General features: G+C 40.1%; 3 protein-coding genes, 1 non-coding gene and 1 pseudogene across 11 annotated transcripts; 3 read left to right on the top strand and 2 right to left on the bottom strand.

The window, feature by feature from the left end:
- Positions 1 to 26,145: 26,145 nt before the first annotated feature.
- Positions 26,146 to 29,048, bottom strand: LOC110764634 (uncharacterized). Its single transcript, XM_021967640.2, has one exon. It carries the CDS (start codon positions 29,007 to 29,009, stop codon positions 26,331 to 26,333), a length of 2,679 nt encoding a protein of 892 aa, XP_021823332.2. The 5' UTR covers positions 29,010 to 29,048; the 3' UTR covers positions 26,146 to 26,330.
- Positions 29,049 to 51,032: 21,984 nt separating this feature from the next.
- On the top strand, positions 51,033 to 80,653 carry LOC110774555 (senescence-specific cysteine protease SAG39-like; annotated as a pseudogene).
- Positions 76,678 to 76,784, top strand: LOC148295585 (small nucleolar RNA R71). Its single transcript, XR_015834972.1, has one exon. It is a non-coding gene; the product is annotated as a small nucleolar RNA R71 (small nucleolar RNA).
- A 1,152-nt stretch (positions 80,654 to 81,805) lies between the features above and the next one.
- LOC148295584 (senescence-specific cysteine protease SAG39-like) lies at positions 81,806 to 82,939 on the top strand. Its single transcript, XM_088250938.1, has 2 exons — positions 81,806 to 82,242; positions 82,287 to 82,939. The coding sequence occupies exons 1-2, from the start codon at positions 81,825 to 81,827 to the stop codon at positions 82,895 to 82,897; spliced, it is 1,029 nt and encodes a 342-aa protein (XP_088107064.1). The 5' UTR covers positions 81,806 to 81,824; the 3' UTR covers positions 82,898 to 82,939.
- Positions 82,940 to 89,343: 6,404 nt separating this feature from the next.
- Positions 89,344 to 104,521, bottom strand: LOC110774557 (Protein kinase superfamily protein). Of its 8 annotated transcripts, none has more exons than XM_021979114.2 (21): positions 103,836 to 104,521; positions 103,138 to 103,392; positions 102,297 to 102,421; positions 101,938 to 101,982; positions 101,755 to 101,836; positions 101,597 to 101,665; positions 101,342 to 101,512; positions 101,180 to 101,245; positions 97,188 to 97,256; positions 96,982 to 97,104; positions 96,785 to 96,855; positions 96,379 to 96,603; positions 94,816 to 94,928; positions 94,198 to 94,292; positions 94,068 to 94,124; positions 92,515 to 92,673; positions 92,387 to 92,435; positions 92,241 to 92,299; positions 89,863 to 89,924; positions 89,718 to 89,776; positions 89,344 to 89,642 (listed from the first exon to the last, which is right to left on the bottom strand). In XM_021979114.2, the coding sequence occupies exons 1-20, from the start codon at positions 103,995 to 103,997 to the stop codon at positions 89,725 to 89,727; spliced, it is 2,109 nt and encodes a 702-aa protein (XP_021834806.2). In that variant the 5' UTR covers positions 103,998 to 104,521; the 3' UTR covers positions 89,344 to 89,642; positions 89,718 to 89,724. The 8 variants fall into 8 exon arrangements, 7 of the variants coding, with proteins under 7 accessions (XP_021834806.2, XP_088106934.1, XP_021834807.2 ...); XM_088250808.1 differs by having other exon boundaries at positions 89,344 to 89,620; XM_021979115.2 differs by having other exon boundaries at positions 94,083 to 94,124.
- Between the last annotated feature and the right edge of the window lie 8,369 nt (positions 104,522 to 112,890).

The raw sequence follows: 112,890 nt of genomic DNA, 5'->3' as shown, positions 1-112,890 counted from the left end.
CATGTCACCTACCGTTCGGCAGGTTCAATATTTTTTTTTTTTATTTTTTTATTTTAGCTAGGTCAGCCAAGTAGCTAGCCAAGTGGGCATTTTCACTTCCCAAATTCCTTCTGCACAATGCCTACCGTTCGGCAGGTGAAATTTTTTTATTTTTTTATTTTTTTATTTTATTTTTATTTTTTTTGTGGCTAGGTCAGCCAAAAATTGGCAACTCCCCCAAATTTCCTTCTGCATGTCACCTACCGTTCGGCAGGTTCTTTTTTTTTTTTTTTTTTTTTTTTTTTTGGTGGCTAAGTCAGCCATTTGCTTCGGTAAGGGAGCAAAGCTTGAGGGTTTAGCTTCCTTGCCGAACGGTAGGGAGCGTGGAGAGAAAAATAGAGTCCCACACGGGCTTGGCTTTTGAGGCTTCGGCATGGAATTGGAGCCAACATCAAGAGCTGGCCTTTTAATGTTTCGACAAGAGAGCTGGGCATTTTAGGAAGGGCCAGGTCATGTGGGTTTAGCCTGGGCATTTAGCAAGGGCTGGGCCGCAAGGGCTTCGGCAAGGAGTCTAGTTATAGTTTGGGCTGGCACGAGTGTCTAGGGGCTAGGAGATCTAGAAGCTGGGAGTTTTGGAATTTGGAAGGAGGCTAGGCTTCGCAAGGAGCCAAGCTGCAGATTTGGCTAGGCCTGAGTGTTGGGCTAGGCGAGGGACCAAGGTGCCGATCGGTAAGGGCCATCTATGGCTTTTATTGAGCCTGTTTTGCTCAAGATAAGGCTAGGCAAGGGCTAGGCCTAAGTACTCAGCTTGGCCTTAGGAGTTTGTTTTGGAGCTGAGCCTTCGGAAGGGGGCTAGGTCCCTTGGATACTGACATAATTTTGGAGTTGGGATGGCGAAGGCGATACAAAGCTTTGCATGTTGCAAGGTAATGTTCCTAGGCTCGGGGTGCCGAATGTGGGCTTAGGCATGGGGGGTGCTGAAGGCATGTTGCAAGAGATGGGTTTAGGCACGGGGGTGCCGAAGGCAAAGGGGATGCTAAAGGCACAAGGGTGCCGAAGGCAGAGTGGTTTGCCAAACGCACAAGCTCGCATGTCACAAGGCATTGTGCCTAGGCACGGGGGTGCCGAAGGTGAGCTTAGGCATGGGGGCGCCGAAGGTGAGCTTAGGCACGGGGGTGCCAAAGGTGGGCTTAGGCACGGGGGTGCCAAAGGTGGGCTTAGGCAAAGGGGTGCCGAAGGTGAAGCTAGGCACGAGGGTGCCGAAGGCAAATGAGATGCCAAAGGTGACACAAAGCTTGCATGTGGCAAGGCAATGTGCCTAGGCACGGGGGTGCCGAAGGTGAGCTTAGGCATGGGGGCGCCGAGGGTGAGCTTAGGCACAGGGGTGCCAAAGGTGGGCTTAGGCAAAGGGGTGCCGAAGGTGAGCTTAGGCATGGGGGCGCCGAGGGTGAGCTTAGGCACAGGGGTGCCAAAGGTGGGCTTAGGCAAAGGGGTGCCGAAGGTGAGCTTAGGCAAAGGGATGCCAAAGCTTGGATGTTGCAAAGCATGGAGGTGCCAAAGGTGGGCCTAGGCACGGGGGTGCCGAAGGCGAAACAAGCTTGCATGTGGCAAGGGGAAGAGCTAGGCACGAGGATGCCGAAGGCACAAGACTTGCATGTCGCAATATAAAATGCCGAAGGGCATGGGGTGCCGAAGGTGCCAAGCTTGCATGTCGCAAGAGGAAGTGGCTAAGCACGAGGGTGCCGAAGGCATGAGACTTGCTTGTCGCAATATAAAATGCCAGAGGGCATGGGGTGCCGAAGGTGCCAAGCTTGCATGTCGCAAGAGGAAGTGGCTAGGCACGAGGGTGCCGAAGGCATAAGACTTGCTTGTCGCAATAATGCCGGAGGGCATGGGGTGCCGAAGGTGCCAAGCTTGCATGTCGCAAGAGGAAGTAGCTGGGCATGAGGATGCCGAAGGCATAAGACTTGCATGTCGCAATAATGCCGGAGGGCATGGGGTGCCGAAGGTGCCAAGCTTGCATGTCGCAAGAGGAAGTGGCTAGGCACGGGGGTGCCGAAGGCATAAGACTTGCTTGTCGCAATATAAAATGCCGAAGGGCACGGGGTGCCGAAGGTGGGCTTAGGTAAGAAGATGCCGAAGGCGAAACAAGCTTGCATGTGGCAAGGCATGGAGGTGCCAAAGGTAGGCTTAGGCACGGGGGCGCCGAAGGTGAGCTCAGGTACGGGGGTACCGAAGGTGAGCTCAGGTACGGGGGTACCGAAGGTGAGCTTGGGCACTAGGGTGCCGAAGGTGGGCTTAGGCACGGGGTGCCGGAGGTGAGCTTAGGCACGGGGTGCCGAAGGGGAGCTTAGGCACTGGGGTACCAAATGTGAGCTTAGGCACGGGGGTGCCAAATGTGGGCTTAGGCACGGGGGTGCCAAAGGTGGGCTTAGGCACGGGGGTGCCAATGGTGGGCTTAGGCACGGGGGTGCCGAAGGGGAGCTTAGGCACGGGGGTGCCAAAGGTGAGCTTAGGCACTAGGGTGCCAAAGGTGAGCTTGGGCACTGGGGGTGCCGAAGGTGGGCTTAGGCAAGAAGATGCCGAAGGTGAGCTTAGGCACGGGGGTGCCAAAGGTGGGCTTAGGCACGGGGGTGCCGAAGGTGAAGCTAGGCACGGGGGTGCCGAAGGCAAATGAGATGCCAAAGGTGACACAAAGCTTGCATGGGGCAAGGCAATGTGCCTGGGCACGAGGGTGCCGAAGAGAAGGAATGCATATGTGCAAATTTTATTATTATTTTAAGAAATTTGGGTACCTTGTGGATATTTGAGCTTGTGGCATGTCCTTGGAGCTGGGCCTTCAGAGCTTCGGCAAGGGCTTGTCCTTCGGCAGGAAGAATGAGGGGCTTGATCCCGCGAGTTTCCAAGTTCTTGGTAGGTAGGCCTCATGAGCTGGGCTTTGGCAAAGGCCTGGGGTTTGTGCTATGTGGAGCTGGGCTTCAGCGGGGGCTGGGGGCTTCCAGATTTGGAAAGGGTGTCTTGGGGGGCACTTTACGAGCTGGGTCCATGGGGGTCCGAGTGTTCGTTTAGTAGAAAGGCCAAGGTGGCGCGAAGGTGTGTTTGAAACTTCAGCAATGGAGTTTTATGCGATGTTGGGCTTGAGCAATGGCCTTGGGGCCGGGTTCCAAAGCTGGGCTTCGGCAAGCCTCCTTGACCCAGGTGGTGGCTAGCTATGTTGCACGGACACGGGTACGTCGACACGGGAACCCGACACGGCGACACGGCGACACGGAAAATCTCAAAAAAGTAGGACACGGCGACACGGCGACACCGAAAATCTTAAAATAATAATTAATTTTCAATATTTCAATGTCACATAATTCCATAAAATAAAATAAATAACTCATGTTCATCATCCATACATAATAATTAATACACCACAAAATAAAACATAAATGATCTAACTCTCAATCTTCTTCAATCATCTATGTCTTCATTTAGAAAAATGTGAAAATGTGATTACATACAAAAACGTGAAAATGCATACATAAATTTAAAAATCACATGTTTCTTTCTAGATTCTGAGCCACCCGAGGCATCATGCTAATTGCCTCTATTTTCTCTTATTTGTAGAATCTGCAATAGCTCCGCATGATCATTGTTTCTCTTCCACAGTGCTTCTACATGCTGGTTGGCACAGTAGAGCCGCCTCTGCAAATCCGCCACCTGAGCTTTCAAGGAGGCTACTTCCTCGGTCAGAGCTCCACACTCTCGCGTCCTCGCCAGTAATCTTATGCCCAAATTTGTAGCGGAGACTGCTTGGAGAACAGTTAAATCATGAGACTCCTCCACCGCGGCCTTGTCTGACCTCTGTGCCACGTGCAGATGATCTGCTGGTGTGAGTCTACTAACAGTCATGCCTCCTGGCAGTACTACTCTTTTCGGCATTGCCTCAGCAAAGTTTGAGGCTGAACCATGATGATAGGAGGAGTTTGGGAAGATAGGGTTTGGAGGAGCGCCTACCTGAACATTCGATGGTGCAAGTGATAACTCAATGTTGAGATCATCAATGAGCTTAGATGAGGATGCCATTGTTTTGTTTCTGGATTTTTTTTTTTTTGATGGTTTTCCTTGAGTTTTCAAGAAATGCGGGGTAATCCTACACTTCACCGATGAACGGTTTAAATAGACATTTACTGATGAGGGAGCCGACATCCACTTCGGATCCCCAGATTGCCCGTTACTTTCACCTTACTTTTCTTGTTTTACCTCCGCGTTTTCTGGTGTTTTATGCTTTTACCCGTTACTTTCACCTTACTTTTCTTGTTTTACCTCTGCGTTTTCTGGCGTTTTCTAGTGTTTTATGTTTGATGATGGTTAAGCATTTGTTTAAATTTTTTGTTGTAGCATTGTATGCATTTAGGTTTAAAAATGTGAATGAGATGAGATTCATTTAGGTTTAAAAAATGTGAGTGAGATGAGATTCATTTAGGTTTAAAAAAATCTTTTTCCATTTTTAACCCATATTTTTAAAAATATTTCAAATCAGTCCACCAAAGTTTCAAAAATCACGTTTAGACCCCAACTTTTATTTTCAAAATTTCAATATGGTCCCTGCCGTGTCTTGACCGTGTCGGAGCCGTGTCTTGACCGTGTCGGCGGCGTGTCTTGACCGTGTCCCAGCCGTTGACCGTGTCGGAGGCGTGTCGAAGGCGTGTCGGAGACGTGTCGGCGTGTCGGCATGTCGGACACTCCGACACTCCAGTAGTTTGGCGTGTCGGTGCAACATAGGTGGCTAGGGTTTTGAGGGTAGATTCGGATTTTTAGAGGCTGGGTCCTTCCGTTTTTGAAACGTAGCTGGGGCCTTTTTATAGCTGGGCCCTTGTGCTTTTATAGCTAGGGTTTTTATACCTTCGGTAAGGGAGTCCAAAGATTGGAGATAAGGGCCAGGGTTTGGGGAGAGGAGGTGCAAGTCCCCTATTAGCTTAAGACATGTCGTCACCTTTTAGCTTGAGGGGCTGGGTCAGCCAAAAATTGATAAGTCACTCCTTCACCTTCTGCATGCTCCCTGCCGTTCGGCAGGGAAGCTAGGCTCCAAAATATATTCGGAGCTGGGTCCGTAGTTCAGCTCGGAGGAGGTGCCGACCGGCAAGAGATATTCGAAGGTATTTTGGTGAGGGGCTGATCTGTCTTCGGCGAGGAGTGGGTCTAAGTGCCTAGTTTTTGCATCGAGTTGGAGCTGGGTCCGTGGTGTCGTTCATCATTTGTTCGTGGAGGGGGGTTCATCCAATCTAGGACCGTCTAGGGTCTGGGTCCTTGACTGACGGCAAGGAAGTGATTGGAGCCTTTCGATCCTTCTGAAGTGTGGGCAAAGTTTTTAGCTGGTCCTTCAAGGCGTTCGCGATTTCTCTTGGCTTCAATTGGTGCCGTGAGGTTTCAAATGCTTTTGCCAGAGCTGGGGTGTCTTTGGCAAGAGCTTTTGAAAGATAGATAGATGGCTGCAAGGGTTTTTGCGAGGAGAAGACTCAAGTTCGTTCGGCAAGCTCCGACTGATAGACCTTCGGAGCTAAGGCTGGGGTCTCTTGTACTGTTGTAAGGAACCTGGGTCAGCCAAGCAAGGGTGTCGTGACCATGGCAAGGGTATGGTGGGGTGCCGAAGGCAGCGCACGCCGAATGATGGAGCTTGTGGGACAAGCTCAAGTCCCCATATTTTTACTCTTCAAAGAAGTGTCGGTCGGTACTTTGAACTGAGATGTTGGGTTGGCCCTGCAAGCCATGCAAAGTATAGCCACACTGATTGGCTTTTTCTTAAAATATCATCTTCTGCAATTTGTTGACCTGGCATTCAAGGTGGCTCCAGTAAGGCATTGCCTAACGGCAGCCTAGGTGATGTTGATTGTATGGGTGCCGAAGAGCACTGGAGAAGGGGAGAACGACAGAAGCCTTTTGTGTCAATTCCCACAGACGGCGCCAAACTGTTGATGCTCAAAATGGTTGGGCCAAGATTGAGTCCAACTTAGTGATGAGGTGTGATGGATGATGGGTGAAGGTTTGGACCTTCTGCGTGTATGTGAGGACTTAGCCAGTTTATGAATATACAAAAGACAAGATATATGTGGTTCACCCTTAATGAATGGGCTACGTCCACAGAGAAGATGTTCTCATTATGATATTGTTTACATTTGTACAAGGGGATTAGACCCAAAGATAAATGGAAGAAGGCCTAGGGCCTAAGGTACAAAGTTTGGAGTCTGGAGCCCAGGGGTCAAGTCCCCGGGTCTGGAGACCCAGGACTCGAAGGCCAGACTAACAGGAGAGTCCTGAAGAGGGAGCCCAGCTCAGTTTCGAATCCTCTCTTAAGTGGAGAGTGGTATGCTTTTGTAGGTGAGAGGGAGCCTTCACTTCTTGTTGTTTTCCGATGTGGGACTCCTCTTGCTTTGCTTAGAGTTTCTTCTAGTTGCTTGGTCAGTTATGGTGTCAACAAATGTCATCCATAAGCCGCCTCCTCATCAAAATATATCCCTAACTCAGCAGTGAATGCCTCCTTGTAATGCTTTTGTAAAAGTTAATGCGGATGCCTCTTAGAAGCAAGGTATGGATGTGGCTAGTGTGGGGGTCATTATCCGAAAGGCCTATGGATCTTTCCTGTCAGGTTTCTCAAGCCCAACCAATGTCCTCCTCAATTGAGGCTAAGACTTCGGCAATAATGGAAGGCTGCAAGTTTGCTCTTCATAAGGGTTTGAATAATGTGATAATTGAATCCGACTCACGCAAGGAAATTTCTAGTGTTCATGGAAGCATTGAAAGAGGGAGGTGGCAATTATACCCTCTTCTCAAAACTATTCGACAGTTCTCTAGTAATTTTCGTCAATGTTATTGGTCTTGGATTCCCAGAATCGCCAACTTGGTAGCTGATCACTTGGCCAAGCTATCTTCCTCGAGGATGCGCTCTTTTTTCTGAGTTGACCGACCCCATCCTCTCTGACATGCATTCTAAAGAAGGATGGCCTACCATGCCCACCGCCACAAAATGGTTAAACTGATGCTGGTTGGTTTGTGACGACTTAAGGCTTTTTGAAGCAGCGTCTCTTTCTTTCCAATTTGTATCCACAACCTATGTTCACTTTTGATGTTTTATTTGCCTGTAGTCCCCTATCATTGGACTCCTGCCTATTTGTTTGTGCCCTGGTTTTATTCAAGTACCAGTTTGTCCCCAAAAAATAAAGACAGGGAGAGAGAGAGAGAGAGAAAGAGACGTAAAGAGAGAACAAAGATGGGGAGAGAGTATGTTTTTTTTCTTCTTTTCATTTTTCTATTTTCTAACTATTTTAGATTTTTATAATAATAATTTTTAAAAATCAAATAGTAAGTCACGCAGATGACACGTGACTTTTTTTTACAGAAAAATGGATGAAATTTGAAAAATTAACGACAAAGGAGAAATTTTAAGGGTATACTAGTGATTTACCCTTTGAACTTGTACTTAATTTTCGATTTGCCCCATATCCTTTTTTTTATAGAAAATTAAGGATATAAACACTTTTTTTTCACCAATTACCCCCCTACCGTCTAAATCCTCAACATTTCATCCAAGTTGCCGTTAAATATGAGGGCAAAGTGGTCATTTTATACATTAAAAATAAATAATTTGAAATTTGAAATAATAATTAATAATGATAGAAATAAAGTTTTTATTAAAAAAAAAAAAGTTGAGAAAATGGCATCGTCTGAATTTCTGCTTACCAACCCCATTTCCTATAAGCCTCATACCAACCCCCTTCTTCCCCAAAATCAAACACATCCCATACAACAACAGCAAAACCTCCACCATATATTTGAACAAAAAAAACCCATATGCACTTATTTGAACACATAAAAAAAACCCAGATCCATTTGATCAAAAATTGCACAAGGGGCAGAGGGGTTGTGGTGAGGTGGGTGATTTTGTGGGTGTCGGGGATGTACCTGGGGTTTGTTGGAAGAGAGAGAGTGTGTGTGATGGTTGTGGGGTGGTGGTTGTGGGAGGGTGAGTTGTTGAGAGAGAGAGGGAGGCTACGATGGGTAAAGGGGTGGTCGTGGGTTTAGGGGTGTGTTGCGAAAGGGGTGGCAGCGACAGTGGGGAGGGGGGATGGGTTGTGAATCTGTCTTGGGGTGAGTTGCAGGTGGGGAAGAGGGTGAGTTGCAGGTGGGAAATGGGTAGTCATGTTGGCGAAGAAAAAGAGAGAGGGGAAGGGGGTCTGTGGGTAGGATAGGTTTTTGTTTTGTTCCTTTTTCTTTAATTTTTTTCTAAAAAAATAAATTTATTTTTAATGATTTAACTGAAAATTGGATGAAATGTTGATGATTTAGACGGTAGGGGGGAAATTGGTGAAAAAAAAAAGTTCATATCCTTAATTTTCTATAATAAAAAATGATAGGGGGTCAATTGAAACCAAGGTACAAGTTCAGAGGGCAAATCACTAGTATACCGAAATTTTAATTAGTTCATGGACTAAATTGGTTGATTTTTTAATTCAAGGGGTTAATTTCTAAAAGGGTCATAGTTCAGGGAGTAAAATAGCTGATAATTTGATATTTTAATACTAGAAAAATTGCTATTGTAAGAAGTCACTTCCTTTCTTTTTTCTTTTTGGACAAATAAAATTGCTATTTGTGTGAAGATTTTCAGTATACACCATAATATTCGAGTTTAAAATCAATTTAACATGAATTTTGAGTATGTGAATTAGAGGTGGGCATATTTACCGAAAAATCGAACCACACCGGACGAAAAAAAAAAGGGGAAAAAATTGAGTTGACTAAAAAGTCAACAAACCACAACCAAATTGTACTAGACCGGTTCAAATCGATTCCAGTTTCGGTTTTACACCGGACAACACTGAACCAGACTGGACTGGACTAGTCCAGTTTTAATATATATATTTTATTTTATTAAATATAATTGAATTTACATATTGTGAAAAAATATAAATAAAATTGGGCTTTTGAAAAAAAACTGATTTTGTGCTTTTGAAGAAAATCAACAATATTGGCTTTTGAAAAAAAAAAAAAAAAGATTTTGGGCCTTATATGCTACTAAAGCCCAACACAAAGGGGGAAAAAACAATGAACCCGCCCAAACTGAAAAATCAGACCGAAAATAGCTAGTTCAAGTTGGTCCGGTTTCTCTATTGTTTTTTTTTTCTTCCAAAAATCAAATCAGACCGAACAAGATGAATAATATTGTTCGTTCTAGTTTCGATGTGAGCTCTAAACTGGACTGAACCGGACCTTCCCCACTCCTAATGTGAATGCCGGAGTGGATCTGCTGTTCCCAAACTTGGTGTCCCTCCATGTCCCTTTTCTTGTGTTGACACTTGTCTACTTAAGTAACCCCAAACTTAGCAGTGCTAATAGATTTAAAAATAAAAACTAGGGTTAATTTCAATTTGGTACCCTCAACTCTCACCCTTAAGGTGTGTTTTTTCTTAAACTCTCAATTTTAACAGTAAAGTACCTTATGTTTGTAAATTTGTTGCAATGTGGTTCTTATGTTAGAATGCTTGTTAAAGAATCTGTTAGGTGATGACGTGGCAAAGTAGGACCCTCTTCTTTAAACTTAAATTGATTAAAATATGCATAAAATATTCTTTTTGGAAAAAATTTAAGCAAAAGATAAAAAATAATAATAATTCATGGGAACACCCCAGCAATCCCCTCGGCTCAATTTCTTTCTCTCCCTAATCTCCCATAACCAACCCCTTTCTCCTTCTGGTTTATCACCCACAGAACCCCCTCCCCTTCCCAATGAACCCAGTGCCCCAAGCCTGCAACCTAGGCCCCTTCCCCCCCGGATTTCTTTCTCCCCTCTTCCCCCATCTCATGTATCACCCACATAACCCCGTCCCCCTCCCAATGAACCCAGAACCCTAAAACCACCCAGACCCCCACTAGGGGATTTCTTCTCCCCCATGTCCTGACCCCAAACTTCAGTCCCCACCCGCAAACCCAGCCACGCCGACCACTCCCTCTCCATCCTCTAGACCTCGTTCCGATGTCGTTGAGCACTTTACCACGAGATTTGACGATCTACATGAAAGGAGCCCCGAATTCCTCTAAACCCAGAACGAATCCTGTGGTATTTCCAACATCAAACTGATTCCGGGCCTACTTACTAGTGTCATAGTCTCTCTTCCAAATTAAGGAAAAGAGAAACAAGACTTTTTGCTGAAATTTTGGCAGAGTCTCCCCTGAAAAATGGACATTTCCCAAAATTTTCAACATGTTAAAAACACAATTATAAACACCAACCAGCAACATGCACAAGATAATAACGTGCAATTCACATAATAGGCCTCCAGCCTTACATCCAACCCAAGGATGGGCAATAACAGAGCATATCTAAAGGAAGACTTCAGTTTACAACCGAAATAAAGTTCAACGGAAATTAAACAAATAGAAATGCCCAACAAGCAGTACAAAATCTCCAAGATCTTTCTCAAGCTAGAAAGTAGAGAAGTTAAGTTTGCAATGTGAGAAAGAGTGAAGAGAAGCCTTGTATTTATACAAGTTGGACAACCCAGGTCAAGAAGGAATCTCAAGCTCATTCCTACTGGGAATCCAACTCCAAGAACAGTCAGAAGCCTACTCCAATTGGGAATTCAATCTGCAAAAGGAGTCCAACTCACAGAAGAAAGCCCAGACACAATTGGAGAGCCCGAAAAATAATATCATCTCCTACATGCCACACAAGCGCCATGCAGAAGCTGGGGGCCATTTGTGGGAGCAAATAATTTCGTCTCCAATCACAGCACGCCACGTGGAAAAGAAGATTATCCCTTAAATTAATTAATTAAACCAATTTATTTGGTTAATTAATTAATAAGGATAATATCTTAATTATAAGATATTATCTTTATTTAATGAGATAATATCATTAATTTTGATATTATCTTTATTTAATGAGATAATATCATTAATTTAGATATTGTCCTAATAAAGAGATATAATCAAGTCCGACTCAATCTCTACAAATTTGGGTAAAGAATAAACTCCTCATAATAAGAGTTTATTCTCTATGAAACCATAGCCCCGAGGCACCTATAAATAGATGACTTCATTTATCATTCAAGGTACGACTTCGAAAAACCTACTTCTAAACCTAGCTTCAAAACCCAAGAAAAATACCCGAACCTCTCTCCCTCTCCACTCTCCACTCTCCATATTTTCTCCACACGGCTCCGGCCACCACACAAGGCTCCAGCCACCCGATTCTCGCCCTAGAGAAATCTCTGTACCCTTTTTAGCTATTGTTTCGCCTAGATTCAATCGAACTAACTTAGGCATCGGAGGGCCTTTGGCCAACACCCCCCGGCTGTGGTCTATTTACTCCGGTTTTTTTTACAGGAATCGAGGAAGAGAGAGAAGGAAGATCAAAGGGCGAAGGATCTAGAAGCGAATATTCTCCTGCGAGATTATTTGCACAAACAAGTTCCTTTCCTTTTATCAATTCTTTCCCGCAACCATACCCTATCCAAGGCATATGTTGCCGAACAACACTTTCTAAACTATAAATCAGACGTTCATACCTGTGCGGATACTCACGAAGCACCAGTTCATACCTGTGCGGATATATATATATATATATATATATATATATACACACTTCAAACCATCATCGTGTACCAGGGGAAGACGATCCAATCCGGGGATTGTTTGACTAGACCATATGAAGGAATCCTCAACAACCATGTGGCCAGGGACGAGCCGTCTATTCGAGGGACTGGGCTAACCAGCACGCACAACAGAATCCTCAATACTTGTGCGCCTGTGACAAGTCTTACGCACGCAGACTACCTAGCTATCCATTTCCATGTATCAAAGTATCCATGTCCACTGTTTCCAAGTATTAGTATCCAATGAGAGGTACATATGATAGTACACATCGTGTACCGAGGAAAACAATCCAATGCAGAAATCGTTTGGCTGAACCACACGGAGGAATCCTCAACAACCATGCACTGGCGGATCTACAGAGGCGCAAGGAGGTGCAGCTGCACCTCCCCTTGCCGGAAAAAGCTTTGAAGGTGCCTGAAAATGCCCCTCTGCTAGTGCCCAGAACCTGTTTGAGAAAATGCCTCAAAGAGGCTCTGTTCTTTGTTTCAGGCGCAGATGCTAAGCTATGTGCGCGCACAAAGTTCCTATGTTTTTTTTAAAAAACTCCTTAGCCAAAACGACGTCGTTTTAGGTCAGGAAAATTTAAAAAGAACAAAGAAAAAAAAACAAAATCTGCCTTGCCCACGACTTATCACTTGAATTGAAGACAAGGCTATCCTTGCGTTGAAGAAGCCCAGCGCATACCTTGCGTTGAATTAATGATAATTATTAAGTTAATTAAATTGATTATTATCACAGAGTGAGGAGCTTTGACTCAAATCAAGGTCTGGTAGTTTGTTTTCTTCTTCACCACCACTGCCAGCGTTTCTTCTGTTTTTCTATTTTATTTTTTCCTTTTTTTGTTTGTTATTTATTTATAATATGTTTATTATTATAATAATAATAATTGTTATTATTATTACTGATTTGGCTCTCTCTGTATTTTGTATGATCAATACAATAGCACATGAATTGATGATTAATTCTGATTTATTTGTTTAATTGATAATTTGATAATTTGATATTGATTTTTTAAGATTAATCTTTGTCAGATTGTAAAGGTATTTGGTTGTCTAATTAAATTTTTTTTTTTATATAGCTTTTAGTCTTTTATTTATTGCCCCTTCCATGAAAAATTTCTAAATCCGCCACTGCAACCATGTGGCCAGGGACGAGCCATCCAACCGGGGGATTGGGCTCACTAGCACGCACAACAGAATCCTCAATACTTGTGCGCTTGTGACAAGTCCTACGCGCACAGACTATCCCGCTAATGGTCGGTGATGCTCAATAGACCGGAGCCATTAAAATTGCAATCCCCAGTCTTAGAGCAAAATGCATCCATCATTAATGATCCTCTGGTAAATCGAGAATTTTGAGAGCATGAGTAGTTTTGTAATAGAAGGCTACAATTTATTTTCGTGCAATCATACTCTTCATTAGCATTTAGTACACTACAGCTGGCAGTGCCTGGCTTCAATGTACACCATGTTACCATTTCTCTCCTCAGTAATCATGAGCAATGTTGACGCAAGAAGAAGATAAACAATCCAGAGAGAGAGATACATATATGTTTGTCAGCCATATATATGGAATAAGAATAACATTCAGAATTGCTGCCATGTAGACAGAGTTAATTACCATGTACTAACATTATACTTTAGAGTGATGCTATAGAATTCACCAACACCACGCATAGATGTTACTACTGCAATTCCATTCATTCAAAGTAAATAACCAACAATTAGACAATGCATATATTTGTCTATATCCATATATATAGTCTTAGTCACACCCAAAGAATTATATCTTGCACGGTTTTTTCTTGCAGAGAACGTACATGGCAGCAATCCTTATAATGTTCTTATATATGCATTGTCTATATATATATGCATTGCATAGACATGGCATCGCAGTAGTATCATATGTGCGTGGGGTGGGCGAATTCTCTATCATCACTCTAAAGTTTATTAAACGTTTCAAATTGAAGTTCCAATGACTTTAGCAGAAAACATAAGTGCTACCTCATATCCATGTCAAATAACATGTTTTATCATGAACTAATTTCTTCACATTTGCTTTCCATGTCATTTTTCATATTAACCTAAACTGTCCACCCTTTTCCCCCTTTTCCAAAAGAGTTTTCTTTTTTATTTCCCAATTATTTGTACAAGAACAACTGGACCAACCTAGTATAACACACAGCAGAAAGGATGGTAATGTCAGTGGTTTCAGCATACAGAATAGTGTACCTTCAAATCCAAAAATATTTTCAAGTCCAATGCTTCCTTTTACAGCATTGATTAAATTTCTTATTATTCCAATACAATCTACCTTTTCATGTGAATCCCCCTTAAACTGCTTCCATCAGTCAATTGATGACGATGATTCATAATTACTAAGAACACAAATATAACCTACATGTCCAATTGAACTAGAGGTGTCAAACGGGCCGGGGTGGGCTGGGTTAGGCTAGGTTGGGCCAGGCTGGGCCATTTAAACTCGTGCATTTAACGTATTTGTATCAAGTCGGGCCAGCCCATTGAATTTATCAAATTGTGTTGTACTGGCCCATTTAGTAAAATCATTGATATCTACCCGGCTCAAAACCTAAGTCCATATTGAAACGGGTTGGGCTGGGCTCAGGCCGTACTTGGGCCCAAGAACCAGCCCATTTAATTTGAAATTCTCTCTTTTCATTTTGGAAGCCAACGCATCCCTGATCGAATTTTAAAAAATCTCAAAAAAAACAAAAAAACAAAATGCAGGGACTGTGTTAATTGCTAAGAAAATTTTAGAACAATTTCATTTTCCAGAATACTACAACTTTTACCTGGTAAAAGTTCCTTACCCCATAATACAATGCAAAATTCAATTTCTTGTTTAGTTTCCTTAATTTACATGATGAATTCTAACAAAATGTTCTTTTTATATATATGTTGTTGGTCGCTGGGCATAGCCAGGTAACTGTATTTATGACTGCGGGTAGTAGGCTAATGACCAAAAGGAAAATGGAAATTGTATTCGAATTTGAATTTTATGCATTTGATCTATCCTACCATTGACTTGTACTTGAAGAAAGTCCATTTTCTTTTGAAATCCAATAAATTTTACTTAAGAAATTGTATATCTCATAGTATTCCAATGCAGATCGAGTGTGACCAAAGTATAGGATGAGAATTCAAACAAGAATGTTTGCAATCACATCCAAGTGAATCATATAACCTAGAAATGTCTCATTAGTGATTTGACATGAGTTACCCATATCCCAATAATGTGACATAATAGTATTGTTTTATATAAATACCGAATTGCATTGCAATCACAAAACCGACTAGATTCTCAAATTAATTCTATTTAGCTTAGGTAGCCATGACATACTGCTAGGTGTAAACCATGGTTTGTGAAAGCCCTAATTATAATTAGCATTCGCCATAGGGAAAATTGTATGGAGAAATACAATTCATACTTGATTTAGAAGAAGTTGGACTTACCCACGACCTCGCTGAAAAGGAGTGGATTGAAAATTAGAAGAGAGAGAGAGATTTTGAGGCTTGGTCAAAGTCAAAGTCAAAGGTCAACTGTTGACCCGACGTTTGATACGGTTGACTGGGATCAATACTTGTGAGACAAGTTAGTGACTGAATTAATTAAGTCATTAAACAAATTAGAATAGTTTAATTTATTCAGTTAAAGTTATTGAACATGAATTGGGTCCCATATGATTTAAGGAAAAAAGAATTGGACCATAGGACTTTAGACACATTTGACACATTAAAGAATAATGTGAAAGACCAAGATGGCCCAAAATTAGGCCATCAAGAGTAAGGTGCGGCGCACATATGGAAGTAACTCCACATGTGTCACATATGTAGGTCTATAAAAGAGAAGCCATGACACTATTTCATTTTAGGGTTTCAAGTTGGAAATTTGGAAGAGAGGAAATAGCACATCTCTCTCTCAATACTCCCTTGGCCGGCCACTTTGGAGAGCAAGAGCTAGCACTCTTGTGCTCTCCCAAGGTATCTTTCTCTCCTCTCATCCTAACCTTGGTGAAGAGCTTTGGGGAGGTGCACTGTATTGTACCTATTGAAGAAACCATTGTGGAGAATCAACAAGAGAGAGAAAGAGACCAAGCACACTATTTGAATACCTTGTTAGGATTCAAGCTTCACTCCAAGGGTAACTATCTCTTTAACTCTCTCTTTAAAAGTTGTTTAGAGAGTCAAAGGTGCAATTTTTCATAAACTTAAAAAGATTTGGGAACTATAGGATTTGTTATGAGTTTCTAATGTTTGTTTTGCTTCCGTTTCTTTGTATTTTAAAAATTCATATTAGATAACTCATTATCTTATTTTAAGTGTATTTGAGAAATACCTATACCAAGTTTTCCCTTCAATCTTTGGAGCATTCTCTATCCTTTTGGAGAACTTAGATCTCTTGTTGTATATTCACTTGTCTCTGTGACTTTATTGAGAGTTTAGATAACGCCTTTGGGTGACGTTTTATAACACAACTATATAGTGCTTTCAAAGACAAACAACATAGCCACAACACAACTATGATGTCTTAGGTTTGAGGACTAGTTTACACTACTACAACTTATGAGTTGTAGTTTGACATGTGAGTAAATCGTCCATCCTAGAACTCGTGGTTTGATCTCATTCAGTATACTTGCCACTACAAGCACCTATACACACTTATCTTAGTGTATCTACATGCAATGACTTGAGACTAGTCATTCTCCCTATTAAGCAGATATAATGTGTACCAGTCTTTGTGTATGATCAACGCCCAATTGATAATCCTATGACCAGGAACGTTAGGAAATGATGTCGAAGTATGAGGGGTTTCCTTATATTCAATCTCATTGCATAGCTCTCATACTATTTTACATTCCAAGGACTTGTTGTTTTACTTTTATGATAATAGACCAAATATCACTTATAGGGCCCCACTCTGCATTGTATTTCACTAACCCAAATTATCTATTTTATAGACATCCATTCAAAGATCATCCCTACAAAAAAATCACTTGAATCCGATATCATTTGACCACTCATTCAAGTACTTTCTTGAAGTACCATGTTCAATGATTTTGTTATCTCAATTAGATGCCTTAATGATTTTCAATTTGCATGATTGTTTGCAAGGATGATCTCTGAATGAATATGTGAAAAATAGATGGTTTGGATCGTTAAAAAAAAAAAAATTGTACGAGACCTCAAAGGGCATCCTTCAATAGAAAGGGACTATATATATACAGAATCCCCTTTTATTGAGGGATTCCTCAAATAAAATTATTGTTCAACGATCCAAACCATCTATTTTTTTAGGTCTTCATTCATAGATCATCCTTGCAAAAAATTAGATAAATCGGAAATCATTTAGACATTTAATTTTGTCCTACCAAATCAATGAACATGGTACTTTAAGAAAATACGAAAATTTCAATAATTTAATTGACTGCTCAAATGATATATGATTCAAGTGATTTTTTGTAGAGATGATCTTTGAATGATAGACGGTTTGGATTAGTGAAATACAATGCGAAGTGGGCCCTACAAGGTGTTGCATTCCTAAAAGGACACAAATTAATGTGCAAACAACCAATTAAAAATAACCGCAAGTGCACGAATCTATTGAGATATAGATTATGTAAGTACGGGGTCGATCCCACGAAGAACTTGTCGGTTTCCTATAAGTTCTAATTCGAGTACAAAGAGAACACTTAATTAACACACCACAAATGCACAAATGAAAGAGGGAAACTAGAAATGAGTAAAGAAGTGTAAAAGAAATGAAACAACACAAGAAAACTAAAGAAAAACACAAACAGCACTTTCTATCGCCCTTTTATCACCTATTTATCACCTGTGAACAGTGCTGTAAATAGTATCGTGAACAGTGAAAAATGAACAGTGACAACCGGTCGTTTTTGGCAGAGTCGAAACTCAAATTTGGACGTGATGAGCGACCGGTCGTTAGGTGAAAGCGACCGGTCGTTTTGCACAGAGTCGAAATTCTCTGCTTTTCAGTTTCGACCTCTGTCCAGTGTTTTGCCTATAACTTTCCAACCGTTTGTCCAAAATTCACGTGCTTTATACGGTTGGATTCAGCACACAAAAACGAAGAACACAGCGCGGACCAAAAGTCCAAAACAATTATGGGAACAAATAAAATCAGTGACAAAGACACATAACGTGTCAAACATGCACACGCACACACACATTTTGGGGGTGGGTTTGGTTTTGGTTCAAGTGACCTAATTCTAATGCATGAAAGTAAATGGACTTTGAATTTAAATGAGAATGGCAGAGATGAATTATCAAAATGTGAAAGTACCAAGTAACAAACACTAGGGTTTCGGAATCCACCCTAAACAATTCTACCTATGTTCATGAATACTCAAGTGATGAACTCTAAACGTGTTGATGAAGATGTTCGCAATCAAGACCAGTACGAGTGGCTCAAGACGCATTGATTCTCTCTAATGTACGTAAAGTGCAGTACGAGTGCTACAATACTTGTGCCTTCCCTATAATCGAATCTAGGTGTGCTTAGTACTTTGATTCAATTACAAGAAAAACCCATTAAGTTCAAAGAGAATATGAACATCACAAGAACCCTAATAGCATGGTGTTTACATTAGGTATTCAAGAAACCAATTCACATGGATGATTCTTACTTCATCCATTTATTGATTAGGATAACATGAAGATACACATAATCCCAACAATCTCAAGAAGCATGCTTTCAAAGGTGATCAATCAAAGAAGAACATACATCAAGGATAGATTAATTTGGTGAATTGGAATTCATCAACAATATCTAGAAATTCATACACTCAAGCATCAAAACAATAAGGTAATCATGTTTAGGGCTTCAACCTAAGCCCTAGCTATGGAGTTTAGTTCCTCATACTTATTTCAAATACAAACTCAAAACAAAACTAGAAAGAAGTTACAGATTTTGTGAACATGGGAGCTCAAGGTCTTCAATGGTGGAAATCTCTTCCACTTCTTGCTTTGTTGCCCTTGTCTTCCTCCTTGAGCTCCCTAGCTCCAAGCTTCATCTCCAGCTCCAAAATCTCTGCAAATTGTGGAATGATGTAATGGATCCATTTCCCACGTTGAAAAGCCTCTCCAATATCAGATTGCACTTCCTTTTGCTTCCCTCTCTCCTCCTTTCCAGCTTTACTTTTAGTATTCTAATGCAAAGTCTTCACCCATTGTCTTCTTGTCCCCTTGCAAATGATGAAGCCTTGTCCTCACAAAGATGCCAAATGCTTCAGAAAATATCTCGTCTACTAAGGTAAATTCTTGTTACCAAGTGTTATGGTAACAAGAATAATCAAGATGACACAATGGGGGTAAAAGCTGGCCAATTCCGGATTTCCAGAGCTGTGGTAACATGCTGGATTGGTTGGATAGGCAATACTTGTCCAATGGAGCTCAAATTTGGATATGTTGTAGTTAACATCCATTGGAACAAGTCTCATGAAGATCATGACCTCATCCGAGCACCAGAGCATGTTGATCCCAGGCCAAGAAGTTGACCTACGAAAATGAACAAAAACAAAGTTTATAACCAATAATGCACTTTTAGCTCATTTTCATTCCAACCAAGGTAAAATCTAACAAAACACAAAAAGGAAGTAAAAAGCTATAAAATGTCAAGAACTAACTCAAAATAGTGGGTGAATAACATGAAAAATCATGTGTAAAAATGAACCGAACACAAGGGTGTCCCTCAAATAAGCTTATTTGAAAGATCCCTCAATGGAAGCTCATTCAAAGATCAACTCTACAAAAAATCACTTCAATCTAATATCATTTGACCACTTAATAGAATTATTGAAATTTTAGTACTTTTTTAAAGCACCATGTTCATTGATTTTGTAGGATACAATTGGATATCGAAACGGTTTCCAATTTGTCTAACTTTTTGCAAGAATGATCTATGAATGCAGACATAAAAAATGGATGGTTTGGATTGTTAATTTTTTTTTTCGTAAGGGACCCTAAAGGATGTCCCTCAAATAAAATTATTTGAAGGATTACATATCTATAGCCTAATGTCAACGGCTAGTTATTGTGTTTTTTTTAGTAGAACAAATAACTATAGAAAATGGTCTCGGGTTCGAGCCCTTGTGGATGCAGAAAACTTTCTTGGGAGAGGCCCCTGCATATGCACCCGACAATACCTCGGAGGATTAGGCCTGGGCCATGTTTGGGGATACCTTGGGAAACCAAAAAAAAAAAAAACTATAGAAAATTATAAAGATACACAAATGTCATAAATTTCAAATAACTCAATTGAGTGGTCAAATGATATATTGTTGTAAGATCCCACATCGACCAACGGAGAGGGGGTGATGTGCCTTATATGTACATGCCCACCTCCATCTAGCACGAGGCCTTTTGGGAGAATACTGGCTTCGGAGTCATGAGAACTCCGAAGTTAAGCGAGTTGGGGGCCAAAGCAATCTCAGGATGGGTGACTCACTGGGAAGTTGCTCGTGAGCTCCCAGAAACAAAACTGTGAGGGCAGAGAGGGGGGCCCAAAGCGGACAATATCGTGCTACGACGGAGACGGTGACAATTGTAGTTATGACCTATCTCAATGTCTTATGTATATTCAAATCTACCCTCACTAAAAACACAACAAAACAATAATATTTTAACTAGACAACAAAAGTCAGTACTACAAGCCTTATACACTTTCCAGATTCTGCACCTAAAATTAAACCTTAATCGGTCAAAAGAAAGCATTAGAAATTGTGCTCAACAAAATCCATAAACCTTGTACTAAAAATAAAGAAAGCATCATATTGAAAAAATGGGCAAAACGGAACGCAGAAAAATGAATCCAGAGAAGAAAACAAAATATTAATATTAAGAAAACTGACCTATATGTTTGGTAGGGTGCTGCAACGGCTTCAACGCAAGAGATAGGAGAAATTATATTCATCAATTTTTTTTTTCATATTTGAAAATGACTTTCCGGTTCTCCGTCCAAGTTTGTATAATTTTTTTTCCTTTTCTTTTAGGGGTTTTGTATTTTCACTTAGGAGTGTGCATTGGTTCCATTTTCATCATATTTTGAAGAATTCGCATATAATTCAATTACAATTTGGATTTGCCATATTATAAACCAATTCCATCCAACTATTATATTATAGTTGGAATGGATTGGTACAATCTAACATATAATATATATGAATGAATGAAACAAAAATATACCATAGTAATGAAACTAAGCAATCAAATTCATAAGAGCATGTGCAGCGCAAAAGGCCTGCCCTGGCAACAGGCCCCCCGAGAGCCAAAATCCAACTCCAGTGCGACGACACCAGCTCGGGCAAGCCCTGGGACCAATCAGCCCGGGCAAGTCCAAGGGCAAATCCTAACCGGGCTGCAGCTCGAAAGGCGCTGACGTCAGTGAGCGCAATTCAAATTTTTTTTTTACTGTTGGCGCATGAATTTCACGCGCCAATAGTAAAAAAAATTTGATTTACGCTCGTTGACGTCACCGCTAACAGGCCCCAATGGGAATACGCCACGTGGCACTTCCCGGATGCTCCGATGTAATTTTTTCCAGAAATCCGACAATCTTGATTTTTTTGGGTAAAAAAATTGCAAAAAAATTCGAAAAAAAAAATTCAAATTTTTTAAAAAAAGTACCCAAAAATTCTGGATTTTCTCCCTATAAATACCTGACAATTTTATTCACTTTCCACACTAAATCTTCATACAAACTCATCTCCTTCCAATATTTTTCACTTTTCACACCAAATTTTCTACTACAAAATTCCATTTGTGCAAAAATACAAATGGCCTCTACCATCGAAGCCGGAGGGTCGTGGACAAACATTCGAAGAGGTCAAAATCTTGGCGACGAGGTAAAAAAAAAAAAAAAAAAAATCTGTTTTATTCAATTTAATGTCATTTTATATATATACATTTCTTGCAATTTTATTTTTTTAATAGATTATTAAAGGCAAAACAAAAAAGAGGAAAACCATTACACATGGCTCCTCAAGTGAACAATGCCCGTAGTCGGTTCCAGTGGTGCGTTCCGTGTATGAAATAATGGCACTGTTACGTCCTCCGAAGGATAATATTCCCCCACGTTGTGATCCGGTGGAACCGCCTCTACCAATAATTGAGTCGTTCTTGTACTCCATTATGTCGGACTATGAGGATCGGGAGTATTTCAATTGTATGATGAGTGAGTAGGTATTTCAATTGTATGATGAGTGAGATGTGAATTTTATAATAAATATGGACACATGGCAACCGAAAATCTTATCCGAAAATTTAATTTGAAAATTTTACCCGAAAATGTTATCTGAAATTTTAAGTGAGAATTTTATAATAAATAGTGACACGTGGCAACTGAAAATATTATCTAAAAAGCTTATCAAAATTAATTATTTAAGTATAAAAAAAAATAGAAAAAAAAGTAAAATGAATAGTATTTGCCCTTGCCCTTGCCCTTTGGGGTGGAACCAAAAAAGGCAAGGCTGCCACTATTCACGTGAATAGAGTCAAACCTTGTCTTGCCTTACCTTTTGGGGTGGAGGTGCTCTAAGATCTATATACAAACTTCTTGCAACATAGCTAATTAACAATATAAAAAAAAAAATTGCAGCAAAAAAAAAAAATTGAAGAGAAAAAACCAAAATTCACTACAATTGAAACACATAAACAATTTATTGTAACTTGCTTTAGAACCAATAGAATCAGTGGAAAAAATTTGAATTGATTCTGTTTTAATCGATTTTCAACATCATAAAACCCACCTCCTATCCAAACCAAAATCCAATTAAAATTAATATTTTTTTTTAATACAAGCGATATTGGGAGAGGGGTGGTTTTCTCGTCCATGAAGGTTCGAACCTTAGATCACTGGTCTGCAAGTCAAGGCCCTTTCCATTAGGCTAAATCCCATTGGCCGATTAAAATTAAATTCATTTTATTATTTTGATCGATCTGGATTGAATTTTTCAAATTTTGAACTTGTTTTTTTCCTTCACAAAATATATTTAAATTAATAGTGACAACTGGGGATCATCATTTAGCTCGTGGCTTGCGGGCCAAAGTGGGTAGCCTGAGGTTCGATGGTTACGTCCGCTCGAATTGGACCGCTCTAAGGTTGGGTAAGGGTTGGGCTTAGGATTTAAAACCCTTAACCTGCCCGCCTATGCCCTTCTTTTCTTTAATATTTAATTTATGCACTCCCTAACCTCATTTTATACTTAATCAAAATATTGTGATATGTATGATAAACTAATAAACTTCTTATTTTGATTACATATGTTATAAATTAACTTAATTTTTTCAATGTTGTCTAAAATTTTGTAACAAACAAGTAGGGGTGGGCATCAATCCGGCCGATCCGGTTACACCGGCCGAACCGATTATATTGGTTTGGTTTGGTTTGGTTTTGACCAAAGAAAAAGTCAACAGTTTGAAAAACCGATCCGAACCGGTTTGGTTTGGTTCGGTTGCGGTTTGGGAGTTTTGAAAACTGTCCTAAACCAAACCGGACCGATTATAAATCAATTTATTATTTGTTTAATTTAGTTTACATGTGGCAAGGCTTGAGTGGTTAGTTGAAAGTGTACCATGTACCCTAGCACACCTGATTGGACTCCAAAACTAATACTCACGGACTCCATTCTCTCTCCCTTGCGTGAGCCTCTCTCTCTTCTTCCTTCGTTTCAACCCTAGCCGCAACTCCCTCTCATCATCACTCTCTCTCTGTCTCTCTCTGCTCTACACTCCTCATCATATCTCTCTCTCTGCTCCACCTCTACCTCTCCCGCCCCTAGCCGTCAATCGTCGTTCCACCGCCTTCATTGAAGTCGAGCCAATGGTACGTTGTGTTAGCTTCTTTTGACAAAACAAATGTGTAACAAAAAGATTTTTAAAAAATTTAATAAATAAATAAATATTTTTTATAAAAAGCCGACCCGTTTAGGCTCATGACAGCCTAGCCCATCTAGCCCCGGGCCAAACCTTTTGAAACTTCGGCCCGACAAGATAAAGAAAGCCCTTAAAGCCAGCAAACAAAAATTGGGATTTGTGGCTACTGGCTAATGAGTTGAGGAAGGAAGAACATATATTTTTGGGACTTTTATAAAACTTGATACTGAAATTTGACTCTTTTCTGGTGTTTTGGCTGTCTCTGGTTTTTAGCCGATAGACAAAATTCCTCTTACCAGAATATAAATCTTTGTGGTGTGGCTGAGCAGAGTAGCAGCTTCTGGTAAGCCATTAGACCAAGCCATAAGAGGTAATTCCTAAATCCCTAAATAAAAAATTTAATCTTTCAATATCAATTTCAAAATTTGATTTCAATTAATCAAATGACTAGTATGGAAAGTAGAAAATTGATCTTAGATTGATCTAATGCTAGACCTATGGGAACTTTGAGATCATGTGTGTCAACAATGGCTCTGGATTCTGATACTATTTGAAAACCTTGGAGAGGAAGAGAGAAAAGGGAAAGACAATGAAAAGCAATGAGGAAATTTTATTGCTAAAGTTGTCTGGTTCTTGCAAAACAGAGCCAAAGTGAGTACATCAACTAAAAAACACTAACTGCATCCCTAGAAACTAATTAATACAATACAACTGAAAGCTGCACACACCAAGAACAAAAAATCAAATCACCTACTTTACCATGTGACTTTTCTTCCTTATAGTCATGAACCTGATGTTTCTTCTAACTCAAATCAGTATCACGGAAATTAGAGGCAAAGTGGACACCAAAATTATGGTTAGCACAGAAGCACAGAAGCAGAAAATCTCCATTTTGGGTTATGATGCAGCCTTGTTTGAGGTTTCTAATAAAGGGGAGAGCTCAAGTATGCAAGTGTCTACTTCTCAATCTTCATTGGGCTTAGTTCTAGGGAGATCACTGATATTTCCCATTATTGAAGAAGAACTGCCAGAAGATGAAGAAGCTCCCCTTATCAAGAAAAGGAGAAGATCCGACACCATCCATTAAGCCCTAGACTTGACCGTGATGAACCAGGATGAGGCGGATCAGGGAATGGGGTCAAGTCTGCCTGATCTTGAGCCTATTGATGGTAAGAACAAACTGTTTCTTCTTGGTCACATCACCCCTTGGTGATTCTGAGGTGTTTCTAATCTTCTGTCTTTGTTCTATCAGTAGTGGAGAGGAGAGAAAAAAGGCGAAAGCTGATCTTGCCTCCAGATGAAGTGGAGGAAAGTCAAGTCATATCTCCAACTCAGATATGTTTCCTCTTTAGTCTAAATTTTGACTTTTGTTCATTTCGTTGGCTCAAAGAAAACTGACAAAACTTCTTTTCTACAAATAATTTTCAGAAAGCTGTAGTGACTGTAGATCCTGTGGCAATTGTGGAGGCTGGGACAAAGCAAACCCTACCTTAGGTAATTCAAAGTTTACTTTGATTTTGATTTTGAGGTTTATTAAGCAAAAGTTGACAATAGTTGCCTTTGTCTTATCAAGTGAATAAAACAGTGGCTGCCCTAGAAACTCCCGGAGCTAAAGAAGTAGAAATTCCTGCTGAGCCAGTAGTTTGTCCGGCAGTGAGTCAAGTGTTGTTCCCAATCTTGAACCAAGGAGAAAGCTCTTCAAGTGCAAAAACTCCAAACCTTAGTAGTTCAACTCAAGAAGTTGCTATAACTGTTGTGCATAATAGTGTAGCTGGGAGAGCATTTCTGCAGAACTTCAAGAGCCCAGATGAGGCTTGTAAGCCAATCAAAGCAGAACTGGACCAAATGCTGATCAAACTGGAAACTCCGGGTTTCCAAGTTCTTCAGAATTTGGATATGCTTATCAGAATGAGGACCCTACTTCAAAGAACTTCTGAAATCAAGCCTTTCTTGGCTTCGACTGGTCTATCTCTAATGCAATGGTTGGATAAAATTTTGGGTAATGCTCTTAAGCTCTGAGAGGTGCCTGATGAAGGTGTGGATCATGCTGACCTTGTGAAGAAATATCGGGCGCATAGGGCTAAACAAATGGCTCTTCTTAGTGAGGTAGAGGCCAGCGTCAAAGAGCTCGAGATGATAGAACTAAGAGAGAAAAGACTTCGTGCACAAATAGAAGCTGATGAGTATGATCGAGCACAACTTTTGCTGGAGTTGCAAGAAATCAAGTCGCAAATTGGTGCGAGTGAGACGGTCATCGATGCGTTAGCCTCTCAAGCCATGGAAGCCACCATAGCAGAGTCAGAAGCCAAGTCTTTTCAGAAATCAATAGACTTAGAAATTGACAATGTAAAGGACTTGATTTCTTCCACTTTAGCGTTTATAAAATAATTACTAATTGATGCAATCAACAATCTTTCTTGTTTTAATTTTATTAAACTATTTAAGAATTCTGGGGATCTTATAAAGAAATTAACCAAAAATTTGGCCAAGTCTTATATAAATGAGAAATTCAAATAGTTAATGGCTCTGGATTTTGATACCATTTGAAAACCTTGGAGAGGAAGAGAGAAAAGGGAAAGACAATGAAAAGCAATGATGAAATTTTATTGCTAAAGTTGTCTGGTTCTTGCAAAACAGAGCCAAAGTGAGTACATCAACTAAAAAACACTAACTGCATCCCTAGAAACTAATTAATACAATACAACTGAAAGCTGCATACACCAAAAACAAAAAATCAAATCACCTACTTTACCATGTGACACTTCTTCCTTATTCTGTGGTCATGAACCTGATGCTTCTTCTAACTCAAATCAGTATCACGGAAATTAGAGGCAAAGTGGACACCAAAATTATGGTTAGCACAGAAGCACAATTCATAGAAAACCTTGCAGGAGTCCCAGATGACTGTGGGCCTGCAGCAAATGCATTCGACAATGGTGACTCAGGTGAAAGAGCCACACTCATTGGTGGGTCGGATATTGGTGCGACTCCCATGGTTGGTGTGTTTGACAATGGTGCGCTGCCCATGTTTGGTGCGTTTGGCAATGGTGCACTGGCCAGGTTTGGTGCGTTTGTCAATGGTGCGTTGCCCATGTTTGGTGCGTTTGGCAATGGTGCGTTGCCCATGTTTGGTGCATTTGGCAATGGTGCGCCGCCCAGGTTTGGTGCGGATGCAATGCTTCTAGATGGAACCTGGACTGGTGCGGCAGCTCGCGACTTACCTGGGTTTGAAGAATTTGATGGAGAAGGTGATGAAGTCGGTGCAATTAAGCCTGAAGGCAGTATTAGATTGCTAATTTGCACCACTGATATGGTATTAGTTTTATCAGCAACATCTCGAACAACCACTGCTTGGTCAGAACCCGCAGCTGAAACAATTGAGATTGTGTCACCATTTGTAACGTTCACGAAGCCTTGTTGGCCACTTGGTTCATCAGTAACTTGGAGCAGTGTGTTTATTCGAGTGGGCTGCGAAACAGGCAAGTTATGGAACTTTTGGACAGTATAATAGTCCATGATAACGTGGAGGCTTAAGACCTTTTTCTTAATCTCCATTGGTTTGTCTACTAATGAGGTCATGTCGCCATTGTTGACCACGAAGAGTGTCATGGTTTTGTGTTCATTGATCTGGTTAGCAACTTGGGTTTGGGTCAGGTAGTTGTTGAAGAGGTTGAAATCTGAGTTGCTGCTTAGAATTTTGGTGATGTCAAAAGCAGCTGATGAAGAAGGAGCTGATGAAGAAGGTACTGAAGGAGAGGACTCTGATGGAGAAGGTGATGGAGAAGGTGAAGTTGAGTCAGAAGGAACAATTAGATTGTTAATTTGCACTACTGATATTTTCAAATTCTCAGTAAATATATCTTTAACTACTTCTACTTTGTCAGAACCAGCAGCGGAAACAATCGAGACCGCATCCCCACTTGTGGCATTCAACAAACCTTGAAACCCATTTGATTGAAAAGAAACTTGGAGCAGTGTGGTCAATTGGGTGGTCTTCGAAGTAGGAAAGTTGTGGAAACTTTGAGAGGTATAGTAATCCGTAATAACGTGGAGGCTTAGTACCCTTTTCTTAATCTCAGTTGATTTTCCTACTAAGGAAGACATGGCGGCATTGTTGACAACAAGAACCGTGACAGTTGTACGTGCATTGATCTGGTCACAAACTTGGGTGTCGGTCAGGTAGGCATTGAATTGGCTGAATTCTGGATAATTGTTTAGAATTTTGGTGATGTTGAAAATTGAGGAAGAAGGTGATGAAGGTATTGATGGAGAAGGTGATAAAGAGGGTGGTGAAGTTAAGCCTGAAGGCACTATTACCTTGTTAATTTGCACCACTGATATAGTAGAAAGCTCATCAGCAGCAACATCTCGAACTACTAGTGCTTGGTCAGAACCAGCACCTGAAACAATCGAGATAGTGTCCCCGTTTGTGATGTTCACAAAGCCTTGTTGGCCACTTGGTTTGTCAGCAGCTTCGAGCAGTGTGATTATTCGAGTGGGCTTCGAAACAGGCAAGTTGTGGAACTTTTGGACGTTATAGTAGTCCAGGACTACCTGGAGGCTCAACACCTTTCTAATGACGTCCATTGGTTGTCCTACTAATGAGGACATGGCTTCATTGTTGGCCACGAGGATCGTGAGGGTTCTGCGTTCATTGATCTGGTTAGAAACTTGAGTTCGTGTCAGGTAGTCATTGAATATGCTGAATTCTGGGTACTTGTTTAGAATTTGGGTGATATTGAAAGCAGATGATGAAGAAGATGGGGATGGGGAAGGTACTGATGGAGAAGGTGATGGAGAAGGTGATGTAGAATGTGTTGAAGGTGATGACGCTACTGTTGGAGAAGGTGACGACGCTACTGTCGGAGATGGTGATGATGGAGAAGTACTTATGGTTGAAGGTGATGACGCTACTGTTGGAGAAGGTGACGACGCTACTGTCGGAGATGGTGATGATGGAGAAGTACTTATGGTTGAAGGTAGAATTACATTGCTCACTTCCACAATTGATGTCTTATAAATGTCGTCAGGAGAAATATCTCGAACTACCTCTACTTTCTCCGAACCAGCAGCGGAAACAATTGAGACGGTGCCCCCATTTGTGACGTTCAGGTAGCGGTGTTGGTCAGGAGATTCAAACAGTGTGGTCAGTTGGGCAGGCTGTGAAGTAGGCAAGCTCTTGAACTTACTGAGGGTATAGTAGTCCAGAAATACGTGGATGCGCATCACCTTGTTGATCACGTCTATTGATTTTCCTACTAAAGATGACATGGCCGCATTGTTGACCACGAGGACCGTCATAATTCTGTGTTCATTGATCTGGTTAGAAACTTTGGTTCTGGTGAGGTAGTCATTGAAGATGCTGAAATCAGGGTACTTGTTTAGAACTTCGGTGATGTTGTAAGCAGTCGATGAAGAAAAGAAAACAAAAAAGAAAGAGAGCAAGAAATAAGTAACGGGTGCGTTGAGCCTGGTAAGATGCATCTTGATTTGACAGAGAAGCAAAAGATCAGGCAAGGAATGAAAGAGGGGTCTGTGTTGGAGTGGATTCAAAAGGCATCTATTTATATGTGTTTGAGGAAGAGCAAGTCTTTGCCCTGCCAGATTTGCAGGAACATGTTTTCATTGGTTGAAAATGATGCAGAAAGATGAATGGTAAAGTTGATTTCTAAGTTTGTATGAAGAGTCAGTCCCAGTTGACAATGTATTCGCACTTCCTCCCACTTAATGTCTTAAAATAGATTTTAGATGTTGAATTTGATTTCTAAGTTTGTCACAAGATTCAGTCCTAGTATTGGTATTCGTACTTAATGCCTAAAAATAGATGTTATCTCAGAAACTACACCATTGTTTTGGAGGACATCAGCGGCTTACATGTTATCACAGATTGATGTGTCATTTTTTTTGTTTGAAGATAGATTGATCAAAATACATATGTATATACATGAAAATATGAGAAGAAGAAAAAATTACGACTTTGATACGTATGTATGGTTTAATATAATACGAAACGAAAAATAAAATAATAATGTATGTTGTTTTTTTTTTCTTTATTGAATTGACTAATTGATGCATCATATATCTAGATTTCCTTAACTCAATTGCAAGTATCTAAACTACTCATTGTAAAAATTATTTTTTTATTTTTTTATTATTATTTTTTAACATAGTAGACAGATAGAGTTTTTAATCTGAAATTGCATTAAGAAATTAACTAAATACTAGAAATTTTCCTTTATATACCTACCAATTTGTTTTCTGGTAAACCAATGAATAGGTAAATAAAGGATCAAAACAGAAGTGTTGCCCATGATTTTATGTTCAGCATAATGTGGCACTTGAAACAAGTTAGGCAAGATTTCTGATTCTTAGAATACATAACATATCTAAAATTCTGCCTCGTGCTATGCTGAATTCATTATATGGCCATACACGCGTGTATATTTATACAAATATATACAGGAATATACGTACTTTCAAGGATTACCACAGAATACATTCATGACTGCAGTACCATTAATTTTGAGACAATTTGCTAGTTTCAGATTGAAATCCCTTCTAATTAAGACTCTCTGTGTATTTAGTTTGCTTTGACCTGTGACATTCACTTGAATTCAACTCTTGTATCGTCCATTCTTCCTCAAAGATATGAACTTGTGTAAATTCCATGCAGGAAGGGCACCACCAGTAGTAGGGACATCAAGCCTGTTGTCACCTCTGCAAAAATGGCCAACACAAAACCTTTGATGCCTGTGGAAACTGCACCGCGAAACCCTTCAAAGAGGGCGGCTAGATTTTCCAATGGAAATGCCTTCTTAGGTGCCTTGTCTTACCAGGGCATCTCTCAAATTCCCATTTCTCCCATGCCACGCATTTCTACAATAAGATAAGTTTCTTAATCTAAGTATATTTAACAGCCTCTCAAGCTTACCTCTCCCCTTTTGTTTTTCCCTTCCCCTCTTTCTCCACTTCTTCCTCCTCCCACTAAAATATAAGATCAGATTCTCCAGTTCTAAACTGGTAACCATGATCAAAGGAAGAAACTATGAACATACGAGCTATGTACAATATTTGGAAAGAAGGTTGGGCAGAAAGGTATTTATAAGAAAAAACTTGGTCGATAAAATCAATGGTGGATCAAGGCTTGATTAACTACAGACAAATTGTTCACTGGTTTCACGTGAAGTTACAAAAACCACAGATGTAGCAATTCTGACACAGTTTAAAGCTAACCGAAATGGCTTCTCTGAAAAATTTAAAGCTAACCGAAACGGCTTCTGACACAGTTTTAAAATTTCTTGTCATTTCACGTGATCGAATATTCCAGAGAATATTTTTTTTTTCCCCAAATAAATGTAGCTAGAAAAAGATAATTCCAATGAGATAAAAGTTGAGTGATAAAACGATGAGGAAATTAAAAGTTGTTGAACTAAAGGAAAATCCTTCCCTAATTGTAATTGAATATAGCAAGAAGATGCATGTATTAATTGCAAAAATTGCAAAAATAATTGAACAGTATACGAGTGTTAATTTCTAGAAATTTCGCTTCATCGAATTTTGTAAAACGAAATGCTCGTTTTAAAAGGACAAAAACCTTAGAAATTGGTACTTCCAAACTTGCATAATAGGAAACTAGAACAAAACACAAATCCTTCAAATGTTCGTGTGAATGGTAGCAGTTACAAAATTATAAGTTAATTGGTGGAACTCTTTACAATGGGCCTCTAACTTTCCATTGCATTTTCTCTTGATCGAATGTTCTAACAAGTTCCTTCTCGTTTATGGATGTTGAAAAAATAATGCTCATTTGTGTTCTACACAATTCTAGAGAAGTGAAGACTTCAAAAGATGGAGATGGCAATGCAAGAATATTCTAGAACAAGCTAGCAGTGGCTGAATGCTCAAGGCGGTGGAACAACGAAACAAAAGCAATTGAAGTTTAAAGAACATTCTAGTATAAGACACATATGTGGCTAAGCTATGAAGAGCCCAAGTCGGTGGCTGTGTATGTCGGCAATCAAAGCCTATAAATAGGCATAGTTGTAATCATATAAGTTGGAGTCATCCACCAACTCCCAATCTATGTAGAGTCCAATGAAAAGAACTCCCAAACTAGGGAGCCAAGAGCTACCCAAACAAAGCTATGTTGAGGAGCCAATAAGCTCACCAATCTAAGTGAAGGGCCAAATAGCGCAAATTATTCTAAATCAAGTGTGGTGGCCAATAAGCCAAAATAAGCTAAGAAAGAGGCCAACACCAAGCTATGTACTCCAATATAATAAAATTATTTTGTTTCAACTATTGTCTTATTGTCCTAAACCCCTTCACCACATAAACCAACAAGTGGTATCAGAGCAACACACATCACACCTCATATGGTGAGGCATGTGACATGCATACATTTCAACAGAGACCTTCTCTCTCTCTCTCTCTCTCTCTCTCTCTCTCTCTCTTTTCGATTTTGAAATTTTTATTATGTTATTGTTTTCTTGCAGAATCATTATGAGTAAGGAAAGGACGGGAAGGTCCCCCAAAAGATTGAAATGTTGATGATTAAATTTCTTCCAAATCATTGGGTTCCCTTCTTAAAATGCAAAACTCAACTTGGCTACAAATGCAAAAAGCATCTCGCTTACACCATTTTTCTTTTTGATCAATTGGGGAGGAAACTGGAGCTCGTGATATGACATCTTCCAACATTGGAAAAGGTTGCCAGTTTCATTTAAGTTGCTCTTTTTTGTTTTGGTTTGAGGTGTATTTTTTTCTTGCTTGTTTTGGTAAACTCTAGGAACTCAAAGTTGTAACCTGAATTTATAATAGTAGAGATGCATACAAAAATGATGGAGCCTGGCTTTATAATATGCAAACCTGACTTTTCTTATGACTCAAATCAGGATCACAGAAGCCAGAGAAAAAGCCGATACCAAAATCATAGTTACAATAGAAGCACAATCAATAGAAGAGACTGCAGATGCATGTGTTGTGAAAAATGGACAAACACTTTCACTCACTCCCCTAATGATCTTGTTGTTGATGGACTTTGTGACACACACAATGATGGATGAATCACACACACACACACACACACTTGAGACAACAACCAAGCACAAAGTGACACAAGAATTTATAGAGGTTCAGCAATTGCCTACATCCTCTTGGTGATCCCCTTGAGAAATTCACTTCATGAAAGAATAAGTTACAACTTTGGTTTTACACAGAAAACCCCCTTAGAACTCTATTCTCTCCCCAAGCTCTCTTTTCTCTCACACCCCTTGCTCAACACTTTGATGCACTTGTGAAACACTCTCACAACCCTTGGTGTTTCCCCCCTTTGTGTCTAGACTCTCAAGACCCCAACTCAGCTCTAAACTTGAACTGATTGCTCTCTCTCACGTTCTCCCTTGGTGAGTTAACCTCCTTTGAACACAATAGCACCCAGCTACTTGACCACCTTGAGATTAACCACACATGGTTCCTGCTTCAGCCACTTCCTCTTATTCAACTTGTTTTCTCCCTTGTGTTATCTTACTTCATCCCATTACCTACACAAGCCAATGGACAAGAGATAGGATATCTGATTGTCCACCACGTTCTTTCCTTTTAGTCACCCACTTAGACTAGAGGTTAGAACAAGTAAGTAATATAATCCCACTTCAGCCACCTTCCACTAAACCAGAAAATGGAGAATGGATCCTTCAAAGCAAGACAACCAATTGGCAATGAGTGCTCTCCCAACTATCCAGCAGGTAGTCAACCTTCTTTTTACCTCAGAAGTGACCCACAAAGCCTCTGAAATCTTGTGGAAAGCGATAGCCACCGAAAACACAGTTGAAAACACGTAAGAAAACATCAGCACAGCACAGGGGCGACCGGTCGCTGATACCTTGCGACCGGTCGCTACGACCATTTGGATACATAGAGACCGGTCGCTGATACCTTGCGACCGGTCGCTCGTTGCGATTTTTCCAGATTTCGAATCTGCTTCTAAACGACCGGTCGCCCAAACCTTGCGACCGGTCGCTCACTCCTTCGCTTGCATACTAAATGTGAGCCTATTTTACAACAATCTCCACCTTGGCGAACCATTTAATCAACCCGTGAACCATTGTTGACCTCTAGAACCTCTTCAACCTCTTAGAAATCGTTCTAGTAATTTCCAAGAACTCCACCATGGCAATACACCTCTTGCCTCAATGCACCTTTGGTGGAAGGTGCTCCACCCAAGCCTAAACTTGAGTAACTTGGACCTTTTGTGCAGAGAAGAGTTCCCCCTTGCCAAATTCGTTGCTCCTTGCCTCCTTGGAACCTTGAACCTTGGACTTCCCTTGATATGCAAACCACATACCAAACATTTGTTCACTAAATCCCCACTTAGCACTCCTTGCTCTTGGATTTAAGAACACATTTCTTTTCATCAATGCACTTCTCCAACTTTCCCGCTTCATGCTCCCTATAGCACTCCGAAACGTGGTTGGAACTTCTTGGTCCATCCATCCAAAACCTAGGGACGGTTTGATGGATTCCTTGGGCTTGGACCTTGCAATTGATGATGGCTCTACCTCAAGTAGAACCTCTTTGTGAGTTTGTTGTTGTTGCCCTCCTTCTTCAGCCCTTGTGTCAAGCTCCACCTCAAATGGAGTCCCTTCCATGACCACCTTGGCAAGAAGCTTCTCTTCAACAACATCCTCCCCATCATTCCTTGTCTTGATTTCACCTTTGTGGATATTCCTCTCCACACTTTCTGCAGCTTTGAAATCAAGCACCTTTGATGATGAACCGTTAGTCATACAACCTTGACTAACCTTCCTTGCCCAACATCTCTTGAGCACACTTGCAGCTACATCATGTTGGACCGGCTCCTTGACATTAAGACTTGTTGCTTGCTCTTCCTTGGTACAAATCTCTGCACCACCCAAGAGCTTGTATGTGTTGTTTGGTTGAATCTCCCCCTTCATAACCACCACAGAACCTTGTGTGACCATGAGCTTCCCTCCTTTGGCCTTGTAAGAGCAACCTTCTCTATCCAAAGAACCAAGAGAGACTAGATTCGTTCTTAGTGCAGGTACAAACCTTACCTCACTAAGAGTCCAAACTTCACCACCTTGCAACTTGATCTTCACAGTCCCTATGCCCAAAACTTCACATGTAGTTTTGTCTCCCAACATAATCTTGCATGCATCCTTATCCTCATATGTGTCAAACATCAACTTATTTGCACACACATGATATGAGCACCCGGAATCTAAAATCCAACTTGAAGAAGAATTCTTACATGAAGAACTTGCCATGACTTCCCCGTTACTTTCATCCGTAACCGTCAAGAGTTCATCACATGTGTCCTCATCACACACGTGGGCTGAACTTCCAGCTTTCTTCATCTTGTTCAGCTTCTCCTTCCATACCGGACAATCTCGTCTCCAATGATCCATAGATCCACACTCGAAGCACCCTTCATTGTCCTTGGACTTAGTATTCCTTTTGCTGCCCTTGCCTTCTTGCTTGCTTGAACGACTCTTTGCGAACAAACCAGCATCTTGAGAGTTCTCCTCCGAACGTTGAGACATCCTGTGATGCGTCATCACATCTTGCACCACCTCCTCAAAATTCAGAGTACTCTTCCCGAACATAAGTGTAGTTCGGAAATGCTTATAAGACGGAGGCAAGGATGTTAGTAACATGAGTGCCTTATCCTCCGTATTATACAACACATCCATTCTTTGCAAGTCAGCAACACATCTATTGAAGCTGCTCAAATGCTCCATTAGATTTCCTTCCTCCGCCATCCGAAGATTTAGGAGTTCCTCCTTGAGGAAGAGCTTGTTGGACAGCGACTTCCCTGCAAACATCTCTTCGAGCTTCTCCCATGTTTGCTTCGCTGTGTCCTTCATCACGTTGATGAGCACCTCATCGGAGATGAAGTTCTCGATGGCTCCTCTAGCCAACTCATCTAGCACACCCCACTCCGCATCTGTCATGGTAACCGGCTTCTTCTCTTTGCCTTCCAAGACAACACTGAGATTTTGTTGTGTAAGGGCTGACTTCATCCTCCTTTGCCAAAGTGTGAAGTTCTCCTTCCCTGTGAAAGGCTTCAACTCCACCTTCATGCTGACAGATTGTGGTAGCCTCTGATGCATAGAGCTACTTCCACCTTCAGCTTCCTTGTCACTTGCCATCTTCAACACACTAGCAATTGCTGCTCCAACACAGCTCTGATACCACTTGTTGTGAAAAATGGACAAACACTTTCACTCACTCCCCTAATGATCTTGTTGTTGATGGACTTTGTGACACACACAATGATGGATGAATCACACACACACACACACACACTTGAGACAACAACCAAGCACAAAGTGACACAAGAATTTATAGAGGTTCAGCAATTGCCTACATCCTCTTGGTGATCCCCTTGAGAAATTCACTTCATGAAAGAATAAGTTACAACTTTGGTTTTACACAGAAAACCCCCTTAGAACTCTATTCTCTCCCCAAGCTCTCTTTTCTCTCACACCCCTTGCTCAACACTTTGATGCACTTGTGAAACACTCTCACAACCCTTGGTGTTTCCCCCCTTTGTGTCTAGACTCTCAAGACCCCAACTCAGCTCTAAACTTGAACTGATTGCTCTCTCTCACGTTCTCCCTTGGTGAGTTAACCTCCTTTGAACACAATAGCACCCAGCTACTTGACCACCTTGAGATTAACCACACATGGTTCCTGCTTCAGCCACTTCCTCTTATTCAACTTGTTTTCTCCCTTGTGTTATCTTACTTCATCCCATTACCTACACAAGCCAATGGACAAGAGATAGGATATCTGATTGTCCACCACGTTCTTTCCTTTTAGTCACCCACTTAGACTAGAGGTTAGAACAAGTAAGTAATATAATCCCACTTCAGCCACCTTCCACTAAACCAGAAAATGGAGAATGGATCCTTCAAAGCAAGACAACCAATTGGCAATGAGTGCTCTCCCAACTATCCAGCAGGTAGTCAACCTTCTTTTTACCTCAGAAGTGACCCACAAAGCCTCTGAAATCTTGTGGAAAGCGATAGCCACCGAAAACACAGTTGAAAACACGTAAGAAAACATCAGCACAGCACAGGGGCGACCGGTCGCTGATACCTTGCGACCGGTCGCTACGACCATTTGGATACATAGAGACCGGTCGCTGATACCTTGCGACCGGTCGCTCGTTGCGATTTTTCCAGATTTCGAATCTGCTTCTAAACGACCGGTCGCCCAAACCTTGCGACCGGTCGCTCACTCCTTCGCTTGCATACTAAATGTGAGCCTATTTTACAACAGCATGCAGAGCTGGGGCAGCTCCAATTGGTCCGCTGGCAATTGAAGTCATTGGTGCATTGGATACTGGTGCGGCTGCAATGCTGCTAGATGTAGTGTCTCCTACCTTTGGTGCGGCTGCAATGCTGCTATTTGGAGCCTTGACTGGCGCTGCAGATCGCAACTTACCTGGGTTTGAAGAAGGTGATGGGGTTGGTGCAGTTAAGCTTGAAGGCAATATTAGATTACTAATTTGCACTACTGATATGTAAGAACTTTCATCAGCAGCAATATCTCGAACTACGACTGCTTGGTCTGAACCAGCAGCTGAAACAATCGAGATGGTGTCCCCATTTGTGACGTTCACAAAGCCTTGTTGGGCACTTGGCTGGTCAGTAACTTGGAGCAGTGTGTTTATTCGAGTGGGCTGAGAAACCGGCAAGTTGTGGAACTTTTGGACGGTATAGTAGTCCATGATAACATGGAGACTCAAAACCTTTTTCTTAATCTCCATTGGTTTGTCTACTAAATAGGTCATGGCACCGTTGTTGACCACGAAGATTGTCATGGTTTTACGTTCATTGATCTGGTTAGCTACTTGGGTTTGAGTAAGGTAGGTGTTAAAGAGGTTGAAATCAGGGCTTCCGGTTATAGTTCTGGTGATGTCAAAGGGAGATGATGAAGAAGGTGTGGATGAAGGAGGCGATGAAGTGGATGCAGAAGGAGGGGATGCAGAAGGAGATGAAGGCGGTGAAGTTGGTGAGTCTGAAGGAAAAATTAGACTGCTAATTTCAACGACTGATATTTTGAAATCATCAGTGTATATATCTTTAACTAGCTGTGCTTTTTCAGAACCGGAAGCGGAAACAAGCGAGACGGTGTCCCCATTTGTGACGTTCAACAAGCCTTGAAAGCCTACTGATTGGAAAGAAGCTTGGAGCATTGTGTTCAGTTGGGTTGTTTGCGAATTTGGCAAGCTCCTGAATTTGTTGAGGGTATAGTAGCCTGCAATAACATGGAGGCTTAGCACCTTCTTCTTAATGTCGGCTGTTGACACCATAACTGACCAAGCAACTAGAAGAAACTCTAAGCAAAGCAAGAGGAGTCCCACATCGGAAATCTACAAGAAGTGAAGACTCCCTCTCACCTATAAAAGCATACCACTCTCCACTTAAGAGGGGATGAAAAACTGAGCTGGGGGCTCCCTCTTCAGGACTCTCCTGTTAGTCCAGCCTTCGGGTCCTGGGTCTCCAGACCCGGGGACTTGACCCCTGGGCTCCAGACTCCTAGCTTTGTACTTTAGGCCCTAGGCCTTCTTCCATTTATCTTTGGGTCTAACCCCCTTGTACAAATGTAAACAATATCATAATGAGAACATCTTCTCTGTGGACGTAGCCCATTCATTAAGGGTGAACCACATATATCTTGTCTTTTGTATATTTATAAATTGGCCAAAGCCCTCACATACCTGCTGAAGGTCCAAGCCTTCACCCATCATCCATCACACCTCATCACTAAGTTGGACTCAATAATGGCCCAACCATTTTGAGCATCAACAGTTTGGCGCCGTCTGTGGGAATTGACACAAAAGGCTTCTGTCGTTCTCCCCTTCTCCAGTGCTCTTCGGCACCCATACAATCAACATCACCTAGGCTGCCGTTAGGCAATGCCTTACTGGAGCCACCTTGAATGCCAGGTCAACAAATTGCAGAAGATGATATTTTAAGAAAAAGCCAATCAGTGTGGCTATACTTTGCATGGCTTGCAGGGCCAACCCAACATCTCAGTTCAAAGTACCGACCGACACTTCTTTGAAGAGTAAAAATATGGGGACTTGAGCTTGTCCCACAAGCTCCATCATTCGGCGTGCGCTGCCTTCGGCACCCCACCATACCCTTGCCATGGTCACGACACCCTTGCTTGGCTGACCCAGGTTCCTTACAACAGTACAAGAGACCCCAGCCTTAGCTCCGAAGGTCTATCAGTCGGAGCTTGCCGAACGAACTTGAGTCTTCTCCTTGCAAAAACCCTTGCAGCCATCTATCTATCTTTCAAAAGCTCTTGCCAAAGACACCCCAGCTCTGGCAAAAGCAGTTGAAACCTCACGGCACCAATTGAAGCCAAGAGAAATCGCGAACGCCTTGAAGGACCAGCTAAAAACTTTGCCCACACTTCAGAAGGATCGAAAGGCTCCAATCACTTCCTTGCCGTCAGTCAAGGACCCAGACCCTAGACGGTCCTAGATTGGATGAACCCCCCTCCACGAACAAATGATGAATGACACCACGGACCCAGCTCCAACTCGATGCAAAAACTAGGCACTTAGACCCACTCTTCGCCGAAGACAGATCAGCCCCTCACCAAAATACCTTCGAATATCTCTTGCCGGTCGGCACCTCCTCCGAGCTGAACTACGGACCCAGCTCCGAATATATTTTGGAGCCTAGCTTCCCTGCCGAACGGCAGGGAGCATGCAGAAGGTGAAGGAGTGACTTATCAATTTTTGGCTGACCCAGCCCCTCAAGCTAAAAGGTGACGACATGTCTTAAGCTAATAGGGGACTTGCACCTCCTCTCCCCAAACCCTGGCCCTTATCTCCAATCTTTGGACTCCCTTACCGAAGGTATAAAAACCCTAGCTATAAAAGCACAAGGGCCCAGCTACAAAAAGCCCCAGCTACGTTTCAAAAACGGAAGGACCCAGCCTCTAAAAATCCGAATCTACCCTCAAAACCCTAGCCACCACCTGGGTCAAGGAGGCTTGCCGAAGCCCAGCTTTGGAACCCGGCCCCAAGGCCATTGCTCAAGCCCAACATCGCATAAAACTCCATTGCTGAAGTTTCAAACACACCTTCGCGCCACCTTGGCCTTTCTACTAAACGAACACTCGGACCCCCATGGACCCAGCTCGTAAAGTGCCCCCCAAGACACCCTTCCCAAATCTGGAAGCCCCCAGCCCCCGCTGAAGCCCAGCTCCACATAGCACAAACCCCAGGCCTTTGCCAAAGCCCAGCTCATGAGGCCCACCTACCAAGAACTTGGAAACTCGCGGGATCAAGCCCCTCATTCTTCCTGCCGAAGGACAAGCCCTTGCCGAAGCTCTGAAGGCCCAGCTCCAAGGACATGCCACAAGCTCAAATATCCACAAGGTACCCAAATTTCTTAAAATAATAATAAAATTTGCACATATGCATTCCTTCTCTTCGGCACCCTCGTGCCCAGGCACATCGCCTTGCCCCATGCAAGCTTTGTGTCACCTTTGGCATCTCATTTGCCTTCGGCACCCCCGTGCCTAGCTTCACCTTCGGCACCCCCGTGCCTAGCTTCACCTTTGGCACCCCCGTGCCTAAGCCCACCTTTGGCACCCCCGTGCCTAAGCTCACATTTGGTATCCCAGTGCCTAAGCTCCCCTTCGGCACCCCGTGCCTAAGCTCACCTCCGGCACCCCGTGCCTAAGCCCACCTTCGGCACCCTAGTGCCCAAGCTCACCTTCGGTACCCCCGTACCTGAGCTCACCTTCGGCGCCCCCGTGCCTAAGCCTACCTTTGGCACCTCCATGCCTTGCCACATGCAAGCTTGTTTCGCCTTAGGCATCTTCTTACCTAAGCCCACCTTCGGCACCCCGTGCCCTTCGGCATTTTATATTGCGACAAGCAAGTCTTATGCCTTCGGCACCCCCGTGCCCAGCTACTTCCTCTTGCGACATGCAAGCTTGGCACCTTCGGCACCCCATGCCCTCCGGCATTATTGCGACATGCAAGCTTGGCACCTTCGGCACCCCATGCCCTCCGGCATTTTATATTGCGACACGCAAGTCTTATGCCTTCGGCATCCTCATGCCTAGCCCCTTCCTCTTGCGACATGCAAGCTTGGCACCTTCGGCACCCCGTGCCCTTCGGCATTTTATATTGCGACAAGCAAGTCTTATGCCTTCGGCACCCCCGTGCCTAGCTACTTCCTCTTGCGACATGCAAGCTTGGCACCTTCGGCACCCCATGCCCTCCGGCATTATTGCGACATGCAAGCTTGGCACCTTCGGCACCCCATGCCCTCCGGCATTTTATATTGCGACACGCAAGTCTTATGCCTTCGGCATCCTCATGCCTAGCCCCTTCCTCTTGCGACATGCAAGCTTGGCACCTTCGGCACCCCGTGCCCTTCGGCATTTTATATTGCGACAAGCAAGTCTTATGCCTTCGGCACCCCCGTGCCTAGCTACTTCCTCTTGCGACATGCAAGCTTGGCACCTTCGGCACCCCATGCCCTCTGGCATTATTGCGACATGCAAGTCTTATGCCTTCGGCATCCTCATGCCCAGCTACTTCCTCTTGCGACATGCAAGCTTGGCACCTTCGGCACCCCATGCCCTCCGGCATTATTGCGACAAGCAAGTCTTATGCCTTCGGCACCCTCGTGCCTAGCCACTTCCTCTTGCGACATGCAAGCTTGGCACCTTCGGCACCCCATGCCCTCTGGCATTATTGCGACATGCAAGTCTTATGCCTTCGGCATCCTCATGCCCAGCCACTTCCTCTTGCGACAAGCAAGCTTGGCACCTTCGGCACCCCATGCCCTCTGGCATTATTGCGACATGCAAGTCTTATGCCTTCGGCATCCTCATGCCCAGCTACTTCCTCTTGCGACATGCAAGCTTAGCACCTTCGGCACCCCATGCCCTCGGCATTATTGCGACAAGCAAGTCTTATGCCTTCGGCACCCTCGTGCCTAGCCACTTCCTCTTGCGACATGCAAGCTTGGCACCTTCGGCACCCCATGCCCTCCGGCATTTTATATTGCGACATGCAAGTCTTGTGCCTTCGGCATCCTCGTGCCTAGCTCTTCCCCTTGCCACATGCAAGCTTGTTTCGCCTTCGGCACCCCCGTGCCTAGGCCCACCTTTGGCACCTCCATGCTTTGCAACATCCAAGCTTTGGCATCCCTTTGCCTAAGCTCACCTTCGGCACCCCTTTGCCTAAGCCCACCTTTGGCACCCCTGTGCCTAAGCTCACCCTCGGCGCCCCCATGCCTAAGCTCACCTTCGGCACCCCTTTGCCTAAGCCCACCTTTGGCACCCCTGTGCCTAAGCTCACCCTCGGCGCCCCCATGCCTAAGCTCACCTTCGGCACCCCCATGCCTAAGCTCACCTTCGGCACCCCCGTGCCTAGGCACATTGCCTTGCCACATGCAAGCTTTGTGTCACCTTTGGCATCTCATTTGCCTTCGGCACCCTCGTGCCTAGCTTCACCTTCGGCACCCCTTTGCCTAAGCCCACCTTTGGCACCCCCGTGCCTAAGCCCACCTTTGGCACCCCCGTGCCTAAGCCCACCTTTGGCACCCCCGTGCCTAAGCCCACCTTTGGCACCCCCGTGCCTAAGCTCACCTTCGGCGCCCCCATGCCTAAGCTCACCTTCGGCACCCCCGTGCCTAGGCACAATGCCTTGTGACATGCGAGCTTGTGCGTTTGGCAAACCACTCTGCCTTCGGCACCCTTGTGCCTTTAGCATCCCCTTTGCCTTCGGCACCCCCGTGCCTAAACCCATCTCTTGCAACATGCCTTCAGCACCCCCCATGCCTAAGCCCACATTCGGCACCCCGAGCCTAGGAACATTACCTTGCAACATGCAAAGCTTTGTATCGCCTTCGCCATCCCAACTCCAAAATTATGTCAGTATCCAAGGGACCTAGCCCCCTTCCGAAGGCTCAGCTCCAAAACAAACTCCTAAGGCCAAGCTGAGTACTTAGGCCTAGCCCTTGCCTAGCCCTATCTTGAGCAAAACAGGCTCAATAAAAGCCATAGATGGCCCTTACTGATCGGCACCTTGGTCCCCCGCCTAGCCCAACACTCAGGCCTAGCCAAATATGCAGCTTAGCTCCTTGCGAAGCCTAGCCTCCTTCCAAATTCCAAAACTCCCAGCCTCTGGACACTCATGCCAGCCCAAACTATAACTAGACTCCTTGCCAAAACCATTGCGGCCCAGCCCTTGCTAAATGCCCAGGCTAAACCCACATGACCCGGCTCTTCCTAAAGTGCCCGGCTCTCCTGTTGAAACATTAAGAGGCCAGCTCTTGATGTTGGGCCCAATTCCATGCTGAAGCCTCAAAAGCCAAGCCCGTGTGGGACTCTATTTTTCTCTCCACGCTCCCTACCGTTCGGCAAGGAAGCTAAACCCTCAAGCTTTGCTCCTTTACCGAAGCAAATGGCTGACCCAGCCACCAAAAAAAAAAAAAAAAAAAAAAAAAAAAAAATATTTGCACCTGCCGAACGGTAGGCAACATGCAGAAGGAATTTGGGAAGTGAAAATGCCCACTTGGCTAGCTACTTGGCTGACCTAGCCACAAAAAAAAAAAAAAAAAAAAAAAAAAAAAAAAAAAAAATTTTGCACCTGCCGAACGTTAGGCAACATGCAGAAGGAATTTGGGAAGTGAAATTGCCCACTTGGCTAGCTACTTGGCTGACCTAGCCAAAAAAAAAAAAAAAAAAAAAAAAAAAAAAAAAAACTGCCGAACGGCAGGAAGCATGCAGAAGGTAAAATGGGGACTTGCCAATTTTTGGCTGACCTAGCCCAAAAAAAAAAAAAAAAAAAAACCTTCTCTCCCTCCAAACCACTTTGGTTTTTTGTTGCAACTTCTCTCCCTCCAAAGTTCTTCTTACCCAGGGACTTGGGGGACTGGGGATAGTGCACTATACGACTTGGAAGACAAACTACGGTGTTGCTCGGCCAGTGCACTTAAGATTACAAATCCCCAAGCAAGAAGTACCTTCTTACTCGCGAACTTGGGGGACTACTGTTGACACCATAACTGACCAAGCAACTAGAAGAAACTCTAAGCAAAGCAAGAGGAGTCCCACATCGGAAATCTACAAGAAGTGAAGACTCCCTCTCACCTATAAAAGCATACCACTCTCCACTTAAGAGGGGATGAAAAACTGAGCTGGGGGCTCCCTCTTCAGGACTCTCCTGTTAGTCCAGCCTTCGGGTCCTGGGTCTCCAGACCCGGGGACTTGACCCCTGGGCTCCAGACTCCTAGCTTTGTACTTTAGGCCCTAGGCCTTCTTCCATTTATCTTTGGGTCTAACCCCCTTGTACAAATGTAAACAATATCATAATGAGAACATCTTCTCTGTGGACGTAGCCCATTCATTAAGGGTGAACCACATATATCTTGCCCTTCACCCATCATCCATCACACCTCATGACTAAGTTGGACTCAATAATGGCCCAACCATTTTGAGCATCAACATCGGCTGATTTTCCTACTAAAGAGGACATGGCGGCATTGTTAACTGCAAGGACCGTGACGGAGGAACCTGCATTGATTTGGTCACAAACTTGGGTGTCGGTGAGGTAGGTATTGAATGTGGTGAAATCTGGATAGTCGAATAGAATTTTGGTGATGTTGAAAGTGGATGAAGAAGGAACTGATGAGGGCGGAGAAGGTACCGAAGATGGCGGAGAAGGAGGTACTCATGAAGGCGGAGAAGGCACTGAAGATGGTGGAGAAGGTGATGGTGATGAGGGTGAAGTAGTTAACAAGCTTGAAGGCATAATTACATTGCTAACTTCCACAATTGATGTCTTATAAATGTCGTCAGGATAAATATCTCGAAGGACACCTACTTTCTCAGAACCAGCACCCGAAACAATTGAGACGGTGCCAACATTTGTGATGTTCAAGTAGCGTTGTTGGTCAGGAGATTCCAGCAGTGTGGTCACTTGGGAAGGCTGCGAAGATGGCAAGTTCTTCAACTTATTGAGGGTATAGTAGTCCAAAAATACGTGGATGCGCATCACTTTGTTGATGAGGTCCATTGATTTTCCTATTAATGAGGACATGGCGGCATTGTTGACCGCGAGAATCGTCACGACTCGGTGCTCATTGATCTGCCTGGAAACTTGGGTTCGGGTCAGGTAGTCGTTGAAGATGCTGAAGTCCGGGTACTTGTTTAGAACTTCAGTGATGTTGAAAGCAGACGATGAAGAAAAGAAGACGAAAAAGAAAGAGAGGAAGATATAAGTAATGGGTGTGTTCAGCCTGATAAAATACATCTTGATATCAATTGATATCTATATATGTGTTGATTAAAAGGTAGAGACAAACAAAGAAAGAATGAGAGAGGTGTTAGCTGATGTTACTATTGACACGTGTCCTTGCTGAGGTGGCAAGTTTGTTAGCTCTTCACGTGCTTATTAGTGTGATTAGTTAGTCTGTTAAGCAGGTTAGCTTAGTAAAGAAGTCATCATTACACAGCTATATAAGCTTGGGACTGGTTCATTTCATTATGATGTAACAGATACTATTTCTGAGAATATACAGAGCTTTACCTTTCTCTCTTTTATCACTTCTTCTTCTCCATAGTTATCATGGTATCAGAGCAGGTTAGCCCACGTGTGAAAGCCCAACGGCCACACGTGCTCCACGTCACCCAATATGAGTTGTCCACGTGATAGGCTTGAAAATTCGCCACACGTGCGGGGGCGTGTGAGAATGTGAAGGTAAAGAGTCCCACATTGGAAAGTTAGAAAACCTTTCAAGGGCTTATAAGGAGTTGGGCTACTCCCCCCATTGCCAATTGGTTTTGGGGTGGAACCTCAACTTCCTTCATGGTATCCCTGACAATTCTGCTCATCCTCCTGTTGTGGAATGTCAAATCTGTGGGAAACGTGGACATATTGCTTTAAATTGCTATCACAGAGCGAATTTTGCTTATCAGGGAGCCACTCTACCTTCTTCTATACAAGCTATGACAGCACACATGCCTTCTGTGTATACTCCTGATGATTTGTGGATAGCAGATAGTGGAGCTTCACATCATATGACTCCACATGTCTCCAATCTGATGACTGCTACTCCATACTCTTCTGAGAATAAAGTGACTGTAGGAAGTGGAGAAGGTTTGGTTATTTCGAACATTGGTACTTCTAAGTTGACAGATCTCCCTGGTTCTTTACATTTAAATACTGTGTTCCATGTTCCTCATCTTGCTGCCAATCTCTTATCTGTTTACCAGTTATGTAGAGACAATCACTGCAGGGTTATCTTTGATGAACACTACATCTATGTGCAGGACAAGCAAACCAATCAGATTTTGTACCAAGGGCAGAGTAAACAAGGCCTCTATCCCATTCCTCAATTTGAGAACAATGCCTCTTCTACTTCCAAAATTCAATCTAATAAATCTGCAATAGCTTCTCAGCCTTCCCCAAAGGCTTTTCTAGGACAACAAGTAAAGTCAAAGCTATGGCATCTTCGATTGGGACATGTCTCCAATGAAGTGCTGCATCATATGCTTAAGACCTCTCAGATCACTTGTCATGCAGATACTAGTTCTGAAGTTTGTGTTGCTTGTATTCAAGGCAAAATGCATAGATTACCATTTTCTCATTCCCAATCCACAACTGTAGTACCTTTTCATAAGCTTCACAGTGATGTTTGGGGACCTTCAGCTTGTATAGCAGTAGGAGGTTTTCGATATTATCTTACCATCATTGATGACTGTACAAGATACATGTGGATTTTCCCACTTATTAATAAATCTGATGTTTTGCCAACATTCATCAAGTTTCATGCCTATGTAGTTAATCAATATCAAGCTCATATCAAGATTTTTCAATCAGATGGAGGGGGTGAGTATACTAGTAAAGCTTTTCAGGAGTTCTTATCATCTAAAGGTATCAGTCATCACCTATCTTGTCCTTACACTCCTCAGCAAAATGGAGTTGCTGAGAGAAAGAATAGACATGTGATAGAGACAGCTCTTACTCTCCTACAGACAGCTGAATTGCCTACTAATCTCTGGTATTATGCAGCAGCTCATGCAGTTTTCCTCATCAATAGAATGCCTTGCAAAGGCTTGAACATGACTTCTCCATATTATAAGTTCTTTGGTCATCATCCAGTTTTAAGTGCCATGAAGGTGTTTGGTTCAGCTGTATATCCTTTGCTCAAACAGTATAATGCTCATAAATTGGAATCTCGATCATCCCAGTGTGTTTTTCTAGGATATTCATTGAGTCATAAAGGAGTTTATTGCTATAATATGCTCAATCAGAAACTTCACATTTCTAGACATGTGATTCATGATGAGAGTCTCTTTCCCTTTAAGTTGTTAAAGTCGCCTACAATTTCTACTCCAGTTGCTTCATCTAATGCAAGGCCAGTCAATATCTCAGTTACTTTGCCTCATACATCTTCCCAACAATCTACCTCTTCTGCTCAGTCTTCTATGGAAACTCATTTAGATCTTCCAATGTCCGATAATACTGAGTCCTTGGAGTTCTCATCGGGTTCTGTTTTACCTGTTACTTCACCCAATCAGTTGGAGGTAGTGTTACCTATTTCACCTGACTCAACTATTCATGAGTCATCAGATGCCTATGCAATGCCCTATTCTACTAACTGTCATCCCATGCAAACAAGACTCAAGTCTGGAGTTGTTCAGAAAAGACAATTTCCAGAATTCTCATGCTTTGCAACTATGCTTACTTCTGTCATAGAACCTGAGGCTCCAACTTATTTTAAGGCAGCAGCAGCTCAACCAGAATGGCAACAGGCTATGGCAGAGGAAATTCAAGCTCTCCAATTGCAAGGTACATGGAATCTTGTTCCTCCTCCTCATGACAAGAATATTGTAGGATGTAGGTGGATATATAAAATAAAAAGAAATTCAGATGGAACAATTTCACGATACAAAGCTAGGCTGGTAGCTCAAGGATTCAGTCAAGAGCATGGTTTGGATTATGATGAAACCTTTAGTCCTGTAGTGAGACACACCACAGTCAGATTAGTACTCAGTTTAGCTGCTATGTTTAAATGGGATTTACGTCAATTAGATGTAAAAAATGCTTTCCTTCATGGGGAATTACAAGAAGAGGTTTATATGCGGCAACCTCAAGGTTTTATTGACTCTACATGTCCTAATTATGTGTGCAAATTACAGAAATCCCTATATGGTTTAAAACAGGCTCCGCGTGCATGGAATGCCAAGTTTACAGGTTATTTGCCTTCTTTGGGGTTTCAATCTTCTCACTCAGATCCTAGTCTGTTTGTCAGACAGAATTCTACCTCTGTGGTTATCCTATTATTGTATGTTGATGATATCATCATCATTGGATCAGATACACAAGTGGTACAATCTGTTATTGATTCTTTGGGAGAGGTATTTGATATGAAAGACATAGGTCGTCTTACCTATTTTCTGGGATTGGAGGTTCATTATCAGGACAATGGTGATATCTTTGTCAATCAAGCTAAGTATGCTCGAGATTTGTTTAAGAAAGCAGGCATGGACACTTGTAAATCATGTTTGACTCCAATTAAACCTCATCAGTATATGTTGAAAGATGAAGGTACTCTTCTTTCTGATCCAACATTGTATCGAAGTCTTGTTGGAGCATTACAATATTTGACCTTTACACGACCAGATATTGCCTTTGCAGTAAATACAGTATGTCAGTTCATGAATGCTCCCACTGATACACATTTTGCTTTAGTAAAACGTATCTTGCGATATCTGCAAGGTACTCTTCAATATGGGATCACATTCTCTCCGGGCTCTATGCTTTTATCTGGCTATTGTGACTCTGATTGGGCAGGTGATCCTAACACCAGACGTTCTACCACAGGTTATGTTGTATTTCTTGGTGATAATCCAATTTCATGGTCATCCAAGAAGCAAGCTGCAGTTTCTCGTAGTTCCACTGAAGCTGAATACCGTGCTCTAGCCAATTGTGCAGCAGACATTGCTTGGATTAGACAGATAATGTGTGATTTGCATATGACACTGCCAGAGGCACCTATTATTCATAGTGATAATATGTCTGCATTGGCTCTTAGTGTCAATCCAGTTTTTCACTCTCGTATTAAACACTTGGACATCGATTATCATTTTGTTAGAGAACGAGTTCAATGTCGAGATCTGGTTGTGCAATATATTCCCACAGATGGTCAGGTTGCAGATATTCTTACCAAGGGCCTTCATAGTCCAGTGTTCATTCGACATCGTTCCAATCTCAGGCTAGGTCTGTACCCAGCTGAGATTGAGGGGGAATGTTAGCTGATGTTACTATTGACACGTGTCCTTGCTGAGGTGGCAAGTTTGTTAGCTCTTCACGTGCTTATTAGTGTGATTAGTTAGTCTGTTAAGCAGGTTAGCTTAGTAAAGAAGTCATCATTACACAGCTATATAAGCTTGGGACTGGTTCATTTCATTATGATGTAACAGATACTATTTCTGAGAATATACAGAGCTTTACCTTTCTCTCTTTTATCACTTCTTCTTCTCCATAGTTATCAAGAGGTGCCTGCGTCCCAATGGATCGAAGAGGCATCTCTTTATATGTGTTTGAGGAAAAGAGTAAGTCTTCGTGCCGCCAAATATGCAGGAACTTTTTTTATTGTTTGGTTGAAAATGGTGGAAGAAATGGATGGTGGAGTTGATTTCCTATAGGTTTGTAGAAAGATCAGTCAGTCCCAGTTGACAATGTATTCGCACTTTCTTGCCTAAAAATAGATGTCAATTACTCAAACGACGGCACTAGACTAGAGAGACCAAATTTTTAGAGGACATCAGCTGTTAATTCGATGATCCCACATCCATTCATCTCAATTTTACACAGCTGATAAAAAAATTTTGTTAATTCCAAATCGTAAAATCATTCCCAACTCATCAATTTTACATTAATGAAATTCCACATCTATTCAATTCAAGAGTAATCAATATATATTTTTTTCTTCAGAATATATAATTAAATGGCCCGTTTGATGATCATTTCATTTCAATGTTTTAAGTTTTTATGTACACTTTTTCTATTTGGAACCTCTCGACTTGGACACGGCTGTTGACTCTTGTGTTCCGCTGCAGACCCAATACGAACCTCAAGACGACCTACACAAACTTCATCTTAACTCCAAAAAATTCACTAAAAAATACTATGAATTCTTTATAACATCCACTGAAAACGAAATCTAAAATAAGTCATCAAATAACTTTAAAACAGTTCTAAGTTTTTTTGAAAAGTTAAATTATATTGGTTACCAACCTAAATCTTGTATATTTTCATCAGTGCACTACCTAAATCCTGTATATTTTAATGAGAATATCACAATCCCTCTCTTTCATTCTTTTCAATCATAAAAAAAACAAAACAAAACAAACTTACTTCACACTAATCAAATCTTGTGCACCACTTCACACTAATGAGAGTGTAACCAAGCTGTCGTAGTTCGAGATGTTGCCGCTGATGAAAGTTCTTACATTGCAGTGCTGCAAATTAGCAACCTAAGATTGCCTTTGAGCTTAACTGCACCAACACCATCCATCACCTTCTTCAAACCTAGGTACGTCGGGATCTGGGGCACCAAGGCTCCAACTAGCAGCATTGCAGCCGCGCCAGAGGTAGGAGACACTCCATCTAGAAGCATTGCAGCCGCACCACCAGTATCCAATGCACCAATGACTTCAATTGCCAGCGGACCAATTGCAGCTGACCCAGGTCCGCATGCATGCAGTATCTTCTATTGATTGTGGTTCTGTTATAAATATAATTTTGATGTCGATTTTGTCTTTGGCTTCCATGATCCTGATTTGAGTCAAAAGAAAATTCAGGTGTACATATTATAAAGCCAGGCCGCGTCATTTTTGTATGCATCTCTCTACTATTATGAATTCAGGTCGCAACTTTGAGGTCACAGGCTTCACCAAATCGCGCAGGAATAAAATACACCTCAAACCCCAAAAAAATAAAAAAGAGAGCAACTTACATGAAACGGGTAACCTTTTCCAATGTTGCAAGTTCTTGAAATTCAAAAAATGACACAGATTTATCAAAGCCAAGAAAACCAAAATTTTCAACCAAGAAAATAATAATAATAATTTATCAGTGTTAAATTTATTGGAAATAACAAGTTTACGGTCAACCAAGTTATTACAATGGCTTCTTTTTTATTTTATGGTAAACGACAATGTTTAATTTTTTTTATATTAATAATAAGGACATTGGGATGGCTAATAACTTATAGTAAGCTATGCCAGTAGTCATTTATGATTTAATATATCATACAGGTCCATATCAGAACATTTTATGGGGCACGAAGAATAGCATGTGGATTAATTTTTGGGCCAAGGAGATGGCAAGGCGATTCTCTATACAAACTGCGGAGCAGTCTACTTTTTTGTATACTTGCTCATTAATTCCTCTTCTTTACCAAATCCCAACTTGCTACCATGGAGTTCATTAGCCGGCTGCAGGGTTGTGTTTGTTTGGCGTTGATCCTTATCGTGTTGGGGGCATGGTCTTCTGAAGCCACTTCTCGTAGTCTCCAAGATGCATTCATTATAGATATGGCATGAGCAGGTTGTTGAAGCTACAATTCACAGTCTTCTCAACCGAACCCATCAAATAGGCCTTCTGCAAAGGAGCTTCAACAACCTGCTCAAGCCATATCTATAATGAATGCAAACCGTGTCTTTGGTAATAACAATTCTTATGCAAATGCTTCAGGTCTGTCATCTTCTACAGATGTCTCAATTAATTCTGCCTTCACTAAACTTTGGATTTTGGATAGCGGAGCCACTGACCACATCACTTCTGATTCTACACTTTTCACTAAGACAGAATCTTGCCCAATACCCACTGTTAATTTACCTACTGGATCCACAGTCCCAATCACTTCCACTGGCACCGTACCTTTAAACTCAGACATTAACTTAGACAAAGTTTTATGTGTTCCTTCTTTCCGCTTAAATCTCATGTCTGCCAGTAAAGTCACTAATTCTTTAAACTGTTGTGTCCTTTTGTTTCCCACTTTCTGTGTCTTGCAGGACTTGGCAGGGAAGATAATTGGCTCGGCTAAACAATGTGGTGGTCTCTACTACATGTCTCCATTACAGAGAACACCTGTCTCAAATCAAGTTTCGCACCCCACCAGTTTGTGGCATATGCGACTTGGTCATCCGTCTTCTTCTCGTCTCAAATTGGTGACTCCATTCCTAACTTCAAAAAATATTTCTTTTGATGATAATTGCAGTATTTGTCCCATGGCCAAACAAACACGACTTCCATTTCCTTTAAGTTCTATATCAACACATGCTCCATTCGATTTGTTACATTGTGATATTTGGGGTCCACACAAAGTTCCCACACATTCAGGGGCACGTTTCTTTCTTACCATTGTGGATGATTTCACAAGATGCACATGGGTATTTTTGATGCAACATAAGTCTGAAACTCAACATCTTTTAAAATCTTTTGTTGTTTTTGCTTGTACTCAATTCTATGCCCAAATTAAAGCCATCAGAGTTGACAATGGGTCTAAGTTTTTTTTCCATGAGAGATTTTTTTCAAACTAATGGAATTGAATATAAATGCACATGTGTTTACACTCCACAACAAAACGGAGTTGCCGAACGCAAACATCGGCATATTCTCACCGTTGCACGAGCCTTATTATTCCAATCTCACTTACCTCTTTCTTTCTGGGGAGAATGTGTCTTAACCGCTGTCTACCTAATTAACCGCCTACCATCACCACTTTTATCCACCAAGTCACCTTTTGAGTTGTTATATAACCGGCCACCATCATTTGATCACCTGAAAGTCTTTGGTTGTTTATGATATGCAACTGTTGTTCATCTTACTCAAAAATTTGATCCCCGTGCCAAACGCTGCATCTTTGTTGGATTCCCCACTGGTCAAAAAGGCTACAAACTTTACAATTTGGAGACCCACAAGTTTTTTGTAAGTCGTGATGTCAAATTTTATGAAACCATTTTCCATTTCTCATCTATTTCTACACCACCCAATCTCAATTTTGTGTTCCCCTCATCATTTCCTAACATCACTGACAATGGGCCATCCTCACTTCCCTTTCCCACTATCAATCAACCAACCCACTTGCCAAATTCACCAGAGCACTCACCTAACTTACACCCCCATGTGCCAGACACACACGACCATGTGTCTAACCCACCAGTTAACCTTACCCCACCTGCCAGCCCGTTACTCCAAGCACCACATCATCATATCCTACCTACCTTACCCGATAATTCCATCACCCTTCCCTTACCAAATAATCCCAACATACATCTGTTAACCCATCACGATTCACCCCCCCCCCCCCCCCCCCAATCCACTTCTTCCGCACCCTCTGAAGTGCCCTCACACTCGGTCAACCCAACTCATCTCCCTTCATCCTCTTCCGAGCCCACACTTCAACCCACATAATCTATACCACCTTCGCGTCAGTCCCTTCGTCCCAAACACCCTCCGGCATGGCATAGCGACTGCCACATGTCCAACCAAGTCAATCATTCTGCCTCGACGCCTCGTTCTTCAGGTACTCGATATCCCCTTTCTCATTTTCTTTCTTACTCTCGCTTTTCTTCTGCCCATTGTGCTTTTCTAGCTAACATTACAGGTACCACCGAGCCCACCTCATATGCACAAGCTATCCATGATCCAAATTGGCGACATGCCATACATGCAGAATTAGAGGCCTTGCAGCAAAATAACACATGGAGTATGGTTCCTTTACCCGTTGGTCATAAACCGATTGGATGCAAATAGGTCTACAAAATCAAATACAAGTCTGATGGCACCATTGAACGATACAAAGCTCGGCTAGTTGCTAAGGGCTACACTCAGGTTGAGGGCATTGATTACCAAGAGACCTTTTCCCCCACCGCAAAACTCACCACTCTCCGATGTCTCATTACTGTTGCTGCTGCCCGCAATTAGTTCATCCACCAGTTGGACATCCAAAATGCTTTCCTTCACGGAGATTTACACGAAGTGGTTTACATGGAGCCTCCTTTTGGTCTTCGCCGACAGGAGGAGAACATTGTATGTCGGCTCAATAAATCCCTTTATGGACTCAAACAGGCCTCTAGAAACTGATTTTCCAACTTTTCAGATAGTGTACAAAAGGATGGTTATCAACAATCAAAGGCTGACTATTCACTATTTACCAAGGCCGAAGGTAATTCATTTACTGCAGTGCTTATCTATGTTGACGACATACTTATCACAGGAAATGATCTTCAAGAAATGGAACGTCTCAAAAAGTTTCTTCTCCAACGCTTCCGTATCAAAGACCTCGAAGATTTGAAATATTTTCTAGGCATTGAGTTCTCCCGTTCCAAGAAAGGTATTTTCATGTCTCAGAGAAAATATGCACTAGATATTTTGCAAGACTCGGGACTTATCGGCGCAAGTCTAGACAAATTTCCTATGGAGCAAAATTTGAAGCTTACTCCCACAGATGGAGCGTTGCTAAATGATCCAACTAAGTACAGAAGATTGGTTGGGAGACTGATTTATCTTACCGTCACAAGGCCTGATATAGTTTACTCTGTTCGAACATTGAGTGAGTTTGTGCATCAGCCTCGCAAACCTCATTGGGATGCCGCTTTACGGATCCTTAAATACATCAAAGGTACTCCTGGTCAACGTTTGTTTTTTCCTGCCTCCAATAATCTTGCCTTGAAAGCCTTTTGTGATTCAGATTAGGAAGGTTGTCGTGCCACTAGAAGGTCAGTTACTAGATATTGTGTATTTCTTAGAAACTCTCCCATCTCATGGAAGTCTAAGAAACAAACCATTGTTTCTAGATCATCAGCAAAAGCCGAATATCGAGCTACGGCTAACACATGTTTGGAGCTCACTTGGATGCGCTATATATTACAGGATTTAAAGGTCCCACAAAGAGCTCCAACATCATTGTTCTGTGATAATCAGGCAGCTTTGCATACTGCAGCAAATCCAGTTTTCCATGAGCGTACGAAGCACATTGAAATAGATTGTCACATAGTTCGAGAAAAATTGCAAGCTGGAATAATTAGTCCTTCATATGTACCAACACGCTTCCAGTTGGCAGATGTATTCACAAAAGCCTTGGGGAAAGATCAATTTGTGACACTACGTGACAAGTTGGGACTTCATGACATTTGTTGTTAATATTATGTTAACTCACAATTGTACGGGGCAATTAGTAGTATAGCAAGACAAGTACGAGGTCGTACCCACGAAGACTGAGAAGTTAAAACTAGTTATGTACTTAGATTACCAAATTCAAGAAAGTAGGAGGTTATGTCTAAAACAGAATTTAAAACAAGAGTGGTTGTGATTGTTGAACAAAAGAAGCAAAATGAAATTGCAAACAAAAACAAGTAAACAAATGTAACAAAGAGTGGTTTTAAGAGTTGGAAAACAGATTTTGAGACTAGGGCATTCGAATCACCATAACAATTCAATTCTGGGTTATAAAGATTCAAGTAACAAGTCTAATTCAGATTCAAAGATTGATTCTAGCTAAAGTATGATTAGGCCATGGTGTTTGGTCCTAACCTTGTGTTCCTAATTCCCTAATTTGATCATTTGTTGTCTAACCTAAAATTAAGCATTAGGAACCCATTAAGCATAGAAGAACATTTTAAACAACCAAGTATGTATCTAATCCCTGTTGTCGAATGTCCATACATACTCTTCCTATTCATAGTTCAATTCGAATTAAAGCATGGTGTATACTCTTAATTCAAACCAAGATAGTTAACAAACAAGTTCTAATGGTGATCAATCATTCAAACAAGCATGTTAACTTATAAGCATAATGAATAAGAACATGAATCATGAATCAAACTTGAAACTCCAAACTTATAAACCCAGAATATTCATGTTAGGTTACATCGAAGCCCTAGTTATGGATTTAGCTACTCATAATGGAAAAGAGACTTGAACAGAAATGAGAAAACATAATGAATGCAATAAGAGTAGAAAAACCCTTTTTCTGAAGTTCTTGTGGTGTCCAAGGCTTCTCCAAGTGCTTCTCCACTTCTAATGCTTCTCCAAGAGCTTCCCCACTTCTAGAAAGATGTATGAAGGATATGGAGGTGATTTGGGATGAGTTTGAGTGAGTGGTGATGGCTAAGGAAGATGAAATTCGTAGGGAAATGGAAGAGAGGTTTGCTGGAGTTGTTTTGGTGATTGTTGGAGTGTTTGGGATTTTGAGAGTGTTTGAGGATGGTTGGAGTGAATTGTGGGGTTGTGAATCCCAGGATTTGTTGTGTCTTGAATGTGGAATGGATGTGGTATTTATAGGGAGAGGGGAGTGATAAATCTGAATTCAATATGGCTAATGCATACAACACTTGCATTATAAAAGATGAATTGGTTGATGCACTTCACTAATGCATACAACACTTGCATTATAAAATCTGAATTGGTTGATGCACTTCACCAATAAATCCCACCAGCAGCCCTAGCTCATCTTCATGTCACCATGACCAAGCTTCCAACCAGCTCAATAGCTCATGCCTAGCTCACCATGACCAAGCTTCCAACCAGAAACAATAGCTCATCCTGAGGTCAGCATGACCAGCAACTTCAAGGGCTTACGAATTGGGCTTCCCTTAAGCAAATTAAGACTTTAAGCACTCAAACTTGAAGTTCAGAATGTCTTCTTTCCAGCCATATATTATTTGGGCCAATCCAAGGTCGGAGGAGGAAGTTAAGGCCAAAACAAATTGCTAACTCATTTTGCGCGCTGATAAAATCCATCCTGAGCATGGCTCTGTGTTTGCTAGGTAACAGACTCCATATTTATCCAATGGGGCTGAATTTTGGATATGTAATAGTACACACCCATTGAAACAACGTTCATGAAGAATGATGCCTCATCCGAGCTGTGTAGGTTGCTGAAACAAAGCTTGCAATATGACCTACGGAACTGGACTGGCAGGGGGCTGTAGCCAAAATGAGTTTGTCTTTTAAGCTCTTCATCCCTTTATCCAAATCAGGCTTTAACATACATGGATTACATCATTTCATATCCAAAGCCATCATTGTTACCTAAAGCTGAAAGATAAACACAAAAAGGATTAAAAGCACAAGTTTAACTCAAAAACATAACCAAATCATAAGCTAGAAGGGTACAAAATGATATACAATTATGAACCGATCAAATACCCCCAAACCTAGATTTTGCTAGTCCTCGAGCAAAACAACACAAAACAAAGTTAAAAACAAAACTAACTAGACCACTTTCGTAGGTAACTCGATTGCATTGAGTGTATGCAACAAGCCTTTAAACCTCTAGGCATCCCTAGTAGGAGGAGTTGTGTCTCCTGAGGGTTTAACAGATACGATACCCACAAACGTTTTTCTAACTCTACAAAACAAAATGGTTAGAAAAACAACTTTGAAATCAACTAATGAAAATGAAAGAAAACTTTAGTCATACCTCCAACACCATAGAGTTGCCAAGATAGGTCATCAATCAGTGTGTACAAGTGGAAGCTATAGCTCAAAGGCACACAGTTTCAAAGCAAGCATACTCAAACCTTGAATAGAGAACATGCTTCGACTCTAATTCTCACAGATAACACTCAATCACTCAGAACCTATGTTTTAATTCTATCAAGAAAGCATAAGTGAGTGTATGAAATAGAAGCACAACTTTGGTTAGATCTCATGAAAGGAATTAAATACTAAGAATAGAGATACACACATACTTACCAGCACCCATGAATACATCCTCAAAGATCAGCTAGGTCTTTCACAATGTTGTAATGAAAGGCTAAGGTTTAGGGGAAATGGAAGAATTGGAAGGAAAAACAAATAACTTAAGAACATACCAAGGTTGCATGCTTCATTAATCTGCAAGGCATCATTGATTTAGATTGGCATGGCAGCAAACTTCATGGTATCACCTGGCATAGACTTTATTTTTCACACTTAGATCATATTGAAACACTTTCATCTTTGCTGATTTGATTTGCAACTTCTTTAACTTTATTGCATAGACTCACACCAAATTTCATTTAGGTACACGGCAGCAACTTCCTTGCATCAAACTTTATCTTGGCACACCTTGGTATATTTCTAAGTTATAGGGTATGGCTACAAGAGGTTAAGTATCTCAGATTGAGATACAAAGGTAGGGAAAATGATGAGGGTGATAAAAGAAAAGGCTTTGAGTGTTTGGCTTCAAGAGGGCTAATGGAACACACATATGGGTAGGGTGAAAAGAAAGCATATAGAATGGTTATACACACATAGCCTAGCATCACTTCAATGAGTTCATTCATGAATGAGAGCAAGCATATGATATCTGCAAAAGAGAATCATCCTTAGTATTCGATCAAAATGAAATGATGAGATCAATTAGAGTGAATTGAAGAAAATAAGTATGGATGAGAAATAGAACACTTTAAACCCTCTCAAGAAAGCAATTAGGCTCGATATAGCTCACTAGGGTAGTCTCCACTATTTTCCTTCAAGAATTTGAGCATGGTACTTTAGCCACCAGAATTCTAAGAGCCAAAGCTTTGTGAAGTGCAAAATTCTGATATGAAAACCTCAATGGCAGCTCCATAGCATCGATTGTATGACATTTAGAAAAAAAAAAAATTAGTGACAAATGAACGAAAATTGAAACACAAATGAATGAAATTTGAAAACCTTCCCCCCAGACCTGAATTAAACATTGTCCTCAATGTTAAAGCAAAGTAAAGATGATTGAGAACAAGTAAATGATAAAGGGAAAAGTTAAGAAAAAGGTTTAGAGAAAAAATAAATAAATAAAAAAAATGAATATATAAGCAACTCATGGATGACCAGTTAAGGGCCTCAGAAAACACAGCCAGGGGATCCGGGAAGGTTGGAGGGGTCACAATGGTCCCGCTTAAAACCCAAACTTCTTAGACACCGAAGGTGTCGCCTAAAGAACTCCTAGACACTGTATTGACGGAGGTGCTCACTGGGGTTACCAAAAGTTAGCTTATAAGAAATTTTTTTATTTTTTTTTTATTTTTTATTTTTATATTTATTTATTTATAAAAAGGAACAGAAACTTAAAATGACTAAAATAAAAACAAAACAAGTAAAGAGAAAGGATTGAAATGCTTCCCCTTGATGCGATTAGGTCGATTGCTACCAAGCACCTTCTTCTTGAACACATGGGTTGCCTCCCAAGAAGCGCCTTAGTTACTGTCTTGGCAAGACATTGTGCAATCAGCTAAGTTGATGGTACGAAGGGAAGTTGATCTACCACATGGCCAGTTTGGATGCCAGCTGAAACTCCCTCATAGAATGGCTTTAAACGTTGTCCATTTACTTTGAAAGTCGAGCCATCTTTAGGGTTTTGAATCTCCACAGCTCCATAGGGAGAAACATTGACCACGGTGAATGGGCCTTGCCATCTAGACTTCAATTTTCCTGGAAAGAGACGCAAACGCGAGTTAAACAAAAGAACTGACATACCTTTGGAGAACTCTTTCCGTTGAATGTTTCTGTCATGGTAACTCTTGGTTCGTTCTTTGTAAAGCTTTGCATTCTCATAAGACTCATGTCTAATTTCTTCCAATTCATTGAGCTGAAACTTTCTTGCATGGCCTGCCTTGTCTAGATCAAAATTCAACTTCTTGATGGCCCAAAAAGCATTGTGTTCAAGCTCCATTGGCAGGTGACAAGCTTTCCCAAACACAAGACGATAAGGGCTCATTCCAATGGGAGTCTTATATGCAGTCCTATAAGCCCATAATGCATCATTGAGCTGGCTGCCCAATCTTTCCTTGTATTGTTCACCACCTTCTCCAGGATGTGCTTAATTTCTCTATTGCTTATTTCCACTTGACCAGAAGTTTGCGGATGATATGGTGTAGAGACTCGATGGGTGATGTTGTACTTTTTCATGAGTGCTTCGAATGGCTTGTTACAGAAGTGGCTGCCTCCATCACTAATGACAGCCCTTGGAGTACCAAACCTTGTGAAAATATTATCCTTCAAGAACTTCAGCACCACCTTATAATCATTGGTTTTGGTGGCTATGGCTTCCACCCATTTAGGCACATAATCAACAGCAACAAGTATGTAAGTATAACCAAAGGAAGATGGGAATGGTCCCATGAAATCAATACCCCACACATCGAAGAGCTCCACAACAAGTATGTTATTCAATGGCATTTCATTCCTGCGACTTATGTTCCCCATCCTTTGGCACCTATCACACTTAACACAAAAATTAAACGCATCTTTGAATAGAGTGGGCCAAAAGAAACCAGATTGCAGAATTTTAAGTGCTGTTTTCTTAGCTCCAAAGTGACCTCCACAAGCCAATTCGTGGCTATGCCTAAGTATGCTTTCTTGCTCTTCTTCTGGAACACATCTTCTGATGAGTTGATCTGGGCAATGCTTGAATAAGAAAGGTTCATCCCAGACATAATGTTTCACCATGGAAAAGAACTTCTTCTTGTCCTGAGAAGTTAGATCATTTCTAAGAACACCACAAGCAAGATAATTAACAAAATCAGCATACCATGGCTCTTTGACTTGGGCAGCATATAGTTGTTCATCAGGGAAAGTCTCATTCAAGGGTAGCACAGCTGCTCCTTTTTCTTCAACCACAATTCTGCTCAAATGATCAGCTACCACATTCTCACGTCCCTTCTTATCTCGAATCTCCAAATCGAATTCTTGCAGCAAGAGAATCCATCTAATCAAGCGTGGTTTGGCATCCTTCTTAGTGAGCAAGTATCTAAGAGCTGCATGGTCAGAATAAACAATTACTTTAGAACCAACAAGGTAAGAACGAAATTTTTCTAAAGCAAAAACCACAGCAAGCAACTCCTTCTCTGTTGTGGAGTAGTTGATTTGAGCATCATTCAAGGTCCGGCTAGCATAATGAATCACATGGGGCAGCTTGTTCTTCTGACCTCAGGATGAGCTATTGTTTCTGGTTGGAAGCTTGGTCATGGTGAGCTAGGCATGAGCTATTGTAGCTGGTTGGAAGCTTGTGTTGTGAATTAAAGACTAACTCACTGCCCTTTTAAGATCTTGTTGTTGATGGACTTTAGACAAAGAACTCAATGATGGATGAGTCTTACACACACACACAGAAATTAACCAAGCACAAATGACACAAGTGTTTATAGAGGTTCAGCAAATTGCCTACATCCTCTTTGGTGATCACCTTGAGAAATTTCACTAATAAAGATAGGTTACAACTTTGGTTTACAAAGGAAACCCCCTTAGAACACTACCCTCACAATCTGTTTCTCTCACACCCTTGCTCAACACCTTGATACACTTAGAGAACTCTCTTGCTCTCCCCTTGGTTTTTCTGAACAAAGCTCTCTACAGAAAACTCTAACTAGTTTCCAGCTTTTGCCACTACATTTGTTCAACATTCTTTCTCCCTTGTGTTATCTTACTTCATCCCATTACCTACACAAGCCAATGGACAAGAGATAGGATATCTGATTGTCCTCCACGTTCTTTCCTTTTAGTCACCACTTAGACTAAGGGTCAGATTAGGTAGGTAATACAATCCCACTCAGCCACCTCCATTAAACCAGAAAATGGAGAGGAGATTAATCAAAATAGGATAACCAATCAGCCATGAGTGCTCTCCCAACTATCCAGCAGGTAGTCAACCCTCTTTTACCTCAGAAGTGATCCATTAAGCACCTGCAAACTCGTGGAAAGCGATAGCCATTGAAAAGACAATTGAAAATACGTAAGCAAAGCATCACAGCACGACTGGAGCGACCGGTCGTCAGGAATGGGCGACCGGTCGCCAGAATTTTTCCCTCCAGACTTTGAATCTGCTTCTAAGCGACCGGTCGCAAATGTCCAGCGACCGATCGCTCGTGTGCCTGCGACCGGTCGCAAAGAACTAGCGACCGGTCGCTCTTCAGTTTTGCTTCCAGACTTCGAATCTGCTTCAAAACGACCGGTCGCAAATGTCCAGCGACCGGTCGCTTTTAGGCAGATTCAAAATCATCCTTTGAGCGCCAAAAAAAACTTTGTATCCTTTTAGGTGAGCCATTTTTCCAACAATCTCCACCATGGCGAGCCTAATACTCCTTGTGGACATCATTGCCTTCCAGGACATCTGTAATGTCTTGAGAATCGCCCTGATAACTCTCAAGAACTCCACCTCAATCTTTAGCATGTAACAAGATTGAGCAAGCTCAAACAATGCTTGAACTTTGCTGCTGTGACTGGCTTTGTTAGGCAATCTGAAGCGTTCTCATTTGTATGAACTTTCATTATTGTGATGTCTCCATCATTCACCCAATCCCTTATCCGGTGGTATCTCACATCAATGTGTTTGGACCTCCCATGGAACACTTGATTCTTCACTAAGCAAATAGCACTTTGACTGTCACTTAGAATCACCACCAAGTCTTGAGCTATCCCGAATTCCTTTGCCAATCTCTTCAGCCATACCGCTTCTTTTGAAGCTTCCGTTAACGCCATATACTCCGCTTCCGTAGTAGACAAGGCACTAACCGATTGTAACACTGCTCTCCAACTAATCGGTCCTCCACCACAAGTGAAGACATATCCTGTGGTGGATCTCCTCTTGTCTAAATCTCCTGCATAATCAGAATCTACATACCCCGACACACATGCATTTCCTTGTTGTCTTTCAAACAATATCCCAAGCCTTTTGGTGCCCTTCAAGTACCTGAGAATCCATTTTGCTGCTGTCCAAAGTTGCCTTCCAGGATTCGCCATATACCTTGACACCACACTAACGGCTTGGGCTAAGTCGGGGCGTGTGCACACCATTGCATACATGAGACACCCTACCAAGCTTGCATATGGAACTTTACTCATTTCTTCCTTCTCCACATTCGTAGAAGGACATTCTTTTGCACTTAACTTAAAATGCTCCGCCAAAGGAGTAGACACCGGTTTGCAATCCATCATATTAAACCTTTCAAGTACCTTGGAAATGTACTTGCATTGTGACAGCCACAACTTGCCTTCCTTTCTGTCTCTCCTTATCTCCATTCCTAGGATCTTTTGTGCAGCACCAAGATCCTTCATGTCAAACTCCCTTCCAAGCAATGTCTTCAAATTCTGGATTTTTGACATGTCCTTACATGCAATTAGCATGTCATCAACATAAAGAAGCAAAAGGATGAAGTTACCATCCTTGAATGCATGAGAGTAAACACAACAATCAGATTCACATCTTCTATACCCAATCTTCATCATATAAGAATCGAAGCACTTGTTCCACTGCCTTGGAGATTGCTTCAGCCCATACAAAGACTTCTTCAACCTGCAAACCAGATTTTCCTTCCCTGCTTCAATGAACCCTTGAGGTTGGCTCATGTAGATGTCTTCCTCCAATTCACCATGAAGGAAAGCAGTCTTCACATCCATTTGCTCCACCTCCATGTCCTCTTGTGCTACTATGGAGAGTAGTAGTCGTATAGAAGTATGTTTCACCACCGGAGAGAAGATTTCATCATAATCAACTCCCTCCTTTTGTAAGAATCCTTTTGCCACCAACCGAGCTTTGAATAAGGTGGCACCCTTCTCATGCATTTCTTCTTTCTTCCTAAACACCCATTTGCAGCCAATAACCTTGCGACCTTTGGGTTTAGGAACTAACTCCCAAACTGAGTTTTGGTGTAGAGATTCCATCTCTTGCATCATAGCTTCCATCCAACTTTCCCGTTCCTTGTTCTCAACAGCTTCTTGGAACGTGGTTGGTTCTTCTTCACTAGCATTTAGGGCATAGTGAACTGCATCCGTCTCCCATCCAAACCTTTAAGGTGGTTTGATGGTTCTCTTGGGCCTGGACCGAGCTATAGATGATGGCTCCACCTGTTCTTGAGCCTCTTCTTCTTCTTGAGTGTGTTGTTGAAGCTGCCCAGCTTCTTCCTCTTCAATGTCAGACTCCACCTCCTCCTGAACGTCTTCAGTTGGCTGTTTCCGTGAAGTCTTTCTTGACACCTTCTTGAGTGGAACTTCAATGGTTGTTTCTTTCTCAACAACATCCTCCTTTGCCTCTGAATTCTTGACTTTGTTCATAGGTATGGTCTTCTCATCAAACACAACATTTCTGCTGAGTATCTTCTTGTGGTTCACTGGATCCCACAGCTTGTAGCCCTTCACACCACTCTCAAATCCAATGAAAATACATTCAAGAGACTTTGGCTTCAACTTGGATCTTTCATCACTAGGAATAAGTGCAAATGCACTGCACCCAAACACCTTAAGATTCGAATAATCAATTGACCTTTTAGACCATACCTCCTCTGCACACTTGAACTCAAGATTTCTTGAAGGCGATCGGTTAACCAAATAGGCAGCGTGGTTAACCGTTTCTGCCCAAAAAGATTCGGGCAACCCTGCATGAATTCTCATACATCTCTCACGCTCCATGAGAGTTCGGTTCATCCTCTCCGCAGCTCCATTTTGTTGGGGTGTCTTCTTCACGGTAAAGTGCCTCTTAATGCCTTCACTTTTGCAAAACTCAAGGAACTTGCTGTCCTTATATTCACCACCATTGTCACTCTTTAGGATCTTGATCTTTCTTCCGGTTAGGTTCTCTACTTCCGCCTTCCACTCTTTGAATTTGGTGAAGACCTCAGATTTCTCCTTCATGAAGTAGACCCAAACCTTCCTGGAAAAATCATCCAAGAAAGTCACAAAATAGCGAGCTCCACCCTTCGATTTAACCGGTGATGGCCCCCATACATCCGTGTGAATATAATCTAGCACACCCGTGCTTTCTTCCTCTTTGTTTCGCTGCTTGAAAGCTATTTTTGATTGCTTTCCCATGGTACAAAATCTGCAGAACTCAAGCTTGCAACTTTGAACACCTTTCAACAACTTTCTGTTGTGTAGTTCCTGCATGCCCCTCTCACTCATGTGCCCTAGCCTCAAATGCCAAAGCTGAGTTTCATCTTCCGAGTCCTTGCTTGTAGATACAGCTGCTCCACCTATGATTGTTGTACCACACAACCTATATAGACAGTTAGGTTGTATCTCTCCCTTCATAATCACAAGTGAACCTTTTGAGACTATGAGTTTCCCTCCATTTGCTTTGAATGAATAACCATTCTTATCAAGAGTTCCAAGGGAAATGAGATTCTTACGCAACTTTGGAATGTGCCTTACCATTCCAAGCGTCCTAACAGCCCCATCATGCATCTTTACCTTGATTGTACCGGTTCCTTTGACTCTACACATTAAGCCATCCCCCATCATCACTTCACTGCTATCTTCTTTCTCATACGTGTCAAACCACTCCTTGTTTGAGCACATATGATATGAGCATCCGGAATCCAAAATCCAATCGGAAGAGGAACACCTTGAAGAATTAGCCAATGCAATTGTTTTAACATTGCTATTAACACACAAAAGCTCACCATCACTTTCCGTGACATCCTCCGCTGTGTTTGCTGCATTCTTCCCTTTGTTCTTCTTCTCCTTCCATATGGGGCAATTCTTTTTCCAATGCTCCTTTGACCCACACTCGAAACAACCATCTTTCGCCTTGGATTTGGACCTTCCTCTATTGCCTTTCTTGCCTTCACGCCTCTTTGAACGACCTCTCTCTCCGGTCTTTGCAACTAGACCTTCGCCTTGAGAGTTTTCTCCCGAACGTTGAGTCATCCTATGGTGTGTCATGATGTCTTGCACCACAGGCTCAAAATCAAGAGTAACCTTTCCGAACATAAGAGTGGTTCGGAAGTGTTTATAGGACGAAGGTAAGGATGTCAACAACATGAGAGCCTTATCCTCCGGACTATAATTCACATCCATTCTCTGCAAGTCAGCAACACATCTATTGAAACTACTTAGATGTTCCATTAGATTTCCTCCCTCCTCCATCCGAAGATTTAGGAGTTCTTCCTTGAGGAAGAGTTTGTTGGACAACGATTTCCCTGCAAACATCTCTTCGAGCTTCTCCCATGTTTGCTTCGCTGTGTCCTTTATCACGTTGATGAGCACCTCATCGGAGAGATAGTTTTCGATAGCTCCTCTGGCTAACTCGTCAAGAACTCCCCACTCATCATCCGTCATGCTTGCTGGCTTCTTCTCCTTGCCAACCAACACAACATGGAGTTGTTGTTGTGTAAGAGCTGACCTCATCCTTCGTTGCCAAAGAGTGAAGTTCTCCTTCCCTGTGAAAGGCTTTAACTCCACCTTCATGCTTGCTACTTGTGGTTGCTTCATATGCTGTGAACTGCTACCACTCTCAGCTTCCATGTCACTTGCCATCTTCAACACACTAGCACTCCAAGAGAAGAACTAGCTCCAGCTGCCAAACACAGCTCTGATACCACTTGTAGTGAATTTAATGACTGACTCACTGCCCTTTTAAGATCTTGTTGTTGATGGACTTTAGACAAAGAACTCAATGATGGATGAGTCTTACACACACACACAGAAATTAACCAAGCACAAATGACACAAGTGTTTATAGAGGTTCAGCAAATTGCCTACATCCTCTTTGGTGATCACCTTGAGAAATTTCACTAATAAAGATAGGTTACAACTTTGGTTTACAAAGGAAACCCCCTTAGAACACTACCCTCACAATCTGTTTCTCTCACACCCTTGCTCAACACCTTGATACACTTAGAGAACTCTCTTGCTCTCCCCTTGGTTTTTCTGAACAAAGCTCTCTACAGAAAACTCTAACTAGTTTCCAGCTTTTGCCACTACATTTGTTCAACATTCTTTCTCCCTTGTGTTATCTTACTTCATCCCATTACCTACACAAGCCAATGGACAAGAGATAGGATATCTGATTGTCCTCCACGTTCTTTCCTTTTAGTCACCACTTAGACTAAGGGTCAGATTAGGTAGGTAATACAATCCCACTCAGCCACCTCCATTAAACCAGAAAATGGAGAGGAGATTAATCAAAATAGGATAACCAATCAGCCATGAGTGCTCTCCCAACTATCCAGCAGGTAGTCAACCCTCTTTTACCTCAGAAGTGATCCATTAAGCACCTGCAAACTCGTGGAAAGCGATAGCCATTGAAAAGACAGTTGAAAATACGTAAGCAAAGCATCACAGCACGACTGGAGCGACCGGTCGTCAGGAATGGGCGACCGGTCGCCAGAATTTTTCCCTCCAGACTTTGAATCTGCTTCTAAGCGACCGGTCGCAAATGTCCAGCGACCGGTCGCTCGTGTGCCTGCGACCGGTCGTTCTTCAGTTTTGCTTCCAGACTTCGAATCTGCTTCAAAACGACCGGTCGCAAATGTCCAGCGACCGGTCGCTTTTAGGCAGATTCAAAATCATCCTTTGAGCGCCAAAAAAAACTTTGTATCCTTTTAGGTGAGCCATTTTTCCAACAGCTTGGTCATGGTGACATGAAGATGAGCTAGGGCTGCTGGTGGGATTTATGAGTGAAGTGCATCAACCAATTCATCTTTTATAATGCAAGTGTTGTATGCATTAGTCATATTGAATTCAGATTTTCACTTCCCCTAGGCCTATAAATAGGGATGTTCTCTAAGCTTGTAAACACACCCCAAGGGGGGGAGCTCTCAAACACTTCTCTAGAGCTCCCTGTTGCGTAGATACAGCTGCACCAAAATGGATTCAGTTGCATCCTCAACTTGTGATACTCGCAAGTGCACGAGCCGTTCAGTAGTATAGCGTATGTAAGTGCGAGGTCGATCCCACGAGGATTGGTGATTGAATGATCCAATTTAGTTTCCCTACACAAAATAGAAACAAAAACAAAGAACATAAAACAAGGAAGAAAGAAATAACTAACTCAAGCAGATAAGTTCCCAAGTTCAATTAGATTAACGGATTGATTCTAGCTAAAGTATGATTAAGCCATGGTGTTTGGTCATAACCTTGTGTTCCTAATTCCCTAATTTGATCATTTGTTGTCTAACCTAAAATTAAGCATTAGGAACCCATTAAGCATAGAAGAACAATTTAAACAACCAAGCATGTATCTAATCCCTGTTGTCGAATGTCCATACATACTCTTCCTATTCATAGTTCAATTCGAATTAAAGCATGGTGTCTACTCTTAATTCAAACCAAGATAGCTAACATGCAAGCCTAAATGGTGATCAATCATTCAAACTAGCATATTAACTTATAAGCATAATGAATAAGAACAAAAACCATAATTGAAACTTGGAAACTAATCAAACTTGAAACTAAAGAAAAGAATTTACATAATGAAAAGTAAAGTGGAACTAAGAAAAACTTAAGGAGAATTTCAGCACAAATATTTCATTACTACAATTGAAAACTAGAAAATGAAACTAAGAGAATTTGAGGAAGAGAAGGGAAGGGAGCTCTAGAGAAGTGTTTGAGAGCTCCCCCCCCTTGGGGTGTGTTTACAAGCTTGGGAAACCTCACTATATATAGGCCTAAGGAAGCTGAAAATCTGAATTAAGTATGGCTAATGCATACAACACTTGTTTTATAAAATCTGAAATGGTTGATGCACTTCACTAATGCATACAACACTTGCATTATAAAATCTGAAATGGTTGATGCACTTCACTAATAAATCCCACCAGCAGCCCTAGCTCATCTTCATGTCACCATGACCAAGCTTCCAACCAGAAATAATAGCTCATCCTGAGGTCAGCATGACCAGCAACTTCAAGGGCTTACGAATTGGGCTTCCCTTAAGCAAATTAAGACTTTAAGCACTCAAACTTGAAGTTCAGAATGTCTTCTTTCCAGCCATATATCATTTGGGCCAATCCAAGGTTGGAGGAGGAAGTTAAGGCCAAAACAAATTGCTAACTCATTTTGCGCGCTGATAAAATCTATCCTGAGCATGGCTCTGTGTTTGCTAGGTAACAGACTCCACAATTATCCAATGGGGCTGAATTTCGGATATGTTATAGTATACACCCATTGGAACAACTTTCATGAAGAATGTGGCCTCATTCGAGCTATGTAGGTTATTGAAACAAAGCTTTCAATATGACCTACGGAACTGGACTGGCAGGGGGCTGTAGCCAAAATGAGTTTGTCTTTAAGCTCTTCATCCATTCATCCAAATTAGGCCTTAACATGCTTGAATTGCATGAATTATGCTCTCTAAAGCCATCATTATTACCTAAAGCTCAATGAACTGAAAGATAAACACAAAAAGGATTAAAAGCACAAGTTTAACTAAAAAACATAACCAAATCATAAGCTAGAAGGGTACAAAATGATATACAATTATGAACCGATCAAATACCCCCAAACCTAGATTTTGCTAGTCCTCAAGCAAAACAAAAGGAAAACGAAGAAAAATAAAACAAAATAAGAAGTTAACTAGACCACTTTCGTAGGTAACTCGATTGCATTGAGCGTATGCAACAAGCCTTTAAACCTCTAGGCATCCCTAGTAGGAGGAGTTGTGTCTCCTGAGGGTTTAACAGATACGATACCCACAAACGTTTTACTGACTCTACAAAACAAGGTAATTAGAAAACTTAAAAGATTGTTAGTCCTTAAGCAAAATAAAAAACAAAAACAAAAAAAAAAAAATTACATTAACAAAAACAAAACAAAAAAAAACAAAACAAAACAAAACAAAACAAAACAAAACAAAATTACAAAAATAAAAAGAACTCAAAACAATCTTTCCGAACATTTTCTGAAGAGAAATGACTCATGCACATGACTCAAAAGTTTTAACAATAAAAGCTCAATTTTAAACATTATTCACAAAGCGGCAAAGTTCAAAACATAATATGCTCAAAGTGTGGTAGTGTGATAGCCAAATGCAACAAATTCCCCAATCTTAGTTTTCACACAATTTCAAAAATCATACAAAGCACAAGTTCAACTTCAAATCTCACCAAAGTTGTCCTCTCACAAATGAATCACTCGGAAGAGGGCTATAATGCAACACTCAGTTATAAACATGAGATTAGAGTTAAACCATAAAGACTTAACTCGAAATAGAAAGATGAAGAACTTGCATTAATATGATCTCAAGAAGGATGCCAAACACTTAAAAGTAGAAAAATGAATGCAATTCAACCACATGACATTTAAGATCAATTTAGGTCTTTAACATAGGTTGTAATGGGGCCAAGGGTGTAAGGTGAGTAAGAAATGAAAGGTATGGATAAAACAAAGTCCAAGGAACTCAAAATATAAGAGCATAAAACAATTGTTTACAAGACTTCGAATCATCACAATGAGAATTTATTTTTCTTTTACATGATCAAAACTCCTTATACCTTCATTTACATTGATTCACTCCTTTCCTGAACAACCACCAATTTATTTTGAAGGCCCAAAAATGAAACCCAAAAATGAAATTTCATTCAACCACCACTTAATCACAACTTTTCTCTTTTCTTTCACCAATTGTGTGATATATATATATTTTTTTTTTCTTTCGAAATGTAACACCCATTCCCTATGAGTTCCTTAGAAAGGTAAATATTTGTTTTTCGGGCTAAGGCGAGGAAATATAATTGGTAAATGAAAGAAAAGGTTTACATGTAGGCTCAAAATGGTTAACAATGGAAAATCATGCTTAAGCATGCATAAGGTTAGCTTGAAAGGCACAAACGATCCAAAGAGGGCCTTAATATCACTTCTTAAATGTCGTGAAGTCAAATTGCATAAGAATGAATGACTTTTAAGTGTTCAACCAAATCAATGAATAATGAGATCAAACAACTTAGATGACAAGAAATTAAGAGTATGTGTATAACACTCATGAATTGAAGTACAAGGCTCAAAAGCTCACTTTATATGGTTGGTTATATAAGTCTAATTTATGCTTCATACAATTCTTTAGATCATGCAAATCCTTTAATTGGAAAATTATGAAACAAATGGCAAGTGTAAAGAAGGTTTCAAGCATATCATGCTAGAACAATGCCAATTTTTATTTATTTATTATTATTTATTTATATGAAATCCAATTTTCATTTAAGTCATGCAAACATTTATCACAATCTCATCATATGTATTCGGAAAGTGACTAAAAAAAATCAAAATAAAATAAAAATAAAAATAAAAGCAAGACTTAATAAAATAAAATAAAAAATTAATTAAGGAAAAACCAAATTTACATGCTAAACTCCAATACCCCCAAACCTAGAAATGAACATTGTCCTCAATGTTTAAAAATTAGCCACAAACAATGTCATAACAAGAAATGAAAGGTACTAAAGTAAATATAAATCACAAAACACACTTGAATTAAAATACACAAATAAAATAAAATAAAAATAAAAATTACAAAACAAACAAACAAACAAATAAATAAATAACGAAACAGTAAAACACTCAAAACAGTAAGCCCTAAACAGACAGTCTTACGCAAACTAAAACCCAAACGTTTGAAAGCCCAACCCCAAAGAAAGTTAACTCACTTTGAAACCAAAACAATGGTGAAAACCTGACCCACAATGAAATCCAAAGGCCACACGTTTTAATTTTAATTTTTTCTTAAAAAGATAAAACGTGAATTATGAGCGCAAAGCGGGATTTCTAAAAAAGAGGGAATGTGGTCCCTGATGTCGTCTCATGGATAGTCATGGGCAGACTAAGCGAGACACGTGTTGACAGATAGAAGCGCCGCAGATTTCACAAGCAGAAATTACGGGCTCATGGAAAGGCGCGAAGGCTTTACTGAACGCGTCCGTTCAGAAAAGACATGTCGTGATAAATGAGTTGGGTATGGTTGGAAAGCGAGAAGGTTGTGGGACTCGAGGAATGCTGGAGATTCAGAAATGCTTAGACGCTGCAATGGCTAGGGTTTGTCAAAGACTATGTATATAAGAAGGAAAAAGATGGGGATAAAAACAAAACCACAAACTCAGAAACACAAAAGAGAAAAGAAGAAAAAAAAATCAGAAATCAAATGGCCTCTTCCTACCCATTTTCGTTGGATCTCAACCTAGCTCCACCGACTCAGACATTGGGCCAAGCAGCGGCACCAGTATGGATGCCCTACTTTGGCTCCTCCCGGGGGCCTGTGTCTGTCAATGACTCAATACTCCTAGACAACGATGTTGCTATTGGAGTTGGCAGAAATTTAGTGACTCCCAAAGATATACGTGTGTTCGGGACAAGGGATGACAACCGGGTCACGAGTGATGCCCTGGCACTGAGCGTGCAGAGTACAGCATGTGTCGCAAGTTTGGGTCATCGCCTACTTGCGAAGTCCCATGAGGTGGAGGTGCTCAAAGCTCAGTTGGCGGCGGAGCGAAGTATGGTTGAAGATTGTCAGAGTGCTATAAAAAGCTTGAAAAGGGAAAGGTCAAGGATAGTGGAGGTGAATCGACACCAGCTAGAAGTATTGCGGGACGAGAATAAAAACCTATCAAAGATGGTAGAGTTGTATTCTCGCGACATGCGAAAGCAGCTGGAGGACCTAGACCGACCGGGTAAACGCAAGAAAGCAGATCATGAGAGTAGTTACGCTCAAGCTAAGATTGCGATCTTTGGGAGCTCAAGTGATGAGCCCCAAGAGGCTGTGCGTGAAGACCCAGAAGTGGACATCCAGACGGCCAAACTAAAAGCTCCTATGGTCGAGACACCGAGCGCCAAGAAGAAATGATTTCAGTTTTTATTTATTTTTAAAGTTTTTTTTTTATTTATTTTTTATATAAAAATGTTATGCTATCTCAAAGAGACGATTGACCCTAAATTTAAAGAATGACAATCAAACAAAAACACGAAGACCCAAACATGAAATTTTTATTAGTTAAGTAAACACACAAATAGCTGCTTCTTCTTTTAAGAGAAAAACTTAAGGATGACCAGTTAAGGGCCTCAGAAAACACAGCCAGGGGTTCCGGGAAGGTTGGAGGGGTCACAATGGTCCCGCTTAAAACCCGAACTTCTTAGACACCGAAGGTGCCGCCTAAAGAACTCCTAGACACTGTATAGACTGTGGTTGCTCACTGGAGTTACCAAAAATTTAGCTCCTTCAAAGAATATCCTATGAGTTTTAAATTATAAAACCTAATAAAAACAAAATAAATAAATAAATAAATAAAAACTGAAATAAACACGCAATTCAAACAAGAATTTAAAAGAAGAGATGGGATTCTTGCACCAGGTGTCCAAGACGCATCTTTAATTTTGTCTCTTCTTCCAACTACATTCTTGAGAAACCTGACAAACAAGAAGAAAACAATTGAAAAAAAATAAAATAAAATAACAACTGAAAAAAGCAAAAACACAAACATCAGAAAACAGGGAGGCAAAAGTAAGTGAAAGTGTAAGCATGCTCCCTTTAAAAAAAAACGTGCTCGCAATTTGCGCCGGAAATGAAGGGATCCGAGAGAAAAGAGCACAGGATAGCACCCTCGAGATCCGAAGTGCTTTCGGCTCCCTCGTCTGTATAAGTCTATTTAAACTCATCTCGGTGAAGTAGAAGAGCACCCCGCATTTCTTCCTGCAAATTCAGAGAAAAACATCAAAAAATCCAAAAACAAAACAATGGCATCCTCATGCACTCACCTTGATGATCTTAACCTTGAATTGTCCCTTGCGCCACCGAATGCGCAGATAAGGGTTCCTCCAAATCATGTCTTCCCAAACTCCACATATCATCACGGTACGGCCTCAAACTTTGCTGAGATAATACCGAACTTTTCTGAGGCAATGCCGAACAGAGCAGCGCTGCTGGGAGGCATGATTGGTAACAAGCTCACACCGACAGATCATCTGCATGTGGCACAGAGGTCTGACAAGGCAGCGGTGGAGGAGTCCCACAATTTAACTGTACTCCACGCGGTCTCGGCTACCAATTTGGGCATGCGATTGCTAGCGAGAACACGGGAGTGTGCTGCGATGAGCGAGGAAATAGCTTCCTTGAAGGCTATGGTGGCGGACTTGCAGAAGCGGCTCTATTGTGCCAATCAGCACGTGGAAGCACTGCAGAGAAAAAATGAGGACCATGTGGAGCTGCTGCAGATTCTGCAAGTAAGAGAAAACAGAGGCATGCCATGAAGATGAAGATGAAGATGAAGATGAAGAAGTTGTTTTTATTTTTAATTTACTTGAATGTTTTTTTTGTTTTTTTGTTTTAAACTTTTTATCTTTTTGAATGCAATGTGTGAATAAAAATGTGTTTTTAACACTCAGAAATAAACTAACTAACCACACCACGTAAATAAATACATAAACTAACTTAACAAAACAAAAACAAAAACAAAACAAAAACAAAGACTTAACAGAAAAGAAAACAAAGAAAATAAAAATAAAAATAAAAATAAAACTTAATTTAAAAACACACGAATATACAAGCAACTCATGGATGACCAGTTAAGGGCCTCATAAAACACAGCCAGGGGATACAGCTGCACCAAAATTGATTCAGCTGCATCCTCAACTTGTGATACTCGCAAGTGCACGAACCGTTGGTAGTATAGCGTATGTAAGTGCGAGGTCGATCCCACGGGGATTGGTGATTGAATGATTCAATTCATTTTCCCTACACAAAACAGAAATGAAAAAGAAAGGAAATAAATAAAACAAGGAAGAAAGAAAATAACTAACTCAAGTAGATAAGTTCCCAAGTTCAATTAGATTAGCGGATTGATTCTAGCTAAAGTATGATTAAGCCATGGTGTTTGGTCATAACCTTGTGTTCCTAATTCCCTAATTTGATCATTTGTTGTCTAACCTAAAATTAAGCATTAGGAACCCATTAAGCATAGAAGAACAATTTAAACAACCAAGCATGTATCTAATCCCTGTTGTCGAATGTCCATACATACTCTTCCTATTCATAGTTCAATTCGAATTAAAGCATGGTGTATACTCTTAATTCAAACCAAGATAGCTAACATGCAAGCCTAAATGGTGATCAATCATTCAAACTAGCATATTAACTTATAAGCATAATGAATAAGAACAAAAATCATAATTGAAACTTGGAAACTAATCAAACTTGAAACTAAAGAAAAGAATTTACATAACAATGAAAATTAAAGTAGAACTTGGAAAGACTTAAAGGAAAATTTCAGCACAAAGATCTCATTATAACAATTGAAAACTAGAAAGAGAAACTAAGAGAATTTGAGGGAGAGAAGGGAAGGGAGCTCTAGAGAAGTGTTTGAGAGCTCCCCCCCTTGGGGTGTGTTTACAAGCTTAGAGAACTTCCCTATTTATAGGCCTAGGGGAAGTGAAAATCTGAATTCAATATGGCTAATGCATACAACACTTGTTTTATAAAATCTGAAATGGTTGATGCACTTGTATTAGAAAATCTAAATTGGGTGATGCACTTGTATTAGAAAATCTTGAATTGGTTGATGCACTTCACCAATAGATCCCACCAGCAGCTCTAGCTCATCTTCATGTCACCATGACCAAGCTTCCAACCAGAAATGATAGCTCATACCTAGCTCACCATGACCAAGCATCCAACCAGCACATGCTGAGGTCAGCATGACCAGCAACTTCAAGGGCTTACAACTTGGGCTTCTCTTAATCAAATTAGGACTTTAAGCACTCTAAATTGAAGTTCAGAATGTCTTCTTTCCAGCCATATGTTATTTGGGCCAATCCAAGGTCGGAGGAAGAAGTTAAGGCCGAAACAAATTGCTAACTCATTTTCCGCGCTGATAAGATCCATCCTGAGCATGGTTCTGTGTTTGCTAGGTAACGGACTCCAAATTTATCCAATGGGGCTGAATGTTGGATATGTTATAGTACACACCAATTGGAACAACTTTCATGAAGAATGTGGCCTCATTCGAGCTATGTAGGTTATTGAAACAAAGCTTGCAATATGACCTACGGAACTGGACTGGCAGGGGGCTGTAGCCAAAATGAGTTTGTCTTTAAGCTCTTCATCCATTCATCCAAATTAGGCCTTAACATGCTTGAATTGCATGAATTATGCTCTCTAAAGCCATCATTATTACCTAAAGCTCAATGAACTGAAAGATAAACACAAAAAGGATTAAAAGCACAAGTTTAACTCAAAAACATAACCAAATCATAAGCTAGAAGGGTACAAAATGATATACAATTATGAACCGATCAATGTTCGCAATCAAGACCATGGGTCGTGGCTCAAGACGCATTGATTCTCTCTAATATACGTAAAGTGCATGGTTCGTGCTACAATACTTGTGCCCTCCCCATAACCGAACCTAGGTATGGTTCGTACTTCGATTCAATTACAAGGAGAACCCATTAAGATCAAAGAGAATATGAACATCACAAGAATCCTAATAGCATGGTGTTTACATTAGGTATTCAAGAAACCAAATCACATGGATGATTCTTACTTCATCCATTTATTGCTTAGGATAACATGAAGATACACATAATCCCAACAATCTCAAGAAGCATGCTTTCAAAGATGGCCAACCAAGGAAAAACACACATCAAGGATAGATTAATTTGGTGAATTGGAATTCATCAACAATATCTAGAAATTCATACACTCAAGCATCAAAACAATAAGGTAATCATGTTTAGGGCTTCAACCTAAGCCCTAGCTATGGAGTTTAGTTCCTCATAATCATTTCAAACACAAATTCGAAATATAACTAGAAAGAGTTTACAGATTTGGAAATGATGAAAGCTTGAAGTCTTCAATGGTGGAAGTCTTCCCCCTTCTTCCTGCGGCTGCACCTCCCTCTCCTTCCTTCCTTAGCTTTTTTGCTCTCCAATCTGCTCCTCAATTAGCAATGGAGACCCAACATACGGATACAAGAGGTAAACGTGTTATTAGTGGTTCTAATGATGCTTCTAGTGTGCAGATTTCAAAACTGGAACAAAAGCTAGATGCTCTTCTTGCATTAAACTCAAGAAGCCCTCCGAAGGAAGTGGTAGCATGGTCATGAGATTCACAAATGCTACACACTTCCTTCGGAGGGCTTCTTGAGTTTAATGCAAGAAGAGCATCTAGCTTTTGTTCCAGTTTTGAAATCTGCACACTAGAAGCATCATTAGAACCACTAATAACACGTTTACCTCTTGTATCCGTATGTTGGGTCTCCATTGCTATCTCCTCAAAGAGTTCGTACGTTTCTTCTGGAGTTTTGGTTTTAAAAGAACCACCTGCAAAATTGGTGACTATATTATGACTAGAAGGGGTTAGTCCTTTATAAAAACATACGCATTTGAAGCTTCAATGGAATCCCATGATGAGGACATTGGTTGAGCAGCCCATTGAATCTCTCCCATGCTTCACAAAACGATTCATCATCTTGCTGTGCAAATAACAAGATCTTATCCCTAAGCATGTCGGTCTTTTGCGTGGAGAAGTATTTCTCCAAGAACTTCTTTTGAATGGCAGCCCATGTAGTGAGTGATCCCGGCTTCAAAGAATTCAACCAATATTTTGCCTTATTCTTCAAAGTGTATGGAAACACTCTCATTCGAAGTTGATCTTCTGTCACGCCTGTCAAGGGAAAAGAACTCACAACATTAAAAATATCATTTATATGAGTCAATGGATCTTCATTAGGTAAACCATAAAAGGAGGGTAGCATATTAAGATGAGAAGATTTAAGCTCATAATTTCGAGCTACAGTGGGCAGCAAAATGCTTGAAGGAGATGCTGGAATTGTTGGGATATCAAGTTCTCCCATGAACTCAATGGCAGCCATCATTTCTTCTTCTTCTTGGTCTGAACTTGCTTCCGAATTTGAAAGTGAAGAACCAGGAAGTTCAGTGTGGAGAGCAAGACTTGTAAATGTAGCAAGAGCTTGCTCTTTTGCAGTTGACAACTCCCTTTCTAGACGATTCTGAATTTCAGAGGTCACACGATTTGGTTGCAATGATGGTCCTGCGTTCAAAGATCTGGAACGTTGGAATGAAGACCTTACTTGTTCAAGGAATGGCCTGTTAGACATAAACTACCTGAAACAGAAAATTAGATTAATTAGAAACACTAAAAAGAATAGGGTAACCTTGGGCACATAACCAGGGAAGAACTTTCGTTCAGTCCCCGGCAACGGCGCCAAAATTTGTTGTTAATATTATGTTAACTCGCAATTGTACGGGGCAATTAGTAGTATAGCAAGACAAGTACGAGGTCGTACCCACGAAGACTGAGAAGTTAAAACTAGTTATGTACTTAGATTACCAAATTCAAGAAAGTAGGAGGTTATGTCTAAAACAGAATTTAAAACAAGAGTGGTTGTGATTGTTGAACAAAAGAAGCAAAATGAAATTGTAAACAAATGTAACAAAGAGTGGTTTTAAGAGTTGGAAAACAGATTTTGAGACTAGGGCATTCGAATCACCATAACAATTCAATTCTGGGTTATAAAGATTCAAGTAACAAGTCTAATTCAGATTCAAAGATTGATTCTAGCTAAAGTATGATTAGGCCATGGTGTTTGGTCCTAACCTTGTGTTCCTAATTCCCTAATTTGATCATTTGTTGTCTAACCTAAAATTAAGCATTAGGAACCCACTAAGCATAGAAGAACATTTTAAACAACCAAGTATGTATCTAATCCCTGTTGTCGAATGTCCATACATACTCTTCCTATTTATAGTTCAATTCGAATTAAAGCATGGTGTATACTCTTAATTCAAACCAAGATAGTTAACAAACAAGTTCTAATGGTGATCAATCATTCAAACAAGCATGTTAACTTATAAGCATAATGAATAAGAACATGAATCATGAATCAAACTTGAAACTCCAAACTTATAAACCCAGAATATTCATGTTAGGTTACATCGAAGCCCTAGTTATGGATTTAGCTACTCATAATGGAAAAGAGACTTGAACAGAAATGAGAAAACATAATGAATGCAATAAGAGTAGAAAAACCCTTTTTCTGAAGTTCTTGTGGTGTCCAAGGCTTCTCCAAGTGCTTCTCCACTTCTAACGCTTCTCCAAGAGCTTCCCCACTTCTAGAAAGATGTATGAAGGATATGGAGGTGATTTGGGATGAGTTTGAGTGAGTGGTGATGGCTAAGGAAGATGAAATTCGTAGGGAAATGGAAGAGAAGTTTGCTGGAGTTGTTTTGGTGATTGTTGGAGTGTTTGGGATTGTGAGAGTGTTTGAGGATGGTTGGAGTGAATTGTTTGTGAATCCCAGGATTTGTTGTGTCTTGAATGTGGAATGGATGTGGTATTTATAGGGAGAGGGGAGTGATAAATCTGAATTCAATATGGCTAATGCATACAACACTTGCATTATAAAAGATGAATTGGTTGATGCACTTCACCAATAAATCCCACCAGCAGCCCTAGCTCATCTTCATGTCACCATGACCAAGCTTCCAACCAGCTCATCCTGAGGTCAGCATGACCAGCAACTTCAAGGGCTTACAACTTGGGCTAGGCTGAATCAAATTAAGACTTTAAAATCTCCATTGTGAAGTTTAGAATGTGTATGATCCAACCACACAAGTATTGGCCCAATCCAAGCTCGGAGGAGGAAGTTAAGGCCGAAACAAATTGCTAACTCAGTTTGCTCGCTGACAAAAATCCATCCTGAGCATGGATCTGTGTTTGCTAGGTGACGGACTCCAAATTTATCCAATGGGAATGAATTTTGGATATGTTATAGTACACACCCATTGGAACAACTTTCATGAAGAATGCTGCCTCATCCGAGCTGTGTAGGTTGCTGAAACAAAGCTTGCAATATGACCTACGGAACTGGACTGGCAGGGGGCTGTAGCCAAAATGAGTTTGTCTTTAAGCTCTTCTTCCATTCATCCAAATCAGGCCTAAACATGCTTGAATTGCATGAATTATGCTCTCTTACTCTATTGGCCTACAAAACACACAAATAGAGGCAAATAACTCAGAATTATAGGAAACTAAGCAAAAGAAGTAAGTAAATTGGGCATGTATATGTATGAAATTATGAGCTTAACAACATTCACTCTCCAACTTGAGGGGGAGTGTTAAGAATTATCTTTGTAATATTTACTTTCTTGATTTAGTCTAGATCAAATCCCACCAAAGGTGGATCATGAAATCCTAGCCTTAGAAATAGGTGTAATTGAATGCTGTATTTGTACATATACCTTGTATTGTTGACAATGAGAATTATCAGAAAATCATTCACCCAATTGTCTATTATTCAAACCCTAGTCAATTCGTCCTTCAATCTTCCCTAGTCCGGTTTCTTAAGATGGATGGCTCGTTATGGGCGCACATATAACGACATTAGGGAGAAGGAGAAACGTTTCAACATACTCAAGGAAAATGTGGCATATATAGAATCTTCCAATGACGATGCAAACAAAATATACAAACTATAGTGTCAATCAATTTGCAGACCTTACAAAAGATGAGTTCAAAGCGTCACAAAATCGATTCAAAGGGCATGAGTGTTCCACAAAGACGACTTCTTTCAAATATGAAAATGTAACAGCATCAGTGCCGACTACTATGGACTGGAGAAAGAAAGGAGCCGTGACACCCATCAAGGATCAAGGCCAATGTGGTAATTAAGCTTCTTGCTGATTTTTATTACACTAGAGAAACATTATGTATTCTCCTTTAAAACTCTTACTGCTACTAATTGTAATCATGCAAAATATAGGATGTTGTTGGGCCTTTTCAGCTGTGGCAGCAACTGAAGGAATTACTCAGCTTACAACAGGTAAACTCATCTCTTTGTTTGAGCAAGAGCCTGTTGATTGTGACACCAATGGCGAAGACCAAGGCTGTGACGGTGGTTTAATGGATGATGCCTTTTAGTTCATCCACTAAAATCATGGGCTTAGTACGGAAGCTAACTACCCTTACAGCAGTGTTGATGGTACATGCAACACCAAGAAAGAAGCCAGCATTGCAGCCAAGATAATTGGCTATGAAGACGTGCCTACAAATAGTGAACAAGCCCTTCTCAAGGCTGTTGCTAATCAACCCGTCTCTGTTGCCATTGATGCAAGTGGTTCTGACTTCCAGTTTCATTCAAGTGGTGTCTTTACCGGAACATGTGGAACGAGCCTGGACCATGGTGTTACTGCTGTTGGTTATGGAGTCAGTGAGGATGGGACTAAGTTTTGGTTGGTGAAGAATTCATGAGGCACAGAATGGGGCGAAGAAGGCCACATAAGAATGCAAAGAGATGTTGATGCAGCAGAAGGACTTTGTGGCATTGCTATGTCTGCATGTTACCCTACTGCATGATTTTATCAATGCCTACTATGGCTTGTATGAAACTAATACTAAATGAAGAACGTCTTCAATTTCATTTTACTTATAGCATAACACAATTTTTACTATCAAAAGGAGCACATGATCAAAATGGGATGTAGCAAAATACAATCAAAAGACTGCCTTCGATTGACTTGTTGAGTCACCTGATCTATGAGAAAAATTGTTTGAAAATGGTGCACATAGGTTTCTCTTGAGCTCCCTACTGTCCTCTCATATATGGGATAGTTAGGATTAACCGAACTAGTAGGCAAGGGTGGCCTTGGCATGGTGCAAGTTGCGCCACTGCACAGGGCCCCTGATTTTTTAGAACCCCCGAATTAAATTAACAATAGTATATATCACACCCATACGCTTTTTCCTTAAATAATAATAATAATAATAATTTCTTCGACTCAAAACAAAACACCATTTCATATCTTCTATTGATTGTGGTTATGTTATAAATATAATTTTGATGTCGATTTTGTCTTTAGCTTCCATGATCCTGATTTGAGTCAAAAGAAAAATCAGGTTTGCATATTATAAAGCCAGGCCGCGTCATTTTTGAAAGCATCTCTCTACTATTATAAATTCAGGTCACAACTTTGAGGTCACAGGCTTCATCAAATCGCGCAAGAATAAAATACACCTCAAACCCCCAAAAAAGGAAAAAGAAAAAAGAGAGCAACTCACATGAAACGGGTAACCTTTTCCAATGTTGTAAGTTCTTGAAATTACAACACCAAAAAAATGACACAGATTTATCAAAGCCAAGAAAACCAAAATTTTCAACCCAAAATAAAATAAAATATATCAGTGTTAAATTTATAGGAAATAACAGGTTTACGGTCAACCAAGCCATTACAATGGCTTCTTTTTTATTCTATGGTAAACGACAATGGTTAATTTTTATTTTATTAATTAATAAGGACAATGGGATGGTTAGTAACATATAGTAAAGCTATGCCAGTAGTCATATATGATTTAATATATCATACAGGTCCATATCAGAACATTTTTTGGGGCACGAAGAATAGCATGTGGATTAATTTTTGGGCCAAGGAGATGGCAAGGCGATTCTCTATATAAACTGCGGAGCAGTCTACTTTTTTGTATACCTGCTCATTAATTCCTCTTCTTTACCAAATCCCAACTTGCTATCATGGAGTTCATTAGCCGGCTGCAGGGTTGTGTTTGTTTGGCGTTGATCCTTATCGTGTTGGGGGCATGGTCTTCTGAAGCCACTTCTCGTAGTCTCCAAGATGCATCCATGTATGGAAGACACGAGCAATGGATGGCTCGTTATGGGCGCACATATAACGACATTAGGGAGAAGGAGAAACGTTTCAACATATTCAAGGAAAATGTGGCATATATAGAATCTTCCAATGAGGATGCAAACAAAATATACAAACTAAGTGTTAATCAATTTGCAGACCTTACAAATGATGAGTTCAAAGCGTCACGAAATCGATTCAAAGGGCATGAGTGTTCCACAAAGACGACTTCTTTCAAATATGAAAATGTAACAGCATCAGTGCCGACTACTATGGACTGGAGAGAAACATTATGTATTCTCCTTTAAAACTTTCTTACTGCTATATATTCTAACTGCTACTAATTGCAATCATGCAAAATATAGGATGTTGTTGGGCCTTTTCAGCGGTGGCAGCAACAGAAGGAATTACTCAGCTCACAACAGGTAAACTCATCTCTTTGTCTGAGCAAGAGCTTGTTGATTGTGACACCAATGGCGAAGACCAAGGCTGTGAGGGTGGTTTAATGGATGATGCCTTTCAGTTCATCCAACAAAATCATGGGCTTAGTACGGAAGCTAACTACCCTTACAGCGGTGTTGATGGTACATGCAACACCAAGAAAGAAGCCAGCATTGCAGCCAAGATAACTGGCTATGAAGACGTGCCTACAAACAGTGAACAAGCCCTTCTCAAGGCTGTTGCTAATCAACCCGTCTCTGTTGCCATTGATGCAAGTGGTTCTGACTTCCAATTCTATTCAAGTGGTGTCTTTACCGGAACATGTGGAACGAGCCTGGACCATGGTGTTACTGCTGTTGGTTATGGAGTCGGTGATGATGGGACTAAGTTTTGGTTGGTGAAGAATTCATGGGGCACAGAATGGGGCGAAGAAGGCTACATAAGAATGCAAAGAGATGTCGATGCAGCAGAAGGACTTTGTGGCATTGCTATGTCTGCCTCTTACCCTACAGCATGATTTTATCAATGCCTACTATGGCTTGTTTGAAACTAATACTGAATGAAGAACGTCTTCAATTTCATTTTACTTATAGCATAACACAATTTTTACTATCAAAAGGAGCACGTGATCAAAATGGGATGTAGCAAAATACAGTCAAAAGACCGCCCTCTTCAATTGACTTGTTGAGTCACCTAATCTATAAGAAAAATTGGGAAAGAGAAATTAGTTTAAAATTAAAAAGTTTAAATATTATAAAAAAAAAAAGTTTAAATAAATAAAGTTGGATTCCACAAATGCCACAAATCCCAACTACTATTGTAAAGTCAATAATGGAGCCCGAAATGGTAGAGCCCAAAGGTTTGTGTGTGAACAGCCAATATTTTGGCCTATAAATAGACACCTCTATCAGTAGGGAATGACCTCTCCAAAAAAAGGAATGCCAGCACACCAAGTGAAAAATAAAGAGAGCCCCAGCAGAGAAGGAAGAAAGAGAATGAGTGAGAGGAGAGAAAAGAGAGCAGAGAGAAAAATCAGTGAGCCAGTTGTTGGTGAGTCCTTATTTAGTTAGGATTTTGGTTTCTTATTATGTTAGGATTTTGGTTACTTACCCATTTATCTAGTCCTATTATAATTGATGATGGCTACATCGTTTACTCAGTCTGAAAGATCTACCCTCTAGAAAGATAGTCATGAAGATATTAGGGGGAGCATCCAGAAGTATGCTATACTGATTGCTATACTCTTCTTCCTTCCACTAGTTTTCTACCTCACTAAGTTTTCTCCAAGCAAGATTTTAATGAGGCAACCGGCATATTATTTGTGGTCTCCAAGGAGGGGTGTTGTAAAGTCAAGAATGGAGCACAAAATGGTAGAGCCCACTACCTAATTGATTGAAAAAAGATGATGAAGCTTGTCTGCCAACATTCACATGAAGCCAAAGTCTTGTGAGTGAACAACCAATATTTTGGCCTATAAATAGACACCTCCATCAGTGGAGAATTCGAAAAAAAGAATGAGAGCACACCAAGTGAGAAAGAAATAGAGCCCCGGCAAAGAAGGAGGAAGAGTGAGAGGAGAGAAAAGAGAGCAGAGAGAAAAATCAGTGAGCCAGTGAGATTGTAAACACTAAAGTTGTAGCCCTATTATTTTACATAGTGGAAAAGTTATTATTGCTGCTCTCCGAGGACGTAAGCATGACCGAACCTCATTAAATATTGTGTCTCATTTATTTTACGTGCAGCTCAACATTCTCGCATATTCCATCCATTTTACAACAACTACAAATATACACAAAGAATGATTTATACGCAATTCTGAGATTTTGAGGGCTCTGTGCAAAACTTAAACTAGAGCCTTCATATAATCTAATATTAAATTATTTATAATAAAAAATTGTCACGACTTAATGTCATAAAACAATTTTTTTATAACTAAAATTCATCATCAATTAGCATGTAATAACAATCACAAATTAAAATCATAAATTTTTTAATGTTTTCATTTGATAAAGTTAAATGTTAGTGTGTTCGGTAAAAAAAATAGAGTTCAAGAGAAAGAAGGCATGATTTTTTTATTTTTTTTGAGTGAAAGAAAGTACCTTTTTTTTTTTTTTTGGGTGTGATATGTACTGATGTTGGCTTAGTTGGATCTTTTCTCTTTGTTTTTTAACGCGCTTATGTTTTTAAAAAAATATTTTAAACTTAAACTGGAGCCTTCACATAATCTAATATTAAAATATTTATAAAAAAAAAATTTCCACGACTTAATGTCATAAAAAAAAAATTTATAACTAAAATTCATCATCAATTAGCATGTAATAACAATCACAAATCAAATTCATAAATTTTTTAATGTTTTCATTTGATAAAGTTAAATGTTAGTGTGTTCGGTAAAAAATATAAGAGTTCAAGAGAAAGAAGGCATGATTTTTTTTTTTTTTTAGTGAAAGAAAGTACTTTTTTTTTGTTTGGGTGTGATATATACTGATGTTGGCTTAGTTGGATCTTTTCTCTTTGTTTTTTAACGTGCTTATGTTTTTAAAAACTATTTTAAATTTTGTTGTTATAATGTAAAAAGAACAAAAACACGAATGGAATGACATCACTAAGACTCAAACTTGGGCCTTATCTCAAGAGAGATGCGTTAGAAACAAGCTCCACAAAATACACTTTTGTGTCAATGTGATGTACGGTGGAGTATATATATAGTTTTTATACTATTAATATAATAAAATATAAAGTAAAAAAAATTCAAGGGCCGTCAAAAATCGGGGGTCCTGTGTAGTGGTGCCACTTGCACCATGCCAGAGCCGCCCTACGCACATTATGGGGAAAAAAAAAAACATTTATCTTTGTTTATAAATGAGCTTACACTAAACTTCATTTAATTCTAATAAGGGTTTTCATGAAATCACAAGTGATCCATGAAATTTTTAAAAGTCCTCATTTTAGTGCTTATAAGTGTCAAATCGATTAACATGATCCTTCATCTTTTTGTCTACAAATCAATTTGGTCCATACATTTGTCTCTCGAAAAACCTTCCGTTAAAACTGGTCATGTTTTATCACATAATCAACTTTAAAATGATATTTTTAGCAAAATATAGATCATTCATTTAAGAGAGGATAAAACTCACATCTTTGTTTAACAAGGTTGTGGGGGTCTTTTTCTTCTGGCAGCAGCAAATGGGCTGAGCCGCCGTAAGGAGCGATCTGGTGGAATTATCCCCCTGTGTCTGAGTTCGAAGATTAAGCACCAAGAGTGTTTCGAAAGGGTAGTAAAACCTTAGGAAACACCTTTGTTATCTTTACCAATGAAAATAGCAACATCTTACATATAGATTTTCCAGCTTTGCATGAGAGACTTGTCTCATGGAAGCAAAATCATCATGAGTTTAGCACTTAAGGGAGAGCCATGTGTTTCTGGGGAAAAAGTGAGGTATTAAGGTGGGAGAGGAAGGGTATGCATGAAGGTTTGGCAGAGAATGAGGGAGAGAGATGAGAAGGGGTGGCTTAAGGTTTCTTCCGATAGCTTGACAGTGACTCTGTCAAACACTACGACAGTCTGCCAGAAGAGGGAAAATGGGGAGAAGGGTGAATAAAGCACGAATTTGCTGGGTTTTGCAGGTGAGAGAGGAAGCTTGCTCTCCAGATGTGGGTTCGTTTTGATGGGTAGAGGATGGCCCCTTTTATAGCCGTTGGAAACTGGCCATTCCCAAGAAACCCTAATAGTTTTTACCCAATTTTGGCCAAGTTTTTGTTTCCTTTCTCCTCCTACATGATTTTGACAAAATCTTCTCTGCACAATCCCACAAAATCAGGGATTTTTGGGAGCTCAATGCTCTTCCCGCAGCTGCCACAATGGAGGACTTCTATTCTCAGCCATCCCCTTTTCTTTCTTTCCTCCCTTCTTTCATGGCCAGATCTGATGAAGAAAAGAAATTGGTATACATGTTGGTTCGAAGGGTGATTTCCCTCCTAGCAGTCTGCGCGCCAAGATCCTTGGGTCTTTTGGGTGTCTTTGCTTGAAACTTGTTCCCTTTTCTATGTGCTGGAGCTTCCCAGCGGCTCTGCAGATGTGGTCTTCCAAGCTCTTCCGTGGCTTTGTCTTTCAGCCAAATGCTGAAGCCTTTTCTGCTTCTTACTTCTAATTGTATGGGCTTTCTAAGATGGCAAGTCAACCTACCAAACAAATGGGCTAATCTCCTCGAGTTTTGGGCTATATTGGTTAATTTTAGTGGGCCATTTGGGTTGGGCTTTTTGGTTGGGATATTTTCTCTCTTGTGCTTACCCATATTTTTGGGCCTAAGAAATGGGCCTGAGTTTCGAGGCTCCCAAGCAACCCAGAACCTTCATTTCTCGGTCCATCAATGGGCCTCATGACAACTTATTACCATCCATACCACAACCCACGCAAGCAAGCCCCGGACATTTGAGTGGCTTGGGCCCACTTAGGCTTGTAGCGTGGTTGGGTGTGAAATAATAATTTCCCGTTTGGCATGGCATGTCGTTTGGCATGCTTCAATTTTATTGTCCTTGAAGAGGGACACGATGTTTAATTAGCATGGGCTTGTAAAGCCGGTGTATTTTATTACCTTATCTTAGCATGACAAATTATTTACTTGAAATGGCACGTGAAATGTGGCTTGTGCGAGCATGTATGACGAACTCTTGCGTGCTCCAAACCGAGTCTTTTCTTAATAAGATGTTGTATTGGGCCGGGAATTTATTTGGGCCCAACTGTGGATTTTTTGGGCCTCAACAAAGGTTATTTACTCTCCGGTTTCACATTTGGGTTCCATATCGAGGAAAACATATAACCTTGTTAAGCGAAGACGTGAACTTTACTTCGTCTCATCTGCTCTACAAATGTCGTAAATCAACTATATCGAGAGAGTATTTCACTTTGTTGAACATTATTTTAAGCTATTTGTTATCAATATAAGAGGCAATAGCGATAGTATCAATAGTTTTGGTATTTTAAATAGTTTTGGTATTTTAAATAGTATCGATAGTATCAATAGTTTTGGTATGTTGAAAAATTATTATTTTTCACATCATCAACAACACCAGCTACAGTTGATTCCAACAAGACTTGAACACAAAGAAACTACATTTCTTGCCAGCAGTCTTAGTGCTTATTCATATACACATATATCAAATATATCATAGCATGCATAACATAATTTTATATTCATGTAGGTCTAGAAGTACTGATTGCTCAAGTAGAGGACTTTGTACCAGTACTATTTGACACGGTACCAGAACCCGTACTGGAGACTTCACTAGCCTGGCTATACCCATAACCAGAACCATTTCCATAACCCGAATCAGACACCGATTCCGTGGTACCTCCTGATTCTGATCCGGTAACAGCACTCACAACCGAACCGGCAGCCGATTCAACAGTGGAGACTGCAGCAGTAACAAGTGATCCAAAACCAGAGCCAGAGCCTTGCCCATAGCCTGACTCTATTTCCTTACTATCCTCATTTGTAGCCATTTGTAGCCATTGGGTTTCTAGCAGTCTATTACTAGTTGCAGTATATTAATTGGTGACCTAATTTGAGGTGTTGATGCTTTATATAGTGGTCTCAGTGTCTCACCCTATTCCCTAATGCGGCAAACAACATGATTAGAGAGTATTAGCAAAGCACGAACGTGGATCACGTTGAGAAAAAGTTGAATGCCCCAGATTTCAACAGCCTACCAACTACGAAATGTTTGAGGCCTGATTGATAAAATGTGGCTAAAACTGGGACAAATGGCCAATACTACTAGAGGGATATCTCTTTAGGATAGAGATGCTGGGAGTATTTGTTCCCCCTGCGAAATAGACACTTCCATTCTAAACTTCTTTTAATTCTAACAAACAAGAAAGCATTTATCTTTGTCTCTCACTCTAAACTTATTAGTTCTAACAAATAAGAGATTTCCATTGTCACTTCCCTCGTCAATCAAACTTAGGATGATTTGCCCGTTGACTACGTAGACTAAAGTTGCTTGGAGTTGAGGGGCAACAAACAAGTGCCACCCCGCGCCCAAAGAGAGAAAAATGACAGCAAATTATCACAAAAATAATTTTTTTTTATCTATTTTGAATTCTTGATTCTATCTACTTACTCGATCTCTCTCAATTTTTTTGCTTTTCAAGTAAAAGCAGCATTCTCATAAGAAGACATATAATTAACTTCAATGCAGCCCACTGATTTGAGTTTATACAGAAACAAAAATGAGATATAGATTGCCTTATTATGTTTTATTGACAGGGGCCTTCTCCAATGCGAACTCTAAGATGCGAACTCGTTGCGAACTTTTGTTTTTAACCGTTGGATTTGTGTGGCTTTATTTTCTTTCTTTTCGCTCTTCTTCCAACGGTTAAAAACAAAAGTTCGCAACGAGTTCGCATCTTAGAGTTCGCATTGGAGAAGCCCCCTTTATTGACATTGTCTTGCAAATGCATATACAAGTACATCAACCATCTGCAACGTATTGTCCCCTTTTTTTTATTTATTTAAAGTCTATTTACATACACATGTTAGATAGCTTCTAATAGTTATGAATAAAAATACAAAATTAAACAAATTTTAAGACAAATAGTTGATTTATGACCAACAAAATAGACCAAATGAAAACACTAAAATGAGAACTTTTTGATTGTGTGGTTAATGGTTTTTTATTCAAGTGATTTTTTTTAGCGTCTTTGACAGAATACCTAAAAGACGGTTCGGATCATTGAACACTATGCGAAATGGGTTCTACAAAAGTGTCTCTCAAATAAGGTTATTAAAGGGATTCTTCAAATTGAAGCTCCCTCTATATTTAGGTATCATAACTTCTGCTCAGAGTCAAGTAAGCAAAGATGAATTTGGCAACATCACTCTCAGAATTTCAAGGAAAACAAGATTATGAAAGATAAAGCACCACAGTAGTTAGCCGAAGATGCAGGAATTAATCTACATAAAAAAATATATATATATATATATATATATATAATTTGAGCAGAGAATATGCCAGACAGCGGGAAATCTATATTTACAAGTTACAACCAGAGCATGAAAAGATAACATAACTAACTAACATCATTGCTGAAGTTAGATTAGTTGGAAAGCTATAAAAATAAGTTTCTCATCACCTTAACAAGTAAAATTAGCCCCTTATCTTGTGTCAGTCCTTTTTTTTTCCTCACAAATTGTCAGTATTGTTGCATTTGAAGAATTCGCCTACATCGTCCGAGCACCTGTTGGATAATGGAATCACACCTGAAACTGGTATGTTAGAATCAAGAAACCATAACCAAAACATGGGATTTTCAAAATGTTGGAACAACGTATAACCTGAGTGTTAAGCAGTATCTACTTTTAACTTTTGGAGCTCATCTTGGGCAGACATGAGCCTACATATGACAAAACATCTAAGATTACTAGAATTTTAAAAATAACATAATCATTGCACCTGGGACGTGTTAGTGGCTATTTATACCTCCTCTGCAACTCATTAATTTCATTAAGTAACTCGGCTTCCCTCTCAAGAGCTGCTTGAGGCTGCAAGCAAACACAGACAGGCCACTTAAAGTAATATAGCAAAATCACCTAGGATCTTTCTTATGAAACGAAAATATGAAATTTTATTTCAAAAGACTGTACAGTACAGTGAGTGGACAAGTAATCCACCAAGGGTAGAAGAGAAAAGAACATTAATTCAAACAACCTACTCATCTAGCTTAAGCCCCAAAGTTGATCATGACACTGCAGCTTTCCAAACTAGAATAATATCGGATAGAGCCGTGTTCCTAAAAACAGTAAATACAGAAGCCCAAAGCGCTGTTCAGAACTTGACCTTTTCCTACACCTCCTCCACTTCCTTCCCCCTAACATCTTCAAAGATCCGCTGGTTCCTTTCTGACCAAATACCCCAACTAATAGCCATAACCAAACAACCATAATTTAGCCTTTTCCCCACCACTTAACTTCTCCCTCAACAATGAGAAACAATCTTTTGGCACTACCCAACAAATATTAATCTCATTAAATAAAAAGCACCATAACTTCCACCTGAAAGCGCAAGATAAGAAAACCTAATCCACACTCTCCCCAGATCTCTTGCATAAGATGCACCGATGTGGGCATTAAAAGATCCCAGCCTACATCTTTGGATTAAATCGCATGTTATGTACCACCAACCAGGCCAAAATCTTTACCTTGGGTGGAACACTGAATTTCCAAATCATGCTAAAAGGAAGAAAAAGAGGACTGCCTGGTATACATGTCAACCTATTTAAGTAGAATCTACAAGAAAGTTGTCCAGAAGGCTCCAGGCACCATCTTCTTGAATCCTCCCAATATGGGAATAATCTCACCTCCTCCAACAGCCTCAACGCTTCACATCTACTCCATTTCATTCAATCTCGATGTCTCCTAAAACCAAAATCCCAGCTATACTCATCTACTTTTTATTACCTTATGCCTTGGTGCTTCCCTTTCCAGAGGAAATTTCCAAAGCCATTTAGCAAGCAGCGCCTAATTCGTAAGTGGTACCCATCCCCCCATCCTCTTTGGCTTTACTCACCAGTTCCCAATTAGCCAAGCAATCCCCTTTTCCTTCCCCTACACCTTCCCACAAGAAGTTGCATAAGATGTTCCCAATCCCCTAAGATCTTCTAAGTAAGCTCAAAAAAGGACTAGGATCCAGTGGAGTCTTAAAATCAACTAAATCAAAAGCACAAGATCCTATCTTAAGTGAACATGGGAAGCGAACTAATTTCACTTCCATCAATAACTTGGGATGGCAATTGCAGTCTTCTCATAATCACAATGGCTCAATCTGATATACCAGCACCAATATGATAAACTGAATACAGATATGCCACCCAATTACGATCTGAGTGGCATGATGACAATAGATAAACTGAACTCCTCAACAAACATAAATGTTCAGTCTAGGGATAAATGGGTTCAGATAGACATAAAGGCATTGTGTACTTGTTAAAATAGAAAAGGAAAATAAATTAAATTAAATTAAGGATTTCCTCCATAACCCTAAACCAAAAACAACCATTGTTATCAGGTTTGGGTGGCATGGGCATGTTCAGCATACCATTAATCATTTCATGTAAAAATAATAAAGAGAACAAAAACCCAATACTTTAGTTAAGCGGAACATGAACTTAAACACTGCAATAACATTGGTGTATCAACCATGCGTGCCAGCTTAATTTTCATGAAGGAAGTAGCATAAAAGTTTATTTTTGGCACTTAAGCTCTCCAGAATTACTATCTTTATCTTACTGTCAATAATTTAGAATACTGCGCTGTCTCCCAGTCCCATAGCAAGCAACATTTTGGAGGCATGAAGCAAATGCCAAGCCGAAGATTTTAAGCTAGCTGTGGTATCTAAGAATGAGAAAACCTACTGAGGGTGAACTTCGGCCATAATTATGGCATCATATTTAGAAACTCAACATTTCTCTTATCAAATCTTATTGTCAAAGTTTATTCACCCAATAGCCCCGGCAATGATAACACAGAAATGGCACTCTATTGAGTGAGACCACAGAAATTGTAAATCCTTACTTCAATGTGCTATCTTCAAAGTAGTCCTCCACATTTATGACATTCAGATTTGTTGTAATTTCATCTTTAAAAAGTGAATAAACTTTATAGCATTATCTTTTTTGTTTTACTAAGAGATAATTTCTGGGCAGATACCACATAACTATATATGTGTAATCTGTATTCTACGAATCTGACACAATGTATTAGAAGATTTTCAGAGGGAGAGTTGATAAAAGAGCATCAGAATTTGGAGTTGCAAAAATTTTAGCAAGGGATAGCACACAAATGAACCCCTTTCTAACATACCATTGGTTTCTCTGTCACATTAGTAGCCTGGGAGGATCCTCCATCAGCTGCACGGTTGGCTGGAGTGAAGGTTTAAAACAGTAAGTTAGGATCATCGAATTCGAATTGAAATATGTTTAAAATGAAAGGGGAATAATTGCTTGAACCTGCGAAATCACTAGCAGCAACTTGCTTCATTAAACTTAAAATATTCTCCTGTTGAGAAGAATATGTTGAATAAATTTTTATAATACTTAAAATGTAAATAAGTCAAACTTATGTGGCTAACACATACCCTTTGAATAATATTTGTCTGCAAAACAGAGTTTAACAATGGGAAAAGAGAATAGCCAGAAAGAGCTGATGGGGTAGCATCAGAAGGTAATGTTAGAGGTGATGGTAAGGGTGATGGAAGAGCTGATGGTAGAGGACTTGCAGGACTCATGCTAATCACCTACATAACCGGCAACATTACCGCAAGACATTCAGTAAAAAGTATTAGTATAATCTTCTGCCCTTAGGATATAAATCCACAATTTATCAGCAAAGATGTTTTGATAGGCATATAGGCCACCTACAATCAACATTGTAGAACTAAGTTTCACCTCACATCTAAAGAATTCCTGGTTGGGCCTGGGTCCAAAACAACCGTGCCACTCCAAAACTGAACTGGTATTGCAGATTTATGTCCTAAGGAATGGTGAAAACCAATGACATATGACAACCATGGTAAACACTTTTGAAATATACAAGGTTCCTAATAAATAAAGCCATTTTTTTGTTCTTTTCTTTTTTTTCTTAAACAAATTTAGTATTATCTCATAGAGGAAAATAAGACTCGAAAACCTTCATGAATTCATGAAACCTATGATAAAAAAAAGCAGTCCAATGTACCATTTGAATTTTATTTATTTATCTAAAGTGGAAAGGTAATATATAATACTTGGCAAAGTCAACCATGAGAGTAATGGGGTTCATATTAAAACAAGCTTCTGCCATTTATTCTTAAACTAAGGTTTTTGGGAGGATTTTCCATCAAACCATTTGAGAATCCTCAACTTTCAATGGTTAACATTGATGATAAATTAAAACAATATCTAAAAAGCTGAGTAATCTAGAGCATGCCAAGCATTCATGAACAAAACGGTGCGTAAGAACAATTTATCCCTAATGATACTTTTAGAAAGCTTTTTCTTTCCATTTTAACCCAAAGGGATTTTTGAACGACCAGAAACTTGCATTGAAAGACCGATAGTCCTGAATTTGAATAACGCCCACATCTTGGAGCCGCCCCCAATTACCTAATAGACCAACAACCCCAAGGATTATTCAGGCATTCTCAAAGGATCAGATACCCTTTTTTTCATGGATAAAGAAGTTCAGATGCCTTGAGTAGCAAAAACACTATGAATCATCTTATTTTTGCATGAGTGCGTGGGTTGCTGTGTGTGTTCTTTCAGGAGGTAGAGAGGAGGGAGAGCTTTCGAACTGTCTCTGTTAGATCCGCTAATACTGTTAAGATCCGCTATTAGTATTAGATGTTTAGGATAATGCATGTCTTATATCTACTAATGCAAATGACCGAAATCATAGAAAAGAGGCTGACAGAACTACAAAAACAATATGAATGATCTTATTTTTGCGCGAGTGTGGGGTGCAGAGTGTGTTCTTTCGGGAAGTAGAGAGGAGGGAGAGCTTTCGAACCGTCTCTGTTAGATCCACTAATACTGTTAAGATCCGCTATTAGTCTTAGATGTTTAGGATAAGGCACGTCTTATATCTACTAATGGAAATGACCGAAATCATAGACAAAAAGCTGAATAGAAATTTTGGCACAATTGTGCTAACCTCAGAACTACGAACCTGCAAGCTGTGACTCTTTTGCAGTATAGGAGCCGGGGCCACCTGAAAAGAAAAGGTTAATCATCCAGAGTCTTCACATGAAGACAAACAGTAAAGCTGGAATTATCAAACACACCTTCTCTAAGTCAACATTCTCGGATGTGACTTTGAAACGTCCTTTCTGCTGTACAACAGGCACCTTTGCTTTCTCATCAAGTTCATCATTATTTGCTGCATTAATAATAACTTCATTAATTATGAAGGCAGAGATTACCTGAGATCAGGAAGAAAAAAGCTTATCTGTATATGTATGCATATGTTTGTCTAATGTATATGATAGTTAATTATAATAATTAATAATAATAATAATACAACAATAATACAACTATCACCCCGAGCTCATTTAGGTTCTCCACCTCAACAACCCTTTTGTCCCCCAATCACACTTTATGTATCACATTCCACTTCTTCCTCTCATTTACCATCCTATGGAACATTCTGGAATCGCTATCTCCCTCTTCTTCCCAAGAAACTTTAGCTTTCTATTCCCAATGAGATCAGATATAGACAACTAAGATGCACCTCATCCACCATGCATCTTCTTCATTCATGTCTGACCTAACAGTTGCTAAACAATTACTTAACTAAGGATCTTATTAAAGGATAAGAATGAATTCCAAAAACAAGGAGAAATTGTTCTTGCATGGAGAAACCGATCAATGAATCCCACAACAGCTATAATATCAGAGCATGCCTGGTGATTTAGATGCTTTAGGAGGAACCTCAGCAAGTGTATCATCTGATAGTTGTGGAACTACTGCTGCGTTGCATTTCAAATTACTTTGGGGCTGACTTGGAAATTTATCGCTGGACATTCCACTAATTTAAGTTAACTTTTCCAAAAGAAGAAAATAAAAGGGAAATAACATGGTAAATAGAAAATTCAAAGTAAGGTTCATCAGCAGTAATCATAACTGAAACACTAAGCAGAAACACAGCATGAAGAATGATTTACTACTGCTAGTTAAACAATAGATATCAGTTTTTAATGATTACAGCTATAGCCATTAACAAAAGGTTTTCATCGTATATGCAATTGAAGATTTTATAGTTTTATCTAAAAGGTAAAATTCTTCATGAACTATGATTCCATGTACACATTTACTTTTTGGTTAAGGGTTACTTTCTTTTGGTATCCTTAGTAAGCACTTTCTTTTAGTTTTTCTAATTTTTATGCTAAAATAAACATAACTAGAACAGCAGATATCAGAAATCCTAATATTCTATCTACATGCTAACAATTTGATTTTCCTCAAAACGTAAAAACCACTTCCCAGGAATCTGGATTCTGGACCTTTCTCTTAGGGAGAGATCCTTTTAATAAGCATAAATGAAATGACAACAATTTATTCACATCGTTAATAGGTTATGAATTTTGGAATACTGACAGAAACATAAACACGTCTTTTATCTCTTTAGTTCATTTGAGTTTTTTTGTACTTCCACCATTAGTTTGAGTTTTTTTGTGAACAGAATTCCTTGTTACTACCCACTTAAATTTAGTAGAACTATCAAATTCTATCATACATCACTACTGACACACGAAAACAAAGGTATGTAGTTACACTAGCGCTATTCTTGTATGAGCACATACAAGTTGTGAGCTTTCAAATTATAATTTATAGATGGCACGTATGGATGTGGAATTTTACATTCTTCAAGACGCACCCTCACGTGGGATCACCAATTCCACATCGGTTATTGATCTAATTTTTCCTTTTTCTTTTCAATTAAGGGTAGAAGGTAGTTCAGGCTCAGTAAATCGAGCCCAGGACGTCAATACCATGGACTTAGTAAAGACCAAGCAATTCGAGCCCAGTCATTCAAGCTGATCACGTGAATGCCATATACTGGGTCAAGATCCAATAATTTGGGCCCAGTCAATCAGCCCACTCTAGCCCATGTTAAGATTTCAGAGAGACGAACCATCAGCCTACTACTACCAATTGTTCCCAGCAGGTGTGGGGTTATATTATAAAATGCTTCACTGTTATTAGTAGCGGAACCTACTTTGTCAAGTTTCTGATGTGGTAGTTTGTACATTCTTCAACAAAAAGTTAAGCTACATTTAGACTGTATTTTCAAATCTTTACTTAACGACCATGTGGGCCTAATTTGACCAGGGAACCAGAAAAAGAAAGTCCGGAGCATGGACAACTTATTTTTCTCCGTGGTCATGTCCTGTATGATATGATAATAACAAATTACAAGCTAATAGCTTCAATCAGAAAAATTCTAGTGTTATTCAATGACATACCTCTCTCCTTTAATAAGTGGATCAGTAACTTCTGATAAACCACTGCTGCCTGATGAGCATTGCCTTTTATGCATAGCCGTAGCTTCCAGTTTATCAACATTAGGCTTTTCACCCAAATTGTTTTCAGTACGATCATCGTGACGAGGTGAAGAATTTCGTGAAAGATGTGGTTCGTGGCTAGAACTAGCAATGCTAGAATCATCATCGGATTTGTCACTTCTAACTCTAGTATATAAAGCGTGTATACAACATTAATAGTCAGTACTGATTAATAGGTACTACGACACATTTATAAAAATTTAAAACTGAAAAAATATATTATTTCCTGTTTTTGGAATCAAGATTCATGAAGATAGAGATATATATTTGCAACACAAATTATAATAGAGACACTCAGATCACATACTTGACATCATATAAAGTTGTGTCAACGAGTGGAAGAGTAGCTTGTTGGTTCTGAATCATATCATTGTCTTCCTGTAAGACATAAAATTTATGAGTAACCACGGAGAACAACTATTACAGATATGTATGCATGTTATGCATATAAAATGCGAAAATAGTATTAAACAACCATAAATGTCCAACCAAACTAATAAATACCGTGTCTGCAACTGCGTCTAAGTTATGACATTGTGATTGCTTTTGTTGTGCATCAAGAGCAGACAGAGAATTGGAAGTCCCCATCGGAATGTTATCAGGTACAGGTTCATCAGCATCCTGGATCTGAAAGAAAAACATATTTTGGACCATTGTTAGAATTTTGAGGAATCATATGAATAAAAATGAAGGTCAAGATGCACATTTACCAGGGAAGCTTGAGCCTTCATATCGTCAAGATTGAAGTTCCAACCACTAATTCCCCTTTTATATTCATTCTGCAATATAAATTTTAAGAAGATATATAAATAAGCAAGAATCTAAAGATTTTACCAATACCAAGCATCTGAACCCCAGTGATTCTTGTGGAGGTTCAAATCAGTATAATTAGCTCAATATACAGCGAAAAGATAACAGCACTCGGGATTTAATAGAGTAAAAAGCCAAAAAGAAACATAAGGAACAAAAAAGTAAGATCAACTGGCACCCAAAACCAGTAACTGAAATGTAACACAACAATAAAATTAAAAGCCCATACCTAAATCTCAAAAAATATTCTGGAAACAAACCAATAGACATCTACTGAAAATCACAGAAAACAGTAAAACTAGATTACTAGTCATTTCGTCTTGCTGCTGTTTTAATTTTGATTTTGGTAATTGAATGTCAACTTAGCCGCGTATCTCATTTTTTTTAAAGGATACTTCCTGTCAGTGGGTTCTTTTGAAAACAAAAGATTACATTAACATTATATTGTTTGTGAAAAAAATAATAACAAATTTTTTCAGGCAACTCTATAGTTGTTTCTAATTTTAGTTTGACTTCCTCTATATCCGAACAAGACACAAACTGAATGCCTCCTGTTTTGGGAAAAAAACCCCCAACATTGAAAGAAAAAAAATGAATAGAGCTAAGTGGATTTGTCTCTACGAGTAATAGCTGTCAAAGTTATATAAGAATAGAAATGTGTCACAAAATGCAAACAGCAGTCGTTAAAGGTAGCAGTTATTGCTATTAAAATATATATATATACATATATACTGTAGAAATTTTATTTGCTGAAAAGGAGTAATAAACATAACTCTGTTCAAACTTCAACATAACCTATTTAACAGCTACACATTTCCTTTCCCATGGTGTACTTATCCGCAGCAACATAGACCATCATCTCTTAAGTGAAACCCCTAGAACACATTCAGCCATCTATTGTTCCAGGAATTTGTAATTGCTCAAAATAGTTCATAGTAATACTAAGATGACCACAATAGCACATCCTTAGTCACACCTTTACATTGGAACTGGCAGGAGAACACTTACTGATGTAGGATATGGGTGAATTGAGTATTTAGGTGGTTTAGCGGAAGCGAAAACAATGGAAAACAGAAAATAGAACAAAAGGGATAGGTCTGGAATCACTCCAGGGGTTTGGCTTCACACCAAGTAGTCTCCAATCTCTGGAAAATAAGCTTTTCTTTATGTCTCAACAACTCAACTCCCTAATGAATTACATAGATGGGGTATTTATAATAATTTAACCCTAGAGTGAAAAGGAAAATTAAACTTATTCTAGGAAGGAAATCCTAATCCAAATAAAATAGGAAACTTAGAAATCCTACTGAAATCTGGAAACACTAAAAATCCTAATAAAATCTGGAAAACTTAGAGAACCTAGGAACTAACAAATAAATTAGGAAACTAATTAATAATTCCCTCTTCCATCTCTTTCGTTTGTAAACCCTAATGGGTTTGACAAAGATGTCCTCATCAATTCTCCCTGGCTGAGAAGAACTTGACTCTGGCGAGTTAGAATTGTAGTAACATTCCTGGAAGTCGGAATCAGCGTGCAAACATATAGACTCATCCTCTGCCTCCCTCCCAAATTTGATAAAATCAGTGAGTTGTAGGAATGCCGACTGATCAGTTACACTTTTCCCTCCTTTGCTGAACGGTGATTCGATCAATGGGCAACTTACTAGTGTCATCATAGGATGAAAAATCTTACCAGATTCAACCTTAATGTCGACAACACTAGCAAGAAGTTCAGGCTTACACACTTCTTCCTTAAAATCACCTTGACCAGCAGCTTCTACTTGAATCTCCATGGTATTGTCTTGAAAATTTTCTCCTTGTTTCCAATCATCAATGGATTGACGTTCTTGAGACTCCTTCTTTGAACAAATATTGATCACATCAAACTTATCCACATAACGGTGCTTGGATGCTTCTAGTTTTGCAAGACGATGCTCCATGAGTCTGAATCGTTCTTCCGAATCTGCCACTTGCTTTGTTAGAGTTTCCAGCAAATGAACAATCCGTTCGTAGGCCTTTGCTGGCATGATTGTCTTACCAACCGTAGTTGGAGCCATACAGTCGACATACAACGCACAGAAAAAGAGATTTGAAAATTTTGAACCCAAGGAAAACGAAAACCTGGCTCTGATACCAAATTTGATGTAGGATATGGGTGAATTGAGTATTTAGGTGGTTTAGCGGAAGCGAAAACAATGGAAAACAGAAAATAGAACAAAAGGGATAGGTCTGGAATCACTCCAGGGGTTTGGCTTCACACCAGGGGTTTGGCTTCACACCAAGTAGTCTCCAATCTCTGGAAAATAAGCTTTTCTTTATATCTCAACAACTCAACTCCCTAATGAATTACATAGACGGGGTATTTATAATAATTTAACCCTAGAGTGAAAAGGAAAATTAAACTTATTCTAGGAAGGAAATCCTAATCCAAATAAAATAGGAAACTTAGAAATCCAACTGAAATCTGGAAACACTAAAAATCCTAATAAAATCTGGAAAACTTAGAGAACCTAGGAACTAACAAATAAATTAGGAAACTAATTAATAATTCCCTCTTCCATATCTTTCGTTTGTAAACCCTAATGGGTTTGACAAAGATGTCCTCATCACTTACTTTACTTAACGAGGCAATGAAACAACGGACCACATTTTCTTGTTCCGAAGTTACCACATCCACATTGTCAGACATCAAATTACGATAAGATTCTCTTAATGCCCAAAATACAATTCTCATCTATTATGAATAAGCTCTTACATTTTTTTTTTTCTTAAAGATGAATAATAGTCTCATTGATTCTGTTGCTGGTTGACCAACTAGAGACAGCTTTTGAGTATACAAGATTGCCTATAGTAAGTTCGTGGGAACCCATATAAAAGTAAATAAGCATCAAACATAACTAAAAACTCTCACTTCAATACTATAAAAATGCAACCTACAATTTCCAAGTAAGTCTCCAAGTTAATATGACCTCATATGGTTATGGAAATCCAAATTCCAAGAAAGGAAAAAAGTAGAAGGCTAAAGAATAGACAATGCACTGGAGCAGATGTGTATCTGTAACTAAAGGGAGCCATTACTGTTTAGAAAGTTGTAAGTTATTATAAGAAGACTAATTTGAAGAACACTAGTGAACTCTTCGCACAAACTTTGAAGAATGCTAGTGAACTGTTCACACACAAGCAGTATGCATAATGCATCTAATGTATGTTATGAAAGACAATATTTAAAAGAAAAAGAGAAGAGGAGACCAAGAATAAGAAGAATGAAAGAAAGAAAGAAACACACACACTACATACATAATGCATCTTATGTATATTATGAAAGACTTTAAAAGAAGAAACAACTGAATTTTATGAGTCGCCCATAATGCATCTTATGGTTTCATTTCAATATTCCATAGAGACAGGAACAAGAGTTTTCATCCAGGGTTCAACTCAAGTTAATGAAGGCAGTGATGGTGGTACACTGTTACATGAGATGGATATTAAGCGAAAAATTTGATGAGTGCAGCTACTCTTAGTCAATGCTGTACAAAATATCAGATATTTCCTATAAAAAAATATTGACAAATGCCTTGTCATTAATTTGTCCAATATTCTGTTTATAAAACAATAGTATCTAACCTATGATGAAAATCTAATTAGAGATCAATTTAATGTAATTTTTTTACTGCAAACCAATTTAGCACTTTAATAAAATTTTGTTTCTTGTAAACATATACTGCAAAGCAATTTAGTCTCGGTAAAAATAATATATTTAATGTGTCATCTAAAGTAATCTTGTTAAAGAGTAGTGTCTTAACAAAAGTAAGCAAAAGAAAACAGAATAATCACAGTATTAGTTTTGTTCAACAAAGCATTATCGTAATGATTAATGATAGAAGATTCCTGCCTGTGATAGTTCCTCCTTCTGCCCATCTGGCATTTTCTTTTGTGCAAGCATATACTCTTCCTTTCTCTGTCATTCAATAAAGGCATACTTTTAGGTGCATAATGTGCATCACTATAGCATGAAAAATCAATAAGTATCAAATAGTCACATATGATTAAAAACCTTTAATTCCTTGATGCGATCACCAAGAGCAGGCAGCCCCTCGAGAAGTGTTCGTGCAATATAATCATTTGACCGAGCTTGCTTGAAGAAGGAATGCTTCAACAACTTCTTTGCAGAAGGCCGTTTTGAAGGATCCTTTACCAAGCAACTAGCAATCATCTGCTTAAAAGACTAAAGAAAAAGAAAACAAAAAACCATTTCTTGTGACAACTATAATATTGAGAGGAAACTCCAATAAAAATTCGTGGGAAATACCTTTGAAAACTTCCTATCCCTTTCATAATCAAGGCCAGGAGGTGCATTTTGCAAGGTCATGAGCAGTACCTAGCAACAGCAGATTTGCATTAGGCTCAATGAACTCGTAATGATCTCCAAGATGTTCATAGAATGATACAGTATGAATTGACATGCACCTTCATTGGAGGATACTTTGAGAAAGGAGCATGGCCATGGGCAAGCTCCAATGCAGTTATACCAAAAGACCAGATATCAGCCCTGCACAAATATGTCAACCAAACATTAACTCTATGCTGCCTGGTAATTTTTTTTTAATGAATGTAAAACAAGCAACAAGTTTAAGAAAATAAAGGACTGACTTGAAATCATAACCATGTAACTGCTCCATAACCTCTGGTGCCATCCTACAAGACAAAGATACAAAACCTGTTGATTATACAACACAAAGTATTAAGAAAAATAAGACTGGGGAAGCTTATGCTGTATGACCATTCCCAGTTAAGTTTCTTATTTAAACGTTTAAAAATAATCCAACCTATAAGTGGATTTAATTGATATGTATATACTTTCTCTGGTGAAGTCAGCTAAGGTGCACCAGGGTCTTGATGACCAGCCAAAATTATATGGCACATCAGTACTTGAGCAGTTAAGTACTAGACAGGGAATCTAATGAAATTTTTAAATTTACAAACTCATAGAATAGCAGACACAAGCATACCAGCAAGGTGTTCCCACAAATGTGTTTCTCATGCGCTGCCTATCACCTGAATCAAAAAGGCAAGCAGAAACCCCAAAATCTCCGAGCTTGATTGCACCGCGTGAATCAATGAGAATATTCCCAGCCTATCAGAAGCATTTATTAGACAAAGAAAAGAAAAAGGAACTACATGTGCCCAACTGTATTACAATTGCAACAAAACGAAATAAAAGAAACAATGGTTGTCACCAGTAGAAAATACTATATGTGCCAATCCAGATAAATGTAAATCAATATTAATAACTGCAGAGAGCTAATATGCAGAAGGGCAGCAAAAGTTTACTTCGTATCTTTCACATTGAAAAACAAATGTTGGGCAGGCTGCACAAAAGAAATTAAAGTATAGGACATGATAACAAATTATATCATATACCATACAATGCACAGTATCAAATCTATCATGGATGAACTGTTGTTTTGCTTCAGGTAAGTTGTGACGATACAATAGTCCTGTATATCAACAGTATATAAACAAGTTCTCAATGACAGAATTTTAACTTTTTATGGAGGCACAAACTATAAGCAAAGTTTATAAATCTTTGAAGAATTCAAATGACAATGTTGTTATAAACAACAAATATAATTGGAAAAAAAACAAAGAGAGCAACCTTAAGATTTAAGATTTTCTGTAAATACAGTATAAAAGACAGTCTGATGATGGTGTAATTAAAAGAGTTACCATGCAATCAAAAACATTACAAGTTCGAGACAATAAAACAAGGAAACAACTGCTACATTGTCCAACTAGGCATGCGATTCAGCATAAATATATTTGAATGATGCTGAACGATAAAATACTTACTTTGACATCTCGATGAATGTGGCCATGATGGTGAAGATACTCTAAACCTTTCAAAATCTCACGTAATATGGTGGCTATAACAACTTCCTCAAAACCATCTGGGTATGCTGCCTTCAAAATATGAAGACAAGAACCTCCAGACATGAATGGCATGACAACCCACAGATTATGATCACTAACAAAGGAACAGTGAGATTTGAGGACATTAGGATGGTCGACCAGGATCATCGTCTGAGCTTCACGAGAAATGTTGTTCTGTAGAAAGAAATCATATACAACAAAAATGTAAAAAACCCAATATCACCATAAATCTTGTTATATATTTATATAACACACACAGATATATATATACACATACATACATAGGGCAATCTAAGCAAATACCCAATGTAATTTCCAATGGGGTCATGGCAAATTACCAAAAAAATCAAAACTAAATGTATGTATTCTCCAAAACTACATGACACATTAGCTTTCTCTAAGTACCAATTGAGAATTAGATGGCTTCAGTAACTGGTGAACAATTCAAATCCCCAGACCAATTGTTGAAGCTGAAACTAGCTGATATAAGCAGTATTTCAAATTATTCTCATTTACAAGGTGGGTCCATTGCCTTATTAGCATTTACACCGATCAATTTACCAAAGAGAATTTCGAACACAGATCAAAACATCAAAAAATCAAATTTCCAAGAGTACCAGATCGCAATTGTCGCGTTCGAAATCGAGGATTTTGATGGCGACGATCGCATCCAAGGGTATACAGAGCGCACGATGTACGGAAGCGCTTACGCCTTGCCCAACCTCCTCATACAGCGTGTAGTGCTCTGGTCCAATCGGATACTTCTTCTTCTCCATCATCAACAACAACGACGACGACAAAAAACACGTTCTTTCGCTTTTGGATCAAACGAAATTGCAAATGCAGCAGCAGCAGAAGCTCATTGTGTGGCGAGCAGAGAAGGCGATGAAGAAAGGGACCAAATGCAGAGTAGGCATTATTGAGAGCGAGCTTTAATGGCGGTCACATGAGAGACGCAGAGAGAGTGAGGAAAAAGGAAAGGAAAGGAAAAGGTAAAGAACGGCATTGAATACGAAAACGATGACGACGAAACCAAGTTTGTGGTTTTTTTTGGGTGCTGGTGTTGTTGTCAAACGCTTTCTCGTGAAAAAAAAAAAGGAAAAAAAAATTAAAAGCAAAGCTCAGGTTTTTTATTTTTCATAAATTTAATTTGTTCGTTTGATGATTTTTGGGATTTTGGCAAGAGAGAGAAAATGTCGATGAAATTGGCGAAGGCAGCGGATCGCCGCTAAAAACTGTGAAGAGAGAGAGAGAGACAGAGGGGGGAAAGACAGAGAAGGAAACGTTTGTATGCAGGAATCCCGCCAGGCCGCCACTTGTTTGTTCACAGAGTCAATATATATATATGTTTTCTTTTTTTGAATTTTCAACCTGGTGGCACGTCACCCCACCTTTTTTTCTTTAGAGCATCCCCAGCGCGCACAACAAAGCCAGGCAAAAGGCCCCCCGAGACAGCCCAAGTCACTCCAGCGCAGCAGCCCTTGGCCCGGTTTGGCGTGGGTCCCACCAGCCCTGGCAAGCCCAAGGGCAAGTTTAGCCTGGGCTTCAGCCCGAGTCTTGTGACGTCAGCGCAAGGAAAATCAAATTTTTTTTACTGTTGGCGCGTGAATTACACGCGCCAATGGTAAAAAAATTTGACTTCCGCGCGATGACGTCAGCGTGACATCAGCCCTGTCAGACTCCAACGGCTATGTGACACGTGTCGCAACCGGGACGCTCCGATCTTTTTTTTCCAGAAATCCGACGGTCCTCGTTTTTTTGCCCAAAAAAATTGCAAAAAATATCGAAAAAAATTCTGAATTTTTTTTAAAAAAATACCAAAAAATTCTGTATTTTTTCCCTATAAATACCTAACCATTTTATTTACTTTTCACACCAAATCTTCATACAATTTCTTCTCCATCCAATATTTTTTACTCTCCACTCATATTATTCACTTCCCACACCAATTCTCAATACAAACTTTTATCCTTCCAATATTTTTTCCTCTCCACTCACATTTTTCACTTTCCACACCAATTCTCCATACAAACTCTTCTCCTTCCAATATTTTTTACTCTCAACTCACATTGTTCTACTACTTTCCATTTGTATAAAAAAAACAAATGGCATCTTCTGTCGAAGCCGGAGGCTCGTGGGCAACTCAGGAAGATATTGCGTTGTGTCAATCTTGGGTGAACGTTAGTCATGACCCTATCACGGGTAATGAGATGAAGTTCCATCATATGTGGAGCAAAATTCATGGAGAATTTTGTCAAAGATCGAGCTCCATTCGGACCGAAATGGCCTTGTCTAGTAGATAGAAAATTCTGAATAAAGAGTTAGGGAAATGGAGAAATGCCTTGACAAAAGCAAGGGAGAACATTCGAAGCGGTCAAAATCTATCCGATGAGGTAAAATATTTATATTTGCCATTTTAATCAATTTCAAGTAACTTTTTTTTTTTGCATATTCTATTTCTTTTTCTTGCATAATTTTTTTTTTCTTTTTGCATATTCTATTTCTTTTTCTTGCATAATCTTTTTTTTCTCTTTTTGCATTTCCAATTTATCTATATTTTCTTGCATAATCAATTTTATTTTTGCATTTCCAAATAGTTTATATTTTCTTCCATAATAATTTTTTTTTCTTGCACTTCCAATTATTTATTTTTAATAGATCATACAAGCACAAATGTGGTTCGGTGCCATGGGGCAAGGCAAAAAAAGTTTTGTGCATTTCCAATGTTGGGAAGTTGTGAAGAATTGTTCGAGATTCAAAATTATTCTCACCGGTCCGCCGGTTGTGTTGAATGAGACGCCGCTCCACGATTCGCCATCAACCGATTCACCATTGGAACAACTGTGGCTGCATTCTATATCTCTCTCGAAACTTAGAAACAGGATATAAGGAATTTGGGATAAAGTAATCCTCCAAGAGATTCTTACCCCGAGACTCCCTACGTCTGTCCACATTCGGGGCACGACGACGGTGTTGCCTTGATTGATTAAGCATACACACCGCTGCTGCAAGCATTTGTTCCTCTTCTTCATCGGCGTCTCGATCTTCTTCAGCACGTCTACGCCGAATTTCTTCCCTTTCTTTCTGTTGCCTCTCCAACACCCTCCTCAAGTTTGACATTGAGAGTAGAAAGTGTTTTGTAAAATATGAGAAATGAAGGAATAGATAAGAGATGGTGTGAGAGGTATGAGTTGATGGTGTAGTTTTATAGAGGGATTCAGAAGATAGAGATGACACGTTTAGAGTTCAAATTCTCTTTGAACTTAATGGGTTTTTCTTGTAATTGAATCAAAGTACTAAGCACACCTAGATTCGATTATAGGGAAGGCACAAGTATTGTAGCACTCGTACTGCACTTTACGTACATTAGAGAGAATCAATGCGTCTTGAGCCACTCGTACTGGTCTTGATTGCGAACATCTTCAACAACACGTTTAGAGTTCATCACTTGAGTATCCATGAACATTGGTAGAATTGTTTAGGGTGGATTCCGAAACCCTAGTGTTTGTTACATCTTGATTCCACTCTTTGATATTTCATCTCTGCCTTTCTTATTCAATTTTAAAGTCCATTTACTTTCATGCAATAGAAATAGGTCACTTCAAACAAATCAAAACCCCCCCCCCCCCCAAATGTGTGTGTGAGTTGCGTGTTTGACACGTTACGTGTCTTTGTTACTGAATTTTATTTCTTTCTGTAATTGTTTTGGACTTTTGGTCCGCGTTGTGTTCTTGTATTTTCTGTGCTGAATCCAACCGTATAAAGAACGTGAATTTTGGACAAACGGTTGGAAAGTTATAGGCAAAACACTGGACAGAGGTCGAAACTGAAAAGCAGAGAATTTCGACTCTGTGCAAAACGACCGGTCGCTTTCACCTAACGACCGGTCGCTTTCACCTAACGACCGGTCGCTCATCACGTCCAAATTTGAGTTTCGACTCTGCCAAAAACGACCGGTCGTCACTGTTCATTTTTCACTGTTCACGATTCTATTCACAGCACTGTTCACAGGTGATAAATAGGTGATAAAATGGTGATAGAAAATGCTGTTTGTGTTTTTCTTTAGTTTTCTTTTGTTGTTTCATTTCTTTTACATTTCTTTACTTATTTTTAGTTTCCATTTTGCATTTGTGCATTTGTGGTGTGTCAATTAAGTGTTCTTTACGTACTCAAACTAGAACTTATAGGAAACCGACAAGTTCTTCGTGGGATCGACCCCGTATTTACATAATCTATACTTCGTTAGATTCGTGCACTTGCGGGTATTTTTAATTGGTTGTTTGCACATTAATTTGTGTCCTCTTAGGAATGCAACAATTTTTGGCGCCGTTGCCGGGGAACTGGCACGATTGCTTATATGTTTTGTTTGAGTATATTTAGAGTACTTAATTTTATTTACATTTTTCTTTGTTTGTCGTTTCATTTTATTTGAGTTTGTTTTTGTTTCTTCTTATTGCAGGAACACTCTGTTTATGTCCCTTTTGAATTTGGATATTTCATTAGATTGCACAATAGAAGATATCCAAGCTCAAGCTTTGAGAGAAAGGAACATCCGACTAGCTGTGTCTACTCCATTGCCTTTGTCATTCTCACCGTTTTCATCATCACCAAGCTCACCAATAGTCGAGTCACCTCCACCATCACCAATGGCGGCCGCAGCTGCAATTGTGGAACTTACTATGCAAGAATACTCTTCACCGCCAGCAGCTGGACAACCATCTTGCATAGTATATCCCGCAACCACTTTGGAAAACTTTGAGTTGAGATCAGGCATGATACACATATTGCCTAAGTTCTTGGGAAATCCTGGAGAAAATCCTAATGCACATATCCTAGACTTCGAGGAAGTGTGTTCCACAATAAAGATCGAAGGCATGAGTAGTGATGAGATAAGAATGAGACTTTTCTCATTTAGTTTGAAGGATACAGCAAAGGAATGGCTTCACTATCTACCTCCGAATTCCATCACAACGTGGACGGATCTTGCTACAAAGTTCTTGCAACATTTTTTCCCAGCACAAAGGACAAATTAACTCCGAAGTCAGATTACAGGAATTCTGCAAAGGCCGGGAGAAAGCTTCCAGGATTATTGGGACCGTTTCAAGAAACTTCTAATCACTTGTCCGCATCATAACGTACAAGCTTGGCTTCTAATGGAACACTTCTATGAAGGACTTTTTGAAGCGGATCAAAATAATGTGAATGCAGCTGCAGGAGGAACTATAATGACCAAGACTCCAACAGAAGTGCGAGCAATATTTGATCTTGTTGCTGCAAATGCTCGCCAATATAATTCAAGGCAAAAACCAGTCAGAAAAGGGGAATCCTATGATGTAAGTACCCTTTCTAGTATGGAAGCTCAGATTGCAAACCTAACCAACATGGTGAAGAAATTGGCACCGGGATCATCCAAGGTTTGTGCATTTTGCTCCACAATTGGTCATGACACTGAGGATTGTCCATTGGCACATGAGGAAGCAAATGCAGTGGGCTCATTTCAGAGAAATCAGTGGCCTAAGAATGATCCTTTCTCACAAACATACAATCCGGGGTGGAGAAATCATCCAAATTTCAGGTGGAGTGACAATTCGAATGTTCAACAAGGGCCAACTCAACCACCTCAAGGGCCAACTCAACCACCTCAAGGCCAACAACATACTCGCCCACCTCATGGTCAAATGCACTACTACAATCCACCACAACCACCACCTCAACCACAATCTACAGGAAAATCTTTGGAAGAACTTGTTGCTTCCATGGCTAGAAACACAGATAGTTTCATCACTGAGACAAAAAGCTACATACAGAAGAATGACACCCACATGCAGAAAACGGATAAGGCCATTGCCAATCTAGAAACTCAAGTGGGACAAATTGCTACAGCTTTGAGTCAAAGGGAACCTGGTATGATGCCTAGCCAACCAGTGATTAATCCAACTGGACGTGAGCATGTTCAAGCAGTTACCTTGAGAACTGGTAAGGTAATTGGTGAAATTAATGGTTCTAAAGATTTGATTCAAAATGTTGATGACATGCAGGTTGAACAAGTGGCTGAGCCTAAAGAAAAGGATGAAAGCAACAAAGAGAAAGATAAACAAGCAGCTTCTTCATCCGAATGGATCCCAAAGCATGAACTTGCAAGAAGGGCAAGAAAGGAGAAGGTAAGTCGTGAACCTACTGATGAAGAAATCTTACGTGCTCCTTTTCCTCACAGGCTTATGAGTTCCAAAAAAATTCAACAAGCCAAGGAAATATTGGAAACCTTCAGAAAAGTGCAAGTCAATATTCCTCTCTTGGATGCAATCAAGTAAATTCCGAGTTATGCAAAGTTTTTGAAGGACCTTTGCACCAACAAGAGGAGATTCCAAGATCATGAAACGGTTGCACTAACGGAAAAAGCTTCTGCTGTTTTGCAAAGGAAGCTCCCTCCCAAATTAAAAGATCCCGGAAGTTTTACAATTCCTTGCATTATTGGAGATAAATTGTTTGACAAAGCTTTACTTGATTTAGGTGCTTCAATTAATCTGATGCCTTATTCTGTTTTTGAAGCCCTTAACTTAGGTGATCTTAAACCAACTTCTGTCAGCATTCAATGGGCGGACCGATCAGTGAGATATCCAAGAGGAATTTTGGAAGATGTACTTGTGAAAGTAAATGATCTCATTTTACCAGCTGACTTTTTGGTGCTAGAAATGGAAGAAGCTCCTATTCCGGGTGCGGATCTTCCATTGATTCTTGGCCGCCCTTTCATGGCCACTGCAGATACTGTGATCAATGTTCGACAAGGAACATTGACAATGACAGTTCAAGGGGAAACAATAAAGTTCAAAGTATATGATGCCTTCAAACTCCCCAATGATGAACATGAATGTTTTCGTATTGATACATTGTGTCATATTGTGCAAAATACATTTAATAGTACTCATGGTACAGATTCATTAGAAAAGGTGTTGATACAAAATCCTCAAGTTGCTGAAATTGTTGACGATGAGTTACTTGAGGCTGTGAAATTCCTTGATGCATGTCCAGCCATACCACGTAAGTACACTCCAAATTTTATACCTTTGCCAGTCAATACTGAAAAGCTTGTTCCTTCTCTTGACAGGGCACCCGAGTTAGAGCTCAAACCATTGCCATCCCACTTGAAGTATGTTTATTTAGGTGAAATAGAGACATTGCCCGTGATTATTGCTAGCAATCTCAATGTGAAAAATGAACAGAAGTTGATGCAAGTGTTAAGAGAACACAAGGGAGCAATTGGTTGGAGTATTGCAGACATCAAGGGAATAAGCCCAACAAGATGCATGCACAGAATTTTATTGGAAATTGATTCCAAACCCACAAAGGATGCTCAACGCAGGTTAAATCCAATCATGACAGAGGTAGTCCGAAAAGAAATTCTGAAGCTATTGGATGTGGGTATAATTTATCCTATTTCCGATAGCAAGTGGGTAAGCCCAGTCCAAGTGGTTCCTAAAAAGTCAGGAATAACTGTTGTAAGAAATGAAGAAAATGAACTTATTCCTTCTCGTGTCAAAACGGGATGGCGTGTTTGTATTGATTATAGAAAATTAAATACCGCCACCCGAAAAGATCATTTTCCATTACCATTTATTGACCAAATGCTTGAACGTCTTGCAGGTCACAGTTACTATTGCTTCTTGGATGGCTATTCAGGATACAACCAAATTGCCATCGCTCCTGAAGACCAACACAAGACGACATTCACATGTCCTTATGGTACCTTCGCCTACCGGCGTATGCCATTTGGATTGTGTAATGCCCCGGCCACCTTCCAACGATGCATGATGAGTATTTTCTCCGATATGGTAGAAAAATTTATTGAAGTATTCATGGATGATTTTAGTGTGTTTGGTCATTCATTTGATTCATGCCTTAACAACTTGTCTTTAGTTTTGCAAAGATGCCGGGAATGCAACTTAATTCTCAATTGGGAAAAGTGTCATTTCATGGTACAACAGGGAATTGTTTTAGGTCATGTGATTTCCAGTCAAGGCATTGAGGTTGACAGAGCCAAAGTAGATGTGATAAGCGGTTTGCCACCTCCCACATCAGTGAAAGAGATCTGATCCTTCTTAGGACATGCCGGGTTCTATAGAAGATTCATAAAAGATTTTTCTAAGATCTCTCGACCATTGTGTAGCTTGCTTGCCAAAGATGCAAATTTTGATTTTAATGATGAATGTTTGGCAGCTTTTCAAAAGCTCAAAACTCTTCTCACAACTGCACCTATCATTATGCCTCCAAATTGGAATTTACCTTTTGAATTAATGTGTGATGCATCTGATTTTGCAGTTGGAGCTGTATTGGGACAAAGAGTTGAGAAGAGATTGCATGCCATATATTATACAAGCCGTACCCTTAATGATGCTCAGTTGAACTATTCAACTACTGAGAAAGAGCTTTTAGCTGTAATTTTTGCTTTAGAGAAATTTCGTTCGTACTTGATAGGCTCTAAAGTAATTGTTTTTACTGATCATGCAGCTTTGAAATATCTCTTGGCAAAGAAGGAAGCAAAACCAAGATTGATACGATGGGTTTTATTGCTCCAAGAGTTTGATATAGAAATCAGAGATAAGAAGGGATCGGAAAATGTGGTAGCTGACCACCTTAGCCGATTGATCACTAACTCCAATACCGAAGAAGACACTCTTCCTCTTCGTGAATCCTTTCCTGATGAGCAACTTTTTGCATTACAAATTTTTGACCCATGGTATGCTGACATTATCAATTTTCTTGCTATAGGAAATATACCAAGGGACTTGTCAAGAGGTCAAAAGGACAAATTGCTGAAAACCACCAAGTCCTATGTGTGGGATGACCCATATTTGTGGAAGTATTGTTCGGACTCCGTGATTAGGCGATGTGTCCCCGAGACCGAATCTCAGTCCATACTCACATTCTGTCACTCGAACGCATGTGGTGGCCACTTTGGAGCCAAGAAGACAGCATTAAAAGTTTTGCAAAGTGGATTCTATTGGCCAAGCTTGTTCAAAGATGCCTCACAATTCTGTCTATCTTGTGATAGGTGTCAACGGATGGGTAACATTTCATCTCGAAATCAAATGCCTTTAAATCCAATTCTAATTGTTGAAATATTTGATGTTTGGAGAATAGATTTCATGGGACCATTTCCTTCATCTTTTGGAAATCTATTTATTCTGCTTGCGGTTGATTATGTTTCAAAATGGGTGGAAGCAATTCCAACCAAGACTAATGATGCGAAAGTTGTTCTTAGCTTTCTTCGAGCCAATATCTTTTGTAGGTTTGGAACACCGAGGGCCATCATTAGTGATGGGGGATCCCATTTTTGCAACCGATCATTTGAGACCCTACTCAAGAAGTATGGCATAACTCACAAGGTGTCCACCCCCTATCACCCTCAAACTAGTGGACAAGTGGAGATTTCTAACAGAGAGGTGAAGCATATATTAGAGAAGACTGTTGGTCCTACTCGAAAGGATTGGTCTTTGCGCCTTAACGATGCTCTCTGGGCCTACCGAACTGCTTACAAAACTCCAATCGGTATGTCTCCATTTCGCTTAATCTTTGGTAAACCTTGTCATTTACCTGTCGAGCTTGAACACAGGGCCCTTTGGGCAATTAAGAAGTACAACTTCGACATGAAGGAAGCAGGAAATATCAGAAGGT

Source organism: Prunus avium, chromosome 3 (genome assembly GCF_965620075.1).
Source record: "Prunus avium chromosome 3, drPruAviu1.hap1.1, whole genome shotgun sequence".
Taxonomy (NCBI): Eukaryota; Viridiplantae; Streptophyta; class Magnoliopsida; order Rosales; family Rosaceae; genus Prunus; species Prunus avium.
This window is presented reverse-complemented; position numbering and strand designations above follow the sequence as displayed.

What these genes read in the sequence shown, in the direction of transcription:
- LOC110774557 (XM_021979114.2), bottom strand. Translation starts at nt 103,997, where the DNA reads ATGATGGAGAAGAAGAAGTATCCGATTGGACCAGAGCACTACACGCTG. An exon ending in AGAATGTTGACTTAGAGAAG is followed by an intron (nt 94,125 to 94,197) that starts GTGTGTTTGATA and finishes TTTTCTTTTCAG; the next exon opens with GTGGCCCCGGCTCCTATACT. An exon ending in ATTAATGAGTTGCAGAGGAG is followed by an intron (nt 89,777 to 89,862) that starts GTATAAATAGCC and finishes TGTCATATGTAG; the next exon opens with GCTCATGTCTGCCCAAGATG.
- LOC148295584 (XM_088250938.1), top strand. Translation starts at nt 81,825, where the DNA reads ATGGAGTTCATTAGCCGGCTGCAGGGTTGTGTTTGTTTGGCGTTGATC. An exon ending in AGAAACATTATGTATTCTCC is followed by an intron (nt 82,243 to 82,286) that starts TTTAAAACTTTC and finishes TGCTACTAATTG; the next exon opens with CAATCATGCAAAATATAGGA.
- LOC110764634 (XM_021967640.2), bottom strand. Translation starts at nt 29,009, where the DNA reads ATGCATCTTACCAGGCTCAACGCACCCGTTACTTATTTCTTGCTCTCT.